Source organism: Arvicola amphibius, chromosome 9 (genome assembly GCF_903992535.2).
Source record: "Arvicola amphibius chromosome 9, mArvAmp1.2, whole genome shotgun sequence".
Lineage (NCBI taxonomy): Eukaryota > Metazoa > Chordata > Mammalia > Rodentia > Cricetidae > Arvicola > Arvicola amphibius.
Window position 1 is genome coordinate 76,418,178 of NC_052055.2, and position 144,179 is coordinate 76,562,356.

Consider the following 144,179-nt stretch of genomic DNA (forward strand, 5'->3'; position numbering starts at 1 on the left):
TCATTTCAGTTTTGGAGAAAAGAGACACGGGTGTGAGGGCAGATGGAGACCTTACTAGGCAGTCGTGGAGTTGGAGCCAAACACAACAAAAAAAGAGTTGGCTCTAAGGCCAAAGCAAAGAAAAGGCGCCAAGACTGTGTTTGAATGGGTGGGGAGCCCTGAGGTTTAAGGGCTGAGAAAGGAGACCGAGATAGGAGGCTGGTATCCTCATCTAGCCTGGCCTCGGGCTGCTCCTATAGTCTGTGACTCGCTCAGGCCACACCCAGTGCCTACACCGCCCGCGGTTTTCTGAGCCGAGCTGGAGCTTTCCTTTGAGAACTGGAGAAACGAGGACGTATGAATGACCCGCTGGCCGGGATCGAGCCCGGGAGATCCCGGGGGCGGGCCGTGAGCTCTCTGCGCGGGGTCGGGGGTGGGCCGCCGGCTCCGGATCCCGCGCTGTCGAAGACCGACGGGGACCTCTCAGCGGCAGGTGGGGACGTGAGATCGCGGACGCGAGAGAATTTGGATTGCCAGCCCTGGGTCAGAGAGAAAGTGCTCTTTCTTCTGAACCCCGAGAGGTGGTTGGGAACACAAGCGGACCGTGTTTGCGCAGAGCTGGTGGATAGCGAGGGCTTCCGTCCGAGGATTGAAGACCACCGCAATTCGGAACCGGAACCGAAGCTTTCCCGCAGACGCATTGCCACAGTCCCCGGAGCCCAGCCTCGGAACCCAGCAGCCACCCCCAGGTCCGTGTTGGTGCGGGTCGTGGATTACCATGAGACGCAGGAGGTGCAGCGGACTGAGTGGACCAAGGGTCAGATGACTACGAGGACCAAGGAGCGCTCTGTAACGGCCGTCACCTTTCGCACCCAGAGTGATTGACATCGTTTGTGCCGCACTGGGGCGAGAGCAGAACCTGGGTGTACCCCGCGTTGCTACGGGAGAACAATTTGTCGCTAAAGATCCGAACCTGAGAAATCTTCCAGGGCTAGGGATGCGAGGAAACACACGAAGAACCATCTCTCAGCAGCTTTAGACTTCCTTTGTGGCGTCAGTGTCTGACATCTGACAGTCCTTTAAGAGAATAAAAGGTATTTTTACATTGGTGGAACGTGGGAGTTCGAAAGTGCAAAACCTTAGTCAATTCACTTGGCGTTTTTGGAAGCAACTCATATTGCTTGTCTGGGTCTCTTTCTTGTTAAGCACCCAAAAGCACAAGTGATGTTTGCGGTCTGCTCTCTAGGAAGTGTGTGGTGTGTGGGGCGGGTGCAGAGAGCAGAGAGATTTGCTTTGAAAGCCTTAAGAACAATGATATATATATATATATATATATATATATATATATATATATATATATATCTCAAAACGAATCAGGAAGTGAAGCAAAATGTTTCCAGGTACTCTATACACTGGTATGCAATTTCCTCTCGGGTCCTTCGTATTTCCATGTTAAGAAGAAAAGGAGCAAGGGAAAGAAAGACTGGAGTGGGAGAGTGGTTTTTTTCTGTGTGGAGGGGATCGGCCTAAGAACAGGCCTTTATCCCAGAGGGCGTCTAACCCAATTTACTGTTTAATAAGTGAAGTAGACATTCTGGATGCAATATGTCATAAACGGTTGTATGCTTTATTCTCTTTGGCTTGTTTGTTTTTTTTTAAATTAAATCTATTTATTTATTTATTTTACATCTCAACCAGTTTCCCCTCCCTCCTTAACTCCCATTCCCCACTCCACCCCCAATCTGCTCCTCTGCTCTTTCTGTTCAGAAAGAAACATGCCCTATTCTTACCCAGACACTCACACTTTTTAACTCCTAAGATCTGTAGTTCAAACTGAACTGACAAGAACTCTGCTGGCTTCAAGTTGTATTATCTTCAATTAGATATATGTGCCTGGGAGTGTTGGTAGGTGCCTGGAGGCCAGAGCTCCTTGTGGCTGGAGCTACAGGAACTTGGGAATTGGGGAGACAAGTGTTTGGTATCAAACTTGGTCCTCTGCAAGAGCAGTCTGCACTCTTGACCACTGAGCCCTCTCTCCAAACTCTACCCTGTGTTTAAAATGATCGAAGGCTAACACTTGGTTTTTTTTTTTAAAGTGGATTCCCTTTGTCATTAGACACCAGCATTACAAAAAATTTCATTATCTTATTTATGTGAGTGTTGTGCTTGTACGTCCACGTGTTCACCGCTAGTGGGTCTCCTGCTCTCGGAACTCAGCATTGGATCCCCTGGAATTGGAGTTAGGGATGGTTGTGAACCATGGTGCGGGTGCTGGGTATTGAACCTGGGTCCTTTGCAAGAACAGCAAGTACTTGTAACCAGGGAACCATCTCTCCAGTCCTACATCATTATTAACTCTTTAGTACTGGGACCTAGTTTGGAACTCTGAGGAGCAAAACAAAGCTCTTAGAGAGAGGTGAGGGCTCAACTGGCCCCTATGGAAGGGATATTTGGTAACAGACAGGTAACAAAGGAGAGGGGCTCTGCTTTTGGGGTCAAGCTGGAACAGCTGCTCTTACCTAGTCCTTTCATCAGTCATCAGGCCCAGCTTGATTTGCCTTCAAGCAATAATCCAATCCACCTTTTATCTTCTGCCTGGCCAGACAGCATCCTTCTTTAACAGAAGAGCTAAGTTTGCCCTAGAGGTCAATAGCCTGTGTAGCTCATGAGCAAGTGTTTTCATGTGCTTACTAAGTAGACAAGAAATGTGGTCATCTCCCTCCTAAATATTCGTGGATGACGTTTGCTGCGTCTTACTTCTAGAGATTCAAATATGCCCAAGCAGGAGAATTTGAATTCTAGGCCAGTTTGTGCTGCACATGGAGACCCTGTCTCAAAAGTGGATCCATCTGAGAGTACCATGGGTTTCTAACACAGATTTAGGAAAAGTATGAGAGTCGTTTTTATCCCTGCATCCTGCAAGACCAGCCTGCTGGAGATTCAACCACTAGCAGTTCTCAGGCCTGAAAGAGCTTCCCTGAGGAAGGACATTAGTGCTTGATCTCATCCACAGATCTATAGAGTAGTTGAAAATGTGATGTTGATCTCCCCATAACTTCTCCTTTTGCAGAAATTCTTCCTGATCTCTTTGTAAAGTTAATCATGACTGGCAAGTGGCCTCTCTGCCCTGATGAGATTGGTTCTACGTGATTGAGCATTGAATGAAGACAAGAAAAACAACCGTCTTTGCAATGACCCAAAAGAGTAGCATCCTTCAGCTATCAGAAGGCAGGCTCTAGAGTTTTGTGGCCCATACCAAACCTTTGTTAAGTAGTAACCTTGGGCAAGGTGCCTACTCTTTATGTCTTTACTTGTTATGTGGGGAGAGGAAATGCTGAGCTTTTGGGGTGGGATTTAGTTAAGATACTTAGAATACAGCCTGACATGTAATACACACTCAGCACTGACTCCTAGAATTCCTAGTGTGGTCATCATTCAACCCATCATTCAATCCCTAACTAGGATTCAGCTTTTTATTTAATCATGTAGTGTAGAAATCAAAAACAAAACAAACAACAACAAAACAAATAATGAAAATGCACTAGAGGTTTTTAGCTTTTTCCATCTTTAATGGATCCGCACACCCGTTTACCAAAGTCCTTAGCAACGATTTCTCCACCATGTGGGGGTCCTCAGCTAAGACTAGAGGAAGGACCACAGTCACTATGCTGAATGAATAGAGGGGCTGACAGCTTTCATTGCCTCCCTGGCAGATGAAGCTTAGACGGGGGTCTTATTACGTAGTCTTGTTTGGCCTGGGACTCTTTATGTAAATCAGACAGGCCTCACATCTGTCTGCCTTCCTAGTGTTGGGATTAAAGGCATGCGCCATCACGCCCCATATTGGAAAATAATTTTAAAACTACTTTTCTACCTGGCCCCTCCCGCCCAGTTAGCTTTCTGCAACATGTTTACAGGTTTTAAATAGATACCACGTTGAAAGCGAAAAGCAGTGGCTGAACTGTCTTGGTTTGCCTTACAGGTGAAGAGCAAGAACGCTTTCCATTTCACAGGAGTCTTTGGAAGAGCATCCGAACTTGTTCTCAGTACCCAGGAATGTCTCAGGATGACCAGGTCTCGGCATCGCTCAGGATGATTGGGTCATGGCTCTTTGACTTAACCTCTACCTCACAGAAAACTGAGTTTGTCTGACATTGTTTTTGTTGCATAAACTGCAACAAAGACTCCCAGAGGCCCATCTGAACACAATAGACTGCGACAAATGTCAGAGTAACATAACTGCCATGATCCGGCCAGTGTCTACCTCTGTTTTTTTTTTTTAATCAATATATATTTTTATTTTGAGACAGTGTCTAGCTGTGTATCCCAGGCCTACTTTGGACTTGATGTCTAGCCTGTGATGATTGAGCTGGAGATCTTCCTCAGCCTCCCTCAGCTGAGCCTCCCTCAGCCTCATAATGGGATGACAGTGTGTTCCAGATTCTTGGACTGCCACCTCTCTTTAATCTCCTTCTCCACACCTGTCATTACCCATGCTATTTGTTGTATTTGACTTGCTTGTTGTATTGAGGAGCCTTACCAGGACTTGATATTAAAACTCACTGTGATTCTTTTTTTTTTTGCTAAAGTTTTTAAATTTTAAATTTATTTTGTGCATGAGTGTTTGCCTGCATGTGTATATGTTTATCGTGTCTACCAGCTGCCCACAGAGAGCAAAAGCAGGTATTAGATAACCTAAAACTGGAGTATAGGTGGTTGTAAGCCTTCGTGCAGGTAATCGAAACCTAACCCAGAAAGAGTCCTTAACCGCTGAGACATTTGTTCAGGACTGAAAATGACCCTTAGAAGAAGAAAGAAAAAGTTTTATTTTCAAAATAGATTGTTGGTGCCCAATGTGGTAGCATAAGCCTTTAATTGCAGCAATCTGGAGGCCTACAGAAAAGACAAGAGAAGAAAAAAGAAAGGAGAAGGAAAATGAGAAAAAGTTTGCCCATCTAGAAAAAAAAATTAAGAAAGTGTTATGAAGTTTACAAAGATAGATTAAAAGACAACAAAAATTCCCCCATGATCCTACATCTCTTAATATTTAGTATCACATAAATATGGCTTTGTTTTAATTTTCTTTTCATGTGTATGCTTAGGTTGACACAAAATATACAGGTCTCACTTCAAAGGGAGTAAAAGGTAGTTCATTCTAAAACCAAACATGGGTGACCATGGCCAAGGAACCTAGTAATTCAGATTATGCCAACATCCACGTATCCACGTGCCTATGTGGTTTCATGACTTTTTTTTTTTTTTTTTTTTTTTTTTTTTTTTTTTTTTTTTTTTTTTTTTTTTTTTTTTTTTGGTTTTTCGAGATAGGGTTTCCCTGTAGTTTCTAGAGCCTGTCCTGGAACTAGCTCTTGTAGACCAGGCTGGCCTCGAACTCAGAGATCCGCCTGCCTCTGCCTCCCGAGTGCTGGGATTAAAGGCATGTGCCACACTACCGCCCGGCTTCATGACATTTTTATAGTATCAGACCAATGGAATAGTTCATAAATCCGCAGACTTTTCAAATACACTGGTAGAAACTTCGGGCAAGTGGGTCCAGCAAAGTGAGAAATTTCTGTTGTAGCTCTCAGATGCAATCTGATGTCATTATTAAAGCCTTTGGGCTGGTCTACATACCGCAAAGATGCTAGATCACGCATAGAGGTGGGCTTACATAACCCAGGCTACACTGGGTCTTGGTCTGCAACATTCAGGCTCTCTATAACCATTCAAGCTACAATCAGTTAATTAATTAGTTAATCAGCATTGTAGAATGTTAGATTCAAAGCGTGGCTCTTGTGTACTAGCTTCAGTTAGTGCATACTTATGCATTTATTTTATTGTAAGGATAAATTATAAAAAGTAATCCTGGTGTAACCCCTTTGTATTTTCTGAGTAATGCTTTTATGTAGGTCTCCTTCTTAGTTAGCTGGGTAGTGTGAGAAGAAATGAAGCTTTTTTTCCACGGAGTCCCTTTTTGTCATACCATTTATCACAGCAGCAGAAAGGAGCAGGCTGCTGTCACTGGGGATCTGGTCCAAGGGGCTCCCCAAAAAGAAAAGAACAGAGTCTCTTCCCCCTCCACTCTCACTGCACTGCTGCTGAGTCAGAGCAAGCATGCTTGTCTGCAAAGATCCCTGGGTGATTCACATTCAAGGTTCACAAGTGTTGTCCTATCCCTGAGGTTAATGTCAGCATAGTCAGTTACTACAATTAAAAACATTATTTAGAAAAAATTATAATTTATTGTTAACAGTGCCAGGGCAATAACAATTTGTTGGACTATGGAACTAGACTTTATAAAAGGGTATACAATGTAGTTTATCAGGGATTGGTAACCTGGAAAAAAAAAATGTGTCTTCTTAAACAGCTGTATTTTTCTATAATTGTCCCTAGTGAAGTATTGATTGATCATTGGATCTCTTAACTGAGAACGAGTTTTTCATTTTCAAAGAAAATTTCATTTTCAAAAATGAAATGGTTTATTGCCAGACGCCCCTTAGGGGAGGAAGGGCAGGAAGTCATTAAGGACGGCTCGGTTTCAGACCTCTGCAGCTGAGTCACAGCTTGTCAGTCATTCATGGCGAGTTATTACGGAGTAAGGCAAAGGTGGGGCTTGAATTTCAATCAGTTGATTCAGGCAGGAAAACAGGGTTGGGACTCTGGAACACCCTGAAATCTCTCTAACCACCCAGCACTTCGCTCTTTAGAAAGGGTGGCTCTTTATGGATTTATTTCTCCAAATAATCTCATAAATGGTGATAAGGAAAGGAAAAATCCAGATTACTTGGGGCAGCAAAAGGAGGTGTGTTCAGGGTACAGGCACTGTGCCAACCGTTCCCGGTAGAATAAGAACAGTTATACTCAGAACAAGGAAGTGAATTTAAAAATCGTAACTTGACTTGGGCTTAAAAGAGAGTAACAGAGAGCTGGAGAGAGGGTTGCTCAGTAGCTGAGATCTGAGATTGGTCCCCTGTATCCACGGTGGGCATCTCACAGGCACGTGGAGCTCCAGATGCAGGGGCTCTGATACCTCTGCCCTCGCAGGCACTAGCACACATGAGACATACAGTCACACACATGCACGTAAATGAAACTTAAAGTCTTAACAGAACAGAGCTTGTAATAATGTTAAGGTAAGCGGACTAGCCTCTCTCAGGCTAGGTGGAAGCAATAGCACTCAGGCAGTGGGAAAATTTCACATTTTCTCTTAGCTTGACTAAGGGCCCATGAGCCATTTCTTTGCAATGGAGTCATTGAGGAAGAGAGGATCCCGAATTATCTTTGCCTGTGTGGTGTGGGAAAACAGAAGACTACCTCCCCAAATTCTTAGTTAACAGACACAAATGGCCTAATCACATTGAACAGCTGTCTCCAAAATCCTTCAGTACATTCTCACCAGTTTAGAAACTCTCCTACCATCTGTCTCAGAGAAACTCAGTTTGTTCTCTCTTCCCTACCATAAAAATCACCAATGAAGTCTTCTCTTTCAATCTGTCTGGGCAAATTTTCCTTAACAGTGAAGAGGAAACAGAGAAAGGGGAAGGCTTGAGGTATACTACTGGCATCAAGAATGGGGGGGGGGCGAATGTCTAGAAGCACAATTTCTCATAGGATGGGTTTAGATCAGGGAGGGACTGAGTGACAAGGTGGGCACATCAGAAAGCTGGCAGTTATTGAGGAACCCTGCCATTACGGACAGATGGAAGCCGAGGCTGAGTGGCATTCTTTCAGCACTGCCGTAATTCTCTAAGATTAAATTTAATGAAAGCTACTTAGTGCCGGCCATAATAATGAACACCCAAATCAGCTATCATTATCATAATAACAATCAGTCATGGTGGTCATGTTTACGTCTCTCTTCATTCTAATCAACTGCATTTTTTTAAAAATTATTTATTTAATTATCTATCTATCTTTTTTATTATTTTGTATATTTATCTCGGGGGGTAGTAATGTGTACTTAAAAACAGGTGCCCTTGAACAACTCTGGAACCCCTTGAGTTGGAGTTATAGGCAGTTGTAAGCCATCCAACAAAGACTATGGGAACTGCGTTCAGGTCCACAACAAGAGTAGTCTCTGTCCTTAAGCACTGAGCAATCCTGCCAGCACCTATGCTGTACTTTCTAAGGACAAAAAGCAAAATACTTGAAGCAGTTTCTGCAGCGATTCTTTTCTATCTGCTTTCAAATATCTCCATATAAGATCTAGCCACTGTCACATGAATCCAACCTTGGGCTGGGGCCCTGAACATGATCCTTAGTACATCTGCCAATTCTAGCAAATAAATAACTATAGATTCAGCCTTTTACTAATTTTGAACTTTATATGTGTTGGAGATTGAACCTAAGACCTTGTATATATAAAACATGTTGCCTGCTATGAAGTTACATATCAGCCCTATTTGGTTATGAAGAAGTGTGAGGATTCTGGGAGTTAGAAAGATTTTTGTCACAGAATAATAACAAGGCTGCAAAATAATTAAGGCTAGGCTGGACTTAATGCTGACAAAGATCCTAGAAGTTATAAGGATTCAAGTGTCACAATCTCTTCATCCCAATGTGTAGGAAAATTACAAAGGCATAAATGAAATATTCTTATAATAAAATTCTGCTTGGGGATTATGTTGCAGGAGAAGAAAGGATTCAGCAGCCTGTATTCATGGTTGGGCCAAGGTTTAAACAATGGGGATGAAAGATTGTCCTGAGATGTCAACAGAGGGGTTCAAGACAACGTCTAAAAGTTTATTTGGTTTTTATTATCACCATATGTTTAGTGATAAACACTTCTGTTGTTAAAAATTTATTGATCTGATTTTTATATTTTAAATTTAAATAAACTTTATAGTTAAAAAACTTGGTAATGAATAAGTAAATAAAAACATCACACATCAAAATTAACCAGACCCAGAGTCTACACCACTCACTGTGTATGATGGCTTGAAAGGGTAAAATTCAACGTGAAGCTCTGCAGCTTCTGTCCCCAATGCCTAGGCTAGCTGTACTGTCCCCAATGCCTAGGCTAGCTGTACTTTCCCCAATGGCTAGGCTAGCTGGACTTTCCCCAATGCCTAGGCTAGCTGTAATTGCTCTTGGAATTTTAACCATACAGATGTAAAGTTTAAAGTAGCATGTTTTAATGTCCCTTTCCCACCTTTATGCAGAAGCTCATTTTAAAGATTAGAATTTATTTCCCTCCGCACACACAAACAAACCAAACCCAAAACTCCTCACCTCATGCGTTTAGTAGAGGACACTGTACTACAGGTTCGACTTTTCAGGTCCATTTCAAGAATACCGTTTCTTCATCGTCAACTAGTTCTATACTTCCAGAGTAGATTCAGCAGGAGTGACACTCAGTGACGCAGCTTTTCTTCTAATATGGTTTCAACTTTCAACGTTGACAAAAAGAAATTAGACGGTGGAACATGGAGCAGGAGATTGCTAGTGGGTAAGGCATTTGCTGCCGAGACTGACAACCAGAGTTCAGTCCCATGTTGAAAAAAGACATACACACGTGCACATAAATAAATACAATGTAATAATATTTAAAACAGTTTTAAATGACTGACATAGACAATAGCATAGCAATTATGGTGACTAAGGAAGAAATTAAGTTATATTGATTGCGATATGTAATTTATGTGTAAGACTTAGAGAAACAATAAATTGTAAAGTTTTCACTATAGAAGTGTAATTTTATCGGACAAACAGCTTCATCAAGAAATTCTTTATTTTACGATTGTTATTATTAAAGAATGAATCAAGGAAAAATACATTGGTGGAAATCAGTTTTCTCAATAATATTTTCTGCAAACATCTTTAACTTTACTAAAGTTAATTATTAGTTACTTTACAATTCCATAAAATGACGCTTTTTATTTTCCTCTCTGAGCACAGCAAAGATAGTTCTTTGTTTAACTTTATGCATATCACTAAACGCTATTCTCCCACCACCACTCCCCCCCCCCCCCCGCTTCTGGTGGCAGACGTGTGCTTCACCAGTGTGTAGTCATGATGTCAGAACAATAGCTGACAACCTTGTTACTTGGTTAAAACTTGGGTCTCCTGATCTCTGATGCAAGGCATTTTCACTGCTCCCCAGGTAAGAGAAACACACCCACCAGCTAGTTTTGATTATGGATTCAGAACTGACTAAAATACTAGTGAACCCCAGTAATAAACTAAGGGCAAGCAAGAAAGTGCACTTGTGTGTTTGTGTGTGTGTGTGTATTTGTGTGTGTGTGTGTGTGTGTGTGTGTGTGTTCAAGCATCAGAGTAAGTTCCATTTCTTTGTTTCCATTAGCTCTCAGGCAAGTCAGGGCACCTGAGGTCCTCCCATCAAAAGGCCTTGAGGATAATGATGTCCTGAGGATGCCTAGATGGCCTAGCTTTCTCTGGCCTTACTGACCTGTAGAAAATTTTCTTCCCAATGTACAGGGAACAAAACTTTGAGGCTTGAGAAATGTTCCCCATAATCCTTTCCCTTTGAAATCCAAGTCTTTTGAAAAGATCTTTTGTCAGTTTCACAGATGTGGACTGTATGTCTTAATGACCTAAGAGCTTTCCTTGAGATGAATTCTTAAGGAAGCTAGGACATTCGAACTCCTAGTCTCTGTGGGAAGTAGCAGCTTTTCAAATGAGGCTCAAAGGCCGGAGCCTTAGTTCAGTGGAAGAATGTTTGCTTACCATGCAAAGCGTGGTTTTTATGGGTTTTCTCAATAGCGGTGGATAAAAAGAAAACGTCAAATGGGCACTGAGTAGCAACTGTAGAATGTCAGCCATAGAAGTATTTGAAAACGCAGGAGTAATTTAGTGAGCCGGACACAGCCCATAGGCCAGACTCCTTCCCAGCCTCCAGTACTTTTCCACGGCACACCCTACTGTTGAAAGCCTTTCTGCTCTGCTCTTCTGCACAGCTGGGTTCTGACCAGGTTCTAGCCAATTACAATACCTTAAATAAAGTTTTCTTTGTCTAGTGCAGTTCTCCCTTAGATACGAATCAGATAGGAGCAGGGGAGAAGCACATTGTTGATGGTGGGAGGGTACGTTGGCTTCATAAAAGCTGGAGTTGTTTTTGTGTCTAGGGAGCCACATGGTTTTCTTTGTTCTGCTGCCAGGGTCCCTTGCTTATGATTCCATTGGGACTTTAGAGCGCTAAGCACAGGCATTCTGGGTACGTCAGAGCACAGATGATGACTTTCCTTTTCAGAACAAGTAGAATCATCAGTGATTGTACATGTGTGTGAGTATGCATGATGTACAGGTGTAAGCACACATGCCATGGCACACGTGTGCAAGTCATAGAACAACTTTTGTGGAGTCGGTTCACTCTTTCTACCTTTACATGAGTTCTTGGGGATCAATCTTAGGGTGCTATACCAGGCTTACACGGCAAGTGCCTTTATTGTCTTCCCACCCCTGTGTACCCATCTAGTAGAACCCTGATTAGCTAATACTTTCTGATCTCTGCAAACTGGCTATACTCACAACCAATTATCTGTTATTAGCCACCATGTTTATTCTCAGAATGAAAACAATGCCTTGTATTTAATGTGTGCATTAATAAGTTGAGTTTTCTCTACCGCAGTTGTGATGATATTCATGGATAATAGTGTCCCCAATTATGACTCTTGATTGGTGATTCTTAGATATCTCACGGCTAAGAAGCCCATATCTGTTTCATGTTTGGTAGTGAGCTTTCTTCTATAATAGTTAGCTGAGAAACTCATTCTGACTTGAAAAGACAGCCCTCTGTGAAAAGGCGGCTATCTGCAAAAATCATGAAGGATTTGGCCAAATACCATAGCTGTAATGAAGGGAAGGAAAGCTTTTGTACAGAGGACCACAGGTCACAGCAAGAACTAGGGCTTCAGTAAACTCAAAGAGCTTAGGCTCGGAGCAGAGCACATATCTTATGAGGCTTTGGTTGGATGGTAAAAGCAGTGTCTGGGGTTAAGTCCAGGTCCAAATGGGAGACTCCAGGGGGTGGTTGGAAGGTAAACTTCTGCATGAGACTGGCAAAGAAAAGGAAAAGTTCCATTTTTGCCAGTGGTTCTCCAGCACACATCCGACGACCTGGAGACACAGACAACACAGGAGGTTATAAGACACCAGCACAGGCTGGGCAGTGGTGGCACATGCCTTTAATTCCAGCACTTGGGAGGCAGAGGCAGGTGGATCTCAGTGAGTTCGAGGCCAGCCTGGTCTACAAGAGATAGTTCCAGGACAGGCTCCATAGCTACAGTGAAACCCTGTCTTGACAAACAAAACAAAACAAAACAAAACACCCCAAATGAACGAACAAACAAAAAACAAACAAACAAAAAAAGATAAAAATAAAGACATCAGCACAAAACCCTGAACAATCCTGGACAAAGACAAGACCAGATCACTCATTCTCCTCTAGTTTGGAATGAGTGGATCAGTCATCAACCTCTGCTGAGCTTTATTGGTTTTGTTTCAAACCAAGACCTGGAAATAACAAAAAAATAAATCCAATGGCAGCTTTAAATGATACAGCCTCAACTGAGGAATTACCCAGATGAGATTGGCCTGAGAGGTTATCTTGACTTATCATAGATATAGGAAAGCCCAGCACACTGTGGATGGCTTCCTCCCTAGGCAAGTTGGTATTGGAAGTATAAAAAACTTTGGCTGAGCATGAGCCAGAAGTATAAGCCTTTCCTTTCGAAGTTGTTTTCATGGACATGTTGTTTATCACAGTAATAGGAAAAAATAACAATAACAACATTTTAATTTGCAAATACTTTTTGACAAAGTCATGTGTGACACTAGATCATGTGTAAAAGCAAGCACATATGTCTTCTAAGTAAAAGCTAGCCATTTCGTCCACAAACTCACGTTTAATGTCAACACAACAGCTACTGAACTTGGCTAAGCGTCTGCTATTGTTCTCAAGAGAACTATGGTGTAGTAGATGACCTACAGATAAATAAGCAGTGTCACAAGGAGACATGTGGAAAGATACCCAGTAAGCCAGGGAAGGCTCATTCTTTGATTGAGAGTTTTATAAGTAAGCTTTTAAAGAAAGGATGAGAAATTCACCAGCTGGCAATGAGGGAAGGTGAGGATGAGGTCCTTGTGCCATTGGCTGGGTGAGATTTGACTCTCACTATAAATGGGACACCAGGGAAATTATATGGAAGAGCATAAGGAGCAGGAACTAGGTCACTAAGATCTTGAAAAGGTCATTAATCTGTAGAAGCATTTCGTAAGAGAGATCCAACTGGTATAATTCTGAAATCTACATTGTTTGGGATAGTTAATTAAATTGAGAAAGGAAACTTTCCTGGTAGACGTTTATTAAAATAATAAGCTCTTGGTCGTTATCTATATTTCCTAGATTGTACTCTGTGAAGAATGATCTTATTTTTATATTAAATAGAATGAGTTTTGAATTTGTATTGTAGATTGAAGGCAACTCATTTGAATGAAATGCCGCATTTTTAATGTATATTCTACTTTCAGTCCTTCTGAAGATGCAGCAGGTCTGTTTACCTACTCCCAGGAGGGCTTTAATGTGCTGCTCACATTATGGCCAGTAAATTTTGTAATTAATACAGCTGTAGAGCTCTGTTTTAGTTTTTATTTTTTTAAACATAAATCACAAATGTCCAAAATCATAGAAGACTTCTATTTTACAACAGAGGGAAAAGATCTTATGTTAACTTTTTGGTTATTTGAGAGCTACACAGAACAGACTAACTCTACATATAACTATGCATTTTCTTATTGGGCATAGTAATAAGGCCAAGTTTTTATGGGGTTCAAAGTCATGGTATTTCTTTTCTGTTTAGTTTCGTCCATAAAATAGCGAACCACTCAGTGATAAGCAGGTTTAATGTCAACAAGACATGGGTATTATTGGACTTGGCTTTGGTACTGCTATTGTTCTCATGGTCTTGCCTGTGTAACAGGTGACCCAACAGGTCAATGATAATTATAACACAGTGTCACAAGCCTTGGAGAGGGCTGTGAAAGGGTCAGCTAATGAAAGTTTGGGGTTAGCTTTTTCCATCTCCTAAGAAATAAGGACGTAACTGAATGGTGTTTAACAGGATGAGAAGCAAAGACCTTGGGATGCTAGCTATGACCTTCTATTTAAGCTTTATTGAATTTAATGGGAAATTCTGAACAGCCCAACAAGATAACACGTAGTATGAGAAGTTCCAACCCTAGCAAGAGAATCTTGTTTTACGTGTAAATCTGAGATTGCTCTCTAGAGACAATTAAAGACGTTTAGATCACAAAAGCCCTTCACAGCACAAGACTTTGACAATGTAGATGTAATCGTAAATGGAAACGGAAGGAAAGGGTACCTTCCCCACAACTAGAGGGACATAAGGACAGAGAGCTTATAGCTAACACTAATAATAGACACATAAAATTTATTTATATTTAATATTTTTCTGATAGTTTGAATATTACTTGGTGTCTATGACTAAGAAGTAGCATGGGGTTGGGTGTGGTGGTGCATGTCTTTCATTCCAGCACTCTGGAGGCAGAGGCAAAAGGATCTCTGAGTTTGAGGCCAGCCTGGTATACATAATGAGTTCCAGGATGGCAAGGGCCATAGAGAGGTCTTGTCTCATAACAAACAACAACAACAAAACCTGAGCAAACAAAAAGTAATTTTGTTTGTCTTAACTCTCTTTAATTGAGGCCCACAATACATTCCAGTTTTTTAGATTTATTTTTAGTTATATGTATGTCTGTGTGTTTGTCTGTAGGTATGTGTACATATATGGCAGCAGAATCCAAAAGCACAGGAGACTCATGAAGTTGGAGTTCCAACCAGTTATCATTGTCAAATGTGGGTGCTAAGGACCACACTCGGGGACTGGGGAGATGACTCAAAGGTTAAGAGCACTAGCTGCTCTTTCAGAGATCCCGAGTTCAATTCCTAGTACTCACACGGTGACTCACAGCCTGTCATGAAATCTGATGCCTCCTTCTGGTGTGCAGGTGTACATGCAGATAGAGCATTGGTATATATAAAATGAATAAATCTTAAAAAAGAAAAAAGAACCACACTCGGGTCCTTCGCAAAATTTCTTTTAAGTGCTGAGCCATCTTCCCAGTACTACAAAGAAAATTTTGATTTCCATACTAAACTAGGGGAAATTCCCGAACAGGTTACTTACCCTAAACATGGATGGCTGTTGCTTGCTTAACGGTCGAAAGAGACTTCACAGGGTATGCAAAGGCAGCCAGGCCTGAATACAATATTGATCATGGGGCAAAAGCAAAACTGAAAGGAATTTTTCAGCCTGAAAACCACAAGACCTGAGCATACTCTTGAGGTGACAGAGCTCTTATTTGTTAAAGTAGCTGTGTCAAGTGAGGCACCTTACCCACTGAAAAGGGCACGAAAGCTTCTTTCTTGACAAACCTCCCCTTGGAGCTGAGGAAATGAGTGGGGTTAAAAGTGTCTGGTGTTTCCCACTGGGTTTTATCCTGCAGTACTGACGTCAACAAAGGGATGACCTCGGTGCCCTAGAAATAAAAGGTGGTGTTGTTAGTGAAAAAGATGACATTTCTTTCTAAGAAGCTCCTCTGCAAAGTGTTACAACCATGGCTTGCAATTTCTAGATACGGTGTATTCTGGAAAGAAATGCGGTCGTCTGGGAAGGCTTTAAGGTCAGTAATGTGATGTTTCCTTTAGTCACCAAAGTTTCCCTCAGCTCCTCACTGAAAGCAGAACCTGGAAATGAGCCTTTAGTGTGTATTGGTTATATGATAGCAGCATGATATTTAACAGGTTCCCCGCTCAGCTTTTTAATGTTTAATAATTTCATGAATTATTGAATTCATTTCTAAGTCTGTGTGGGGGAAGTTCAGTGGTCCTCACTGGCGTTTTAAGCTTTAGATGAAAGAATACAAGAGAAAGAACCTGGTAGAATTTCTGGAAGGTTCGATGACTTGGTGAAGATTTGCTCTTTTATCCCTCAAAGTCCATGACAGTGGATGCCAAATCAAAGATTATATGGACAGATTTTAAATTATAAGCTTCTCTGCTTTCATGTTGTGTCACATGTTATAAAACAGCTTTCTACAAATGAAGGGGTGATTTTAACTATATAGGAAAGGGCATTCTAAGAAAGACAGCAAACAAAACATGGTAAAGTCATGATTAAACACAAAACTCTGAGCAGGAGGCATAGTTCAGGCACAAGAATACTTGCCTGGGGTACACAACATTCAAGTTTAGTCATCAGGAAATAAATAAATTAATTAAAGAACATATTCACTATTTTATTTTGATAGCCATATCTTTAATAATGATTTGGAATATAATCTTTCAGTTAACTCCTATCAAATAAAAAGTCTTTGTGTTTTTTTACTCAAGTAGACAATTGAGTATTTTGTTTTAAAACATGTGCATACCATCATTATCTATCTATCTTTCATCTATCTATCTATCTATCTATCTGTCATTTATCTACATATCTATTATCTAGATTATATGTAAATTTACTTTCTCTGCCTCATAGCAAACATGTTAATTATATTTATTTTACCAAAAAACTGATTGAGCTGTGCCAAGACTGAGCCTACCTCCTAGTAGGATAACACATTAATTAGATATCCCTGTATCTGCAAAGTCCTCTTGCTAACAGCATTTTACATGGATTGTAACACAGTAGAAGGCTAAAACTAAAATCCTACCACTCTTACTGCTTCTTGTGGATCACATTTAATACCGCTCCTCTGTTTTCACTTTTGCTGTGGCTTGAAGGTGGGGAGATTCTTCCCAAGGTTCTGTGTTCGTGACTTGCTCCAAAGGCTATGGTAGAACTTTAGGAGATGAGGACCATGGGACTGGTCTATTTTTATAGCAGTGGCAATGTTCCCTTCTAGGGGATTATGGGACTCCAGTCAGTCAGTCTTTGTGTGTTCACTGGCTTCTCCATACAGTTCTCTCAATGCAACCTACTGTCTTTACCAGTTCAACTTAGATGGGCCTGGAATGTCTAATCTTTGACGTGAACTGGCAAAGCTCTAAGTCGAATGAACCATTTCTCTTGACAAGTTAGCTGCCTCGTGTCTTTTATTATAGTCGTGTGAAACTGATCACTGTCACGTTGCTTGCATTAGTTTTTCTGTTTCAATTTTATTGGGTTAACTCAGCTCAATAGTGTACCTAACATAGGCTGAGAAGAAAAGCTCCAAAGGTGAGCACAGTCTTGTTTAGAGAGTGTTCCCAGAGTGGGGTGCAGTAGCGTAGGGATAAGAATTCCACATGATCAGTAGCACCATGGCTTTATGCAGACATGGGCCTACCAGCAGTGCTCAGACTAGGTATTGAGGAAAACTATTGGTGCCATGTGTGTTTCACAGCTTCTGGCCATGCTCACCTTCAGTCTAGTTTTAGGAAGCTATACATACATGTCTTCAATTTTCCATAGGAACTCAAAGATTTGGTGAAGAAGGAGCCTGGGAATCCATAGGCATGATTCCATGAGAGGATGGGATTGAAGAATGGAGGTGCCAATGAAAGAGCCTGCCTCGAAAAAGCTCGGGACCCTGAGAGTGACACCTTACCTGGCATCCTGGCTCCTTCAAGAAGCAACCTTTCATCCCAGAAAAGGGCTATATCTTCTGAATCCCATTTTTTCTCAGTTATAACATAAAATAGAATAATGTTTTATGAAGTGTTAACTGTTGTCATCAGTTGCATACACACACGTGCACACACACACACTCAAACACTCAGCTATCTTATTTTGAATGATGAGGAGGGAGGCAAGGCAAGAGATAATAAAAGGAAAGGGAGCAGGAGAGAAGGAGAAAAGTGGGCCAAGACTGTCCCTGAGCTTCAGTCTCAGTGCTTCTACCATGGTAAACATCTGGGATATACTCTCTCCTCTCGCCTGGGTAAGCCCTTACCTTTGGGATATAGTAGTTCTTAAACATAACATCTGTGGTTGTCTCATGGGGTAAGCTTGTGGGCAGTATGTTTGCAACTCTCTGTATTTCATGAACTACAGCGTCTGTGTAGGGCATTTGCGTTCGGTGCTCAATTCGAGGCTGAGCTGAGCCCACAACTTTGATGATCTCATCATGGACCTTTTCTGGATACAAAACAATTAGAGGTTAGTGTTCTGCCTGCACATAGATTCAAGTGATTTTTTTTTTTTACACTTTTTCTTTACATATAAAAGTCAAACCCAAATGTTCTCCCAACTTGGGAGCTTTCTTCATCGTCCTTCTGATTTTCTGCTTCTGTTTCTAAGGCTGCTCTGTAAATGAGCATGATTTCAGATCATCTCAGGGTGTGTAAAGAGCAAACCCTACTTTCTTTCAAAAGATTTATTTGATTTTCAGTTCTATGTATGTGTGTGTGTATTTGTGGGCATGTGAACGTGAGTTCTGGTGTCCATGGAATACAGAAGAACGAGCCTTTGGAGCTAGAGTTGTGATTCCCCTGGTGTGAAAATTGTGAACAGAGCTCTGATCCTCTACAAGAGGATCAACTAATTGCTGAGCCACCTCCCCAGCCCCAAAGCTCTCTTTCTTATTGTCAAAGGAAAGTAACCACGTAAGCTATTGTCAAGGTTACAATTTACGGGTATCCAGTATGACTGTAGAATTCTGTGTTTTTGATTCCTAGAGACTTTTGTTTTCCTTCACTGGGGTAATGCTCTGAATCTTAGAGACTTACCCTGAACCTCAGGGTGTCGCATCATGAGTATAATTCCCCAGCGCAGTGTGGAGGCTGTGGTCTCTGTTCCTGCTCCAAACAAATTACTAACGAGGGCTAACAAATTTTCTTCATTGAAATAGTCAGCAGATGGATCATTTTCCTAAAATGTTAAAATACGTCTTTAGTCATGTAATAATCTCACAATGGGTAATTGTAAAAGATTACCATAAATTAAAAACAGCAGGTAGAGCACTCTTCAGCTTAGAGGACTTTCCTTTTATTATGCAGCTGTCTTACAGAACTGGAGGATGTGGAGTAAGTGCCAGATGCTAACACCGCTAAATAAATCTGAAAATAGCAAAGGCTGTTTTTGTTTAGGAGGTTACAAGATAGTATTCAATTGAGTTATTAACACACTCCCCACATCTTATTATTGTATTGTGAAATACCATATTAATTCTCCTTAAATTTTTTTCTTTTTAAAATTTTTATATTTCTTTTTAAATTTTTTAGCAAAGTAAAAAGTAATCTTTCTTAGATTTAACAGATGAAACGCACTTCAAGATTAAAAAAAAAAGACTAATATAGGACTGGGGAGAAGGCTCAGTGGTTAAGAGACCTGACTGCTCTTCCAAAGGTCCTGAGTTCAATTCCCAGCAACCACATGGTGGCTCACAACCATCTATAATGAGATCTGGTGCCCTCTTCAGGCCTGCAGGCATATGTGCAGGCGGAATACTGTATACATAGTAAATAAACAAATCTTTTAAAAAAATTAATATAATAGATAATTATATGCAAATGTAAGCAAAACATAGTAAATAACATCTTCAGTCTATAAATGACACACTGTTAATCTGAGTTCAGTCGTCTATCTTTTCTGAATGAATGTTTTGCTTCTAGAAGTGATTAGTTAAATTAATAACAAATCTGGGCCAAAGAATCCTCTGAGAGAAGCACCATTACCTCCTGCTGTCTGAGCAGAAAAGCGTCAATGAGACTTCTGGGATCATTTTTGTCCAGATTATGACGGTGTTCTAGGAAGGTCATCCTTATGAAGGAAAATAATTCATCTCTGTTCCTTTCGATCTTCTTGTGGCTTCTTAGGAGAAATCCCAAAACAGGAAACATATTAAAAAGCTAAAAAAATTAAAAAATACTTTAAGTATGGGTATAAGCTAGTTGGGACAATGCAAGTGAAAATATGATTATTGAAAAATTGTACAAATAACAGTTTCAGTTTTTGCCTCAGCTAAGAATGATAAACAGGATTATATAATGATGCTTTTCCATTTGTCAGAATTAAATAGTCATCAGCAATTCCTGAAACAGCTCATAAGCTCTATCTACGCACACAGTATTTTGCATATTGTATCTATGGGGTAACATAATTAAAGGTGATACCGTATACAGCAATAATATCAGCTTTATGCTGATAGAAAGAAGCCCAGTGCTTCTTTAAAAAAATCTTCTGTGAGTCCTGGTAAATGACTGAATCATCTTAATCCCAAACTACACAGTAAATTCACTTAAGTTTTCTGTAGAATCACAGAAACACTTCAGTTTGTAACAGACATTATCTGTAGGTCCCATCAAGAAGTACCGCTTTATAAAGTCATCCCCAACCCTATAAAATGTTTCAAGAAGACTTTGAAAGGGACACCTTTGTATTTGTAGAAAAGATTCATCAAGTATACGGTATTACTAACTTAGCTCACACATATTGTTAGTGGTTGGTGTGCTCTCAGTTAACCATCTTCCGGTCCAGATGCCCCTGGAAGAGTACACGGTTGGCACCAACTAAAGCAACAGATTTCAAGAAGTTCTTGGTTCAGATGTCAAGAGAATGAAGGCAGAGTGCAAGGGATGGTAACAACATGTGCTAGATATCTTGACCAGAGAGGCAATCTCCATCTCCTCTTATCCCTATTTAATCTGCAGCTGGAGATGAGATGTAAGAAAGATATTTTTTAGGATGTCAATGGTTCTCTGAATAAAGCTAATTTTAAAGATTCAATACTTGTCTATTTTTTTTTGCAACTGATAAGCAGTGCAAGCTTTGACATTCCAGGTACATCTTTGCCTTTTGCCAAAATTTCTCAATATACTTATTTTTAGTTAGATATGATCTAATATTTAGGCACCTTCTCAAAGAAGTTCATGACTTCCCCAGATGACTTAATGATCCAAAGAGGCAAAAGATCCCTCATCTAAGGTTGTATGAGTTAGCTGCCTGTGCCCGTCCTAAGCATCAGTATTGAGAGGTGATCTGCATTTATAGTAAAAGCCTAAATTGTTCCAAAGTGAAATAATATGGTTGCCTGTAGTGATACTATTCAAAATTTTACAAACCTCTTTTTTCCTCCTTGGGTCTGGAAGATGGAAGATATAAGTTTGAAAAAACATATAGCACATGTACTGGTTTTCATCTGCATTTATATCTGTGTACCACTTGCATGCCCAGTGCCCACAAAGATCAGAAGAGGACATTTGATCCCATGAAAATGGATTTTCAGTTGGCCGTGACCCATCTTATGGATTCTGAGAATGGAACTAGGATCCTTTGAAATAGCAGCCCGTGTTATTACCTGAGTAGCCATTTTTCCAGCTCCCAGTAGATGGAACTTACAATGATAAAAGAATCAGGTTGCTGAGCCACTGTGACCATGTGTATAGATTAACAAAGATTGAGATAGTGTTTAGTTGAGCATTTTCTTTCTCTTTAATATGCTTTTAGTTCTTTTGTTAAAACCCCCTTTCCTAACTGAATTCTACTATACACTTCACTTTTTTAATTGGTCTTATTGAGCTCTACATTTTTTTCTGCTCCCCTCCCTGCCTCTCCCCTCCCTCCTTCAACCCTCCCCCAAGGTCCCTATGCTTACACTTTTTATTTAATTGATGCTTAGTTCATATCCCGTGAATGGTTGTTGGTGTAGGTAAATGACAGATGGCTACAATTATAAGACAGACCAAAGCCATACATTAGTGTTTCTCACAATCCATGCATCAAGGTATTTATTGCAGTGCTTTGCAGTGAGAGAACCATAGAGTAGGTTAAACAAGCATGTTTGCCATACCATTATACTTAGAAGACATTAGCATCCTTTGTACAGTCTCTTGAATAGTCAAGTAAACCTTATAGGATCTAAATCACAAAAGGAAATAAAAAAAAAAGAAAAACCTTACCACAATTCTTGGGCTTCCAAGGAGCTTCACATTTTCACCAATTAAGGTTAGGAGTCTTAGGAACTGGGGGTCTTGGTAGTCAAACCGTTTCCCAAACAACACGGACACAATGACATTAGCAACCGAAGCATTCAGTACTCTTTTGATCTCAAAGGGTTTTCCTAGAAGGCAATTCATTGAGCAGGTCAGGAATAGCCACATACGCAGTGCTAAGTCACTTCCAGACTGCCTGGGGCAGGCTTTCCAGTGAAGAGTTTCGGAGAAGGATTAGCTGTGATTGTGTCCTTCAGGGATGTGAAATGTATAGCTCTGGCTCATGCCCAGAAGTAGCCACAAATGCTCAGATGGCCACAAACGAAATGAAGTGGAAATGTGAAAGAAGACTGGCATTCAGCTCAGCTAAAGAAACAATAATATGGCACAGGCAACTTAACGTGTGTGTGTGTGTGTGTGTGTGTGTGTGTGTGTGTGAAGCTTTGTAGTGCAGTGTGTGGAGAGAGAGTTGTTATTGCACAATATATGGGAAAACATCACTCACTATAGTAGGCCACACTGAAATTTGGGCTAGAAATTCTACTACATTCTGATGTTTTCTGCATCACTGAAATCTACACAGAGTGTGAAATCAGACTTGGTTCCGCAGGTCTGTATCCGTGTTACAGGGGAGACTGAGGTAGGAAGAGCTAATGTTGAGGACTTCCTAGGCTGTAGAATGAGTTCAAGGCTACCCAGACAGCCTAGTGGGATCGATTTCCAAAATAAAAGGTAAAAGGAAGGCTGTATCTGCAGCTTAGTGGTCACGTGCTTGCTTAGTATACATGGGACCAAGGTTCCTTACCCAGTTACATCTCCAACAGACATACACTAAAGCTTACTTGGCTTATGAGGTTATTAAGTATGTGTCAGTAGGTAAAAACCTATTTACTTATTTATTTTAGGAATAATATTTTGAGGGCATGGTAAGAGGAGGGCATAATCAGGTTGGCCACTTACTAGCATGCCAACTTTGTACTGGCATAATTATTCATCTATTTATTTTTGAGGGAAAATATCACGAAGTAGCCTTGCTCGCCCAGAACTTTCTATATAGCCTGACGGGCCTTGAACTCATAGCAAACCACCTGCCTCTCCCTCTTTAGTGCTGAGATTAATGGGTTTTAGTTAATTTTCAATTGCTGTGAAGGCACCATGAACAAAGATGTGTGTGTGTGTGTGTGTGTGTTTGTGTGTGTGTGGCATTGAATTTGGCTTACAGTTTCAGAATGTTAGAGTCCACTACCATCATAGATACATAGAAACAGAGGGTAAAGTAGCCTTTTTTCCACTCTGCTTCCATGAACCATGAAGAGTTAAATGAAAACATGGTGGGGCACAAAGGGTGTAGTCTAATCATAATAGACTCAGTATGGGACCTAGGGCGGCTGCTCAGACTCCGATTGTCCTCCCTCTGCCTGGTGTTTCCTCCAACAGATGGAGCAGAGCTCCTTCAAAAATGGGAGTCTTTGGCTCTAATATCATAGGTCAGGGAAATTTCTGCAGCCAACTCCAAGACAGAGTGGCCAATGAAGATTAGAATGATAGTCCTAGTTTGCTTTGAGCAAAGGGTTTCTTCAGAGAGAATTTCCAGTTTCAGTAGGCTGCCTTTGAGGGGGGACATCAGGAAAAAAGAGTGCAACAGAACCCAGAGATGTCTAATTGCCAGGCATTCGTCAGGGTCTAGCTTGGCACCTGCTGACACACCCCTAATGGCTGGTAGCTGGTGATCATCTTGTCAAGTGCCCTGCTCTGTGGTACCTAGCCTTTACTAATGAATTCTTCCCTTGTCTGGACAAAGGTAAGGATCTTCTTGGCAGTAAGGCACCTTCCTGCATTGGAGATGAGAAAGTTTAAGGAAGGTCAGGTAAAGCACAACGATAAAAAGGACATATGATACACATAAGGATGACTTGGAAATCTCAGCCTTGCCGGTAGTGGCTCCAGCCATTTACTGCTGAGTCAGCCTGCTTTCTGACTTCTCCCTTAACAAGCATGATTCTCCTGCCTCCTCGGTCTATCACCCACCCCCTGGCAGCTGCTCAGATGGAAGACTCATCTGTTCTGCTGACCAAAGCACCTCTCATCTGTTCTTGAACTAGCTGTCATGGGCCAGTTTTTAAATTCCTTTATATAGGAGACAAAAACTTTGAAAATGCCACTGTGTGTCCCTGGGTGCTATGTACTATGTCAAAGTTAACTTCTTGGTAAGTAAATACTGCATTACAGGAGCATTATCATATATTATTTGAGAATAAAAGGACGGCATATTTTCAAAATAACTTTCAAACAGTTCAAAATTTATTTTATATAAAAGTAAATTCCAACTCATTCATATATATATATATATATATATATATATATATTTATATGAAAATATCGAAAAGAGAGGGAGGGAAAGAGGGAAGGAGGAAGCTCAGGGAGAGGAAGAGGCATAGGAAGGAGAGAAAGGAGCAGAAGAGAATGAGAACGAATGTCTCATTTGACATGGACAGTATTTGAGTAGACAGCATTGGGCACTTGTCTGTCCTTAAGATTTGTTTTACAAGTTAAATTATTTCAAACTACATGACTAAATGTACCTTTCGTTGATTTCTTGCTCACGAAATGGTTTTATTTACTCTACAGACCTTTGTGAGATTCAAAATTCTGTACAAGGTGCTGGCATTCCTCTATGATCGTGCCCTCTATAATCTGCTTGCCCATGCCAAAGTTCCTCAGCGTGGTCAGACTGAACCTTCTCATTGTTTTCCAGTTTTCACCATGTGAAAAGACAATTCCTTAGAGAGAAAGGAGTGTTTTAGTGTTACCTCCAACAGTGTTAAATTTAGTGGTCAAGGACAAATAAAAATTATAGACGAAAGCTTTGATATTCCCTGCCAGAAATAAGGGAAGAATGGGTTGATGGCATAGTCTAATAGTAGCTATCTAGCACTTTTGAAACCCCAGCTTCATTTCTCAACAAGTTAATAAAGAAAACAAACAAGGTCTCCCCGCAAAGATTAGGAAGTCTCCCTTTTTTTTCATTTCCTAGAAGAGTTGCTGTAGAAAACATTCTAAGCAGTTTCCCTTCTCTGTGAAATTTACACACATCTTTTTGAAAACCACGCCATCGTTCTTTAGATGTATGACTAGAATGTCTTTCCTAAAGATCTGGAGACCTGTCTGAAATGATCAGGGAGGTAAGATCCCTGTTTCTCAGCTCCGCTGGGAAGATAAGAACCTAGGGTTAGGTGAGCAGAACTTAACCTAGCGTGCATACATACATATATGGTAAATTTGTTTCTCTTTGTGTGACTCCAATTAGCAAAGCCAGTATCATGAGTCCTAGCTAATTTCTTTTTCATCCTGAGAGGCTTCAGTGTGAATATCTGATGCAGTATGTAAAAGGCATTCCTTGCTGGTTTTATAGTGGTGGACTGTGAAGCACATTGTTCCCCTGTAAAAAGGTATTTTCTTTTTCTAGTAGTACAGCAAGGACTTCTGGGTTGGGAAAACATTTTGTAATTTTTGTTGCTGAATTCAGTATACAATTTTTGAGCTTCTCTTTATTTTTTTTTTTTTTTTTTTTTTTTTTTTTTTTTGTTTTTGTTTTTTGTTTTTCGAGACAGGGTTTCTCTGTGGCTTTGGAGCCTGTCCTGGAACTAGCTCTTGTAGACCAGGCTGGTCTCGAACTCACAGAAATCCGCCTGCCTCTGCCTCCCGAGTGCTGGGATTAAAGGCGTGCGCCACCACCGCCCGGCTTTGAGCTTCTCTTTAATTCTTATATCAAGCTAGGTGTCAATGAACAATTACAAACAAATTCACTATTTTTCCAGGGAGAAAGATTAATCAAAAGCATATGAAACTATCAAAGTAAAGAGATAATAATAAATGAATAGAACATAGTTGATATTTAACAACTTTAACCAAAGGGAGATATTTGAAGTTTAGGGGTCATTACCTTTTCCATCAAAAAGTCTTTCAAATATAGGCACCCGAGAACGCTCCCCAAATTGATTGCCATAATTAATAAGGGCATCTTTCACCGTCTCATAGCCAGAAAGCACTACCACCTTCTTTGGTCCCATATGAATGGTGTAAATGGGGCCATATTTCTTGGAGAGCTTTGGTGGAAAAAAAGTAGAGAAAGAATTGAAACATCACAGTATAATCAAAAGTGAAGTCGATCATGACCTCTGGCCTGCATTACTGGAGTTACTCCTCCAGCCATCGTAGCCACACTGGTGGCCTTCAGTTCGTGATCCCTGGGCTCGATTTACTTCAAATGTGAGAGTAAGACTTGTCTTTTACTACAGAATGGAACTATTGTCTATCCGTATTATGTTTTTATTTGAAAACAGAAAATGCCCAGCCACAACTCTGGAAAAACAAAACATTTCTTTGGTACAATACTAATATATTCCACATGAACATCCAGTTTCTTAGAGCGTGCTATGATGTTAGGACCAAGTTAATTCTCCATTACTGGTAGCATTTTTTATTGAAAGAAATATTCCATTTTCTTATTGAAAGGTAGCAGAAGCCAATATATATGACATCCTGATTTACTCTTAGTTCCGTTATATCTCAGCTCCTTTGCCTGAAGTAGTTATCACCTCTATAGAGCAGAAAGGTTATTGTATCTTCATGAGGTCACACAGTAGGTGGTGGTGCGCACAAAAACAACACAATCAGTGGCACACTGGTTGAGAGCCTGTGGTCTTTACCAACCTGAGCTTAGGTGAAGACTAAAACGGCTCAGAATGCTCCTTTCTATGTGAAACTTACTTATTTAGAATTGTAACAGAAATCAAAGGACGATTTAACAGTTTTTTAAAAATAGTACAATTAAAATCACTCTTTCCAAAGTAGAAATTAAAATGGGAATTCGAGAACAGAGTGTTTTGTTTGAGAACTGCTTTGTATTGGGAAGATTAGCATATCTCAGAAAAACAATTTAAGGATAGATTTACTTAGAAAAGATCCAGATTATGGAAAAGAGTTGAAACCTCCCTCTTCTGTGGGTGGAAATAGTTCAGAACAAGGACATATCTGTGGAAATGAGAATGAAAATGAAAAAACATGCTGCAAAGAATTTAGCCTGGTTAATATATAAGCAAAGGACAGGAGTAGTGTGGAAATAAAGTTGAGGAACACCTAATTAGATGAAGAAATTTGCTGAATGACGATCTCATTCTTATGAGAAATTAACTCGATTTTGAATTGTAGGATAAGGGGCCACAAAGTTGTTTTAAGTATTGATTCTAGGAAATAATTTCTGTGAAGTAAACTTATCTGTAATATGGAGATAAAATGCCATTTTATTTTTCCCCAGGTTGGTTAAGGGGAGTGTGATAAATGTGTTTATTTATTAAATAAAAAGCATGAGGCAAATTTAAAGCAATTTTATTTTATTTTTTGATCGATTGAGGTAATATTATAGTTTTTTTCTTCTTCAATACCTTGTCTTTTAAGATTTTAATGTTACACTGGGTGGTAGTGGCACATGCCTTTAATCCCAGCACTCGGGAGGCAGAGGCAGGTGGATCTCTGTGAGTTTGAGGCCAGCCTGGTCTACAGAGTGAGTTCCAGGACAGGTTCAAAAACTATACAAAGAAACCCTATCTCAAAAAAACCAAAATTTAAAAAAAAGAAAAGAAAAAAATATTTTAAAATTAAAATGTTACAAATTCTTTGAGAACTCAACTCAGAAACACTTTAGAACTTAAAGTTTAAACTTTATATGATTTGTCAGCTCCAAGTGGTGTCATCAGACCAGTTCTTGTATGAACTCTGTAAACTGGAAGACAGCAACACAAAGGACAAGAGCTGAACTCATTCATCAGACTGATGGAGACCTCGATCCGAACTGTGGACACAGAGTAAGCTGAATTCATTCATCAGACTGAGAGAAGACCTAGATCTGAACTGCTGGACCACTGGTATAGATTTTCATCTTATTTATGGTAGAGTTTTGAGTAGTTAATCTGAAGTCTGCAGATACACGAATAATCAAAACTTAGTTGTTTTGTAGTAGGTCATATAAGAAAAAAAAATGTAGACCAGAATATTTGAGGTGAAGATTACATGCCATAGATACTTGAGAATATAACTGTCACTTAAGTCCTTGACTCATATTGGCTAATTTTTACAAACACATACACACACACACACACACACACACACACTCACACACGCACGCGCTCAAACACTCACACATAGAAATTTTAGTGTGTATATACAGTTTTAAGCAGCTCTGCCAATTCTGAAATCTGGTGACCCCAAAACACATATATGAACTGTTGTTAGCACATGCAAGTTAATAAGCATCTCAGGTCCAGAATATGATGTAACAACACACACACACACACATACACACACACACACACACACACACACACACACACACACCGCCCCAAGAGAATTATCATGTATGCCTTTTTGTCTTACCTCTAGCATGGTTTGATATGGCCTCTTCAGGTTGAGGATGTGTAGATTTCCAATAATTGGCCAAGGTTTGGGTCCTGGAGGCTGTAGTTTGGATGCTTTAGCCATAAAGACTTTCACGTTTAAAATAAAAATGAGAATGAGTGCCAAAAGCACAAGTATAGCAGAAGAATCAAGCCAACTCATTATCTTAAGATGATATAATTATTAACAAATTAGAGATCTTTCCAATTATGACAGGTTAGAACCAACGCTTCTGATGAAAACCAAAGACTTCAAGGTGTTGCTAGGTTTACTATAGGCATTGTCTTTCACCTATTTTATAATTAAGCTGAGATAAGCCCCGTTCTTCATCCTTGCCCTGTTTTGATCTTTTTTCTTTCCCCTTTCCCCTCCAGTTCAACCTATTCTGTCCAATAAAATGTGGAAGGATTTTCTCTTTATGTAAAACTGGGATTAAGCTTATATTTCCTTATGCTTAACCCTGAGCACCAAGTGCACACTTCCACAGTGAGTTCGACGGCATTGTTTGTAAGTAGAGTGCAGCACGATCTCTGCATGAGTGGTTAGATGTGGAAACCACACTGAGAGCTTCAAATTTCTTAGACGGTTACGTGATCTTATGTTTCCTCCCCTTTAATACCCTGGACAGGGCACTTATCTGAAGCTTAGTAGGAATTGAGCACAGACTCTATTTCAGATCTTCAGTAAACTAATCTCTTCTAAAAATATTTGGGAGATTGGGCCACTAGAAGGAAATAATAGTGTATGAATATTGCATTGTGCAATTTATATTATACAATGATAGAGAACTTCTAAAGAATATTATTGAATATTTTATTAGTGTATTATAATTCTAATAGTTGGCATTACTTTTATAATACACACACAGAACACAGTTTGATCATATTTTTCCTCCCAATTGCCTGCTTTTATTTCCTCCCACCTATTACTGACCGCTCCTCTTTCTAAACATTTCCCTTCTACTTCATGTGTTTAAAAACCATTCAGATTCTGTATATGAGAGAAAACAAGTAATATTTCCCTGTGAGTCTTGCCTATTTTGATTAACATTATGATATTTTATTCCATTCACATAATAATTTTATTCTTTATGTCTAAATAATACTTTATTAGGTACACATGCTACTTTTCCCCCTTCTTTCATTTCCCCTTTCCTTCATCTTCTCTTCTCACTCTCTCTCTCTCTCTCTCTCTCTCTCTCTCTCTCTCTTTCTCTCTGTCTCTCTCTCTCCCCTCTCTCCATCCCTCTCTCTCTTTTCAGCTCCTTGTTTTCACATTTTATTTATTGTGTGTATGGATACTGTGTGAAGGTCAGAGTACTGCTAGTGGCAGTCAATTTCCTCCTACCATGTGAATCCTGGGGTCGTCAGATTTGGCAGTTAGACCCCTTTACCCACTGAGTCATCTCACTGACCTCCATCCCATGTTTTCTTTATCTACGAGCATAGTTATGGTGCCTAAGGTGACTTCACAACTCAATTATTAAGAATAACTACAGCAAACAGAGGTGTGTTGGTATCTTTTACAATCTGACATTGACTCCTTTAGCTGTACTCCAGGGGTGGATAGCTGCATCATATGATCTTGATATATAGCTCACACTAGACTTACACTGGCAACCTTCCTGTCTCAAGCCTCTGGAGTGCTGGGATTACCGGTGTATACTACTTATCTCTTTATATAACCTTTATTGAGCCTTTACTTCTCAGTTGACACACAAAAAAAAATGATAACAGTACAATACATAAGTAACCGAATCACTGTGATGGATGCTGAGCATGCAACCCCTGGTGAACATGCAAGGTTCTGTATCTTCCACCATCCCTTTCCTTTTACTGATAAGGTCTCTTTTTTCTGAAGAGGAACCTTTCTTGCTGTCACCTAATTTGTCAGTTTTCTATATACTTCTAACCAGAAGAGAAGCTGTTTCTAGTTCAGTTGCTCAGGAAAGAAATGTGCATTTTTTCCTTGCTGTGTCAGGTCTGTGAAAAGGAAGTTGGTTAACGGACTGCAGTGACTGATCTTTTGCACATTGCTTCCTGATGGCAGTTTCCCCTCAAGTGTTCACTTGCTACCACCACAGTTCATGCTTAGTTAATCATTTTGTTCTCTGCATCAAACCAAAATTCTTGAAAGTGAGGATGTTTCTTTTCTACTCTTCATTGTATTTAATTTTTATTTTTGAGAAAAGATCTCACTTTGTGTCTTAGCTGGCCTGGAACTTCCTCTGTAGACCAGGTTGGCCTGTAATTCACAGAGATCTGCCTGTTTCTGTTTCTTGAGTTTTAAATACCATGACTAAAGACGTGCACCATCATGCAGAGCTACTTTCTATTTGACTGTGGAACCTACACCTCTTCACTGCTTAGGACAGGGCTCAGTCCTTAATGGATATGTATCAAATTGGTAGTTAGATTAAAATTTAATAAATGACTTATGTGTTTCACACTTTTTGAAGGGTCAATCTTACTAACATTGAATTGAGAAGAATCATGTGACCATCTAAAACAAATTCTGCCATTGCCTGGGTGAAAACAGTGAGCACAAAGAGATCAGGAGTCTTGGTAGAGATACGGTTAGCTATATATTTTATCAGGGCTGCCATTGCAATGTAAGTCTGATCTATGAGGCTTTGTACATCGCATGGTTTAGTGAGAGGATACTAATTATGCCTCATGCATAACTAAAGTTTCCTTTGCTTGTGAAGACCTAGGACTGCTATATCCCCGTCTCAGGTAAACTCATTCGTCAAGCAGTGAAGAAAATCTTCTCATTCAAGTCTTCAACATTTGAACAGTTTAAAAGCGGCAGCTACTGGCACAAAACAAAGAACAGTGCTTCTGTGTACAGAATATACTTTGTACAGACAATACTGTTATTTATTATGACCATACTGTGATTATTTGGAGTTACAAATGAGGGAATGGTGGCTTTAAGGAGTAGAACGATCTGATTAAAGTCAGTGAGAGGATTCAAGTTCACCTGTCTTGAATGCTCTCGATCTCTGTGACAGCTTTCTAGATTCCAGTCCTGCTGATCACATCTGGCCCATGATTAATGCTGCACCTGGAGACTGAGGGTGACAAATAACAAAGAAATATGGTCATCATTGTTTCCTCATTGTTCCTCTGAATGTGTAGGATAATTGCCTGATATTACCAGTATTATTTCCTGGCATATAGGTATGTCAGTTAAGGAAGCTCGGGGTTTCATGCTTTGACTATTATTAACTCTCCAAAAAGAGGAATGAAATCTCTGCACATGATACTGTGTGCAGTCTCAAGTCTCCAAGTCAGAGAGGTTACATGTTAGCTCCCAAGGGCTGGCATACAAAATGACAGAAACAGGTAGGAGGGTTCTTTCCTCCATGTGTGATGGTATCCTAGTTTTTTAACTTCATCCATACTGAAATCCATAAGAGATAGTCACAAAATACAGTCAAGGATGGAATAATGGAAGGTCACATAACTGTGTGGACATAAACTACTAAACTGAAAAGTTTCAGGGCTAAATGTGGTGATTTAGGCAAAAGTGGTCCAATTGTTGTCTTCATAGTTTTTTTTTCTTCATTAAAAATGTATGAAAGTCATCCCAAAGTTCTTTCTGCACTTTCTTTTTATGCTTTAAAATGATGTCATACTGCTATTATTTATTAATGTGTATAATGTTTACTCATTATGCCCTCTCAAACACAATATATTGTCTGTATTTATGAGGTATATCCAAAAGCTTTTCTTCATGAGCTCCAAATATTATACCCTGGTAATGACTTTTTGGCTATAGAAAGGGTCTGCTACAGCAGGGTGAATAAAAATATGACCTTTGACAGACTTGAATTTGAATCCCTATTCCACTTTTTCTTAGGTCATTTGTGACAAAGTACTCAACCTGTCTGTGTTTCAATATGAAATTGATTCATCCTGAACCATAGTTATCAAAATTAGACTCTATAAAAACATAACGTGATTTACTAACCAGTTGTCAGCCTGTGTTCATGACTGAAAACATTCTATAGTTGCCGAACATTAAATAAACAAATTCCCAACTTAAAACACAGACATTATGAATCTGTATCTTGGTAGGTTGTACATTATATAAATTAAAAGTTAATTCTTTTTTTGTTGTTTGTTTTTTTTTTTTGAGACAGGATTTTCTGTGTAACTTTGGAATCTGTCCTGGAACTTGCTCTGTAGACCAGACTAGCCTCAAACTCACAAAGATTCACCTGCCTCAGCCTTCCAAGTGCTGGGATTAAAGTATGTGCCACCACTGCCAGGCTCAAGTTGATTCTTTGCAAAACATGCTCCAATTGTTATTAATCTCTCTATTTCACTACATCTAAGACTGTATAAGCCATTAGAACTCTAACATCTTCATTTAAGAAATGCCTTCTGTAAACTTCTATACTATTTATCTTACCGTGACTTTTGGAGCTAACTTAGAGGCATGTACATGTTAGACAAATACTGTCAATTGAGCTGAATCTGAGGCAGGCCATCCATAGGAGACTAGGATGTCAAATACTGCTAAGACTGGCAAGCGTAATTAGAGTTTGGGTTTCCCAGTAATTCTTATATATAAAAAATATGCTCTTATTCACAGAGATCAATTATCAATTAGCTGGGCTTCCATGTGTATTTGTTTAGCCTTTATGAAAGCCTACATGTATAAAAATTTTCTTTCTTGTGAATTTTAACCTAATTTCATTAATATAAGTATATTGCACAGTCTATATAAGCTCAGCATTCAACAGGATCTATCAAATTAAAAACAGATCAAGATAGTAAATTGAGATTTTAATCATAGTGATTATTATAAAGAGAAGAGAGGGATTATTGTACATAACAAGGGAGGGACTACTGGAATAAAGAGGGAGAATACTTTGGCTAATGGTGTACAGTGTAAATAACTAAGTCAGAAAGAGTTGGGTGTACATGATAAAGCAGTAGGAAGATTGAATAGTGGGTCAGAATGAGCATTAGTTACCATGTGACCGACTGTTCTCTGGAGAGGTTTAGGTTAGAGCCTTATGAGGAGGTGCTATGGTTCGGAGTTTGGAGAAAAAGAGAGGGAGGTTGTTCTGCTTGATCAGTGGCTTAGAAGTTCAGCTATTCAATTGTATGTGGGGAAATTTGGAGGAATGTGCCTGGCCTTGACATAGGTCAGCAAAGGGACATCTCTGAGGATTATATAAGCCACACAAGGAAAGCTTTTTTTTTTAAATTAGGCCATTATCTGGAACACAAAGGGTGAAGTGTTTTCCTTTATCTTCACTGTTCTCATGCGATAATCTGTAAAGTTCAGATTCAAAACCCCAATATCTAAAGGGGGGCATGTGAGAAGCATGTTTTCTTGTTGTTGTTTTGAACAATAAAATGTAAGTAGGTAATGAAGACCCACATAGGTGGATGTTTATTTGCCAGGCTTGTGTACTGACTGGAATAGTTTATGCTCTGCCATCTTCATAAAGGAGGCATTACTGAAGGAAATGCCCTGTTTCAAAACCTTTAAGGGAGATAAAGAAATGTGACTAGCAATTTGAATGAAGCCGCCTTTTAGGCTTGTGCGATTTCTGTCCTAGCTAAGAGTTACTGATGTTGTGACCAAAAGCAACCTGGGGAGGAGAGAGTTTAGTTCAGCGTATGACTCTCAGGTGAAACACCATCACTGAGGGAAACTTGGATCTCCAAGGCAGGAACTCCATGCAGGAGCTGAAGCAGAGACCATAAAGGGTGCTGCTTACTGGGTCGCTCCCCATAGTATGTATGCTCAGTCTTCTTTCTTACACAATCTAGCACCACCCACCACCATGGGCTGGGCTTTTTAGGCTTTTCAACATCAATAGTTAATGAAAACAGTACCCCACAGACTTGTTGACAGGCCAAGTTTATAGATATTTTCTTAATTAAGATGCCTTCTTTGAAGATATGTCTAGGTTTGAATATTGCCACAAATCATTGTTAAGAGTAAGTCCTGTCGGACCGACTCCATGAGTATCAAGCAACTGAGAGCCTGTGCCTGGGTGCTCTTGGCCTTATCCTGAGACCATACACCCCTGACAAGTATTATTTAATTTGTGTCCTTTTGCAGTAACAAAATATGACTGCCAATACATTATCCTTTCCAAATTTGCTGTCTTTCTAACAACTTAACTGAGTGTTAAAATGATCTGGATGACCCTTAGATTGGTACTTTCTGGTACGTGCGACAGCAGTTCTCTTTCTTAGCGACACTGATAAATGTAAGCATTTCACTGAGCTTTAATTTGTAAACAATTTGTGTTGCTCATATCCATGTCCTCCAATTCTTCTAAGATCTACACTCTCCCATTTCCTTGCCATCCAACTTTGACACAGAATTTTTTTGTTTTTATTGAGCTATGCATTTTTATTCATTCACCTTCCTTCTTCCCCTCTCCCCTTCTACCTTCTCCTGTGACCTCCACTCTCCCAATTTACAAAATTTTTAAGTAATAATTATTTAAGAATGCATAAGATGCCTGAAATTAACTTTTCCCTCCCCCCCCTCTCTCTCTCTTTCTTTTTCCTTCTTCTTTCTCTCTTCCCTTCCCTTCCCTCCCCTCCCCTCCCCTTCTCTCCCCTTCCTTCCCTTCCCCTTCTTTCCTGTATCTAGGAGTTTTTGAAGACATTGGAAAGTCTGTTTGGAATGTCAAAATCTACAAACTAAAAATTGTATGCCAGTTGCTGTAATTCAGGATAACAATTTTCACGTCCACCCTGAAGGGAACAAATATACAAGAACATACTCCATAATGCAAATGCAAGAGAAAATATCCTATGCTAATGTCACTGCCTTCTATTCTTCTGCACCAAACTGTAATTGTTTTACCTTCCTTGCCCTTTCTCATTTACATATCCAACAAGTTGGGCAGGAAGAATATAGCTGTAAACCTAGACTGGGAGAGTAGGGGAAAGCATTTTGCTCTTGTTTCCACAGGAGAAGAAAAACTATGGATACCATTAAAACTAATAAAGATTCACTGAAAAAGAGAAATCTCTTAAGAAAGAGAAATGACAGCTAATCCACAATGGTGACAATCATACAGGTGGTAAGGAAACCGTATAGTGTTGGGGCAGGGTTCTGCTCTTGTCTTTACAGGAAAATACACATCTTCAAAAATTCAAGAGACCCTGATGTCTGGATGCTGACAGAGGAAAAATAACTATCCAATATGAATCATTAAGAAAAAGGAATATGACTTATAAGGGCAGGTGATTAAAACATATATATATATATATGTATGTATATATATATATACATACATGTGTGTGTATGAATATATAGAGCTGGCTTTGGTGTTGGACAATGGCTCTGTCCCTCTCTAAATCCAAGCATGTTGTTAAGAGAAAATTTCAGAGTTTCTGTCTCATGTCAAGAGCCGTTTGGTATGGGACAGAAAGAAAAAAGAATTTAGAAAACATTTTACTTTTCTTCATACCTATTTTTGTCTCAATCATACCTTTCATTGAATATATATGTCTGTATATGTCTATATAAATAATGTTTAAGTTTTCCACAATGAACAATGAATTTTGCTGCAGTAATATTTGAAGTTTCCAGGAAGAAGATGGGGCCCCACAACAACAACTTCACCTGGCTGATATGACATTATGATGCTGATAGCATTACTAAAAGACCTGTTTTGGGTACCAGCTGATCAAGATGGTTCCACCTTTGTTAGCTGAAATGGTGCACCTTTTTACAATGTTCTGGCCAGAACTCCAACTAGAAACTTCAGAAAAACCCTACCAAATACTAAGAGACTATTTGCAATTATACTAGACAGTAATCTTGGAACTTAAACATCATTTTACTTTCACAGGATCCCATAGAAGGAATATTGCCCTCATACAGCTGGAAGTAATTCTAGAAGACGACGTCACCACTCCCAACAAAGTTTGTTCTCAGGGTTAGGTATATTATTTAGGGATTGATTATAATCGTTATAAGGTTGGGGGTTGGGGAGAAAATTATGTAAGCTCAGGGATCTCTTTGAAAAAAAAGAAGAAATTGGATAGGATAATAGATTAGTGTGAGCTTACTCACAATAATAATAATAGTGAGTAATGGAGTGAATACTTGTGAGCTATTATTTATAGGCAATTTACATTGGTATAGATTCTTGTATATTGATACAAGCTTAAATTATATTGAATATGTTCTTATTTTTATCTACAGTATTTGTATACTTAGGCATAGTTATTTTGTCATATTGTATGCATGCATGCTTCTACTTCTGCTTAAGACATTTTGTATAATGATACAGTTTTAGGATATATTAATCATATTGCAATATACATTTCTACCTCTGATCTATTTACATTTTAAAATCATTGTCCTCATTTGTTGCACAGTTGTTTAAAGTTTGTTTAATATTCTATTATGAAGTTTTAACCTTTATTAAGATTCATAGGTCAATACCCATCCACGTTTGTTATACTTATAGTTAGACTAATCAGGTTCTTCAGATATATAGAGATTTCATTCTGCATAGATAGGCAATCTTTAGTTCAAAGAACTGTAGAATATGGCATTTAAATAACCTGGGGTTCTTTTGAAGTGAGACATGATTGCTCCTGGCACCACTGATCTATTCACAAAAGAATGTGAAGACACTCCACTTGGAGCGTGTTTTCTTCTTGGCAAAACTGGCCTTTGGACAAGGAACTGCCCATGCCTCGACCATTAACAAAATGCATGATGTCTGGACAGGACAAGCAGGATACAAGAGAAAAGACTGTCAAGTCTTGCCAAGATAGTATAAGATGGCTTTGAAAATTTTCCTGCCTCTGAAAATGGTCGGTCAGTTACTCTAGCCCTTAGTCAAAGTTGGTTGCTCCAACACTGAAAATGAGACGTTGAGTGATGGCCCAGGTAGCCAGGTGTCTGTCATTTGTTGCACATTTTGGAAGTTGCTTGATTGCACTTCCTGCTTACTCAAGTAATATTATCTCCTTTCTCGTGTCTTTGATGGGGTTGAAGACTAGAAAGTTGTAGTTACTTTCCTCTCCTGACTTGGCCATGTTATTTATATACAAGACTTAAACTCGTTAGGATAGGATAATTACTGAAACATTTATCACATATTTCTTGATTGATATTGTTTATGCTGGTTGTAATTCTAATTTTTAAATCTAATATTTGTTCTTATAGTATATAACTTTGCATTAAGTTTAGAACTTTCTTATTTAAACAAAAGGGGGGAGTTGCTGTAGGAATTCTTAGCACCAGTAGCCTTTAAGTTACCTGCCTACTTGGGCATGGCCTCTTACATTATATATGCTGATTTAAAGTGCATGTCCAGTCTCTTTTCTGGCTGCAGGTTTCGGTTGTTGTTCCCCATTCCAGCAGAGGATTGTGATCTGTGAGTCTACCTCTTAATAAATAACCTTTTATTATACTCAATTCTGAACTAGTGTGGGATTTCTTTTTTTTTTAGTGTCTTTTTTCACCCAATAAAAATATTCTGTCCATCAAAAGAATGACAATGCACTACCGGGAACAAGAGAACGTTAACTCAGAGTTTAAACAAGCAAAATTTTAGTGTTCTAAGACCTGTATTGAAGAAAGGCCGACAAGAGTGTTCACAAGCCAGTTGTGGATGCCATCACAACACGTTTCCAGAGAAGTCAGATCAGCTCTCTTATAATTTAGTGTCTCCAGACCCTCTGTGATTTTTCTCAGTGATCCATAGAGAGTAAAGGAACCTTGAGTACCAGGGTAATGACGATGCTTGTTTGTGGAGCCATCATAGGAAGGGACAGTTGATTTTGCTTATATGACACATTTGAAAAAGGCTGTTTGAAGGAGAGCCTGGTGCAAGAAGTCACCTGCATGACAAACAATGTTTTTATGACTTAGAAATATTTACCTGAAATAAAATACTAAGCAATTCATCATTGCCTGTAGTTTTAAAGTTGTAACTATTGATTGTGGCAGGGCTCCTAGTCATTTGGACCTAGGTGCTTCCTGTTAAGATTTGAGGACTGGGAGATAGAAGAAAAATGTCAGAAAATGTTGCTTGATTTTTATAAAAACGATTTAATGTGGTTGTGTCAGCCACCATTTCCAAATGAAGTGCTTTAAAAGTTATACTATGCAAAGGTCACTTGATTTTTATAGTGAATATGTAAGTAATATATTTGAATTAAATATGCATTCAGTATGAGGTATGTATTTATGTGCTTATAATGAAAATGGATTTCAATAATCATATAAAAGTGAGCTAGAGACAAATACCTTATTTAGTAATAATATTCAATTATTCAAAATTTTATACAGATAGCTTTTAAGCTCTTATTACAAATAATAACCATAAAAAGAAATTAATTTGCAAGCAGCAGAGTAACATTACTATGACTGTTTTTAAGATTTAAAAAGGCACTAACTAGAAGATTAATATTGCTTTTTATTTACAAAGATTTCTTTCATTCTTGTAGTATAGATTCTTTACTATATCATTTTATTGACTCCAACTTTATTACAAGGGGTTGCAGCAGGTAGAGGAATGGACAAGAACAAAGTAATAACACACGTGCACAAAGACGCCATGATGAAAACCACTACTTTGCACGCTAACTTAAAACGTGGTTGATGTCTGACATGATCAAGGAATGTTGCTTTCTATGTTCTATGTAAATCTATCTCTTTTGCAAAATATCAAGAATAGAATGAAATATTTACTATGCCTCTAGCCATTTGCAAAGTCATTCTTCAAGTCTGGGATAGAACCCAATTGACAGTCTGCTTAACGGGCAATTTCTTGTCAACTGAGAAATCATTTGAACATCAAGAAATAATACCAGATATAAAGGCATTTTTACACTGGCCGTTTGGAGTCTGGAATGTATCTATCACTGTCTCTGGGTATGGGAATACGACACTTTTGTTTGCTTCAGCTTGGCTCTTCTCGGTAATACTGAGGACGCAGAGTTTAGGAACCATCGTTAGACTTCATGCTCCAGGTGATTGTGATTCGCGTGCTGAAAGAACTGAGGATCAAGTTCTCTGACCTTGGGAACCTGGGAGAGCAAAAGAAACAATGTGATACTGAATGCTTCCTCCCCGGGGCCTGTCTAAAGTTAGTACAGAAGCAAAAGTGTTTTCTATTGCTACTATCTAAACTTAGAAAATATGAGAAGAAAAATTATTTGAATTAAGGAAAAATAAAAAAAGCAAGTAATTGATCCCACTGACTCTGACTGCTTTCCCAGCTTTTCCCCAACAGTCTGTTGAAGCACCTGTCTCACTCAGGGAATTCAGGAAACGGTTTTGGGAGAAAGCAGCAGTGGAGTCAAAAGGCAGAATGTGGGGCTGGTTTGTCACAGGACCTGTGGATCTGTGCTTCCTCACAGCCTTCAGCCTTACATATTACAATTGCTTTTTCCTACTTGTGTATTGAATATAACACCTTGTGCTACTGACCAGTATTTTTTATAAGCATCTTAAAAAAATGGATATAAAGGAACCGAAATGGTTTTGCTAGTTAAATTCTGTTTGTTGAGTTTCTACTTTGAAAAGTATCATACCTTTTGATTTATATTACTTTTTACATATTTACTTTGTGTGTATGTGTGTGCTCACATAAGTTTATGTGTACCATGGTACCATGTACATGCAGGCACCCATAGAGGTCAGAAGAGGAGGATGCCTGGGAGCTGGAAGTAGCTGTGAGCCTGCTGATGTGGGTGCTGGAAACTGAATTCAGGTCTTCTGCAAGAGCACTAACTCTTTTTTTTTTTCATGTTTTATTTTTATTTTTTTTTATTTTTTTATTATTATTTCCATCTCCTTCCCTCCTCCTCCCCCCTCCTCCCCCTCCTCCTCCCCCTTCCCTCCCCTCCTTCTCCCCCTTCCCTCCCCTCCCCTCCACCCATACCTCCCCTCCCTCCCTCTCAAGGCCAAGGAGCCATCAGGGTTCCCCACTCTATGCTAAGACCAAGGTCCTCCCAACTCCCCCCAGGTCCAGGAAAGTGATCGACCAAGCTGAGAAGGCTCCCACAGAGCCCGTCCATGAAGAACAATCAGAGCCCAGAGCCATTGTCCTTTGCTTCTCAGTCAGCCCCTGCTGTTGGCCACATTCAGAGAGACGGGTTTGGTCGCATGATCCATCAGTCCCATTCCAACTGGAGTTGGTGATCTCCCATTAGTTCTGTCCCACCGTCTCCATGAGTGAACGCACCCCTCTCGTTCCTGACTTTCTCCCTCATGTTCTCGCTCCTTCTGCTCCTCATCAGGACCTTGGGAGCTCAGTCCAGAAGAGCACTAACTCTTAACTGCTGAGCCATCTCCCCAGCCCTTAGCTTTTTTTATTTTCTTCTAGTTAGACACACTGCCTTTATTCTTCTCTGTGAGTAGGAAGTCCATGCGGTTTTATCACACATATGCTGAGTCTTAAACAAAGCTGTCCTCCGTGGAACTGAGACAGGTGAATGGAACTCACCTCTTCCTAGGTACTAGGCAGGTGCTAAGCACTGTTATGTATTGTAAAAAGTTATAAAATTTCTGTTAATGCTAAGTTCTTTAAGGTTATTTTATTATAAGAATTCCTGGTGTTTATTTTTTCTATAAGTAAGCAAACACACTGGGCATAATGAATTTGAATCATAATTGGCAGCTTTAGGCTCTGCCTTAACTGGCTAGTTACCTTAATCAAAAAGACTATCAATCTAACTAGCAACCTGTCTAGTATTAATTCTAGCACCACTTACTTATACCTTAAAAAAGCTACAGGAAGGTTGCTCTGCGGCCCCAGTCAGGGTTATTAGAACCAGTCTGTACCTGATATTTTGCTATTAAAAGGCACAGTAAATTCTTGATGATTCTGGGCCATTTCCATTCTGGCTAGATGGGAAAAATCTCTTCTGTAACCAGCAGAAAGAACTGTGTAATTGTATGACTGGTGCTAAGAGTTTAGGCCATCTAAACCATGACAGAACTATCATTTATATTCTCTTTTTGAATCCTGTCCGTTACCTTCCAATAAACAGAATCATCAAAGCAGTACTCATCAGGGGGCTGATCCCAGATAGGTAACTTCAGAATTAGACCTGTGAGGGTAGAGGGAATACAATATTATGAAGAGGGAAGGCTACTTCCTTACTAAGTAGTTAAAATACTGTTAAGAAAACATCTCCTTTAGTTGAGGTAATTAACTGCCAGAACCTTAGCACAGTTTGGAATTGACCAACCAACTGTGTCTTAATCATTTCTCTGCAAAGTAAATGAAGCAATGGGGTACTGGCAAGAGTTCATATGTTATTATTCTTACTTTTCCGAGATAATTTTACAATGGTCTAGAAGTCCTGGTCCTTCCATGTTAACCTCCCATGTAGCCATGGTTACAATCATGTACCAGAAAACTCAACTAAATGTTTACTTTTGATGCAGACCTGTAACCAAACCGCCAACAACTGCTGAGCCAATGGAGGAACCCAGTGCTGCTGCCTGCATAGCCATGGTAGACCTAAGAGAAGAAAATATGTAGTCATTGGTTTTGCTTTTTTCTTTTTCTTTTAAAAATATTCTTCGTCATTCATTAGTTATGATTAATAAAGCATTCATCAAAAGGAATTTAGGACTTTCAAAAAATTTACCCTTGGTTTGGTTCACTCACTCACTGTCAATTGCACACCAGTTCTTGAATCTCTCTTCTAACAGCTCGGTGAGACAATGCTAAAACAATGTGACTACCATTGTTGACAAAGGTTTTTGTGCTGCCCGGACACACAGCCATTCCGTTCCAAAGAAACACACAGTGGTCTACATTAATCATATACTGGTTGGCCTATTAGCTCAGGCTTCTTATTAACTAATTCCTACATCTTAAATGAGCCCATTATTCTTGTCCATGTTAGCCAAGCGGCTTGGTCCCTTTTATTAACGAGGCATTCTCATCTTGCTTCCTCTGCGTCTGGATGATGACTGCAAACCGACCTTTCATCTTTCCAGAAATCTCCTATTCTCATTGCCCTTTCTATACTTCCTGCCTGGTCACTCTGCCTATACTTCCTGCCTGGGTACTGGCCAATCAGCGATTGATTAAAATACAAGTGACAGGATACAGACCATTCTCCCACAGCATAACATTTCCTCAGCACTTTAATTAAACAATTTTAGCGAAGTTAAAACGTGTAAGGCTGCTAAGCACACGGCAAGTGAACTTTGAAGATATTAGTGTCACGTGCACAGTGCTAGCTACTCTCAGAGAGGGCAGGTAGTAGAGTTTATAAAATATAAAGGGAGCGAGTCTGTGAAAAGAAGCTACTAGAAAAGATTCATCAACAGCATCCATGTCTCTTCAAGCCTGGACTGTTAACCCCACCAGCAGGGTCCCATTTCCATCATTGTGTATTTCCACAAACACAGCTGCGAAGCACAGGACCAGAGCAAGAAAACTGGTTTTTACTCACACTGTAGACTTTCCCAAGTATATGGCCAAAATGCTGGCAAGGCCTCCGAAGACCCCAGGTAAGCCGTGCAGGTTATGGACTCCACATGTATCTTTGATCATCAGTTTATTAGCTAACAGTGGCTAATGTTGTAAAAGGAAGGAAGGTCATTATCTTGTAAGACAGACAGAGCTCCGTAAGGATGTGGAGCAAACAGCTGTGTAGAAGAATATAGTTATAAGTTCTTACCATTGACATACAAAGCAGTGTAGTGTTACACATTACAAATGCATGGTTAAGATTTTACTACAGTGGACCAAATTGTCAGCCCCATCATGTCCACGTTTACTCCTTTTTAAAAATTTTGATTTTCTGATATAAGCAGCTAAAAACTACTTAGTAGCATGAATTCCAAACATAGTACATTAAAAAAAAAAAAAACTGTAGTTCTTACGTATGTTAGACTTCAAAGTTTGTTTACCCTGTAGGTCTGCTGTCTGCTACTCTCTATTCTCTTTCCTCATCTCTCCATTTCTGACTCTACTCAGAAGAGGCAATTTTATCTATGGCTCAGTTTTCCTTTGCAATTGAAATGCACCCATGTCAAACGCTTTAAGTACATTGGTGATCAAGCAGTCTTTAGTGACTGGACTGTAAGGAAGTGACTTCAACTTCTCACCTCTAATAACATCTCAGATGCTTCATCAGCACAGGAAGTCCACAAATAAACAAACAACAAAAGTAAAACATCCTCTGGAACTTCTCTAAAGGAATGAACATAATCCGCTACATTATCTTCATGCTAAATTACTAGTGACTAGTACCAGGTCATCTCCTGCCACAAAGTCACTGCGATGTGGCTGCAATGTGAGTGGCATCTCTGAAAGGAAGACAAGTGGCCTCCAGTGGAAGGCTTACAGGGAAGGAAACCCCACTGGCCCCACTGGTGGGACCTACGAAGACAGGGATACAGATTTAAGGTCTGGTCCAATACACCTGTCATACATACACTAAGGAACTTGTATCCAAGCACAGAGATGATCCCAGCAATGCTTCCAATGGCCATAGCAGCAAAGAGGGGGATTTCCATGTCTGCACATGTGCCCACAGCGACACCTCCTGCCAGAGTGGCATTCTGAATGTGAACCTGAATGGAGGCAGAACCATGAGTGAGGATGTGGAATGAAGCGATGTCGGAGAGACTAGAGGCAGACGGTGCCCAGTGGACAGCTGCGTTAGCCATTAGTTGAAAGACATTTTCATGCACACACACACACACACACACACACACACACACAAACACACACACACACACACACACACACACACACACAAACACACACACAAACACACACACACTTTTTTCTCTTTTCTTTTTCTTTTCTTTTCTTTTCTTTTCTTTTCTTTTCTTTTCTTTTCTTTTCTTTTTGAGACACAGTCTGGCCAGAAATGTCTGAGGCTGAAGAAAGAGAGCTCATTTCAGTTCACCAGAATTCTCAGAAGCCACAGTCTGCCTGGCCTACTCAGGGAGTTGGAAAATCTATCATCTTCAAAAGTAAACCTATGAGTATGATTTTTTAAAAAAAATATGTTTCTGTTGTCTCTTATGACACAAATTGTAAAGAATGAAAATGTGTGTTCTCAACCTTGCTTTAAATATACACTATAGGAGTTTCAGGAATGGGTTAATATTTAAGGGCACTGGTTGCTCTACCAGAGGACCCTGGTTCAGTTCCCCTAACCCACACAGTGACTAATGAATGTCTGTAACTCCAGTTACAGGGGATCCAATATCCTCTTCTGGCCTCCATTGGCACTGTATGCATGTGGTGCACATATATTCTTGCAGGCAAGACATCCATAAACACAAAATAAAAGAATAAAAATACATAAATCACACACATACATACACACACACACACAGAAAAAGAGGGGGGGGGGGGAGAACAGCATTCATTTCTGCCCTGCATTGAAAAAGAGAGTGCTTGATTTGAGCTTTTATTTTTATTTTTCTCTGTACAGCAGTTTTTTTTTTAAATCCCAAAATAGGCAAGCCAGATTGAACTTAAAAAAAGATGTTATGTTACTTTTTGACCACAAAGAACTTGCAAAAATTGCTTCAGAGACGTTTTAGATGTCCCTCCTGTGTATCCCTCCCTGACATCTCAAACAAACATAGTAAAATAGAATGATCACTACTTCAGCGCTACCAAGGATCTTCCTTAAATTTTATTAGCAGGCAACTTGGCATTTTCCTTTTCTAGAGTTCTATTTGGATTATTGTTTCTGTTGTTAATTTTTTCCTTAAAAGTCATACATATATACAATGAAATATAACACCTACCCTTTTCTTATCCCTTCCAACTTCCTGTCATTCTCCTAACATACCCCTCTCTACTTCACTTCTTTTTGATACTCCACTAAAGCCTGTTGATGCTGCTCATACATGCAAGAGTGTGGGTCCATCCCCCAGAGGGAGGGGAATTTACCAGTGACTTCACAGCATAGCTATCATCTTGGAACACTTGGATTTGGTAAAAAGAACCAACACCCACCATCTTACTCCCGTGTTCTACTCTTTGACAAGTCAAGTATTGAGGGAAAATTTCTATGGAGTTAAGAGCAGTTAGTTTTAATATAAAAAAAGCCCTTTATGTGTGAATTTTAAAACTGCAAATTCCTAGACTTTGAAGTGGGATAGAAAACCAGTGAATGAATAAAAATATTTTCAAAAACTTCTCCGAAGTCTGCCATTTGTAGTTTGGTCTGGTAGCCCAACTCCGATGCATACTGACTTTCTTATCCGAGAAACTGTTGACTTTAATGAAGTTTCCATTAGTTTAATATTGACACTTACCATATCCAGCCTGCCTCGGCGTTCAACAAGGCTGGACAAGGCATAGGCTACGATCACACAGGCAGCAAGGGACAAATAAGTGTTGATAATGGCCCTGTACTGTTTTTCCCCAGTTACAGCAATGGCTGAATTAAAGCTGGGCCAAAATATCCAAAGGAAAAGTGTTCCTGTAAATCATAAATGGTATTAGTTATTATAGGGATGATCCTATTAGGGCATGATTTGCTCTGGGAATTGATACCTGTGATTTTAGACAGAGGAGGGATTACTGACCCACCATTAAACAAAGCGATCTCCAAAAGAGGCCTTCTGAGCATCTTCAGGTACAGACAAGCAAACAGGAAAATTCATTTTACTTACCTATCATGGCAAACAAGTCAGAGTGGTACACAGATTCTTCATTTTTATGTTCCCATCGGAGGCCAGGCCGATATAAGACACCTGCTACAGCTAAGCCAAAGTAGGCTCCAAAAGCATGGATTGTCATTGATGCCCCAGTGTCAGAGGCCTGCAGGGAAAAATAGCATTTGCATGGATGGAGGTGAAAACGGGCCTCTTTACAGGCAGAAAGACCATGAAGTAATCGCTTAGGGGAGATGTTAAAAAAGATAAAATGAGGTAGTTAAAAAAAAAAAAGAAAAATGACAAGCTCTTGAGACATGCAAAAGTGAAGAACTTCTTCTGATGTGGGGGTAAAAAACTTACTAAATATCCATGAACTTCAGGCTTATAAAACCAGGATGTATTATCTACTTAACAAAATTGTTTTGGTGCTTACATGAGACCACATTCCTAAAGAATCAGGTCCTTACTGGGCATGTAGTACATGCTAGGCTATTTCAGGTTTGAGAGAGGCTCAGTGAACCACCATGTATTGTACTCAACATGAAACAGAAATGATTCACATTTATTTGACTTTGCAGCTAAAGTTAATTTAACTACAACTCAAAGACTTGAACCTTAAAAGGACACTCTATCCCCTGGTTCTACATCCTGTTATATGCTAGATGAAGACCAATTGAATTCCAATACTGACTTTAGGAGGCATTTTGTTCCCTTTTTGGGATTCTATATGAATTTAAAGTATTCTGTATTTTGTACTTCTAGAGAGAAAATTCAGGATGCTCAGCTAGGAGCAATTCCTATTGCAAACCACAATAGGAAAGCATCACCAATTTATTTAAAATTTTCAAAGTGGTGCAAATAGAAGAATCTCCCGGTTCATTCCATCTTTGACTAGACAAGGATCCAGGGCCCTTAAAGTGCAACTTTATTGGTTTGAGTTCAGTCATCACTGTAGGACATACATGTTTTCAACTTTCAGTTTTGCTGAACACTTACTTCTCTTTACCATATGGTTTCAGGAGAGTGATAGGTGACCATTAGTTATATTTGAACTTTACAAACACTATGTAAGTCTGTGTCCCTCTATAAATGCTCAGGTATTTGTAGCAAAGCAACCCTTCCTATTTCCTTCTCGGAAACCATCAACTCAGTCCTCACTTAAGCACCTCATAGAGCCTACAGGGCCTCTGTTAATCTTGTCTTACTATGGTAGCTTCACCAGTTTCTGGACAACTTTGCTCATCTTCTGCAACTCGTCCCCCCCCCCCCCTGACTACCAATGAGCTTCTGTTCTTGAGCTTCCTTTGGCATTAAGGACATATCCCCTCCTTAGTGACCTGTGAAACTCCAATATACTAGTGCCATTGTCACTTCCTCAGACAGCCCCTTCCTTGCTTTTTACTCTGTACTCAATAGCTTTCTCAGAACACCCATTTCCCACTATGCGTTTTCCGTGTCTTTGAGTCAGTAATCATGCTGTAGTTTACATATGCAATGTTTCCTGAAGACTCATGTGTGGGATGCTTGGTCCCCAGTGCAGTAGTATTCAGAGATGTGGTTTTGGGGAAGTGATTGCATCATGAGAAAGATTTTATGTCTTCAATAGATGTCATTGTCTGAAGGGTCTGTAACTGAGTGGGCAATTAGGACGTGGTGAAACCTATACGAAGCATGTCTTGAGGAGAATGTCCCCAAGCCCTTTCTCCTGGCTTCCCACCTACCAGGAAGTGAACTGCTTCACTCAAGTGCAGACCACCCATGTGAAGGATCTGTCTCCTCTGGGCCCGGAAACAATGGAGACAAGGGACTAATGACTCTGAGCATGTGAATCAAAGGGTATCTTTCTTACCTTAAGTATCTCAGATGATTTGTCACCAACAGAAATTAGTTTAGAGTGGATATATAATATTTGATTTTTGTCAAACCCACTATACTTTAAGCTCTGTAAAGACAGAAACCTTAACTAATTTTGTTTTGTTGGTAAAGCATCAACATTTAGAAAGTTCAAATATTAGTGCTTGAATCAAATATTCAATACAAGTATAAGTAAAAGAAAATGTATATCAGTGTAGTCAGAAACTGCCTACTTATTATCTTTGAGAGAATCAGTAACATTTTCATGGAGAAGAAAAAAATTGAGCACAGAGGAGGCTTTATACGGTGCTATTTACATAGTCATTTAAATATAAGTGGGGATTAGTTATTGCTAGGCAACACCGTGTAATAAAATGAGTGACAGAGTTAGGATAAAGTGGTTTAAATCCAGATTCACTCAAATGGGTGAATCAATTAGCACCTGTGATCATTTGACGGTGGACTTATAGTAGTAACAATGACACCTACCTTCCTTCTATAATTGAAGATGAGAGGAAATAAAATACAACTGCCCCTGCCCCATTTTACACTAAGCACTCCATGGGTAGCGGTTATTTTTGTTTTTTAACTATTTTGTCTGGAAGCACTCCGTAGAGATTTGCCCTTATGTAGAGTGGGCATCCAGGGCATGTGGTGGCCAGAACTGATAGTCAGAGTTTAGTAAATACATATTTTCTTATCCTTACCCGAAACAGGCTAGTAACCAGATGTTCATTGCCAGCAAAGACAGCAATTTCTAGAATTGTCATGATCATCATTTGGACGGGGCTTGTTTTACCCAGAACAGCGCCAAAAGAAATCAGAACAGTGGCTGTACTGAAGTCTGCGTTTATCATACTGAGGGTGCAAGAAAGAATAAATAGAGTTAAGAGTGAATTGGCCATTTAAATAGACTAGTAAATTGTAGCTTTTAATGGGGCACTAACCCCACTCATGAGATTTTTGCCTTCAGATTTAATGATTTCCCAATTTAGGAATTAAGATTTCAAAATGTGAGCTTTGAAGGTGAAGGCACAAGTATTTATATTCAAAGATACTCACTTTTTGATTCCAATGTGAAATTTCTGTCCTTTGTCATGGAGGAGTCCCTGCACAATCGTGCCCCACTGAAGGCCCAGAGCAGCGAGAAAGAGGTTGAAACCAATACCGCTGAAGCCATATTTCTTCAGGAAGGTCATGAGGAAGCCAAACCCAACGAATATCATGACATGGACATCTTGGAACACTGAAAAAGAGGAAAGGAACAAACAAAAAAGCTTTGAACAAAAGAGCCCAAAGGATAGTCATTAATACTTTTCAGCTGGAACATGCTTTCATCTTTGCATAAAAACTGCAAAAGGAGATCCCTAATTGCTTTGGTTAGTTTCTTTGACAACACAAGTTTGAGTTATCTGGGGAGAGAAATCTTGATAGAGAAATAAACCCTTTTTCTGCTGTTTCTTGATGGAAGGGGTTAGGGCATCTTTAGCCTTTTCCCCCCTGAACTTGGAGTGACGACTCTGCATATAAAAGACCAAGTAATGAAAGTCCCATGGAGAAACAAATATTTGAACGAGCTAGTCTCCACTTTACAAATTTATATAATAGTATAAATTTTTGGCAATTTTAGCCAAACAAGAAAATAGCTTTGTAGCATTTTTAAGTCATCCCAAATCACTGAATCGACATGCAAACTTTTTCCTCTTGAGGATCAAATGCTTGACTTCTCTGGAGTTCATGTCTTAGCCCTCCCAGATCTATTATGTGGCTGTACAATGTTGGGCAGGTTCTGTAATATCTGGGATCTTCAGTATTTCATCTGCTAGATTGAAAGCCCCTACTTTACAGGCTTATCTCTGGTGGGATGACTTGTTTTCAGAGGACTCACACAGTTCAAGCCAGTCATGATCAAATGTAACATCATCAATCCAGACATTTGAATAATGAACCATATAAAATCAAATTTTAGCAAAGAGATTAACATTGTTATAGGATTTTTGTAGACTTTCTTTTTCTTTTTTTTTTTTTGTCTTACTGGTTCCCTCATATATTATGGTTTCTGATTTTGTGCTTTTGTGGGGTTTGTGTGTATATGTTTCTTGTGGGGATTATTTTTGGTCTATTTACTGTTTGCCTGTTTTTTTTTTTCTAAAGAGAAAGAGATGGAAAGGGAATGGAGTTGTATGGGAAGAGAATTGGGAAGAATCTGGGAGGAATTTTGGGAGAGGGAAGTGTGATCAGAATATATTGTATGATTTTTTTCAAGTAAAAGAAGTAAACGCCATTGATAATACTGAGTATTGGCAATCTCTTACTATTCAATTTTATATATCCAAAATAAACCGATTAGACAAAATCAGAACCATGCAAAAGCAGAGAAAGTAAAATGTTTAAGTGATGGTTGGGCATTAAATATTGCAGCCAAGATTTAAACAGAAATAGGCACACAGAGATGTCTCAGAGAAAGTTGACATCAGAAACCAACTGATTCACAAAATGATAGAGCCAACATTTGAATTCAGCTCTGAGTTTTCCCATTCCTTCCTTATTTGAGTAAGGTAGGAGTGTCAAGACACCCCAAGCAGAACATTGGCTTTTCAGCTGTGCAGAGAGTCCTCACCAGATGTGCCTGTTCCTCCATTCTATAATCAAACCTCCAGGCTGAGTGGGAGACCCTGCTCTCCATTCAAGCTTGCCTACTCTGGTTGAGGTTGCTAAGCACCGTCAGAGTCACTCTTAGGCAGGCTTTTACCTCCCAGTTGCCCTGGCTTCCTTGATGGCAGCCTTACGTTCATTCTGCATTCATTTTGGAAAATGTTCTTGTCTTGGTGGGAGCCATGGCTCTTTCCCAGGTTCACTGGAGAAATTCTCCTTTTTGGGAAGGAATGGACTACCTGATGTCACAGAAGCCATGTTTTAGAGCCCATTGTGGGATTAGACAAGGCCCTTTTCTTCCCAAATGTGTCTCCTGTTGTTACTGATCTTCATTGTATTGACCTCATTCTGTACTTTTCCCGGGAACACCAGAACCTGAATAAGATACTGCTAAATAGCTGTCAACTAGTATCAATCTCTGAAACATTTGAATATGTGACCACGTGTATACTTTTTTAAAAATAGTTGTCTTACACCACCATTTTTCTTTTATGTGTTTATATTTGATCATAGACTCCATTGGAATGCAATAAGAAACACAAAATAAAACAAACAAAAAACTTGCATGACTTTTCGTAAGCATGACTTTGCCAAATCTTTCTAGAAATGTGTTATGTCTTCTTTCAAGGGAGGTTTGGGTTAGATATTGACCAAATGGTCTTCTAGTCTGGACTTTTGTTTTATTTTGGTTTGTGGCTGGAAGCCCAAAGCTCAGTTCAGTGACTTATTTGTAATCGTAATGTTAGAATGGACCACTACAGGTTTATTTATTTAGTTTGTTTCTTGGTAGTTGCATATGTGAATATACAATGTATTTTAGCCATATCAGAACTCCCTTCTCTAAGTGCTTCTTATTCCTTTTCTTTTTAAAATAACCCATCCCATTGATGTAGGGCACGTGGATCATGGGCAACTCACTATGGGTCACAAATGATCAGAAAACTGACTCTCCGCTATGGACCATCAGCTGTGGGTAGCTCCTCAGTTGGAGGTGGGAGACCCTGTGCCTGATCCTTTTATGCTGTGTGTTGACAGGATTAATCTTAGGTAGGCATGTGAAGGAAGCCATAGTTGCTGTGAGTTTAAAAGTACAAATGTCATGTCCTGAAAACATTACTTTGCAGTAATCTTGCCCCTCTGGCTCTTATATTCTTTCAATCCGCTCTTAGGTGATTGATGCTCCCTTTCAGGGAGGAAGGCATGTGATACAGATGTCCTACTCGGATACTTTATTGTTGTTTTAATTCAATATTCAATTTTTCAACATCTTTTATTTTTTTCTTAAAGCTTATTTTTATTCTCATCTGTAACCTACTAGTTTTAAGCTGTTCAGTAACCAACTCATTAAAATTATTTTATCAAAATTTTTAATGTTTCCCATTGTAAGAATTCTCCTGCAGCATCTCTATTTTCATTCCCTTCTATGGAAAATCAGACATTTTATATGTGGCAAAGGATTTCGTGTTTTGGTTTACTTCGTGTTACTGGTTCCTGCCACAAGAGGGCATAAGCACTTCATCTGATATTCAAGTTGCTAAGGCACTAATGGAATTTGAGGACTGATGACAGTTCTCTTTAATAGCGCGCCAGACCAAAGCAGGTTAGGTAGTCAGGATTGCATTGGAAGCTTATGAAACCTGGCAAATGCCCACTTAGGTTTGTGCAGCAAGGCTCTGCCTTTTAAACAATAAAGTGAGCACTTTGTGTCCAGGAACTGGGTTTTATTTAGGGGTTTGCAGGTTGGAGAGGTTATTTTGCAGACAGTTTTAAGAGTTTCCTAGATGTCTCTCAACCAGTGGCTCTCTGCATAGGTCTGATTTGTATGAAAGTGCATTCATCAGCATTTGGGGGCATATTTCGTTGTTGCGATCTAATGCGGTTCAGTAGTCATGCTATGTGCACAGCGCATAGGAGTTTTCTAGTTCAAAATGTGCCACTGTTGAGAAACTCTCGTCTGAGTCAGATCATGAAAGGTTGTAGAGCGGTGCTATAAAGATTGCTTTTTATTTAAAGTGTGTGCTTGGGGGGCACTGAGCAACTGAGCAAACTGATTCAAATCCCTTCTCAATTCCCACTTAACAAGATATCTTAGTTAGTGTACAAAATAATGGTTTTATCCCAACATATTCACACACACACACACATGCACGCACTCATGCACGCACACACACACACACACACACACACACACACACATACAATCACTGTACTTTGATTCCTACTCACCCCTACTACTCTTCCCTCCCCCACCCCCACTCTCTCCTCCCCACAATCATCTTTCTGCCTTCTTCACACTAATTTAGAAGAGGCCCCATTACCCCTTTCTCTCTTCTCTTCTCTCACCAGTTCCTGAGAACAAAACAGTGTTTTGCTTTTTACTTTAAATATTTTTCAGAAACTTGACAATAGGAAATGGGGAAGCTGAAAGGTTATTTGACTTGCTGTTTATCGTAGAAGGAAGTCAGGACAGGAACCCAAATAGGGCAGGAACCTGGGGGCAGGAGCTGATGCAGTGGCCATGGAGGTGTGTTTGCTACTGGCCTGCTCCCTGTGGCTTGCCTAGCCTGGAGCCCAGGGATAGCCCTACCTAAAATGCGCTGACTGGGCCCTCCCCTATCAATCATTAATTATAAAAATGCCTTACAGATGAATTTTATGAAGACATTTTTTCTATTGAGGTTCTTCCCTCTCAGATAACTTCAGCTTGTGTGTCGAGCTGACATAAGACTAACCAGCAATGATAGTTAATATCTTGTTTCATTTGAATTTTCTGTTAGCTGAGTGCCCTTGTATATTCATTAAAATTTCCTAAGCCTAGGTTTCCCCATTCATAAAATGGGAGCAATCTCACTGTATAAGACTCTCCACATGTCTGGATTTTGGTTTTGCTTATCTTCTGATGTCTCCAGTTCTTGAGACACATTCCATGTTAAATAAATGCTGAATAAGCAAATTAAATTCATGAGTGCATAGGATAATAAGTTTTTATACTTTATTACTGATCTGTATTAAGAAGATACTATGCTCAGGGTCATCCTTAAAGGAGGATAGAATATTCAAATATTTCAAATAATTAAACTGATTTTTTTGTCTTAGTAGATGTATTTTGTTGGAGATTTTAATCAATCTGCACTTTTTTCTTTGTTTCTATGTCTTTAAGCTGACAGTGAGTTTTGAAGAGTATCTCAAGCAATGGCTTCAAACTCCACAAGTTGTTCAGAATAAAGGGAAAGAAGTATTTCACTGAGTCTTTTTCTTTTAGATGTTGGTTGACTCTGAGCTGGGGAAGACCCCACAGTTGACAATGTGCATTCTCTATGAACACAGACTCTTGAGCTTGCTTCCCCAGAACCCACATCAAAGCTGAATGCAGCAGAATGTGCTGATAAACACAGCTCTGGAGTAGAGGAGACAGAAAATTCATGGGTGCTCACTGGATAGCCAGCCTCATCAAGGATTCGCAGAACATAAGGTGGAAAAAGATCCAGACAGATGACAGACAATGACAACGTTTGCCCCCCACTCCTTCTTTCAAAAAGGAGGAAGGCTGATGCTAGTGGAGATCAAATATTTGTTATTGTCTTTGTTGGAGACAATAGGCGTATGTTGATAGATGAATCCTGCATTCCGAATTGAAAGTTGATATTTGGTATATAATGCAGTAGTTTGACCATAGACCTTAAAAACAAAAACAATACAAAACAAAACGAAACCCCAGGACTGGATTCCAATTAATCTTCCTTCTACTAAACATCTGACTTTTGGAAAACTGCTTAATAACTTTAATCCCAATTTTACAAAGAAAGGTGTTTCTTTGTAACCTGTATGAGTAAATAAGTGCTAAATTAGCCCTGTACCTTGGCCAAATTTAACTTTGTTCTGGTATTACTATTTGAAATTTATTTATTTTTATTTGATGTGTATGTTTGCCATCATGTGTATCTGTGTGACACATGCATGCCTAGAGTCTGTGGAAACAAGAAGGATGCCCTAGAACTGAAGTTAGCCCTTTGCAAAAACAAGTACTTTCAACTACTGAGCAATCTCTCTAACCACTATTTAATACCTTTCAGTAATTTCAATTTTGAAAGTCTATACATTGCTTCAAACAAAGGGTTTGGCTTTGAGGTTGGCACCAAAAAGCTGACAGGATGCAGACATCATCTTCATCACCATCATCTCCACCTCCATCCTCCCAGTCACAGCCATCACCATCACCATCATCTCCACCTCCATCCTCCCAGTCACAGGCATCACCATCACTATCACCATCATCTCCATCACTCATTGCTAGCATCACCATCAACAGCAGCAGCATGAACAGCAGCATACCTTTCATTAGTGTTAATTTAACAAAGTTCTATTTTTTGTTAATTCTGTTCTGTTTTGTTTTCATGTTCTTCTTGCCATAGGATATATTACAAATCCTGATAATCTAGTAATTTAAAATATAATGACCTAGCTAAACCTATAGCACCCAAACCAAACAAAATGAATTGAATTCCCCATTTTCTTAATTTATATGCATTTATTTTTTTCTCAGAATATCTTCTTTGTCTTACACTGAGCACTTCTTTTCCTGGAAATCTTCTAGACCCCACTCAAGAATTAATCCTCAAAAACAAAAAACAAACAAATAAACAAAAAGAATTAATCCTCTTCTCAGTGCAAGGCTGCACAGCTATCACCTTGTCCTTTTACTGTATTTGTTTTTTCTATATTGTTATCTCTCTTTTTTGATATTTATTTATTATTTTTCAAATAGATGGAGCACAGCCAACTATACATCCCTTCAGAAAATATAAGGCAAGTCTGAATATAAAAAATGATATAGTGAATCTTATATAGATACATAATATAAGGTACATGACATAAAAGAAGAAACAAAAACTTTTGGGGGGGGGAAGTAGGAGTCAAAGGGGACCAAAAGAAGGAGAATGAAACGGAGACCATGTCTATCCCTGACCTCAATACCCTGCCACATACATGTGAATATGTACTCCATCTGTGGGCATATGTGCATACATCTAGACAAACATGATTGTATGACATGTTCTTCTGCTGTGTGAATAGCTTTTTTCTGAAGTTACTTCTTGCCTTCATAATTTCAACTTGCAACCAAGTTAATAATGTGTCTTGGGACTATGTAAGAATTTGCTATCTTTGTGTGTACTCAGTCTATTTAAATTTAATTTGCCTTTAAGGAAACACTGTAGGGCTGAACACTTGGGAGGCAGAGGCAGACAGATCTCAATGAGTTCAAGACTAGCTTGGTCTATGAAATGAGTTTCTGAGCAGCCAAAGTGAGTTCTCTGTAACACAGAGAAACCCTATCTCAAAACAAACAAGCAAACAAATGAAAACCCCCAAACAAAAACAAAACAGAACACTAAAAAACAAACAAACAAGAATGCTGTATTCAATTTTTTTATGCAATCAGCTTTTACAATCTAAGCTAAATGCATAGCTTTAATTAAAAAAATATACTGTTCCATGTTTCTGACCTGAAACAATGTGTCTATGAATGTTATGGTAATCATTTATGGAAAGGTCCAACAATTTGAAAGCAACCTTAAAGAAAACATATATCCCATAAATGCTGGAGTCAACAGGTGGATATAGGTTGATAATACCAATGTGAAGTTTTTAGTCCTATTCTGGGTCAGTGGGGTCAGTAAGGTAGCTTCTGTTGTGATGGTCTGAAGGAAAATAGTCCCTATAGGCTATTCTTTGAATACATTCTTTGAATGTTTGGTTCCCAGTTGGTGGACACTTGGGAAAGAAAAGGAGGTGTGGCCTTATTGGAGGAGACATGTTACTGGGGGCAGACTTTGAGGTTCAAAAGTCCAGTCTCTCTTTCTTTGTCCCTCTGTCTCTATCTTTCCCCCTTCCTCTGCTGCCTTTGGATCAGGACGTAGCTGATCTCTGTTATTTCTCCAGCACCATGTCTGCCTGCCTGCAACCTTGCTCCCTGTTGTGATAATGATGAACTAAACGTCTGCAACTGCAATCAAGGCCCTGATTAAATGTTTTATTTTATAAAAATTGCCTTGGACATGGTTTCTGTTCACAACAATAGAACACTGACTAAGACATTTATACAATTCTGTTAAAGATTTCACATACAAGTTGGACAATACAAACCAACAGAAGGAAAAGAGCCCAAAAGAAGACACAAAAATCAGATATCTACTCATCCACATGTTCAGTGAACTAATCTTTTCTTAGTAAATAGCATTCTTAGAAATTATCTTCTAACCATCTTCAGATATTACTTTTCAAATATGTTAAATATTTAAGAAATATAGTAAAATGAATATATACATGCATACACATACACACAATATATATGTATGTGTGTGTGTATACATATGTATGAAATATACCTAAATTTATGTTAGCAATATTTTCTAGATTTGCTTTTTGTTCATTCTACAAGAAGGGGTATATATATATATATATATATACCTTTACTCAAAATCTTCAGCATTAGTTGCTGTGTATTTTTATGTCTTTTTAGATCATTTAAATTTTGAGCAATCTCCCACTTGCTTTCTATTGGTGGTTTTATTTAGTTGTTCATGTAGCATGTCTCATAACTTGGACACATTTGGGTGTGTTCTATAATTAAAATCATACTAAGAATTTTATCAGAGGTATTCAGGTGTACACTACCCATTGAATCCACTGTAAGACAGTATTTGCAATTGTGAGTTAGATCACATGGTTAAGCATATACTGCCAGATCTTTCCATTAAAAATGTTTCTTTGTCTTGTAACTAACAGGGGATCTTGGCAGTGATTTCTTCAGACTATGTAAATGGAGTATTCTCCATTGGACTTCTCCTAGTGGCTTCAAAATTCATTCACGGCTTTGGTGGCATAAGCTGGCACAATGGTAATGCCAAAATTGTGATTTTTCTATATATCATTCCTTAATATCTTTTAAATTTGCATTTTCAATTATCTTAATGAAAATTTAGATAAATTCTAAATTTTTCATTCTGTCCATCTCCATATCTGCCTCTCTGTCTATCATCTATCTATCTATCTATCTATCTATCTATCTATCTATCTATCTATCTATCTATCATCTATCTATCTATCATCTATCTATCATCTATCTATCATCTATCATCTTTCTCTCTCTCTGTGAGTGTGTGTGTGTGTGTGTGTGTGTGTGTGTAAAATGTGTACATGCTAAAGCATGCAAGTAGATGTCAGGAAACAACATGTAGGAATCAGTTTTCTTCTTCCATCCAGGCAGGTCAATCAGTTGTCAAGCTTGATGGAGCATCTTTCTTGTCCCATGTTACTTTTTTATATTCAGTTGGTATTCTCTTGTGGGGAAGGTGTTCTTCCTTCTTCACTGTCTTCCTTTTATATAAAATTTCAATAGTTTATTCAATCCTCTTTCACTCTCTACTACTATCTTACTATTTCTACCATCCTATTTATTCTTAATTAGAATTAATTGGTACCCATAAGAAGCTTTTAGATTTCTTTGTTGTGTTTCCATTTGTCTCTAAGCACTTTGCTTACTTTATACTATTGTGGCTCCAATTTTCTTTTATTTTAAATTTTATTTATTTTTATTTTATGTTCATTGGTGCTTTGCTTGCATATATGTCTGTATGAGAGTGCTGAGTCTCTCGGAAATGGAGTTATAGACAGCAGCAAGCTGCCACTAAACTCTGATCCTCTGGAAGAACAGTCAGTGCTTTTAACAGAAGAACAATCTCTTCAGCCCCATTATTGCTTCAATTTTGGATGAACAGTTTCATGTATCAACCTGAAGGGAGTAAGTTATTCTGTAATTAAAATTTGAGGTTGAGTTGTTCTTAGTGCTCCCAGTCCTTGCATGAGGATGGAACTGTTCAATTTAAAGACAACACTCAAATTTGGCAATCTAGCATCATATTCTTAGATCATGTATGACAGACTGTCTTCATTCATAACAGTAAAAGAGGGCAACAAGCAGTTCTCTGGGAATCATTAATATTGGAAGAAAGAGTTGTTCATTGCCTGTATTCTGGTGAAAAAAGGAAGTGAATATTCTCAGAATAAATGTAGGAATAGATTACAGCATGTAATTCTAATGATGAATCATAATTTTAAATCTTTTGCTAGTCAGAATAATTTTGAGTGTTGTATAAATCATTTGGTACTTTATACCTACAGTGTTTCCCAAGGACAATCCACAGACATCTGAGTGCCCAGGAAATACATTCAGAAAGTCTGAGAAGACAAAAGTCTTTTCATGACAATTTTTTGAAGATGCCATTTTTCCTTTTCAGTGCATCAATATTTCTAAAGATGGTAAAGATGATAACATCTAAGCCTCTGTGTCTTCAGTGCAAAGAAAGCAAAATTACCAAGTGGTCAGATTATTTACGGGATTTTCCCCCACTGTAAATTTGCAGGAAAAATGCCAGGTTCTCTAAAGAATTCTTATGTAATGAAACAATGAAAGTTACTGACTTCATAAATTAATGACCCCTTCATATATGTCATTTTAATATTTTGCATGAATCAGGATGATGCCAAGCAAATATATGTATTCCTGAAATGGAATGGCAGAAGAAACCACATACTTTTGTGATTGTTGAGATGTGTACTAAATTAGCTTCTAAAAAAATAGAAGGTAATTGTTATCTGAAAAGAGACTGTTCTGTGATTTATAATTCTTCCTCATGTCCTTAGCAGGTATTTTTTTTATAAATGAAGAAATGATAGCTATGCTTTCATTGAGCTGGATAGTTTTGTTATTGTTTTGTCATAAAGCCTTTCAAGAGCCTTGAAAAGAATTCTAAATATAAGTTTAGAAATTTGTATCTGCTAAACTTATTGATTACTCATGACTTCTCAAGGCCTTCCTAGTAACATTTTTGGTGATATAAATAATAAGTAAATGTTGCAAGGCCCTGCTGATCAGATGTTGCAGTCTTCCATCGCCTGGCAGCTTTCTGTAAGCTTGGTAACAGAAACAAAAGCTTCCTGATCTCTACCCAGCTCGTGTGGAGGATGTCTTTAGGCCCAGGTTGACCCCTGACATAGTTACCTGCAAACTCTCTTCCCTTGACCCACATGGTAATTATGAAGGTGCTCTAGCAATTTTGATAGGATCTTACTGTCACATACAAAACCTTGTGATAGGAGTGTGCCTCTAATGCAAATTAGGGTTTGTCTCCAGGCTCCCCAATACTATATATTTCTTATACTCTGAAAAAAGTTGAGCTGATTCACTGAAGTCTGTCTCCTGGAGGCCTGTCTCCATTTGTGCTCATGGGCTGTGTACAAGTTTTCTGTCATCTCTTTTGCCTCTTTCCTTTCTTGGACTGACTATAGACAGTCTGAGAGGGAAGGTGGACATCCACAAGTAAATAAGTATATATTTTATATTTTACAACGAAGAGTGTCAATATTTATATAATATATTGAGTTAATACATCTTTCAAATGAACAAGGTATTAAAAATACAGAATGTTCAAAATTATGCGCAGGTACTTGATCCACTAAAAATGAAAGTAAAGGATTTTAGTGTAGCAAAATATAAAAAGATCATTGGTGTGGTTCAAATGTCAATTAGGCAATAAGACCTTAGCATTTGCAGAGTCTCTTAATAAAAGAACCATTCCTTAAAGGCCCTTGTCTTCTAAATCCAGTTTTCACTATACTCTTTCCAAGCTTGACTTATCAATTTATGTCCCTTGTCAGAATGATAAACATCTCTTTATGTGTCTTAGAAGCCAAACATACAGAATACATAGTATTGCAAATTAGCATCTCAGAAGCACAGCATTCAGATTTGTGACAAACTTCTAAGGTATGTTTAGGAATATGTGCCAATTCAAGGGTCACATGACATCACAACTCAAGAATCCCACGGTGCGCAAGCCTGGGAAGAAGCCTATACTCCCTCCCCCCACCTTCATGCTCTGCACTTAAAATGCAAATTGGCACCTTACTGTACACATTTGTGAGAAAGTAAGAAGCTTGCAGAACTCTGACTGAGAGCTGCAGAGGAGCTTAGTAGGTCTTAGGAAATCCTGCCTTCTTTATCTTAAATCCCAGCACATGGCACAGTGCATCACATCAGGAGAGTATCCAGATGTTTATTGATTTGACTTGAATATGGTTTCCTAACAATGGGTATTAACAGTTTGTTTGTTTAATGAGTGATATTCATACATAAGCTTTCTACACGTCAATTGTTTGGAATTTAGAGACAATGAATAGCACAAATCATGCCGTTTCTCGGACCATTCTACAAACCACTTTAACAAGGGTCGTGCTGCTCTTTGAGTTTGTTAGAGTTTTGGGGTGAGGATCACCCATAGAGAAAACAGATTTAAAATAGTACATCCAACAGGGAATGTACAAAGACTGACCTATAAGATAATTTATATAATTTTAGGCAATTATTATCATCTAAAACACACACACCTAATCTCATCTCTCTGGTTGCTGAGACAAACACTTCATGAAAATACACTGTGCCCATTTTGTCTGTACCTTTGCTACCTAGTTCCTAAAGCCTAGAAAATTCTTTACAAAAGCAGAATGGTGATATTTTCTTAATGTTTTATAATGCTAATGGATTTCCCAGTTCTCAGCAAATGACAAGAATGTTGTAATTATTAGTATATATTTTTAAAGCAATGTTTTGTGACATAGTCAACATATTACTTATGTAATAGGGTATATATGTTACATGATCATGAATATCAAGTCAATTAATAGACCCATCACCTCTACATAGTTCCAGTTATGTATACATATGTGACAAGATTTAAGATGTATGGGCTTTGAAAATTCTACTTATAAGATACAATGTTAGCTCTCATTGGCAGCCAGTAAACAAACCACCAGAAATTAATAATCATTATTAATGTAGAGAATAATTAACATTTTTAGTTACTTTCTCCACCTTGCCTTTTACCTCATTTTGAACTGAAATTTTGCTGAGAATCTTTGACACCAGGATTGAACTGTGGAAATTATTACATTCCTAAGTTATTTATATAATTTTATTTTAATAAAATTGATCTTGGAAGAGTGTTTTTAGCACCTTGTTTTGTATATTGTCTTGCATTCTTTTGCTCCCATGTACAGTAAAGTGATGTCTCACTGTAATGGAGTTGCAATTGATCATGTTTGAATACATTTTTGTAGTGCATTCTTGCTGCTTTATTCAGTGAACTAATGACTGAAAAATACTATTGTATGTTGTCACCAAAATTTGAAATGATTCTATTTCTTTTATTTATCTCTAAATTGGAAAATAAAAATTTTGTCAAGAATGCTGTCAGGTATCTATGAGTATAAAGGCAACTGAGTTCAGAATGTGGCCTAGGATCCTAACTCTACCCTTAAATTTGACTTTTGTAGTTTGCTGAGTCATCCTTGGTCATAACTCATAAATGGGAAAGCTTCTACTATATTTACTCCTGAAAATATAGGCATAAAAGCAGTATTTTAAGAAGTTTAAACAGGTATTATAAACAATAATAGCAGTTGCTCTTTTAAATGATTTAAAAATTAAAGTTGTTTCAGCTTCATTTAAAAATGTAGGAATAATGGTGTACCTTATCTCTCTTTGAAGATGAGCTAATGACTGTGCCAGGCTCATAATAATTCTCCAGCAAATGGTACTTACTGTATATTAACTATTCTATAGTCTGCTTTTTTTGAACTGGAAGTTCAATTGTTCTTTTTCTTCAGTCTCTGTTCTCAGTGAAGGACTCTATTTTTAAATTAAAAGTTCACCCTTTTCAATCCAAAAACCAAAACCAAAACAAAACAAGCTGTCTTTTTTCTTTTAATTCTACAAACCCCAGAATGCATGAATTAAAACTCCAGTAACCTCCTTCATCTGCCTCAATACCCCGTCTTTTATCTAAGGACCCACGGTGAATTCTGCCTCCCCCTTCTTCACTCTATTTAGCCTTTGTCTCTGGGCTACTTTTGCTGTTGGTTATTTATTTAAGAGAAGGTGACCAACACCCTATTTCTTACAGAATGAGTAAAGAAACCCAAACAATAAAGATGGTTATTTAGTTTAAGGATTTGATGAATTTGAAAAAAAAGAAGACAAAATGTTAAGTTTTAGTTGATTATTCTGACATTTGAACACACACAGATCCTGTCCAAACACTTTAATCACAAACAGAAGATAAGAATGCCCTAATGGGGACATATAATACCCATGACATTCAATACACTAGACAATTCTAAGGATACTTAAAAGTGCATAATAATAATATTATAATATTTAAATATTTACAGTCTGAGACCCTGAAGATCTGAAAGGAGTATAAGAAGTAAATTGCTTACTTACAGGGATACAACTGAAGAAATTGGTCCGTCTTTGTGGATCTTGTAGCATTGACCTGCTGGGTCGTCTCGTATTCAACAAATAATCCAAATAAGACAATTATAATAACTTCCAGGCCTATGGCCATGAGAGAGAATTTAAACCTCATGACTGTGGCGAGGGACAGAGCTGCAATGAGGGCTTCACAGGCTGTGTTGGGCTGATAAGAGCATGGACTGCTTTGTGTGTGAAATTAGGTTGCATCTTCAGAGTTCAGAACATTCCAGATCTCTCTCTCTCTCTCTCTCTCTCTCTCTCTCTCTCTCACACACACACACACACACACAGAGCAGAATGAGAAGAGAGAGGAGAGAGAGCTTGAGAGAGAGAGAGAGAGAGAGAGAGAGAGAGAGAGAGAGAGAGAGAGAGAGAGAGAGAGAGAGGAAAAACAAGACTGGTTAAAATGCTGTATTCACTGGAAACATAATAAGTTTTGAATGCTGAAGAGCACATTACATAGATTAGAAGAGGCTACTGACCATACAATTGTAGAATGTTTTGGGAATCAAGTGATATACTGTATATGTGTCTAGAATTGTATTTAACCTCATTTAAAGACGTTCTTCAGTGCTTATTTTGTGCTAATACTCTCCCAGGCTCCCATAAAACATATAAATTTAAACAAAATAGAGAATTGACCTTATAAATTTCCTTGAAGGAAATTGGAATTTGAGAAGGCAGAGAAATATAGGCAAGTGATTGTATATAAAACAAATGCAGAACAAAAGAATAGTTAGCTATATGATATATTCAAAAATGACCAGAAGAGGTAAAATTCTCATCACAATTCAGTGAATGACAGACAGAGTTGGAAATACTTAGTGCCCTCAATTGGATGTATGTACAAATATAACAATTATATGCGTTGTTGAGTTATTGTAGTGCACTCTATAAAGCATAAAATAATCAAAGAGAGAATGACCTTAACAGGAAGATCTGTTATCATGACTATTGTTATTACTGAGTTGATAAGCAATTCCAAACTGCCATGTGGATGGAAGACTTTTTTCATCCCACCTGGAATTGTGCTTCATAGTAGAGTAGATCTGTTTTTGAGAATAAAGAGATAGCCATTGAATAAAATTACTGTCTCTTAACCCCATTCAAAAAATTCTGATACAAGCTATGGAGGGAAGTACAAATGCCTGCTAGATCATTCATAGTCTACATCGGGACAATCACTTGTTGGTTTTACAAAGCATAGTCTGGGCTGCTGGAGGATGGTTCGGTGGGTAAAGCATTTGCTTTGCAAGTGTGAGGACCTGAGCTCTGTTGTGAGCATCCACATGCCAAAGTGGGGACATGATGGCATGCAACCATAATCCCAGAACAGGGAGGACACAAGTGGGTTTCTGAGGACTTGTTGGTCAGCCAAAACTCCAACCAAATCAGTGAGAGATCCTCTCTCAAAACGTAAGTTGGAGACCCTACAGAAAAAAAAAACCCCCAACAACCCTAGTTGAAGCTGATGTCCACATTTGACATGTCCTAGCACACATGTGCACATATACATGAACAGATACATGTGCCCAACAGAGCCAGTACATGTATGTCTGTGCATGTGTATCTATTCTCTTAACTTTTTATGTGGTAGAACATGAGGATCTCAGGACTAAAATTATTTCTGAGAATTTTGTAAATGTCCAACTTGAAACATGGAAAATCTCTATTTACTTGTTCATTACAGAAATCACAACAGGACTATGTCACCTGTCTGATTGTGGGAATACTTGTTCACCCCACAATTTGATTTCTGATTTTGTGGTGACCCTAAGAGTGTTCTGTGGTGATACTTTGTTTGTGATGTAACATAGCTTGTCTGAAGATCAGAGAAGCACAGCAGCCAGCCACTAGTTCTTACCTCTACTTATTACTCAGACTAAAGTGGCAATCCTCTCCTTACGGAGGATCCTCAGACTGAATGCTCTGAGCTTCTGTCTCCTCCTGCTTATATTTCTCTCTCTGTCCAGCCATATCACTCTTTCTCCACCTCCCTACTGCTGGATTAAAGGCATGTGATCTCTAGGCTGGAATCAAAGGTGTGAGGCTGTTTCTCTTTGCTTCTAGTCAGCACCCGCTGTTGGCCACATTCAGAGAGACGGGTTGGTCGCATGATCCATCAGTCCCATTCCTACTGGAGTTGGTGATCTCCCATTAGTTCTGTCCCACCGTCTCCATGAGTGAACGCACCCCCTCTCGTTCCTGACTTTTCTCCTCAGTTCTCGCTCCTTCTGCTCCTCATCTAGGACCTTGGGAGCTCAGTCCGGTTGCTCCAATGTGGGGCCTCAGTCATTTTCTTCATCTATCGCCAGGTGTGAAGGTTCTATGGTGATATGCAAGAACTTCATCAGTAGGCTATAGGAATGGTCTTTTCAGGCTCCCTCTCCTCAGCTGCCCAAGGAACTAACTGGGGGCATCTCCCTGGAAACCTGGGAACCCCTCTAGGGTCAAGTCTCTTGACAACCCTCAGGTAGCTCCTTAAATTAAGATATATGCTTCCCTGCTCCATATCCACCTTCCTATATCCCAAGCACCCCAATTCCTCCGAGCTCCCCCCGTTCTCCCCTTCACACTTTTCTCTCCCATCTTCCCTTGGCCCAGTCTTGACCAACCCTCAAGTTCCCAATTTGCCTGGCGATCGTGTCTACTTCCAATTCCAGGAGGATTACTATATTTTTTTTTGGGAGTTCACCTTCTTATTATCTTCTCAAGGATCCCAAATTTATAGGCTCGATGCCTTTAATTATGTCTAGAGGTTTTCTCTTTTAGACCAGTTCAATCTCATATAACCCAGGGTGGCCTTGAACTCTCAAGAGATCCATCTACCTCTGTCTCCGTGGAGTACTGAGATTAAAGGGTTTTTTTTGGGTTATTAGCACCACTGCCTGGCCTCTATGACTAACTAGTGTGGGTAGCTGTAATGGGTTTGCTGCGGGTTCCCGGCAGCTTGCTGCCATAAGCAGCCAGTTCCAGGCAAGGACTGCACATGAGACCATGCAGCGGAAAGGTGGCTGGTCCCCAGCCAGCCTTGTGGGAGGCTGGCTGGTCCCAGGCTGGTGGGAGGCAGGCAAGAGAGAGACAGATAGGCACACCATACAGAGTGGAGTTGGACATTTATTTAGGTGTTATGGAAGGGAAGGGAGACGGGCAGAAAGGGGGAGGAGGAAAGAGAGAAGGAGAGAGAGAGAGAGAGAGAGGAGAGAGAGAGAGAGAGAGAGAGAGAGAGAGAGAGAGAGAGAGAGAGAGAGAGAGAGAGAGAGAGAGAGAGAGAGAGAGAGAGAGAGGGGAGGAGAGACCGAAGCTGCCTCTCCGAGAAAGAGCCGGAAAAGAGAGAGAAGAGAGAGACAGAAGCAGGGGAAGAGGAAAAGTGGGGAGAGAGGCAGAAGCTGCCTCTCTGAGAGGAGGACCGAAGAGAGAGAGCTCAGGCCAGAAGGTGAAGATCAGCCTGCCTCAGCGGATGGGGGAGGGAGTGGGCGTGGCTTGTCTCTTAAAGAGACAAAACAATCATTACAGTAGCTCCACATTCTGATCTTCAGTCTTTATTTATTACAGCACAAACAAAATATCACCACAGTGTTCATGAGGCTCCAATGAGTAATAAACCTGAAGTATTTATGTTAATAAACCATACAATTGCTTTGGTAAACCAAGAAAGAAATTGTGCATCATAAAGACATGTTAATATCTTAAGTCAGTGTGGTTCTGAATTATATAACAAAATTAAAAAATGTGTTAACCAATGTAATACCTATCATGATGTTCATTCTTATGAATGGGAACAAGGCCTTCCAACTTCACAGTGCAGCAAGGAATTGTCTTCAGTGGCTTATCTGGAGGGATTCCAACTTACTGCTCTTACTGTGTATGCTGTGTATTGAAATAGACCCCATCACGAGTCACCTGTAGGAATACCTCTCTCATTAATTATCACACACATGACCTTTTCTCCAATTGATAATAGATCCTCACAGTCTTTCCTCTTTCCGCTTCTGTCATTCTTCAGCAGTCAGGTTTCAAAATGTTATTTATTCAACAAAATTAGTCCTCTAGTATTTTAAACTAGGTTTATATAGTTATTTTTTGTAAATATTAGCCTGATTTCTGAGATAACTTGCTTGTAAGAAAAGAAGCTTATTTTGGCTCATAGTTTCAGAAGTTTAAAAAGATGATTTTTAAAAAAAAAAACTTTATGTGTCTGAGTGTTTTGGCTGCATTTATGTTTGTGTACCACTTGTGTGCCTGGTGTCAAAGAAGGCCAGAGGAGGGTGTCCCCTGAAACTGGAGTCACAGAGGTTGTGAATTGCCAAGTGGGTGCAGGGAACTGAACCTCAGGCATCTGGAAGATCCGCTAGTGCTCTTAACCACAGAGTTTAGCCCAAGTTTCAGAGGTTTTAGTTAAAGACTGAGTAGACCTACTTACTGCATGGTAGATAAACTTATTATTTTGTGTCCAAAGCAAATCAGAAAAAGGAACTTATAAGGCACTAAGGGGGTGAACTGCCTCAACGATCTATGGTTCCCTTGTAATGAAGCTTTGATTACCTCTAAGTACTGTCATGCTGGGGGCTTTTTTTTTTTTTAACATATGAGATTTTTCAGATTATGGTCTTTTCTGTATGTACTATGTTTACATACACGTTTTAAAGGTCTTTTTTTTTTTTAAACACAGAGACTCATAACTGAATCATAGACCGAGAGTGAGAGTCTTTGGAGCACTCAGTTCTAAATGGGATGTCTTCATCAGACATCTCCTTTCAAAGCTCAGGGAGCTATGTGGAAGGGAAGGCAGAAAGACTGTAAGAGTCAGAGGTGAGGGATGACTCCGAGGAAAGAGGATTAGCCATATACCACAGAGCTGATGCACACAAGAACTCATCCATATACAGCAAAACTGATGCCCACATGAACTCATAGAGAGGAGACAGCATGCACAAGATCTGCACAGGTTCAAACTACAAAAAAATTGAGCACTGACCAGAAGTGAGCGCCAGTCTCACTTCTAACCATGAAGCCATCTACAAGTGTTACATTCTGGGAAAGGAAATAATCAGGTTTTTCTAATGGTTTGTCACTGGGCATATCAACCACACTCCAGGGCAAGTCCCATGCTCAGGAATAATTGGTCAACAAAAGGCAAGGATACCATTTTTGTGGCTTTTTTTTCTATTTTCTATTTTTTATTTTATTGGTTTATTGTTGGGTTTGATTTTCATTTTCTTTTGGAGAAAAAGAGTGAGAGAAAGAGATAGAGAGAGATACAGATAGACAGGAGGGAATATGAACTTGGATGGGTAGGAAGGTGAGAAGAAGGTGGGAGGAGCTGGTGGATGGGAACTGTGATCAAACTATATTGTATGAATTTTTTTTTAAATAAAAAGTTCAAAAAAAGATATTGGAAAAAGAAACAAAAACCAACAAACCAACTAACCAACCAGTCAAACAAACAAACCCCAAAATGACCTCTTATCTTCTAGGGACAACCTTCTGTCTCACACATGATGCTTGTCTGATATCAATACTCTAACAATATAAAAATGATCAATATAATTTAAATAAACTGAATTAGGGATAGGCTTGAAGAAGAAAGAGGGGATTAGAAAGCAGTTCAAATGGTGTGAGGAAGGAAAAGAAGGGACAGACTGACCTTAATGAATTCAACTTAGATACTGATCTGTAGTGTTTCAACAGCAGCTTGACTATTGTAGGCCTTTCTCTGTCCCAACAGCAAAAGGCTTGTCAGCATAACCTCCAGGTCTGTCACAAAACTGATCACTCAGTGTGCTTGGAAGGACCTGAGATCTGGCTGGAGGCAAACAGGACAGTATAGGTCTGGAGACATGGACTGCCTTTTACAAAAATCTCTTTCTGAAGATGTGAAGAGAACAGGCTGAAGGGCTGGGGTGTTTTTCAGTACCCCATCTTCTGAAACACAGACTGTTCTCTTCTGATACTTTTTAGTAAATGAGGTAAAGCTGCCAATTGTCATCACCTGGCATGTCTCCAGCTAGGGGAAGACTGGCCTTGACTTGCTATGTGGCTTTAGGGAAATGACAGAATTACTTCATCTTAATTATGAAAATATGGAAACTGCATTAGCAGTGGCTGTTGAAAGTTTAACTATCCTAGATTAAACCAAGGGATAAAGGGGGAGGAGAAGCTAGAGAAAGAGAAAGTGCTAGAGATGGAGGGCAGGCCCAGACACTTGTTTCTGGGTTCCAGAGATACCCACCTGATTAGAGGGCTGGCAGTTGGCTCGTGGGTGTATTCGTCTTACACTGAAGGGAAGCCTTGTGCTGCAGAGGTGGCCTCGTGCAGCTGCTTCTCAAAGATAAGGAACTGGAGGGCTTCTTGGAAATGCCAGGTCTTTACTTCTATTCCTTCTAAAAACTTAGTTTTATTTTTCATTATGTTTGTGAATGTGCCCCAGCTTGCTGAGCTTAGCATTTGATGACATTATAATTGGACAATGGACCGCTGATGGGCTACTAAAGTCTAATGCCACCTCAAAAGCCGATATTTCTCGTTCAAAAACTGGATGCTTTTTTTTCTGCCTAATTGAATTTGGAGCTTTTTAATGAAATGTTTCAAGTATTATATCACAGAAACACCAACAGTTATTCACACAAATGAGTTAAAAATAATTCATAGTACATAAAACAAATACTGATATCTACTCTTCCTACAATCATGGCAATAGTTTAATATTAATCTTTCTGGTCTCCTGCTATTTATTTACACGATATATTTCTCATACATTTGTCTTGTTTTAAAATATTAAAATATAGCATTTTTTTCTATCTATTAATTTTGGTAATTTTTTCCAGTCTGACCTCATACTCCTAAGCTCTGATCCTTGTACTTCAGCTTCTTCAGTAACGAGGACCAGAGGCCTTTATCATGACATTTAGCATCATGATATATGAATCAAACCCAGAGACCTTGCTTGGTAGGCACTCTCCCACTGTGGTACATTACCTGGATGCAGCAGCATAACATGTCGAAAAGAGAACAAGAAAGGGCAACTATTAGGTGATAAGGAGGGAATGGATGCAGATGAGGAGCACATGAATCATAAAGGAGGATACAAAGCTATGTTTTTCTAGTTTTAACTCTGCCATGGAGATTTCTTCCCCCTTGGTCGAAGACAAGTGTATATCAAATCTATATATTTGATAATGAATGCATAAAAATCCAGTGTGAAGCTTCCGCCTAGCTGACTAAAGCTCACTGAGATTCATAGACTTTGTATATGGCTAAATTTATGGCATCATCTTCTTTTGAAAGTTCGTTAGCACAAAAAAATCCCATCAGCAACTAACAACACTTTAAGCTACTATAAATTTTTATTGAAGATTATGACTCAAGATTATGACAAAGCGGCATTTTGAAACTTCATGCATGCTAGCCTAAATGAAAGGGTGCTTTGGAGTATGCAGAACAGAGCTGAGAATGGTAGCCCTTGCGTCCAGATAGCACAGCCCAACTGCAATCGCCATGTGATATGTGGACTTGGGTAAGTCCCAGCTTCTGTCAGTGGTTTTTTATTTCTCTAAAAGTCGGAGATAAAAATTCCTCCATACTGTCCAAAATATTTATTGTAAGCATCAGAATATTGCTATACATTCAATTCTTAACAAATTACAAGATATACCAGAGAAAAGGTCACTTTAAGTATTTGTCACACATTGGTCCATTCTAGTCTATTCACACCTAAGACTACTTTGAGGAAATTTTAACACAAGGCATTTGCTCTCAATATGAGCAGTCAGGTTGGGACCCACATCTCCTATCCCTTCTCCCCTTGGATTCTGTCTCAGTCAGTTGAATTCTTTGATCACAGTTTGCAGAAGTTAAGGGACAGCCATGCAAATGTTGCAGTGACATGGCAGTAGATGCCTTGGTGGAACTTTCCTTCCTGTTTTTCATCTTTCATTGATTCTATAAGCTTCCTAATATCCTTCCAAAAGATCCTGTTTCTTCCTCAGAGATGACATAGTTTCTGTAGTTAGTGACTGAGGCTCTGATGTCATGGCATCCTCCCTGCACCATTCTTTGACTTATTATTTGCCTATAGCATTGTTGAGAACCTTCCATGTACTGACAGAAAGCTACATGAGCTTCTATATCTCCCTGACATATTTGGAGAGATGCTCAGATGCAATGCATTTCTTTTTATTTATCCCGAGCAGACTGCCAGGGATTGCAGGATTTGACATTGAGTTCAGAGGGCTTTTATAAGTCAGAACCACGAGATTATATCCACATAGACATTATTTTTGAGGCATAAAAGAAATTTCAATCACCCACACCCCCTCTATCTCTTACACTCTTCTCCCCTCTTTCCAAAATGATCCCTGAACCTTAGTATATATACACACACACACACACAGAGAGAGAGAGAGAGAGAGAGAGAGAGAGAGAGAGAGAGAGAGAAAGAGAGAGAGAGAGAGAGTTTTTTGTGTGCCCCCTTTAGGGATGAAAATCCTTTAGTCTCTAATTTTATGAACTTTGGTCAGTCGTGAGTCACCATATTAATCACCATCTACTTCAAATAGAAGGGTCTCAGATGAGGGTTGAATGATGCATCGATCTTTGCATGTAACCATAAGCCATTAGGAGCTGACTTAATATTATGTTCATTTCGCAGCCTAACAATACAGATACTCCTAGAGTCTAAGACCTGTATGCATAGGTTATAGCCCTATAATGGTACTAAGTATAAGTTTCATCTTGTAGAGAAGGATTTAAATCCAGTTAGAAAGTACTTGGTTACTTCCATGATGTTCATGCCACTATTACATCAATGGGCATATCTTGAGTGAGTGGATACTGGGGATGAAACTGGAAAAAGTTGGGGGTGGGGCTGAATATGATAAAAACATATTTTATGAAATTTACAAAGAACTAATGAAAATTTTAAAAATGCATCGCTTCATGGTAAATAAAATCTAAATGCCTGTCAGTCTGTGTTCTAAAAAAGTATTCTGAAACCAATAAGTATTAATATTTTGCAATCATTTTTACACATGGAAAAGAAGATCAGCAGGAACGTCTAAGTATAAATAACTTGGTAATTTCTATTTATGCTGTTTTCCCTTTTGTCTCATTCAGGTCCTGATCACCTGGGTCCCATCATGTAGCCCAGGGCTTTGAACTCTAGATGACATTCCTGCCTTTGCCTGCCCCATCTGGGGCACCAGGTATGCTGCTAGCTTTTCTGAGGAGACTGTCCTCCTGTTTTCTGAACTGTCATTGGGTTATTATTATGCCTTTCCCTCACCATGACTTATGCTTTTAGAAGTGCATGTGTTTATTTGGCTCTGACCTAAGTCAAGCCTGACTTCTCCATGCAGGGGTATATTACTTAGCTTGTTTTGGCTTCAGATTTCACCTTGAAGGATCAACTCATTTAGAACCTGACATTCCACTAAGATTAACTGATCCATCAAGTTAGGTGGGTTGAGGCTTCTGATGAACAGCCTAGCCTCTTGTGTTCTGACTTAGAGATGGCTGCAGTGAGACCCTCACCACACAGCTACACAGTGCCCACAGGCAGCAAGAAACATGCTAATGAACACATTCTAAGCTATTAAAATTATATATTGTTATAGATAAAACTTTATTGACATTCTGACATGTGTAGGTTGATTCATTTAAACACGCCAGTTAATTACTAAAATTTTACCATCAAAAACGATATTCATCAAACCAGCTGAATGTTTCGAGACCTGGTGATTGGTCTATGACTCACTGTTCTTGCTGGTGCTAGCTGGAAGAGTGAAGGCAGTTTTGAGAGGCAGGGCTTAGAGGAGAAAAGATTGGCCCAGTACCAGGTACTAGATACCAGGAAAGAAGGTAAAGGGGGGAGGGAGGGAGATAGGGAAGGAGGGACTCAGAGAGGAAGAAATTATCTATTGTAGCTAATAACATCCCATCCTTTAGAATACATAAACCCTCTAAGGGCAGACATCATGCTTTATTGGTTCTCATGTCTCCAAGACTCATCACAGCCTCTACTTTGCAGAGGTTCAGGTTCAGGTGCAGCTTGTTAATGTTTAAGACGTGGTGAGGGAAGACAGAAAATACAAATAAAACCAGCCGATAACACAACACTGACATTATTATATCACCAGATCCCGAGCAGGGAATCTTTGGTTGCGTGTTAAAGAAGCTTCGTGTCAGTCCCCTGATAGTAAAGAGGCTCTAACCATCAAATGGCACGTGTAGACAACACTGGCTAAAAAGCTATATAGTATAGAAATGGCTTCCTTGTCTAATTGTGCTCAGGGCCGATTCTTGCTTCATGAGGGGGTCCGGGTGGCAGTGACGCTGCTTGAAGTCAGCTGTCTGCACCTTGCGTTGTAATTAGTTTTACATTATTGCATCACTCTATATTACCATGTGGCTATTGCAGTGTTCTCGACATCATAACTCCTCTATGTGTGGAGACACAGAGGATTTAGTGACACTGTGTGTGCCCCTTATTCAAATAATTCGCTTCTGTGAAAAGCTGAGAGATTTCTGGGACTCACCTTCTTATCAGGATTCTTTGAGGAAAGATCGCATGTTTCTAATTCTCTACACTGGTGAATAGCAAGGTATTAAATGTGTGATTATATTTTGAATAGTAGGACAAATTCCTTCAATCTGGGCCCGATCTTGAACTTTGGTTGGGCTAAGTGGAGCCCCTTCACTGCTTTATAAGTGTTCCATGCGTCTTCCATTTAGATTATTTTCACAACCTATGCAGTGCTTCATTCAGATACAGCACCCAGTTTTATCAGAGTGTATGTTGAAACTCATATCCCATTAAGTTAGAAAATCTACAAGAAACGGATATAAACTCCTATAGGCAGAAAATGATTTACCAAAAATTAAACCAAGAAGACAAAAAATAACATACAGAAAGGAAGCTGGAAAGATAGCTCAGCTGGTAAAGTGTTTGCTTCAACAACAAATGGGGCCTAAGTGAATCTCCAGAGAGTCATGCAAAAAGCTAGGCATGGCAAGCACCCATTTATAAACCCTGTTCCCAGGGAGGAGGAGAAAGAGGGAGCTCTTTCATCCACTGGCAGGCCATCCAACCCACTCCACTAATTCCAGGTCAGTCAGAAACTCTGCTTACAAAAAAGGTGGATACTCTGAGAAATGATACCTATAGCTCTGTACACAGATATGCACCTATGCATCCACACAAACACATACACACATAAAATGCAATAAACCATATAAAGTGGCTAACCTCCCCACCTCTTCTCCATGAGACACAGAGAAGCAGGCATGAGGGAACTTAATTGATTTGACATCTTTGATCTCTTCTCTAAGTAATGAGCTAACAGTGCCCCCCTTTTTAACTCATTGAGTATGTATCATTTATAGTCCTGTTGGGAAGACCACACATTGTCCACTAACAAAGGAAAACTAGCTGCTCAACCCAAAGATAGAAACCTTTGTCAGGAAACTCAGGTATTCAGATATTCAGATGATGAGCCAGCTACCATTCTTAAATTTTCTGACCACAAAACTTTTGCCAGAGAATTTTTTTTTTCTTGAGACAAGGTTTCTCTGTAGCTTTGGTGTCTGTCCTGGAACTAGCTCTTGTAGACCAGGCTGGCCTCCATCTCACAGAGATCTGCCTGCCTCTGCCTCCCGAGTGCTGGAATTAAAGGCATGTGCCACCACCACCAGCTCAGGGAGAATTTGTAAACAAAAACGCAGAATGATAACTCTTTGGCATTGGATGCATTGTTGGCGCCACACTGCACGATTGTGAAATTTTCAGTAAGACTTCCCTGATTTTAGTTGCCGATTCTGAAGTTCTTTACTCAGGCATCCTTGGAAATGAAACGCTTGCTTCTCTGTCTTCCTGAACTTTCAAACTCATGATACATCTCCTTTTCCTCTTCCTAGAGCCCGGTCATGTAAACAGATATTGATTCCCCTCAGGCCCCCAACAAATGCTATAGCAAAGTAGGACTTCACTTTTCACCGGGGAAAATATTCAAGAACTTATCGGTAACATCCTACAGAGAGCTGGTTGAGCAAGTGTTGGAGAGCGAAGGTTCCTATGAGGAAGAACCCTTACTCTGAGAACACAAAGCTTCGTTGATCGTCGCCCCACCCCCGTGGCGGCAGGAGGCAGTTACCATCGCCCACAGTGGGAACGGCGAGGGCCGGTTCCCTCTGGACCACATGAAGCTCTGTGCCATGAAGCCCTGGTAAATATTAGGGCACAATGAGAGATCTGATGTGACCATGGTAGGGAAAATGGGTGAATCTAGTGCAGAGAATGATGTGTGGAGTGAGGGACTATCAGCAGATTCAACGACAACTATTAGCTCCCTTTCTTAACAAGAATCCTCTAGAGATTTCCCCTGACCTTAAAAGAGAAATCGTCCTGTCTATATGGTTTCTACTGAGTCACAGAGGGAGCATAAAGCTATGAATTTTCTGCAGTCAATTTAAAAAGGTCAGGTTTTTATTTTGTGGATTTGGCATTTATATGACATATAGCGTTGAGATCTGGATCTTCATTCTTCTGAATTTGTCATTGACTTCCAGAATAGAAGATGCGAAGCTATATTGACCAAACACCCCATGCGTGTTGTAGTTCAAACTGTTGGAGTTATAGACACCATCATTTCGAAAATGTGAAGACTGAGTACTAGATCAAAGGGACATTTGTACACAGTTCAGTTTTCTGGGGTGGGAGCCAGCCGTGGTCACTGAACTTGTTAGGAAGCAGACTTTTAGCCAGATCGTGGTGGGTCTACGCTTTTATATCCCAGCGTTTAGGATGGGCTAGAGGCAGGGGATCTCTGTGAGTTCGAGGCCAGCGAGTTCCAGGCTGACAGGCTCCAAAGCTACTGCAGAGAAACCTTGTCTCAAAAAACAAATAAAAAATTTAAAAAAATATATTTATATGACATTGTGGGGACAACGTCCTATAAGGCTGTTTTTATATCTTTGTTTCAAACCCTGTGTTTCCATCTTCTAGGACAATGAAAGCACACATCTCCCTCCTCCTGATATTTAGAAGAAACCATGTCACTTCCTGATTCCAGAGCACCGAAAGAGAAAGGACAAGGTATTGTTCCCATTACATGTAGGAAAGGGAAAATGATGATCAAAGTTTCAACTAGTATGAATGGTATGTTATCAAGAAATAAATAGAAAGTGAAGGAGGTATAGAGAAGACATTTTTTTCTTGAACAGATTTTCAGCAGTGGATATTTCCTTCCTCGGACTTAATGAAGCTGACAGAAGTTTAATTTGGCAATAATAAAGGATGGATTGGTGTGGCCTCCTGGTCCTACTAGATTTAGAATTATGGATTATATACTGTATGACACACTGAGTGACTTAGCTATAATAAAATCTTCAGGCTCATGTATATGCCTTTTCAATGAGGATACAGTGGAATTCATTCATTTCCCGTGTGTAAGGAGGACCAGGCCCTTTAGCACTTGAATCTCTTGTAGGCCTTAGACGCTAACTGCCATCTGGGGGACCAGCCTCCAGAAGCACAAGGCCCTGAGAGGCATATCCAGAAACTGGTGAGGCCTAAACTTTTTTATCGACGGGGTTAGGAAAAAAGGTATATACAAACTCTACTAATACTTTCCTTCTTTTTTCTTTCTCTTCTTTATTCTCTCTCTCTCTCTTCATTTTCTCTCTCTCTTCTCATGATGTTTTACAGTTTTTATACCCCAACAAAATCTTCCAGGCAGTACAAGAGTCAAAACAGTTGCAATCCATTTTTCAAGTGAATGATTATAGGTAAAAACACATTTTTCATATCTCTCACATGATTAAACATTTTATATGCTACAGGTAAAAAACAAATTATCCCAAGAAATTTGCTGTAGATTAACCATGCAACAAACAAAGTGCTTTTGTCAGGTCTTTTACTGGACAGCTACATTTTGCAGTTAAAAAGAAAGGGTCAATTTGTAGATGGAGGCTGTTCTTTTGTTCCTAGCCACCCAGACCCAAATAATCACACAGAAACTATATCAATCACAACACTATTTGACCTATTAGCTCAGGCTTCTTACTAGCTAATGCTTACACCTTAAATTAACCCATTTCTATTAATCTGTGTATCACCATGAGGCTGTGGCCTACTGGTAAGGTTCCAAAAAGTCCTTCTCCTTTGGCATTTACACGGCATCTCTCTGACTCCACTATATATCTCTAAATATCTCTTCCAGCCTGATTATACTCTTCCCTGCCATAGGTCAAGGCAGCTTTATTCATTAGCCAATAGAAGCAGCACATATACAGAAGGACATCCCATATCATCTCCCCTTTACTGACTAATTTAAAAAGAATGGTTTTAACTTTAACATAGTAAAATTACATATACAAAACAGTTATCAATCAAGAATTAAAATATTTAGTCCATTTGTATTTGATAAATTAAAGAAAATATCTATCTTATCTTTCTGAGTCTAAAGTTTTATAACTAATTTATCTTTTATCACAACTAAGGAAAACTATAACTATAGCTATCTGTCTTCAACTCTTCAAAGACCCCAGAATATAATAAGGATATAATATTACCTGAATAAACAAGAAGTGCACTGTAAACAACTTGCAAAATTCTAGAATTGACAGAGACATCTCAGTGCCTGGACAGTCACTCAAAGCTCTTCCATAACATTGGGGCATCCATCTTCAGCCTACAGGCCCATAGTATCTGGCAGACTTTTTCATGAAAAAGGAATTTTGAAGATCTGTTCAGCCTTGTAATTGCTGAGGCTATCATTTGCTTTCTTGTGTGTACTGCAGAATGTCTGGGAGTTTCTTCTGTAAAGAAGGAACCTTGAAAGACCATCCCATCTTTTGGAAAGTTCAGCAGTTATTTTCTTTGGGTCCTCCATGTCCAGTTCATAAGTGTACCATAAAGCAGTCCAGGAAAGAGGAGTTTTTTGTCCAAATGGTTAGCTGTGTCACATTGAAGGCAAATTCCACAAGTTTCTTCAATGCCTATCAAACTCTCTGAAGTAATTAGTGCTGCCAGAAGCAGACATGTCTCACTGTCAAGAAAAGTCTAAGTTCTTAAAACATTTTAAATGCCTTATTCTGTAGGTCTTTTAAAGTTTTGAAGAATACCTTTCTGAAATATATTTCTGTATCTCTAGAAAACCTAACTAATATGACTACAGGATTGACTATTATAAATGACTATTAATCTGTATTTTTAAATCATATATTACATTTTCAATGGGCTGCACAAACATAATACCTTAAATAAGAGTAGAAATGTGTGTGTGTGTGTGTGTGTGTGTGTGTGTGTGTGTTAACCTATTAGCTCAGGCTTCTTACTAATGCTTACACCTTACCTTAAATTAACCCATTTCTATTAATCTTTGTACCACCATGAGGCTGTGGCCTACTGGTAAGGTTCCAAAAAGTCCTTCTCCTTTGACAGCTAATGTGTGAATACACACACACACACACACACAGTGTAACAAAAATAAAAAATCAACATTAAATTTGTATCAGTAGACCAATATTCATACCAATGCAAAGTATTCATTTCTATATCATACCCCCCTTTAAATGAAAACAAACATTTTGAAACAATCATTTTGGGAATTTCAGCATAGTTTTGTCCAAAGTGCTTCCTGCTATTTGTTGGGTGAAGTTCTTTTAAGATTCATGGAGACTTTTCAAGGGGTCTTGTTGCATCAAGCCATATTAGCCTGGAAGGAATCCATGGGTTCTTATCTGTGGAAACAAAGGCAGAACCTTTTTTCCAAAGTAACATATCCTTAGACCCTACCATAGGCCAAAGCAGCTTAATTAATTAACTAATAAAAGCAACACATATACAAAAGTACATCCCACATCACCAAATACCTTCTTACTTATCTTGAAAAGTGATGTTTTTAATTTTTTTTATTGCTTTATAAATAATACCATTCAAAATTTCCACCTCCTCCCCTCCTCCCATTTCCTTCCCACTCCCCTACTCACCTTCCCTCCTCCCCCTCCAGTCCTAAGAGAGGGCTGAGTATCCTGCCCTATGGGAAATCTAAGGCCCTCCCTGCTTCGCCCAGGCCTAGGAAGGTATACATCCAAATAGACTAGGATTCCAAAAAGCCAGTACATGCAGTAGAAACAAATCCCAGTGCCATTATCATTGGCTTCTCAGTCAGCCCTCATTGTCAGCCACATACAGAGAGTCTGGTTTGATCCTATACTCATTCAGTCCCAGTCCAGCTGGCTTTGGTGAGCTTCCATTAGATCGTGCACACTGTCTCAGTGGGTGAATCACCTCTTGTGTCCTGACTTCCTTGCTCATCTTCTCCCTCCTTCTGCTCTTCAACTGGACATTGGGAGCTCAGTCCAGTGCTCCAATGTAAGCCTGTCTCTATCTCCATCCATGGCCAGACAAAGGTTCTATGGTGTGTTGGCCGGGAACCCCGGTGATCCCCGCCAGGACCCCCGAAGGTCTAGAGGTTTGTTTTGATACTGGTAAGATATATGTATGTATGCACTGATTGTCTGAAAGTAATATATATGTTTCTCTAAACTCTTTGGCTGAGGGAAGGAAAGGTTCTCTGGGGAAGAGAACAGACAGACTTTTGGGGAGAGAGCAGGAATGAATGATAACCAGGCTCCCACAAATTAGACAGTACAGCTTAGGGAGGGGTCAACTTTTTGATAATAAACACAGGTAAAAAATGCCCAGTAGAATGGGAATTTTCTAAGAGATAAACATTATTACAGGCAATAGAGATCTAACCACATCTACTCACACCCACCTGCTAAACAGGAGAGAAAGAGAGCTACAGCAAACATGTAAAGGCACAACAGAAAACAAAAGGCATTCCATGGTCCTATAGTCCCATGACCTTGTCCTAAATGAGATTGGCCCCATCAGAAGATTCCCTTCTGGTTGACCGACACTTGGAACTTCCAATTGTAACTTTGCTGCTCCTCTGGCATGGCCAACAGTATAGATTATGTTGTTTTCCCCCTACTATGATACCAGAAGAAAAAAAACTGTTTTTTAAGCATTACTTGAAATTAATATTCAATCAGATAACAAATTTTTATGGAAATAACTGATGGGGTTAAACCAAATTTTAGGTGCTTCAAAAGATAATAAAAAATACTGATATTTTTCTGGTGTGGGAAGCCCTTCTGTCTATGTGTTTACTTTTCTTGGTTAATATATAAATGTTTTGGCCAGTGGCTTAGCAGAATAGAGATGTGGGAAAACTAAACTGAATGCTTGGAGAAAGAATGCCAAGTCGGGGAGCCATGTAGCCACGTCAGAGACAGACACCAGATGGAACCTTGCCCAGTATGCACAGCCACGTAGAGATAAGTAATCATGAGGTCCTGCTTGTTGGGGTCTCTGTCCTGCCCAGTTCGCACAGCTGCTAGCCTCAAAGAATCACACAGAAGTCCTAAATTAGATATAAACTGATTGGCCCATTAGCTCAGGCTTCATATTAGCTCTTATAACATATATACCTATCATCATTATCTATGTTAGCCACATGGCTCAGTACCACCTTTTTCAGCAGGGTAGGTAAACATTCCTACTTCTTCCGTGGTCTGGGCAGGACTACAGGAAGAGCTTTCCTTCTTCCCAGAATACTCCTGTTCTCCTTGCCCTGCCTCCTGCCTATAATTCCTGCCTGGCTATGGGCCAATCAGTGTTTTATTTTAAAACATAATTGACAGAATACAGAATTTTCCTGCATACAGATTAATAAAAATGGGTTTAAATTAAGATGTAAGAGCTGCCAATAAGAAGATAGAGCTAATAGGCCAAGCAGTGATTTAATTAACACAGTTTTGTGTGGTTATTTTGAGGCTGAGCAGCCAGGAACAAGCAGCAGCCTTCTACACTTATTCATTTATGGTTACACATATTTTACTATATGAGAACTATAATAGGATTTTCATGTAATTATGTCTTTTTTTAAGTAAAACTATAGAAATTCACATTTTGTGTAAGAGGAAACTGAAACTCTGGTGGATTTCTCAAGTATTATGGTTTCCAAAGACTATTGTAGTGAACACTTAGCTGCAGACAGGAAATAAAAAAAAAGTCATAGAAAGTTGATGCAGGAATATGTTCAGCTATAAAATATGCCCTACTTCTCATCTTAAGAATAAAGTAGTCTGGGTGGTCAATATAGAAACACTAATTTTGGTATTCATTACGTAAATAGAGAACCGCTAATTCTAATGGTTTTAGGATGTCATCCCCACTAGAACTATGTTTTTCAGGAAAGTGAAAATATGTGGTAGGTGTGTATATGTTTCCATGTCACTTTATATGTTATTATATGATATTATATGATATTATACTAAAGTAAAGATAAAGGGGCCCCAGGAAGTTGCATTCATGACGTGCTCTTCCCAAAATGAAAATTGTTTTCGTTTTTCTGTTCAATGTATTTTAAGTCATTACTGGTGGGTGAGGATGGGAAGATAAGTATTTTTCCAACTGAGTTGCTTTTAGTATTATCCTAAGGACCCATGGTATGCCATCCTATTTAGAAGGAGCAATACGAGCATGAACAAGAAGGCTTTTAAAACACAATGATAATAGTAAACATCTTTTGTACCAAACTGTGGTACAAAACTGTACATCTTTTGTACAAACTGTTGACCAGAACTGAGTAAAGAAGGCTTTTAATTCATTAACTATATATTTGTTTTTCTACACCAAAACTTCAGATAATAATACAAGTATGAGGGAAAAATCTGATTTCTCATTCTCTCATTGAGAAATAACCACTTCCAAGGTGTTTGGTCATTTTATGTCAAGCATAATCCCAACCCTGAAATCTTGAAGAAATTCTGGTGTAGATAGATAAGTAGCTCTCTCCTCGCTGAAAATAGAAAGTTGAGAGATGAGACCCAGTGAAAAAAACCCTGAACCGTCTCTCTAATAATGAGACGGAAGGTGAGTGTCAGCAACCTAACTAACTATGAAGGAATCATCGAGTTTTTCACATTCCCTTTTGGATGAAGAAAAGGTGACCGACATTTGCAGGAAGATGCTAGGAATTCCCGAGTCTCTGCACGTCCAAGTCGAGGGCAGCCGTCAAGGTCTTCAGTCCATGTCCCTTTTAGAGATGAGAGCGCTTCAGTCTCATTCTATTTATGCCATAAAGTGACTCCCTGTTAATCGTGAGTGAACTTGGGGGTTTACAGGCACTTGGCATATAACCCAGGTGGCTCGATTTCCCCTCCTGTGTCCCCGCACTACTGACTTCAGTGAAGATATTTGTTTGCTTTTCCAGTGTACAGCCATGGCTTGGTTCCGGATGATGCTGCTTCTCTTTGCTTTGCTGCTGCAATCATTGCCCACAGGAGGAAAGGTACATTTAAGGGGCGGGAACATCCTCTCAGAGCACTCGGCAACTTTGGAAAAGGGCAGGCCACTTTGAGAGCAGAAGAATGCAGTGTCTGAGAGGTGGCAAAGGGCCCAAGGGTGTCATAAAGCACTTCACTGGAAGGCAGAAATAGGGGACTAAGTCTTCTGTTCCATCACTCATGGCTGTGGTGGCCTGCAGTCACATGTGCCCTTTGGATACTTGAAAAGCCAAAGTATATTCCAAGGAGAAGGTTCCCAGGTGTGAACAACATAGCACAAGTCCAACAACAACAGACTTCACTAGTATTCTATGGTCAACAAACAGATGACACTATTTCATATAATTGGTTTAATAATAGATAAAGTTCACAGCACTGTTGTTAACAATTACCAGACTTGCTGGCTGAACACAGTAGAAGCGCATTCTCTACAACTGTCGGGGCTAGAAGTCTGAAATTGAGGTCTCTCTGGTGGAACTGATTCTTTCCTTTCTCTTATAGTGACTTCTGCCAATTGTTGTTGCTCTTTGACAGATGGCTGTGTCACTCCAACCTCTTCCTTCATGTTGATATAATCTCCTCTGTGTTTCTCAGGAAATCACTGGGCCCGAGATTCAGGTTCCACTTGGGTACTTTAGGATAATATTGTGTTAAGATCCTGAATTGATTACTTCTGTAAAGACATTTTCTTCCCAGATAAGACCATATTTATAGATTTCTTGAATGTGTTATGTGTTATCTTGAGACACAATTACTCAATTTATCACAAATAAATATATTGCTGAAATTCACTTTCACACTTTAATAGGTCATCTCCAATTAAAATCACATGTCACTCATAAATCATATTTTAAAGAGACAGCATGTTGTGTGGGTTTAAAGAGCTAAATTAGTTATGGGTCTTCTGCTCCAAGTATTTTCTATGTTCTTTGTTTCTTCCCATTTCTATGTGATTGCTCAGAAATTTAAGAATATGTAATCTTAAATTTGCATTAGTATTCTCTTTTCCTGTATCAGTATATCTATCTCTTTTTTATTGTTTACAAATAACTGGATTTGTTTCTAAAATCTTTTTGTGTTTATCAGTGATCTTGGTATTAGCCTATAGGAGACTGTTACCGTGTGGAATCTTGAATTCAGACCCCCTGTTTCACACATGATTTTATGCTTTCATGACCCCAGAACAAGGCCATCCATCCTTGTCAGTGTGTGTAAGGCTCACAGATGGAGCTCTCCTTCTGACCTGGCAGCCTGGGAGTGTGAGAGACTGTCATCGTTGTCTCCTTTCGTTCTCTTCTATGACTTTTAGAACTCAACACTAGCTAGAAAATAAGACCTTGATGGTTGGTCAGCTCTTATTTGGCATTCATAACTGTAACCAGTCTGAGAGTCAAATTCTTTTTTCCCAAATAGTTTATTTATTGGACATTTTTATATGACAGATAATGCGCTAGCTCCCTACAATATTTTTCCTTTTTTTCACTTAAAAAAAAAAACCTCTATTTATTGAGCTGTATATTTTTCTCCACTTGCCTTCTTTTCTCTCCCCTCCCCTTCATCTTTCTCCCGCGGTCCCCATGCTCCAAATTTACTCAGGAGATCTTGTCTTTTTCTACTTTCCATATAGATTAGATCCATGTATGTCTCTCTTAGGGTCGTCATTGTTGTCTAGGTTCTCCACGATTGTAAATTGTAGGTTGGTTTTCTTTGCCTTTATGTCTAAGAGCCACTTATGAGTGAGTACATGTTATTTGTCTTTCTGGGTTACACTCACTCAATATGATGTTTCTAGATCCATCCGTTTGTCCGCCAATTTCAAAATATCATTATAATAGTCAAATTGGAGGAAGTTTTGCTTCTTATTCCCCAGGGCTTTTTTTTTCAATAACGGTTTTCCATCTTTTTCTCCCTAAATAATTTTCCCTTGGACCCTCACCATTTTATTATTTCCTGGTTCAACTCTTAGCTTTCATTCCTAAAAATTCATTATCCACTGAGATGTTTATTGGGTTTTAGCACCACTAATTGCTTACCTATAATCTTTCTCAGCATGACTTTCTATGTTTCCCACCAGTCCGATGAAAACTGTACATCTTTTCAAATCCCAAAATCATCTTTTGTGAATTGTTTATCCTCAATAAATTGATCTCTCGTCATATAGACTTCACCTATCAGATTTGAAGAAGTCATATTTTTATGCCTTATGAACTCTCTAAGGATAGATTCTGATTTTTGTTAATTTTAGACTTGATACATATCTTACTTTCTGACCTCCCCAATAAAACTCTATTGATACTCATATAAAAATAATCATAGTTTTATACATAGAATTTTCATGGACAAACATAATGGTATAAACAATCAGAAAGATTTCTTACCCTAAGAAACCAATTTTTAGTGTATTTTAACATATTTAATTTGAATTTATTGTGCTATACATTTTCTTTCCTCCCCTCCAATTTTTTTTCTCCATCCCCTTCAACCCTCTCCCATGGTTCCCATGCTCCCAATTTACTCAAGAGATTATGTCTTTTTCCACTTCCCATGTAGATTAAATCCATGTATGTCTCTCTTAGAATCCTCATTGTTGTCTAGGTCTCTAGGATTGTAAATTGTAGGCTGGTTTTCTTTGCTTTATGACTAAAAGCCACTTATAAGTGAGTATATATGATACTTGTCTTTCTGAGTCTGGGTTATCTCACTCAATATAATGTTTTCTAAATCCATCCATTCAAGATGTCTTTTTTTTCTGTGTAGTGCTCCATTGTGTAATTGTACCACATTTTCCTTCCATATCCATTCTTCAGTCGAGGGGCATTTAGGTTGTTTCCAGGTTCTGGCTATGATAAATGCCTTATGAACATAGTTGAGCACATGTCCTTGTGGTATGATTGAGCATCCTTTGGTTATATACCTAAAAGTGGTATTTCTGGGTCATGAGAAAGGCTGTTTTCTAATTTTCTGAGAAATTGCCATACTGATATCCAAAGGGGCTGTACCAATTTGCACTCCCACTAGCAATGCAAAAGTGTTCTCTTTGCTCCTCATCCTCTCCAGCATAAGCTGTCATCAGTATTTTTGAGCTTGCCCATTTTTACAGGTATAAGATGAAATCTCAGAGTTGTTTTGATTTGCAATTCTCTGAAGGCTAAAGATGTTGAGCATTCCCTTAAGTGTCTTTTAGCCATTTTAGATTCCTCTGTTGAGAGTTCTCTGTTTATGTCTTTACTCCACTTTTTTATTGGATATTTGTTCTTGGTGACCAATTCTTGAGTTATTAATATATTTTGGAGATCAGTCCTCTGTTTGATGTGGGGTTGGTGAACATGTTTTCCATTCTGTAGGTTGCCATTTTGTTCTTGTTGATTGTGCCGTTTGCTTTACAGAAGCTTTTCAGTTTCAGGAGGTCCCATTTATTAATTGCTTCTCTCAGAATCTGTTGCTGCTGGGGTCATATTAAGAAATGGGTCTCCTGTGCCAATTCATTCAAGTGTACTCTTTACTCCTTTCTCTTTTATGAGGTTTCAGTGTTGCTTGGCTTTTTTGTTGGGGTCCTTGAATCTATTTGGACTTGAATTTTGTGCATGGTGATAGAAATGGAATTATTCTCTGTTATGCCCAAATCCATGGGTCCCCACAAAAGCCAACAAAGGAGACTGAGTCCCATATGTAAAAGCTAAGAACTTTTATTTTAATCGTTTGCAAACTCAGTCTCTCCACCAGTCCAACATATTGGAATATCCGGAGAGCCTCAAGCTAATTAGAATTGGGTTTTTATAGTAGTAAAGGTGGGGGTGAGGGGTCTCTGAGGTTCAGGACCCCTAATAGGCTGACATTTGTTTAGGGGTGTCCTGGTGAAGTGCTGGCAAGTGTTTCAATCTACAGTGCTTGGAATGCAGGAATTTCCTTTGAAGGCCTCTGCTCTTGGGCAATCTCAGCCTGCCAGGCATTGTCTCAGGGTAAACTATTGAGACTTCCAGAATTCATTTAAAATTTATCAGTGGCCAGAGTCCCAGGTGATAATGGTTGGAGGAAGTAAAGAACTTTCTTTCTACCCCAGACTTAGATTATTATGGCTTGCCTTCACATTCTTAATCTTCCACCGGTTGATATGCCAGCACCATTTGTTAAATATGCTTTCTTTTTTCCATTTTATATATTTTTTTTTGCTTCTTTGTCAAAAATCAGATGTTTGTAGGTGTGTAAATTAGTATCTGGGCCTTCGATCTGGTTCTATTGGTCCTCCTATCTAGAAACCATTATTTTTATGTTTTGAAGTTATTTTAAGTCACATTTTGAGGATAATGGAAGCATGGGGTTGTTTGATAATCTGGGATTGGTCATTGCTGATAGCTTGACTTTTGCACACCCCTATTCAGTATGAATCTACGTTTGTGTTGCATCTGTTAGTTCAAGGCATTATCTAATCATCTCTGTCCTTAGGAACACAAAGCAGAGGTCGAAAAGGACAGAGGGTAGAAAATGGCCAATGCTGTGTAATCAGAAGCATGAAGCTAGAAACGTGAGAGTCTTGAGGGAGCTCAGTATTGTGAAGAACAGTCAAGTAACTTATTCCAACGTATCAGAAAACCTATTAGCGTGTCTATTAGATATACTTCAGAATTTTGTTCACACCTTGGAGCACTGCACCCTTGTATAAATTTAAGCTTAGAACCTGTCCAAGAACCAAAAGCCCCATTCTGCTCTGAGATTTAGCTGCCATATGCATATAATCATGAAGAGAAGCTGAAAATATGAACACTGGACCAATCACATTTTACTAATAAACTGATCAAAGTAAGAAACTTTCCATTCAATATATGAACTTGCTGCCCTCTAATTGTGTGGGAAACATTTGAAAATATTTAAGAAGTATGTATTGAACAGCCTTGGAAAACGTGCTGCCTAATGGTTTTGCCCATGGGCTGGATGGGAGATAGGAATTAAGACATAATCTGCACATCCTATTATCAAATGCAGATGCCACAGAGAGCAATGTTCTCTGTAGTCTATGGATCATGGGGTTCCTTTACCATACCTCATTGTGGTTTGACCAAAGCAAAAGGATAAGTCTTAGGCCTTCTGATATGAGCATTTGAATGACAAAATATTATCCTCATTTTAATGTAAATTTGATAGTATATGTTTCCCTATCTATCCCCTACTCTCAGATACTCTCCATCTCCATATTCAACCCAACTTCATGTTCTTTCTCTCACAAACAAAACAAAACCAAAACAAAAACACAACCAAAATCCAAAATACAAAAGCAAAACAACCAAAAAACAAGTCAAAAATGCCAGAACGAGTAAAATCATAAATGACATCTGTTTGTGATTGGCAAACTGGTCTTGGGCATAGGGCCTCCTGGAGCACAGCTGTTGTACTCACTGTGGAAGTGTGAATACCATTGGACCTCATAATCTTGTAGGATATGGCACTGCTAAGAGGCGTAACTTTGTTGAAAGTAGTTGTGACCATTGTTGGAGGAAGTGTGTCACTGAGGTGTTGGGCTTTGAGGTTTCCTATGTTCAGGATACTGTCCAGATAGTCAGTCAACTTCCTATGGTCTACAAGCTAAGGTGTAGCCAACAGAATGCCTGTCTGCACATCATCATATTCCCCACCATGATGATCATGGACTTAACCTTGAAACTATAAGCCAGGCACCACAATTAAATGTTTCCTTCATAAGAGTCGCCAAGGTCATGGTTGTCTCTTCATAGCACTAGCAAAAAACCTTAGCTAAGACACTGATACTCCACTGGAGAAGATTGATTTTTTTTTCTTTGCCAGCAGATAGCTACTCAGTTAGGGGTGGGAGTCCATGTCAAGTTTCAGTTCTCAAGCCTGGGATTTTTGTTTGGTGAACCTCTGCAGATCTTTTGTGTCTTGCCACAGTCTCTGTGAGTTCATGTGCATTGGTCTTGTGTTTGGAAGACACTTTTTCCTTGGAGTCACCCATCACTTTTGCCTTTAGCATCATTAAGTTCCCTCTTCTGCATAGATCCCTGAACCTTGATGGTGTGTGTGTGGGGGGGGAGATTTTGTTTTGGTCATCTCACTTAGGACTGCATGTTCCAAAGTCTGTCACTCTCTGCACATTGTCCTATTGTAGGTTTACTGAAAGTTCTCATCTACTGAAAGAAGAGGCTTCTCTGGTGAGGCCTGAATGATGCACTGATCTATGGTATAGCGATATGTCATTATTTTATTGTTATGTTCATGTACCAGAATAACAGTAGATTTTCCCTTAGCTCACATGGCCTATGTAGTCTCAGGTTCTTTGCCACTTTAGCATTGTTAGAACTGGGTTGCACCTCACGGAGTAGGCCCTAAAGTCAATCAAAAAGTGGCTTGTTCTTTTCATAATATTGATGTCCTATTGCACCAGTCTAACATGCAGGCACTGTTGTAAGTCTCATGGCTTGTATCTGGCCAATATTCATCACCTTTATTCTCTGGTCATGTTCAGAGTACCTCCCTGAACCACCTCCTATAGGACTGCATTAACACACACATACACACCCACACCAACGAAAGCTGAAATAAAACCAGACACTATCATTTGTGACCTCAGAGGAGTTTTTGTCTAGGAATGAATTACTCATCATTTCCAAGTCTTCTGTCTACTTATTCCTGTTAAAATTGTTGACTCAGATGTGTTGCCATTGATAAACAACTAATACTTTTCTATTTAGGTGATGTTATGTGATAATAGTTTTAGGTGATTATTTTGTTGTTGTTGTCGAAGTAATTTCTTCACTGTCATCTACAAAAATGTTAAAAGTTATTTTCCTTCAGGATCCTGCTTTTGCTGCACTGTTAACCAACCAGGTGCAAGTTCAAAGAGAGATTGTGAATAAACACAATGAACTGAGGCGAGCAGTTAACCCCACAGCCAGCAACATGTTACAAATGGTAAGAGACTGTGGTGGAAATGAGGTGAGCCCGTGGTGGGGGGAGGAGCAACTGGAGATGGCTTAAATTATGGTTTAAAATATTCCTTACTTCTGTAAGGACCAGGCTTCAGCAACTCAGGAACTAGGGGGCAGGAACAACAAAGTCAGCATACTCAATTTGACTTTTCTGTCTGATGGGGTAAAACTTAACTATCTGTGGCCAGTGAAAAAGGGAATAATACACACACACACACACATACACACACACACACACAACTTTAAGATTTCTCTATTATCTCCCTCTCATCTTTATTATCTCATTTTATTTCTTTTATTACCTCTATCCAGAAATATCCCTTCTGTGTATTTATTTTTTCTTTTACAGCTTAAAAAACCCAACAGATTCCTTTAAACAATATAAAAATTACAGTGTAGTTACATTCTATCTATTTATTTATTTATTTTTAAAAAGCTATCTTTTTTTTCATTTTACATACAAATCCCAGTTCTCATTACCTCCCCACTTCCCATTCCCTCCATCTTCCCTCCACCCCACCCCCTATCCATTCCTCAGAGAGGGTAAGGCACATTGCTTTGGGGAAAGTCCAAGACCGACCCTGCTATATCTACGCTCAACAAGTTATCCATGCAAAGAGAATGGGTTCCCAAAAAGTAGTACAGCAGTAGGGATAAATCCTGGTGCCACTAACAGTGGTTCTGCAGTCTGCCTCATTCAGATGATCCAGTTTGGTCCTATGCTTGTTTCTTCCCTGTCTGGCTGGAGTTGGTGAGCTCCTGTTAGCTCAGGTAAACTGTTTCAGTGGGTGTCCCCTTCATGGTCTTGACCTCTCTGCTCATATTCTCACTCTTCTCATTCTTCAACTGAACTTTGGAAACTCAGTCAAGTGCTCCACTGAGGGTCTCTGCCTGTTTCCATCAGTTGCTGCATGAAGGTTCTATGGTGACATTTAAGATATTCACAAATCTGACTATAGGGCAAAGTCAATTCAGGCACCCTTTCCTCTATTTCTTATGGTATTAGCTGGGGTTATACTTGTGAATTCCTGGGAATTTCTCTAGTGTCAGGTTTCTTACTAACCCCATAATAGCTCCCCTCATCAAAAAATCTTTTTCCTTGCTCTCATCTCTGTCTTTCTTCCTTCTTGACTATCCTTTTCCTTCAAGTTCCTCACCCCCCTCCTCTTCCCCTTCAGCTCTCCTTTCTTCCCCCATCCCCAGGCTCCAAATTTTGTCAGGTGATCTTGTCTATTTCAACTTTCCAAGTGGATCTATGTATGTTTCTCTTAGGGTTTTCCTTGTTACTTAGCTATTCCAGAGTCATGGACTATATATAGGCTGGTTATCCATTGCTTTACAGCTAGTATCTACTTAGGAGTGAGTACATACCATGTTCATCTTTCTGAATCTGGGTTACCTTACTCAGATTTTTTTCTAGGCCCATACATTTGCATGCAAATTTCAAGATGTCATTTTTTATTGATATTTACATTTATTTATTTATTTATTTATTTTTATTATTAAAAATTTCCATCTCCTTCCCTTCTCCCACTTCCCTCCCCTCCCCTCCACCCACACCCCTACTCTTTCTCTCTCCAGGCAAAAGAGCAGTCAGGGTTCCCTACACTATGGGAAGTCCAAGGTCCTCCCAATTCCCCCCAGGTCCAGGAAGGTGAGCATCCAAACTGACAAGGCTCACACAGAGCCCATCCATGCCGTAGAATCAAAGCCCAGCACCATTGTCCTTGGCTTCTCAGTTAGCCTCACCATCAGCCACATTCAAAAAATCCAGTTTGATCACATTCTCCATCAGTCCCATTCCAACTGGCCTTGGTGATCTCCCATTAGATCTGTCCCACCATCTCAGTGGGTGAACACACCCCTCACAGTCCTGACTTCCTTGCTCATGTTCTCCCTCCTTCTGCTCCTCATTAGGACCTTGGGAGCTCAGTCCAGTGCTCCAATGTTGGTCTCTGTCTCTGTCTCCATCCATCACCAGATGAAGGTTCTATGGTGATATGCAAGATAATCATCAGTGTGGCTATAGGACAAGGCCAGTTCAGGCACCCTTTCCTCAGCTGTCCAAGGAACAAGCTGGGGACATCTTCTTGGACACCTGGGAACCCCTCTATAGTCAATTCTCTTGCCAACCCTAAAATGGCTCTCATATATAAGATATATACTTCCCTGCTCCCACATCCACTCCTCCTCCATCCCAACCATCCCATTCCCTCAAGCTCTCCCCATCCTCTCTTTCTCCCTTCTCTCTCTTCTCTCCCCTTATCCCCACCTCACCCCCAGCCCTGTGCTCCCAACCCCTACCTGGCAGTTTTGTCAATTTCCAATATCCAGGAAGATAACAATATGTTTTTCTTTGGGTTCACCTTCTTATTTAGCTTCTCTAGGATCAAGAATTATAGGCTCCATGTCCTTTGTTTATGGCTAGAATCCACTTACGAGTGAGTACATACCATATTCCTCTTTTTGGGTCTGGGTTACTGTAGTGTGGAGTTGTTGGGCCGCTTCCCACCGCCCAGCTCCTGGTTGCCCGACTCCTGTATGGCTAGCTTTACACCCGAAATAATTACATGGAAACTTTATTCTTTTAAACACTGACTGGCCCATTATTTTCAGCCTCTTACTCACATCTTGACTAACCCATATTGAATAATCTGTGTAACACCACAAAGTGGTGTCTTACCAGGAAATATTCAGCACGTCTGTCCTGGTGGCTGGCTTCATGGTGACTGGCTCACTGAGGAGAGGCACGACAGTCTGGCCCAGAGAGGCGAGGCAATTGTCTGAGCCATCTACCTCACTTCCTTTTTCCTGTTCTGTCTACTCCACCTATCTAAATCTTGCCCTATCAAAAGGCCAAGGCAGTTTGTTTATTAGCCAATGAAAATCCTCCATCAGGTTACCTCACTCAGGATGGTGTTTTCTATTTCCATCCATTTGCATGCAAAATTCAAGATGTCATTGTTTTTTACCACTGAGTAGTACTCTAAAGTGTATATGTGCCACACCTTCTTTATCCATTCTTCCACTGAGGGGCACCTAGGTTGCTTCCACGTTATGGAAATTACAAATAGTGCTGCTATAAACATAGTTGAACAAATGTCCTTGTAGTATGATTGAGCATCCTTTGGGTATATGCCCAAGAGTGGTATTGCTGGGTCCTGAGGTAAGGTTCTGAGTGGTGTAGGGGGTCCTTCTGTATTTGTGTTCCTTTCATTGGTTAAATAAAGAAACTGCCTTGGCCTTTTGATAGGGCAGTACTTAGATAGGCGGGAAGACAGAACTGAATGCTGGGAGGAGGAAGGCAGACAGGGAGAGCTGCCATGAAGTCACCAGGTCAGGGACACGGAATCTTTCCCGGTAAGCCACGGCTCATGGTGATACACAGATTAACGGAAATGGGTTAGATCAGTATGTGAGAGTTGGTCAAGAAGAGGCTAGATATAATGAGCCAGGCAGTAATTAAATTAATACAATTTCTTTGTGGTTATTTTGGGGGTTAAGCTAGCTGGGCAGCGGGAAGCGGCCGACTCCTTCTACAACATCTGAGAAACTGCCATACTGATTTATAGAGTAGTTGTACAGGTATGCATTCCCACCAGCAATGGAGGAGTGTTCCCTTACTCCACATCCTCTCCAGCATAAGCTATCTTTGATATTTTGATCTTAGTAATTCTGACTGGTATAAGACTGTATCTCAGAATCATTTTGATTTGCTTTTCCCTGATGGCTAAGGATGTTGAAGAAAGAAAACATCTTAAACAAATGCTGCTGGCACAACTGGATGTCAACCTGTAGAAGAATACAGATAGATCCATATCTGTCCCCATGCACAAAACTCAAGTTCAAATGGATTAAAGACCTCAATATAAATCTGACCACACTCTACCTGACAGAAGAGAAAGTGGGAAGTAGCCTTCAATGCATAAACAGAGGAGACCCCTTCCTAAATATAAACTCAGTAGCACACACACGAGAGCAACAATAAATAAATAGGACCTCCTGAAACTGAGAAGCTTCTGTAAAGCAAAGGATACAACCAATAAGATAAAAAAGTAGCCCACTGAATGGGAAAAGATCTTCACCAACCCCACATCAGACAGAGGACTGATCTCCAAAATAGATAAAGAACTCAAGAAATTAGACATCAAAATTCCAAATAATCCAATTAAAAAATGGTGTAAAGAACTAAACAGAGAATTCTCAACAGAAGAATTTCAAATGGCTGAAAGATACATTTTTTAAGTTAATTGTCACAATGAATACAAGTTAAAAAAAAGGAAAAACATGTTTCCCATTTTCCTTACATGGTTAAACATTTTACATACTAAATGTGAAAAACAAATTATCCTCAAGAACCTACATAATTCATGTCTGAGCAACTTATTACAGATTAACAGAGGGTAAGCAAACAAGGTAGTTTTCTCAACCAGTTGTCTTACTGGAAGGTTGCATTTTGAGGTTACAAAGAAAAGATCAATAATTTTAATATTTAATTCAGAAGGTAATATAAAAAATCTCAAAAGAATAACAAATATAAACTTTTATATATGAAGAGGAATCAGTATTACCTTAAATTTTCAGGGTGCACACCGACACATCAACAGTTTGTTTCTTTATAAAAATCAGGAAGTTGAGGTAGAAATGGGTATACGGAATTGATCATCACCTTGATCACTGACCCATCCTAGCGAGAAAGGCAAGTGAGCTAAATAAAAACGTGGCTGTATTTGTTCTTGTTTCTTGACCTCAAAGAGTCGCTCAATCAACTGCCTTCCTAAACTTTAAACTGTTCCTTAAGATTTTCTATCTCAAAGCCATTAACAAAGACATCTTAACTTAACTTTAGCCGTTATGTAAAGCTTTGTTTCAGCTATGATGCACACCAAAACCTATGAACACATCTCCCAACATTGAGACTAAGAGAACTTAAGCTAGCCTCGTCTGGGAAACAATTTTCTTAATCATTAACCTAAGCTACACTACACTCTATGCGACTCCTCAAGAGAAACTCCTAAATTCTAGCTGGTGACACTTCCTTGTTCTTAATTTCTATCCTTTGCAGCGCCTGCTTTGTCAAGGGTGGTGGCAACACCATATCCTGTCTTAGTTTTCCCACTAAACTAACTCCTATCACAATCCCTTACTGTGTTTGTTAAAACCTTTAACCATCAAAATTCTATCTAAACTAACATTATTATTGTATAAAATCATTGTTTCAGTTAAACAGCACAGCTTAGGAGGAAATCATCCTCATAATAATCCACAGGTAAAAATGCCCAAGCAGCACAGGATATTTTTGTGAGATAATCATACAGCATTAAAGGCAGTGGAATTCTCCCCACACCTGTTGATACCATGCCAGATACCAGAGAAAAATGTCAGCAGCAAATATGCCAAGAGAGCAATAGCAAGAGACATTCTCAATCTGAAACCCTTGGGGTCTTGCCTATTTGAGATTCACCCATCAGTGCTCTGCGTCTGATCTCCCGAAGCTCAATTGCCACCTGCTCCACCTCTGACATTGCTGCCTAGAGTTCCTGTTTTGATTTTGCTATTTTACTAATTTATTTATTCATTTATTTTTATGTGGGAAAGAGTCCATTGTTCTCATTTTTAACATGGCTAAAAGACATTTCAGGTTTTTTATCTAATAAGTTAGGCAGAATTAGAAACCAAGCCTTTGAGAATCCTGTGTGAAACATTTTGTTCGTTGTCTTTCCTTGGCAGACATCAAGGCATTTTCTGTCTTTCAGGGTCTTACTTCTTGAGAGGATTTTTTTTTTTTGTTTCTGTGTGTGAGCATGGCCATGCACAGGCATTAGATCCCCACTAGAAGTTGGTTTATGGACAGCAATGAATCAGTTCAGGGGTGCTGGGAACCAAACAAAGGACCTCTGCAAATGAGCAGTAGGTTCTCTCAGTCATTGAGCCATCCCTCCATTCTCAATAGTACACTCTTCTTAGTATACAGTACTTTCCAGCACACAATGCTAATATTCCTTTATCTCATCCAAGCCCATCTCTTCCACATGAAAATAATAGGCATCAAAGCACTTTGGAATAACTCAGGACACCTTATAATATTAAAATATTATTAGAATGCTTCACATATATCAGGATCTAGAATCATTCACAAACATCATAGATGTGCCTTTATTGTTGAGTATTTTGCCCTTTTACACGACCTTGATGGACTTCTCTTCATGTGGAAACAAAATTAAAACATACAAAAGAGACATTTTAATAACAGTGATAATTAGAAAAATCTTCCAATGAAATTCTAAAGTTTTGCTAACCAATCAAATTATATGCTTTCGTTATGGTTGGATCATTAAATGTAGTTTTCTTTTTCTTTTGATATTTAGGAATGGAGCACAGAAGCAACCGCAAATGCTCAGAAGTGGGCTAATAAGTGTACTTTCGAGCACAGTAAACCAGAAGCCCGAAAAACCAGTATGTACTTTTATATATATATGACTGCTTCATAAGTGAATAAATTCAACAATATCAGGTATTTCTAGGATATTGCATTAATAGTTTGCACATAAATGGTATTAATTCTACCTTTCCAAGTCATTTATTTATGATTTAAATATAATTAGAATGTGGGTCATGTTTGTTTATATTATGCAAATGTTTCATGTGATTACCATTTGTTCCCTCCAAGCTCAGAAGCAGTGTTGACCCCTTCTCTTTCCTAGGCCTGCATTACAATGCTGAGAGCACACAACACATACCCACGTAAAGCGTTTTAGCTGCAGTTTTGACAGTGCAAATGGAGAAGAATTGAACATTCTCCATTTAACAGAATGGAGCATTCACAACTGCTTTAAATAATTGCACACTTAGGCCAGCTTGACTGTCTGAGATGATTGTCTTCTCATATGATTGATATATCAATTATTAATCTATTAATTAGTTAATTAATCTTAAGAAGCAGGCACCATGCTCCCACCGCAATTAATGATTACCCAGCATAGGCACTATGGCTGAAGTACAGCATTTTGTATTTGTATAGTCAATTGATTTTGCCGTTGAATGTTTTAATGTTTTCCTCATAAATATTTTTCTTCCCAGGTACCCGATGTGGTGAGAATCTCTATATGTCAAGTGACCCTACTGCTTGGTCAACCTTAATTCAAAGCTGGTATGATGAAAGTGAATATTTTACTTACGGTGTAGGAGCACAACCCAATGCAGCTGTAGGCCATTATACTCAGGTGAGCAGACGGATGAAGATACCATAGTAATAAACACTGTAATGCAGTGACCAAAGCTTTGCCAGCTGATGACCCATTCCTATGTTCTTTTGAGGAGACAGGCTGAGTGGGTATTATATAGTTCTGTCATTTGATTGATTCCTTAAGATATATTAATTTATGCCCAGGGTCTGAAGAATTAATGATAGGAAAGCATGCAGTATATCTTTTCACTACAAATGGATAAAACAGTCATACCACATAACAGGCTTAGTTTTAAAAGGTATTAAAAATAAAATTTTATTACTGTGATACTCAAAATAAAAATTTTATACGGTAAATGTTAATGACTATGATAGCCACATATTTATACGCTGTATAGGTCAATATTTATTTGTGAATATTTTACCACTTTTCTATTAAACATCCAAGCATTTGTCTTGTAGGTTGTTTGGTATTCATCTTACAAAGTTGGATGTGGAGTTACTTACTGTCCCAATCAAAATACCCTAAAATATTTCTACGTTTGCCAATACTGTCCTGCGTAAGTACACACTCCAGATTTGTGTGTAATTTTACCTGCAAACTAATATTTGAAAGTTCTTCTATAAAGCAAACCAGAATCAGAAATGTAACCCCACCAAGTGAAGAGCAAATGTCAGGGTTTTATTTTGAAGATCTAGGCCATGTTAACTTGTCAGAGAAGTGTGCAGTTCCATAGGTCTGAATGTAAAGATGTAAGATCTCCATCTTCACTGCAGAAATGATGCCCTTTCTTTCAACTATCCTTCCTTAGGTCCTTCATTCATGGAACCTTGTGTTGTGAATTATTCTCAGGTTTCATGTTATCTATTTTGCTAATTTCACACTGCAGGACTTTACATTTTTACTGGTAGGGCAAATGAATTAAGCAGTTGTCTTGCAAAAGGGATGACCTTGATTTCACCTGTTTTTCTATTCAAATATTTCAATTACTTGTTACCTACAAAAGAGGAAAACCTTACATTGTTCACATAAACTTTGCTATTCTACGTGTGTAACCACAACATACTTTTCGTTTTAATTCTGCTTACTCTTTGGAAGGGGTGGGGACCATGCTTCTTGTCAGATTTATTGAGTGATGGTTACTCAGGTGAAAGAAGACTCGAGTAGGAGAGCTTTGAACTCAGAATTTGTTTCTCTGCCAATACATCTTTAGCGTTTACTAGAGAAAGTTCACAGACCAGGGAGATTTGTAACTAAATTTATTCCTTGATCGTAAAAGCATACCACGAGCAGACACAAGAAACAAGATATGGAATGGAGAGTGGGAGGAAGCTGGGGTTTGAATCTACAGTACCTGTCTAGACCCCTCATGGTTTGGGTCTCTAAGTGTGTACTCAATGCACTGAGACTCAATGGTGTCTCCTTAGACTCTTGTGTCACTTGCACAATTAAGATTTAGATTCCTACGTATTTCCAAGCTCATGGCCCACATGGTAATGATCATCCTAAGTCAAAACTTCATCCCTGTAAGATAGTATACCTTGAATGCTGGCTCAGATCTAAGCTTTGCAAACTGGCATTCTCTTCATAGTAACTGTGAAATTCTCATACATGAAATCTCTTTAAATACAAGCCAGAGCGGCTTAAGTACATGCTACGAGCCATGCACAAACAGTATGTACTCACTCTCAGCCAGAAAACAAACGCTGAAACTTTATTTTCAATTTTAGAGTAACCGCGGACTAGCTCAGCTTTCCAATCTTAGCAGTCTTCCAATTCCCACTGCCATTTATGAGATATTCTTTCTCTAGAGTGATGGAATTTCGAAACCCACACCTGGGAGTGTCTGGCCTTAGTAATGATTTCATCTGTCTGGCAATTGAAGGGGACAATTCTAGATGTCAGTTACCTCCATTTCCTTACTTAGCTTGATGAATTATTGTGGTTAGAGAGACGATGTGGCATTGTTGGTCTTGGTTGTCACCCCGACACAGCTGGAAAGGAGCTTCAAATTCGAGACTCTCCTGTATTAAATTGGCCCGGGTCCCTGTCTGTGAGGCTGTTTTCTGATGGCTAATGTAGGAGGGTCTGGCCCATTGCTGGCCATGCCACCTTTAAGGTAGGTCGACCTGGCCTGAAGGAAAGGTAGCTGAACTTGAGCCTGGGTGCAGCCTGTAAGCAGCATTGAAATCTGCACTGTGTCTTCTTCAGCTCCTGCCTCCAGGTTCCTGCCATGATTTCCCTCAATGACAGACTGTAAGCTATGAGTTAAATAAAAACCCTTCCCGCCCCTGCAAAGTCTCTTTTAGTCATTGTTTTATCTCAGCAACAGACAGCAACCTAGAGCAAAGGGGCTCATGTTGTCTGAGTTATGCTGTGGAAATCAGTATTTTCAGTTTTGTTTATAACAAAATTGAAAATCATGCATAACCATGTACTTATGTTCACTGATACTTTGGTCTATCAAAAAGCAACAAAGAGAAAAATAATTGTATGTTTTAAATTTCAGGGGTAACAATGCGTTGACAAAGGCCACTCCTTACAAGCAAGGGGAACCATGTGCTAGCTGTCCCAATAACTGTGAGAATGGACTATGCAGTAAGTGTGATGGGAGCCACTCGTGGGTCATCAAACAGTCAGTATGTTATTTATCTGGAAACTGTAAAATCAGCTAAGTGATGTATTCGTAGAAGAAGAAAACAATTTACTCAGGAGAAGCACTAAAATAAGTCTTTTATACACTTTACTAACTTATATTTTATTTGTAATGAGAAGAATTTTACCTGCACTACATTTATGGACCGTCTACCCTCAGTGAGAGTGATGTGCAGAGACTGTTCACCTTGCAAGTCAGTTACATATTGTTCTTTAAACTTCATATCAACAGGCCCAAAGTGATATTAAAAAGACAAACAAAGCATGGTGCTGGAGAAATAGCTCAGCAATTAAGAGTATTTGCTGTTCTCTCAAAGGACCGGAGTTCCATTGCCATAACTGATCTTAATGGTTCATAACTGCCCATGACTCCAGTTTCAAGATATCTGAAGTCCACTTCCTGGTACCTGAATGCAAGTGCTGGACACATAGACTTGCAGGCACACAAATTCTCATAACTTAAAAATTCAAATCTCGTATACCTGCATAAATTGAGAACCTGTTTTTCCTCTTACATCCCCTAGTACTAGTCTTTGAGTTCACTATGTTGATTTTTTCATTTCTATAGTATATTCAGAAACATACTATTTACTTTTAAAATTATCCTTTTTCCTATAATTAGGTGGTAGGTTTTTTTTTGCAAATATTTAATTACAATATCCAATCTGCATATACTATTGGCTTATAGAGAAAACATGGCTACAAATGAATAGATAACACAAATGCCATGTATCTTATTTTTCATTAATAGAAACAGGCATAACTATTGGGTCCCAACACTTCAGATGTTTTTTGCTTAAATTACTGTGAATGACAAAATTGAATCACTCATTGAGAATTCTCATTGAGATTTTTTACCTTTCAAATATGTTCACTTTTATTTAGCATTATTCCTGACTCAATTCTATAGCTATAATTTTAAACTATTAGCATCAAAGCTACAGACTAATAAGAAAATGTGTTGAATCACTATACCTCTGCAGAATTCTACTTGCTAAACAGTTAGGAATATACCCTACTTTCAGTGAGTATAAAACAGGAAATTTTAAATAAAAGGAGGTGTCAGTCATGTTTCCTAAAACCTTCTGGCACCAGGATACAGAAATCGCAAATGGGAGCAAGTCCAGAAGCAGCAGGGAAACAGTTTAAATGCTGCAATACGTATTGTTGAATTGTGAGCCAAATAAACAGGGCTCGAGTGCTGTTTCCATGCTTGCCAGGAGCAGATGGCCTATACCTGCTTGGTTCCTGCTCCAGACTTAGAAGTAAAGTTATTGGAATGTTATGTCCTTGAGATTGTAGGATGGCTTCAAAGAGACCATACCCAATAATTGTACTTTTTAAAAGCAGCATAAGAGAAAGACACAATGCGACAGAGTTCACATAGAAGGTTCTTTTTTGAAATTGATTTTATTGAGCTATTTTTTCTTAAATATTTATTTATTATGTATACAATATTCTGTCTGTGTGTATGCCTGAAGGCCAGAAGAGGGCACCAGACCTCACTAAAGGTGGTTATGAGCCACCATGTGGTTGCTGGGAACTGAACTCAGGACCTTCGGAAGAGCAGGCAGTGCTCTTAACCGCTGAACCATCTCTCCAGCATGGGGAAAGGGAATGTAAAAAAGTGGGAAGGAAAGGGGGGAAACTGACCTCTGAGGACCGGAGCAGCAGAAGAGAAGAGAAGAGACGAAGGGAGGGAAGAGGGGGGGAGAGGAGAGAGTGAAGGGTAACACAGACAGGCAGAGAAGCGGGGTGGGGGCAGATAGAGACAGAGAGAAAGAGAGGAGGTGAGCAGGACCTTTTCAAAAGGGAATGTAGTGAATGTGTTCAGGAGGTGCTCTTAGGCTCTGTGTGGCTACGGCTGTCAGAACCCCAAAGGCAGGCCAGTACAGATGCCTGAATATCAACACCCATCAATAATCAACTTTGAGGGTCTGAGGAAAACGTGGCACACTGTCCTTGTTTCAGCCCATTCACAAAGGGCATTTACTCCTGAAAGTGTAAAGTTAGGTTTCCATAATGGGAGATAAGAGGAGTCTCTATAACATCTGTCTCAGAAGATTAGCCACAAATGGGATCTTGGGTACTTGAAATGACCGAGTTAGGCTAAGAAACTAATTGAGTTCATGATGCACTAAAATAGCTACATTTATCTAGTGGGTTCTGTATCAGACTCAGCAGTTATAGATATGCTTATATCTCTTTTTCTCTTTGACTGCCAGGGGATAAAAGTAAGTAAACTCATTTTAGAAATATACCATTTAATTAAAAATAAGAAAAAGTGATGGGTGAGCCAGGGAACTCAGCCAATGGGTCCTCCCTGGGTCACCTGAGACCACCACAGTGGCAACGATGCTCATGTGTTTCTCATTTCTACCTCTCCCTGGATGTTTTACTGGGTGGGCTTTTCTGCTGCTACTTTTCTGCTTTTCAGATAATGGCAATAAGTTAACCCAAACTATTTTCATTGCAGCCAATAGCTGTGAGTTTGAAGATTCCCTTAGTAACTGTGAGTCCTTGAAGGCAACAGCAGGCTGTGATCATAATCTGCTGAGAGAAAAGTGCAAGGCTACCTGCCTGTGTGAGAACAAAATCCATTAGCATGTCCAGGGCGCAGCAAGAAGGACTTCGTGAAAAGAGGATATGCAGTTTTCAGCCGAGGCATACCAGGGAAATCTAGAGGAGATCAGTGACAAGTTGGATCCCAAATGACAAAGCTTTTCCCTCCCTGGATTTACACAGAAATCTCTTTCCTACAGCTCTTTACAAAGGTGTCATTTAGGATGACAACTTTGGATTATAACCAACTTTGGTGCTTTAAACATAGTGGATTGAGTTGGATGCAGAATTTTGAAAGTTGTATCAACACAGGTCATCGTTCATCACTAGAACTTTGAAAAAAAAATAAAAGAACTATGTATGTCCTAAAGCAACTTGCAACAAGATAGTGGACTGTAATAATGTCACCACCAATCTACTCTCCAGTGTCTCCCAGGATAAAGCCTGACATCTGAATTTGTCCTATGTCCTTTTAATTAAACAGAGGTAATCATCCTTTTCAATAAAGAACTTCAGCAACTACACAGATGCAATTTTCATGTAATATTTTTTGTTTTGTTTTTCCAGACAAAATTTCTCTGTGTAACAGTCTTACCCTGTCCTGGAACTGGTTTCATAGACCGGGCTGGCCTGGAACTCACTGAGATCCACCTGCTTCTGCCTCCAAAGTTCTGGGATTAAAGGTGTGCACCTCCACTGTCCAGCTAAATTTTTATGTAATATTTATATATTATGTCTTTTTAAAGTCAAGTGGATGTGGACCTAAGACTTGGAGCAAGTTCTTAGAATAAATGACCTTATATTATATACCTAGATGATTCATTGCTATTATTAAGCACATTCATTCTTGCTGTAGACCCATGAGTGTTGGTGGAAATCTACAGAAATAACATTCCTTCATTGTTGCTTTGAGAAATCAATTGTCTCATAAGCTATTTTGTACCATTTGGCCTTTAAATTTTTTTTTATACAGTGTCGTAACGATGTACTCACAAATGAACTGTTTTAATTTGACTTTCTGGAAAGTCATGTATTAGTCAGTTTTCTCTGGAGAAACTGATGGAATGGATCTCTATTTATTAAAAGGTGGTTTATTAGATTGGTTGATAGGTTGTTGTCTAGTTAAGCCAACAATGGCTGTCTTCTGACTAAGTCCAAGAATCTGGTAGTGGTTCAGTCCATAAGGCTGGGTGTCTCAGCTAATTTTCAGTCTAAATGGAATTGCTAAGAAATTGGTTTTAATATCAGTGAAGTAATCCCTCAGCTACACTCACAGATGAATTTCCCAGCGTGAGAGCGAGGACAAGCAAGAAAAAAAAAAAAAAAAAAAAAAAAAACAAGCTTCTGTCTTCCATGTCTGCTTATGTTGGTTGCCACCAGAAGGTGAGGCCTAGATTTCGGGTGGATCTTCTGAACACAATGAACCAGATTTTGTGTGAATCTTCTCGCCTCAAAGGATCAAATCAAGAAAAACCCTTCACGGTTGCACCAGGCTCCTTGGGTTTCAGCTGATTCCAGATGTAGTCAAGTTGATAGCCAAGATTAACTATCACACGTCACATTCACAAATGTCTCCAAGCTACTTCCATGACTCAGTGGGAGTCGGGTAGACAGGATGATTTGTCCTTTAGTTTGGTAAAGACTTTTAATACAGAAAGGCACTCCCCAAGTCTATGGTAGATCTTTGCTAAGCAGGAAACACACTAGCAATTGTTCTGGAAGCTATTGGAGACCCCTCACATCTCATACCCTTCTCTCTACATGCTTTGCTAGGGGAACTTCCAAGTCTGTATTCTTGCATCACACGAATACACACATGTACTTCATTTTGAAAGCTGTTTGATATTGGAACACACTTGTGTTCCAGGACAAGAAATCTCACAAAGTGCTGCTTAGTTAGTAATTTCATTTAGGGACTTTCCAATGATTTCAACTCCACAGAACAAGTTGAGTTTCGGTGTTCTCTGGTTTCAATCCTGAGTTTAAAAATATATCTTTCCCACAGTTAAAAGGCACTCCTCTGTTCTTTATTAACTAGTTGATGGGCCACCCTTCCCATCCATGACCTGGAGTACTGACCTATTCTGATTTGTCTTCCTATATTGTGGCCTATGTGGTTTCCAGTCTAACATCTTTATCTGTTCTGGCTTGTTTTCCTTTACTGTGCCTTAAGTGGTCTCAGACATAAGACACCCATCTATTTGGCTTTGTCTTTCTGGGTTTCAGCTTGTGGCTACTGCTCTCTGACTTATTTCACAGTTATAATTGTGAGAATAGATTACATATCCTCCATTTCTGGAAGCAGCATCATGAGGCATCATGATCTGGCGAATTAGTCTGCATGTTATGATATGAAGAATTGACTCTGCTATCTCTAAATGCTTTAGGGAGGCAGATTTCTTCCTAGATAAAACTGGAATTGTAAGGTTAATTGGTAAAGATCTTTAGGGCTATGTGCTTTTCTCTTTTAGTATACTTATAAAGGTCTGTGTTTTTGCTATTATATCTCATGATATTAAAAAAAGAAAAAGGGATCCAGAAAGCAGAACAGAGAGAATGGTTGCAATGACTTAAATATAAAGATTTGTTTTCTTAGAATAATTAAAGGAAAAGGAAAGACACAAGATTAGATTGTAATTCAGGCTTTCTCAAATTAGAATATTCCAAGAAATGATAAGAATACAATGAGGAAGTCAAGCTAGGTTGTAAAATGGTCATAAAAATCAAAACAAAGAATTGAAATAAATATAACTATAGTGACTATAATTATACAATTTTTAAATTCTTCAGATAAAAATTCAACATCCTGGTATATACCTAAAATGTAGTACTTTGTATATCAAATATATTTTCTTTTCTTTTTTATTTTTTTATTGAGCTATATATTTTTTTCTGCTCCCCTCTCTTCCTTCCCCCTTCCAACTTGAGATATATTTTCCTGAGATAGTGATCTGCTTTGGGTAACATAGACAAAGATACATCTTCTTAATTTGTTTAAATGATTTCTAGATGTCTCAGCAGTAGGCTCAACAGCTAAGAGCATTTATTTCTATTCCAAAGAATCAGAGTTCAATACAGAGCACCCATCAGGAGAGCATAATCTCCATGTCACATTCTAAAAGAACTAATCTATGTTTAAATTTCATACATCAAAGACTCTTCTTTAGTTTTCAAAACACTTTCAACCATTTTTTCTTCTCTCCTGGTTCCTATGAACTAAACTGAGGCAAACCTCCCACCTTGATCTCTCTCTCTCTCTCTCTCTCTCTCTCTCTCTCTCTTTCTCTCTCTCTCTCTCTCTCTCTCTCTCTATATATATATATATATATGTGTGTGTGTGTGTGTGTGTGTGTGTATGTATGTTCTTTTCAAGGACATTCAGGGATACCTTGGAATTTAGAAATAATCTTAATGCATTTTATTTTATGATGAATATAATTTCGCCTTTGCAGTGTATTCGACTTAATAACTAACTTCTGTGATGCAATGTAATTTATCAAATTTATTTGTATTATTACGTGTGTGTGTGTGTGTGTGTGTGTGCATGTAATGATGACTATACACCATACTATACATGTGAATGTCAGGAGACAATCTGGATATCCATAGTCTTCTTGGTGGTTTGAATAGAAAAGGTCCCGATAGGCCCATAGTGACTGGTGCTATCAGGAGGTGTGGCCTTGTTAGAGTGGGTATGGACTTTTGGAGGAAGTGTGTCACTAGGGGTAGGTTTTGAGGTCTTGGATGTTCAAGCCAGGCCCAGTGTCTCAATCTCTTCCTGCTTCCAGTCTATCCAAACTGGATGTAGAACTCTCAGCTCATCATCAGCACCATGTCTGCCTGCAAGACTGCATGCTTTCCACAATGATGATAATGGACTAAACCTCTGAACTGTAAGTCGGTTCCACCTAAATGTTTCATTTTGAGTTTTCATGGTCATGGAGTCTATTCACAGCAATAGAACACCAAAGTAAGGTGTTTTCCTTCCACATGTGGTTCCTAAGGATTGAACTGAGGTCATCAGGCGTGACTGAAAGTATCTTTACTATATGAATGATCTCGCTGGCCCAAATGTAATTACTTTCATTTACAAAAAAAAATCAAATAGAAAAGATATGTAGATATAAAGTATGTGTTTTGATAAAAAGAATGTTAGTATTAAAGAGAAATATTTTTGTATAGTGGATTTATTAGGGAGAATTTATTAATCATCATTAAAGATAAAGGAAAAACTATAATATTTTGATAAGTATTATTAGAATTGAAATTAAACAAGTAACATGATTACACCTGAGACATCATGAGGTACTTTATATTCCTCACTTTATTAACCATAACTTTTTTCTCATACAATATAATGTAAATACAATTTCTTTTCCCTCTACTCTGCCCAGTTCCTCCCTTGCTCCTTTTCCTTCTCATTTGCTCAGTTTCTGTCTCTTATTAGAAGAGACATCTAAGAGGTAACAACAAAACTTAAGAAAACATAAGGTAAAATGAAAGCCATCATATAGAAGTTGGACAAAATAGGCCAAGAGAAAAATAAGTGAGCACCAAGAGAAGGAACAAGAATCAGAGACTCCTTGGTTTTCACATTCAGGAGTCCCATAAAAACACTAACTAAAAGTTATTGTATATACACAGAGGACCTGTGTCTACCCTATGGTTACTGTTGCAATCTCTGTGAGTTCATATGAGTTTTGCTCAGTTGTTTTAGAGGACCTTGCCCTTCTGGAGTTATCTGTCCTCATTAGGAGGCACATTATATAAGAAACTGAATTTTGATGTGGGAGGGTCTTCTGTTTGAGTTGATTTCATTGGTTAATAAAGAAACTGCCTTGTCCTATTTGATAGGCCAGCACTTAGGTGGGTGGAGTAGACAGAACAGAATGCTGGGAAGAAAGGAAGTTAGTCAGTTGTCATGCTTCTCCTCTCTGGGCAGTCACCATGATTCTCTGACCTGAGACAGTCGCCATGAAGCCAGCTACCAGGTCAGACATGCTGAATCCTTCCTGGTAAGACACCACCTCATGGTGCTACACAGATTATTAGAAATGGGTTAATCAAAATGTGAGAGTTAGCCAGTAAGGAGGCTAGAAACTAATGGGCCAGGCAGTGTTTAAAAGAATACAATTTGTGTGTTGTTATTTGCCCACAGCTCCTACTACAGAATTTTCAAAATTGGTTGCCTTTCAGAGTCAACTCCTGGGAAACGACATCAAGGACGGACTTTCCTTTAGAAAGATTCCCCTCCACCCTAGAGTGAAAGACTCTAATTGTAGTAGTCTTGAATTCCTTGTATATTCTTAAAAGGTAAAAATTAAACTAATTCCAAATTGGTAAAGCTACAGAAGAAGACAACATTGTGTCTTTATATAATTTGTGGTTTCATATAAGTGTTGGCTTGCCCAGAAATGCTGTGTCACTACAGATTAGTAAGGATTAGCCAATGTCTTTATAGCACATTTTCTACTAAGACAGTGGAAGAAGGCTAACTTGGTAAACCGAATTCCAATCCACTTATTCTAGTTAGGGAGTACCCAATGGTTTTAGAGTAACTCTTGGTAAGTTTAAATTAAAATTCCTACTTCCTTTAACTGTCACCATAACTTTTAAAGATATAATGTGATCTTGATTTATTTTAATTTTAGATACAGTACTTCAATGATGTCACATGTTAATATATACAGAGGATAAAACAGTAAGTGATCAATCTATATCATGAGAGTTAGCAGATCTATATGATCTACACATTTCCTCCTTCCTTGCTTTGGCAATCATCTCTTTCTCCCAGAGATTTACCTTGATTTATACTAAGCTCCATTTCCTTGATATTCTAAGAATACTCTTTGTCATCACATAAAACATGAGGCAACACTGGCCACAGGAACAAGATGTACTTGGAATCAGAGGGAACTATAAAGTTCGAAAAAGATCCAAAGCCACAGGGAAACTCTGTCTTGAAAAACCAAAAATAAGTAAATAAATAAATAAAGTTCAAAAAAGAAATCTTGATTTCTTAGTGCCTTGTAGGGGTTTTCATACCAGTAGGGGCTTTATTTGCAACCACATACTGTCCACTTCAAAGGGTTTTATAGAATGACATCAGTGGTCTGTACTCCATTTTTTAAATTAAATTATTTGTTATTTTGGTGTTGAATTTCTTGAGTTCTTTGTATATTTTGGAGATCAGACCTCTGTCTCATGTGGGGTCAGTGAAGATCTTTTCCCATTCTGTAGGCTGTCATTTTGTCTTGTTAACTGTGTCCTTTGCTTTATAGAAAAGTGTCTCTCAGTGTCTGTGCTGTTAGAGTTATATTTAGGTGTCATGTGCCAATGTGTTCAACTGTACTTCCTACTTTCTCATCTATAAGGTTCAATGTGACTGGTTTTATGTTGAGGTCTTTGATTCATTTGGACTTAAGTTTTGTGCATGGTGATAGATATGGGTCTATTTTCATTCTTCTACATGTTGATACCCAGTTATGCCAGGACCACTTGTTAAACATGCTTTCTTTTTCTCATTTGATATATTTTGCTTCTTTGTCAAAAATCAGGTGTTCAAAGGTGTGTGGATTGATATGCGGGTCTTCATTGTGGTTCCATCTGTCCTCCTGTCTGTTCTTATGCCAATACCAGGCTGTTTTCAGTTTGGTAGCTCTGTAGTACAGTTTGAAGTCAGGAATTGTGATGCCTCCAGAAGTTCTTTTATTGTACAGGATTGTTTTGGCTATCCTGGGTTTTTTGCTTTTCCATATGAAGTTGAGTACCATTCTTTTGAGGTCTATGAAGAACTTTGCTGGGATTTTGATGGGCATTGCATTGAATCTGTAGATTGTTTTTGTAAGATTGCCATTTTTACTATGTTTATTCTGCCTACCCAAGAGCATGGATGATCTTTCCACTTTCTGGTGTCTTCTTCAGGTTTTTTCTTCAAAGATTTAAAGTTCTTGTCATACAAGTCTTCCACTTGTTTGGTCGGAGTTACTCTGAGATATTTTATGCTGTTTCTGGCTATTGTGAAGGGTGTTGATTCTCTGATTTCTTCCCCAGCCCTTTTATCATCTGTGTACAGGAGGGCTACTGATTTTTTTTTGAGTTAATCTTGTACCCTGCTACATTACTGAAAGTGTTCATGAGTTGTAAAAGTCCCTTGGTAGAATTTTTGGGATTGCTTATGTAAACTATCATATCATAAGCAAATAGTAAAAGTTTGACTTCTTCTTTTCCGATTTGTATCCCCTTGATCTCTTTTTGGTGTCTTATTGCTCTAACTAGGGCTTCAAGAACTATCTTGAATAGATATGGAGAGAGTGGACAACCTTGTCTTGTTTCTGATTTCAGTGGAATCTCTGGGAGTTTCTATTAAGTTTGATGTTAGCTGTTGGCTTGCTGTATACTGCCTTAATAATGTTTAGGTATGTTCCTTGTATCCCTGCTCTCTCCAAGACCTTTATCATGAAGGGATGTTTTATTTTCTCATAAGTTTTTTTTCAGCATCTAATGAGATGATCATGTGGTTTTTATTTTTCAAGTTGTTTATATAGTGGATTACATTGACAGATTTTTTTGTACGTTGAACCATCTCTGCATCTCTGGGAAGAAGCCAACTTGATCATGGTGGATGATGGTTCTGATGTGTTCTTAAGTTTGATTTGCCAGTGGTATAATACTTTTTTAACATCACAGTTCTTTTGACCTAGAGTGGTAATTGTAATTTGAGTCTTTTTTAAAAATTACTTATTTTTTATGTGTATCATTCTGTACACCCATCAAGCCTGGGGCCTGAGAAGTCTAAAAGGGGGCAGCAGATACCCTGAAAATGGAGGTACAGATGGTTGTGAGCTGCCATGTGGATACTGGGAATTGAAGCCAGGTCCTCTGGAAGAGCAAGCAGTGCACTTGACCACTGAGCCATCTCTCAGCCCCAAGTTTGTTTGCTTGTTTTTCTTCAGTTGTGTATTTTGTTTGTATTTATTTTTATTTATTTATTTATTTATTTATTTTTCATGGGAAAATTTCCATGTTTAATGTAAAAGGCTCAAAGCATTGGACTATTAACATGTGGGTTAGAAAAGACGGCAGCGCCCAAGGGTCTTCCTGAGGGGCCGTGAGAAGACAGTTCATTTAAACCCCATTAAACAGAGGCTTCCCGTTTCCGAGGAGGAGCTCACACGAGGCACCATATCCAGGCAATTGATGCACGAGCACCAGCTTCAGATCAGGTCAGTCACATTCACGGGCATCTCGTCTATCTGGGTGGAGTAGTACTGTTCTATGTCCCTGAGGATGCGGATGTCATCATTCTTCACAAAATTGATGGCCACACCTTTGCGGCCCTATCGCCCCGATCTCCCGATTCTGTGAATGTACAGTTCTCTGTTGTTGGGCAGGTCGTAGTTAATGATGAGGGACACCCGAGGGACATCCAGGCTGTGAGCCCAGACACCTGTAGAACTGAGCACTCGGCTGGCACCTGAGCGGAACTCCTTCAAGATGGACTCGCGCTCCTTCTGGGGCATGTCCCGGTGCATGGATGACACAGTGAAGTTGGCTTCTCTCATCTTCTCTGTCAGCCAGTCAACCTTCCTCTTGGTGTCGCAGAAGATGACAGCCTGGGTGACGGTCAGCATGTCGTAGAGGTAACACAGAGTGTCAAATTTCCACTCCTCTCTTTCCACCGCCACGAAGAACTGCTTGATGCCTTCCAGAGTCAATTCATCACGCTTCACCGAGATGCGGATGGGGTCGGTCATAAAGTTGTTGGTCATCTTCAGGATCTCATGAGGCAATGTGGCACTGATAAGAACCACCTGTGTGGCCGGTGGCAGGAACCTGTACACATCGCAGATCTGCTCCTTGAAACCTCTGTTCAACATTTCATCAGCCTCATGCAAAACCAACATCTTGATAGCCCGTGTCCTCAAACTTCTACGGCGAATCATATCAAAGACGCGTCCCGGGGTGCCTGCCACAACATGTTGCCCATAGTCCAGCTTGCCGATGTCCTCCCCAACATTGGTGCCCCCAATGCAGGCGTGGCACTGTACATTCATGTAGTCCCCGAGAGCCAGCAAACCCTTCTGAATCTGTACAGCTAACTCTCTTGTTGGAGCCAAGATCAAAGCCTGGGTTTCTCGAACCTGGATATCCAAGCACTGGAGGACTGAAATGCTGAAGGTGGCCGTCTTGCCGGTGCCGGACTGAGACTGGGCTATGACATCTCTCCCCTTAATTATCTGCTTGAGAGCGCGCTGCTGGATTGCTGAAGGCTTCTCAAAACCATAGGCACAGTAGGTCCTCCCGCAGGCCCACGGTGTCGAATGTGGGGGTCACGTCCACCACCTCGCTGGTCTCGAACTCCACTTTGGTCATGTCCTCCTCTTTGAGCAGCCGCTTCCGCGAGGAGCCCGACATCGCCGTCCTTACCGTGGCCGCCCTGATTCTGTGTCCACCGAAAGGTGAGGAGCACGACTGGCAGCGGCCTGACCTACAATTTTTAAAATTTTTTTTTTTATTTTTGTCTGTCACAATAAAGTTTATTATGAAAACAGGGTGTTGTGGGGACAGAGGAAAAGACAGATACATCTGGGTTAGGTGGCTCAGGTGAAGTAGTGTGGCTTCTTCACATTGATGCCATATTCACTGAGGGCAGGGGTCAAGTCCTCCATGGTTAGGGTGTACTTGCGGTCCTTGCTCTTGCTCCGGGAGCTGCCAGGGGCTGTGCCCTTCATTTTGCAGTGCTGTAGGGCACCGTTAGCAATATCTGAGATGATTTTCTGGGCAGCTAGTGAGATGAGCCGGACGATGCCTGGGTCTGAAGCTTCAAAGCCAGCACGGTTCAGGTAAAAACCAGTCACTGCATCTGGGATCATAGGAGTGTAATCCTCCAGCTGCATCAAGAAGTCCACCAGTGGCGTGCTGGACACTATGGACTTCACTTCTCCGTTGGCCACGCTCGGCAGGGCGTAAACCCCGTTAGACATTGCCCCTTCAAGGGGAGCCGTGCCGCCCACTGCCACCGATGCCGGCCAGCGCCGCTCCGCCCGCTCCCCGGCTCGCGCCGCTGCAGGGCCCGTGCCCATAATAGCGGCTCCAGCACCGGGTCCCCCTGCCGTCCCCGCGGGGCTGGCCTTGCTCTCCGCGGTTGTGCTGGTGGGCAGCGTCATCTCGTCTGCAGCTCATGGGGCTGGTGGGAGAGGCGGCGAACCTGACCTCTCTGTCAGTCCAAGAATGCACATCCTTCCTCCAGGAATCCTCAGAATGAGACTTGGCTGAGAGCTGTCTCCTCCTGTCGTATATACCTCTCTAGGGCTGGGATTAAAGGCATGGCCCGCTACCACGTGGTTTCTATGGCAAACCAGTCTGGCTACTTGGATTAAAGGTGTGTGATACCACTGCCTGGTATGTGAGGCTGACCAGGGTGGTTGTTTTTCTTTTTCTTTCTTTTCTTTTTTTTTTCTTCAGTTTTTCCTCATAATGGGAGATTCAATTCTTTTTTTTTTAATTTAATATTTTAAAAATTTCCATCTCCTCCCCTCCTCTTCTCCCTTCCCTCCCCTCCCTTCCACCCATACCCCCACTCCTTCCCTCTCCAGGCCAAAGAGCCATCAGCGTTCCCTACACTATGTTAAGTTCAAGGTCCTCCCAACTCCCCCCAGGTCCAGGAAGGTGCTCAACCAAACTGACAAGGCTCACACAGAGCCCGTCCATGCCTTAGAATCCAAGCTGATCGTCATTGTCCTTGGTTTCTCAGTCAGCGTCCACTGTAAGCCACATTCAGAGAGTCCGGTTTGGTCGCATGTTCCAACAGTCCCATTCCAACTGGTCTTGGTGATCTCCCGTTAATTCTGTCCCACCGTCTCAGTGGGTGAACGCACCCCTCACGGTACTGACTGTCTTTCTCATGTTCTCCGTCTTTCTGCTCCTCATCAGGACCTTGGGAGCTCAGTCCGGTGCTCCAATGTGGGGCTCTGTCATTTTCCCCTTCCATCGCCAGGTGAGGGTTCTATGGTGATATACAAGATATTCATGAGTATGGTTATAGGATCTGGCCTTTTCCTGCTCTATCTAACTAGCTGGGGGCATCTCCCTGGATACCTAGAAACCCCTCTAGAGTCAAGTCTCTTGACAACCCTCAGATGGCTCCCTTAATTAAGATATATGCTTCCCTGCTCCCATATCCACCCTTCTTATATCCCAAGCATCCCATTCCCCCAAGCTCTTCCCATCCTCCCCTTCATGCTTTTCCCTCCCCATATCCCTTTGCCCATCCCACCCCACCCCCAAGTTCCCAATTTTTTCCCGGCAATCTTGTCTACTTTCAATATCCAGGAGGATAACTATATGTTTTTTCTTTGGGTTCACCTCCTTATATAGCTTCTCTAGGATTTTTTACGAATTATAGGCTCAATGTCCTTTATTTATGGCTAGAAACTGATTATGAGTGAGTACATTCCATGTTCATCTTTTTGGGTCTGGGTTACCTCACTTATAATAGTGTTTTCTATTTCCATCCATTTGCATGCAAAATTCAAGATGTCATTGTTTTTTATCGCTGAGTAGTATTCTAATATGTATATATTCCACAGTTTCTTCATCATTCTTCCACTGAAGGGCATCTAGGTTGTTTCCAGGTTCTGGCTATTACAAATAATGCTGCTATGAACATAGCTGAACAAATACTTTTGTAGTATGATTGGGCATCTCTTCGGTAAATTCCCAAGAGTGGAATTGCTGGGTCCTGGGGTAGGCTGATCCCGAATTTCCTGAGAAACCGCCACACCGCTTTCCAAAGTGGTTGCACAAGTGTGCATTCCCACCAGCAATGGATGAGTGTACCCCTTACCCCACAACCTCTCCAGCAAAGGCTATTATTGGTGTTTTTGGTTTTAGCCAATCTGACAGGTATAAGATGGTATCTCAAAGTTGTTTTGATTTGCATTTCCCTGATAGCTAAGGAGGTTGAGCATGACCTTAAGTGTCTTTTGGTCATTTGAAACTTCTTCTGTTGAGAATTCTCTGTTCATTTCAGAGCCCCATTTTTTAATTGGGTTAATTAGCATTTTAAAGTCTAGTCTCTTGAGTTCCTTATATATTTTAGAGATCAGACCTTTGTCAGTTGCAGGGTTGGTGAAGATCTTTTCCCAGTCGGTAGGCTGCCATTGTGTCTTAGTGACAGTGTCCTTTGCTTTACAGAAGCTGCTCAGCTTCAGGAGGTCCCATTTATTCAATGTTGCCCTTAATTAAGTCTGTGCTGCTGGGGTTATAAGTAGGAAACGGTCTCCTGTGCCCATATATTGTAGAGTACTTCCCACTTTCTCCTCTATCAGGCTCAGTGTGTTCAGATTAATATTGAGGTCTTTCATCCATTTGGACTTGATTTTGTGCATGGTGATAGATATGGATCTACTTTCATTCTTCTACATGTTGACATTCAGTTATGCCAGCACCATTTGTTGAAGATGCCCTCTTTCTTCCATTGTGTACTTTTGGCTCCTTTATCAAAGATCAGGTGTTCATAGGTTTGTGGGTTAAGATCCGGGTTTTCTATTCGATTCCATTGGTCGACTTCTCTGTTTTTATGCCAATGCCAAGCTGTTTTCAATACTGTAGCTCTGTAATAGAGTTTCAAGTCAGGGATGGTAATGCCTCCAGAAGTTCCTTTATTGTATAAGATTGTTTTGGCCGTCTTGGATTTCTTGTTTTTCCATATAAAGTTGATTATTGTCCTCTCAAGATCTGTGAAGAATTTTGTTGGGACCTTGATGGTGACTGCATTGAATCTATAGATTGCTTTTGGTAGAATTGCCATTTTTACTATGTTGATCCTCCCAATCCACGAGCAAGGGAGATCCTTCCATTTTCTGGTATCCTCTTCAATTTCTTTCTTCAAAGACTTAAAGTTCTTGTCAAATAAATCCTTCACTTCCTTGGTTAGAGTTACCCCAAGATATTTTATGCTATTTGTGGCTATCGGGAAAGGTGATACTTCTCTGATTTCCCTCTCTGCTTCCTTATCCTTTATATATAGAGGGCAACTGATTTTTTGGAGTTGATCTTGTATCCTGCCATGTTACTGAAGGAGTTTATCAGCTGTAGGAGTTCTTTGGTGGAGTTTTTGTGTCGCTTATGTACACTATCATATCATCTGCAAATAACGAAAGTTTAACTTCTTCCTTTCCAATTCGAATCCCCTTGATCCCCTTATGTTGTCTTATTGCTATTGCTAGAACTTCAAGCACTATATTGAAGAGATAAGGAGAGAGTAGACAGCCTTGTCGTGTTCCTGAATTTAGTGGTATGGCCTTGAGTTTCTCTCCGTTTAATTTGATATTAGCTGTCGGCTTGCTGTAGATAGCCTTTATTATATTTAGGAGTGACCCTTGTATCCCTAATCTCTCCAAGACCTTTATTATAAAGGGGTGTTGAATTTTGTCAAATGCTTTTTCTGCATCTAATGAGATGATCATATGGTTTTTATCCTTCAGTTTATTTATAGGATGGATTACATTGATAGATTTTCATATGTTGAACCAGCCCTGCATCTCTGGGATGAATCCTACTTGATCGTAGTGCATAATTTGTCTAATGTGTTCTTGGATTCGGTTTGCCAGTATTTTATTGAGAATTTTTGCATCAATGTTCATGAGTGAGATTGGTCTGTAATTCTCTTTCTTGGTTGAGTCTTTGTGTGGTTTAGGTATCTGGGTAACTGTAGCTTCATAAAAGAAATTTGGCAATGACTCTTCTGTTTCTATACTATGAAATACCTTAAGGAGTATAGGTATTAAGTCTTCTTGGAAGTTCTGGTAGAATTCTGCATTGAAACCATCTGGTCCTGGGCTCTTTTTGGTAGGGAGGTTTTTGATAACAGTTTCTAATTCTTCGCGACTAACAGGTCTATTTAGATTGTTCACCTAGTCCTGGTTTAACTTTGGTATATGGTACTTATCTAAAAAAAGGTCCATTTCTTTTACATTTTCCAATTTTGTAGCATAAGGCTTTCGTAGTAAGATCTAATGATTCTCTGAATTTCCTCTGTGTCTGTGGTTATGTCCCCATTTCATTTCTGATCTTATTAATTTGTGTGTTCTCTCTCTGCCGTTTGATTAGTTTGGCTAGGGGTTTGTTAATCTTGTTGATTTTCTCTAAGAATCAGCTTTTTGTTTCATTGATTCTTTGGATTGTTTTCTGTGTTTCTATTTTGTTGATTTCTGCCCTCAGTTTGATTATTTCCAGTTTTCTACTCTTCCTAGGTGAGTCTGCTTCTTTTTTTTTTTCTAGAGCTTTCAGGTGTGCTGCTAAGTCTCCAATGAGTGCTTTCTCTGTTTTCTTTAAGTGGGCACTTAGTGCTATGAACTTTCCTCTTAGCACTGCTTTCATTGTGTTCCATAGGTTTGAGTATGTTGTGTCTTTGTTTTCATTAAATTCAAGAAAGACTTTAATTTCTTTCTTTATTTCTTCCTTGACCCAGGTGTGGTTCAGTAGTTGACTGTTCAGTTTCCATGAGTTTGTAGGCTTTCTGGGGGTAGCATTGTTGTTGAATTCTAATTTTAATCCATGGTGATCCTATAAGACACAGGAGGTTACTAATATTTTTTTTGTAACTGTGGAAGTTTGCTTTGTTACCGAGTATATGGTCAATTTTCGAAAAGGTTCCATGAGCCGCAGAGAAGAAGGTATATTCTTTCCTATTTGGGTGGAATGTTCAATAGATGTCTGTTAAGTCCATTTGGTTCATAACCTCCATTAAGTCTTTTAATTCTCTGTTAGGTTTCTGTCTGATTGACCTGTCCATTGGTGAGAGAGGAGTGTTGAAGTATCCTACTATTATTGTGTGTGGTTTGATGGCTGCCTTGAGTTCTAGTAGTGTTCTTTTACATAAGTGGGAGCTTTTATATTAGGGGCATAGATATTCAGGATTGAAACTTCATTCTGAAGGATTTTTCCTGTTATGAGTATAAAGTGTCCCTTTCCATCTCTTCTGATCGATTTTAGTTTGAAGTCAACTTTGTTAGAAATTAGTATGGCCAAACCCGCTTGTTTCTTAGGACCATTTGCTTGATAAACCTTTTCCCAACCCTTTATTCTGAGTAGGTGTCTGTCTTTGTGGTTGAGGTGTGTTTCTTGTAAACAGCAGAATGTTGGATCCTGTTTTCGTATCCAATCTCTTAGCCTGTATCTTTTTATAGGTGAATTGAGTCCATTGATATTAAGTGATATTAATGACCAGTGGTTGTTAACTCCAGTCATTTTTTTGTAGTAAAGTTTGTGTGTTTCCCTTCTTCTAGTTGTGCTGGTGAAGGGTCGCTAGATGTTTGAGTTATTGTGGGCATTGATGGACTCCTTGGTTTGTGATTTTCCTTCTATTACTTTCTGCAAGGCTGGATTTGTGGCTACATATTGTTTAAATCTGTTTTTGTCCTGGAATATCTTGTTTTCTCCATCGATGGTGAATGCAAGCTTTGCTGGGTATAGTAGTCTAGGCTTGCATCCATGTTCCCTTAGTGTCTGTAGCACATCTATCCAAGACCTTCTGGCTTTCATGGTTTCTATTGACAAGTCAGGTGTAATTCTTATATGTTTCCCTATATATGTTACTTGACCTTTTTCCTTTGCAGCTCCTAATATCTGTTCTTTATTCTGTATGTTTTGTGTTTTGATTATTATATGGCGTGGGGATCATTTCTTTTGATACAGTCTATTTGGTGTTCTGTATGCTTCTTGTACCTTCATAGGAATATCCTTCTTTAGGTTGGGGAAATTTTCTTCTATAATTTCGTTTAGTATATTTTCTGGGCCTTTGAGTTGTAATTCTTCTCCTTCTTCTACCACAATTATCCTAAGGTTTGGTCTTTTCATGGTGTCCCAGACTTCCTGGATGTTTTGTGTTAAGAATTTGTTGGATTTGTCTTGTTCTCTAATTTGTGAGTTTATTTTCTCTATAGTATCTTCAGAATCCGAGATTCTTTCTTCCATCTCTTGTATTCTGTTGGTAATACTTGTCTCTGTAGTTTCTGTTTGTTTACACAGAATTTCCATTTCCAGTCTTCCCTCGGATTGTGTTTTCTTCATTACCTCCATTTCATTTTTCAGGTCTTGTACTGTTTCCCTTACCTGTTTGATTGCTTTTTCTTGTTTTTCTTGGGTATCTTTGAGAGATTTATTTATTTCATCTACCTTTTTGTTTGTCATCTCCATTTCTTTATGGCAGTTTTTTATCTCCTGTTTAAGGTCCTCTATTATTTTCATAAAGTACTGTTTAAGGTCGATTTCTTCTATTTCTTCTGGAGTAGGGTGTTCAATTCTTGTTGTTTCGGGATGCCTGGATTCTGGTGATGTCATGTTGCCTTTCAGGTTGTTGGAGGAGTTCTTGCATTGGCGCCTGCCCATCTCTACCTTCAAATGGAGCTAGGAGAGACTTGGTGACTTGTTCCAATCCTTGCTCTGACTGAATCTGGGTGGATCTCCTCAGTGCCAGAGCAGGAGCTCTTCCTTGCAGCACAATCTGAAGGAGCCCACACTCCCTTGATGGGCTCCTCAGACCTGCCTGGAGGGCAGCCTCTCCCCTCTCTGGTTAGGTGGCCTTGGTACGGGGTCAGGACACTTGAATACACTAGGGAAGACCATCCACATGGGACTCCACAGCACTGAATCAGGGATTCCTGGTAGCTGAGGGGTGCCTCCCAGATGTGTCTTCTGGTTTTAAGATCTGGTGTCTTTGCTCCCAGATGTGTCTTCTGGTACGAATATCCGGTGTCTTTGCTCCCAGATGAACCTTCTGGTGCTAGTATCCGGTGTCTTTCCTCCCAGATGTGTCTTCTGGTCCTCCTAGATGTGTCTTCTGGTCCTCCCAGATGTGTCTTCTGGTCCTAATAACTGGTGTCTTTGCTGGCCAGGTAGTTCGGAGAGGGCCTACCTTGCTGCAGGCAGACTATTGAAACAAAGAAACTCCCGCCTGCAGGTTGCACTCCCTACGCAGTCCCAGAACCCTGATCGGGCTGAGCTGGAGATGTTATGGACCCCTGTATTTTGTTTTTAAAGACAGTCTTGTTTCATAGTAAAAAAATTGACTTGCCAGTAATTTATTCAGTATTTTTCCATCAATATTCATGAGTGAGATTGGTTTGTAATTCTCTTTCTTAGTAATTTCTTTCTGTGGTTTGGGTATCCAGGTAATTGTAGCCTCATAAGAAGAGTTTGGAATGTTCCTTCTGGTTTTATTGTGTGGAATAATTTGAGGAGTATTGATATTAGTTCTTCTTTGAAAGTCTTGTAGAATTCTGACCTGAAACCATCTGATCGTGGAATTTTTTTTTTTTTTTTTGGTTGGGAGACTTTTGATGACTATTTTTATTTCTTTAGCAGTTATAGGACTATTTAATTTGCTTATCTGGTCTTGATTTAATTTTGGTAAGTGATATTTATCTAGAAAGTTGTCCATTTTCTTTATGTTTTCCAATTTTATGGAGTACAGATTTTCAAAATATTAACTGATGATCTTCTGTATTTCCTCCGTGTCTGTTATTATACCCCCTTTTCATTTCTGATTTTTATTAATTTGGGTATTCTCTCTCTGTCTTTTGGTTTTTTGAATAAAGGTTTTTATATTATGTTGATTTTCTCAAAGAACCAACTCTTTGTCTTATTGATTCTTAGTATTGTTTTCTTTCTTTCTATCTTGTTGATTTCAGCTCTCACTTTATTTCCTGCCATCTAGTTCTCTTATGTGAGTTTTCTTCTTTTAGTTCTAAAGTTTTCAAATGTTCTGTTAATTCACTAGTGTGGGATTTTTCCAGCTTCTTTATATAGGCCTTTAGTGCTATGAACTTTCCTCTTAACACTGCTTTCATTGTGTCCCATAAATTTGGGTATGTTGTGTGGTAATTTTCATTGAATTTTAGGAAGTCTTTTATTTCTCCCTTGGCCCATTGATGATTCAGGTGAGCATTGTTTAATTTCCATGTGTTTGTAGGCTTTTTGGAATTAATATTGCTGTTGAATTCTAGTTTTAAGCCATGGTGATCTGATAAGGTACATGAGGTTATTCCAATTTTTTTTTGTATTTGTAGAGGTTTGTTTTGTTACCGAGTATGTGGTCAATTTTTGAGAAGGTTCCATGAGGTGCTGAGAAAGTATATTCTTTTATATTTGATGGAATATTCTATAGATGTCTGTTAAGTCTATTTGAGTCATAACATGTGTTAGTTCCCTTATTTCTCTGTCAATGTTTTTGTCTGACTGACCTGTCCAGTGGTGAGACTGGAGTGTTGAAGACTCCCACTATCAGTGTGTGAAGTTTAATGTATGATTTAAGCTTTAGAAGTGTTTCTTTTACAAGTGAGAGTGCCCTTGTATTTGGGGCACAGATGTTCAGTATTGAAATTTCCTCTTGATGGATTTTTCCTGTGACTAATATGAAATGACCTTCTTTGTCTCTTTTGATTGATTTTAGTTTGAAGTCTATATTGCTAGATATTAGGATAGCTACACTAGCTTGTTTCTTAGGTCCATTTGATTGGAAAATTTTTTCCCAACCCTTTACTCTAAGGCAATATTTGTCTTTAATGTTAAGGTGTGTTTCCTGTATACAGAAGGATGGATTCTGTTTTTGTATCCAATCTGTTAGCCTGTGAATTTTTATAGGTGAGTTGAGTCCATTTATATTAAGGGATATTAATGGCCCGTGATTGCTATCTCCTGTTAATTTAGTTTTCATTGTTGATGATGTTAATTTGTGCGTTTTCCCCTTCTTTGGGATTTGTTGCTATAAGACCATCAATTGTCTGTGTTTTTGTTGATGTAACCAACTTCCTTGGGTTGGAGTTTTCATTCTAGTATTTTGTGTAGGGCTGGGTTTGTGGCTAGGTATTGGTTAAATCTGGTTTTATCATGGAATATTTTGTTTTGTCCTTCTGTGGTGATTGAAAGTTTTGCTGGGTATAGTAGTCTGGGCTGGCTTCCGTGGTCTCTTAATGTCTGCATAATGCTTGACATGTCTCCAATGAGAAGTCAGGTATAACTCTGATATGTCTACCTTTATATGTTACTTGACTTTTTTCTTTGCAGCTCTTAATATTATTTCTTTACTCTGTATGTTTAGTATTTTGATTATTATGTAGAGAGTGGTCTTTTTATTTGGATCCAGTCTACTCTGTATTCTCTAAGCTTCATGTATTTTCATAGGCATATCTCTCTTTAGGCTGGGAAAGTTTTCTTGTATGATTATGTTAAATATATTGTCTGTGCTTTTGAGTTGAACTTCTCCTTCTTCTATACCTACTGTTCTTAGATTTGGCCTTTTCGTGGTATCCCATATTTCCTGGATGTTTTAGGTTAAGCTTTTGTTAGACTTAATGTTTTTTTTTTAACTGATGAGTCTGTTTCCTCTATTGTATCTTCAGTGCTTGAGAGTCTCTCTTCCATCTCTTGTATTCTGCTGTTCATGCTTGTATTTGTGGTTCCTGATCATTTTCTTATGATTTCTGTTTCTATAAATCCCTCGGCTTGTGTCTCCTTTATTGTCCCTATTTCAGTTTTCAAGTTTTGAATAGTTTCTTTCATATGTTTGATTGTTTTTTCTTGTTTTTCTTTAAGGGATTTGATGATGTCTTCCAATTTTTTGTTTGTCTTTTTCTCCATTTCTTTGAGGGAATTTCTCATTTCCTCTTTAAGAGTTTCAAACACTCTCCTGAAGTTATTTTTTAGGTCAATTTCTTCTGCTTCATCTATATTTGGTTGTTCAAGTCTTTCTCTTGTAGGATTTTTAGGTTTTACTGGTTTTGTGTTGCTCTTTGTGGTGTTGTGTGTTTTCTTACCTTTTCTACTCATCTTTTCCTCTAATAGGTATGGTTGGGGCTGTCTGAGATTCTATTGATTAATCTTCTAGGTGCCAGTGAATCTATAGCTCAGATGGTTGTTCTTCATGGTACAGTCAGTACCACAGTTCCAGTTACCCCATTCTAGTTACTCTGTGTTCCTGGAGATAGATAGCTCAGTACTCTTGGGGCTTTGCTCTGCTCCCTTGGAGTTTGTTGTCTCAAGCCTACTTTGGATTAGGTTACCTGCTTTCACTTCTTTCTGTAAATCCTGGTCTGGGTCCCCTCCTGCAGAGGTCCTTGGCTTGGAGTTGGTCCTGAAAATATCTCTGGCTCCAGTCTACTGCTTTGGAGTTCTGAGGCTCAGTTGTACCCAGAACCACAGAGGACGTGGCTCAGGCTTACTCCCTTAGAGGTCCCAGATTCATGCTTGGCCTGCAGAGGTTTCAGGTTCCTACCTATTTCCCTTTTATGTCCCAGACCAACACCTGGACCTGGCTCAGGCCTACTCTCTCTTAAGTTCTAGACTCACGCCTGGCCCTGCAGAGTTATCTGTTTCTTGCCTACTCCTTTGGAGGTCCCAGATTCATGGCCAGCCTGCAAAGGTGCTGGCTCAGGCCTAGTTCCTGGGAGGTCCTAGACTTATGTAAGATCCACAGGGATCCTGGCTTAGGTCTACTCCCTTAAAGGTCCCAGATTCACATCTGGACCCTCAGCGGTCTCTGGCTCTGGATCACTTGCTCAGTGGTTACTCCCCTGTAACTTTTCTGGTGGTATTTGCTGTCTCCAGTCTGCTCTGGACTGGTTGCTGGTTCCCACAAAGATCTTTAGTAGATCTGAAATGGTTATCATTTTAAATTTCCCTTCCATCAGTCAGCAAAGATAGCAGCAACAGAGTTATGAGAAACAATCTCACTGGGAAAGAGGCCATGGCTGAAACTAATCAAAGAAAAAAGTCCTGGTTGAATTAAGTGGTGTGGGAAGCAGAAGGTAACCAACACATTGATAAAAGTTATGCCAAAGCCACTGTGGCTGACAAAGTCATTAAGAAGGATATAACAAGGGAAGAATCGCCATGTGGAGCCCCTATAGTTTCATTGAGCTCACCTTCCCTCCAATAGAGAGAATACACAATCTAAAGAACTTGACTGATGTCTCTGAAGTGTTCTTGCAAAGAGTAGCAAACTCCAAGTTTCTTCCTGTGCATTTGTACTACTCTGTCTTCAGAAGGAAAATATAGAATAAAACAGATGGAGTTCCAAATTTTTGAAGGTTCCTTTTCACTGTGTATCATCTCTTATTTTCCTATTCTCTGTTTATAACTTTGATCTATAATGTACAGGAGTCAGGATGCCAGGGTTATTATTGTCACAATATATGTAGACACAAATACGCAATACCTTAAAAGTGGCACTTTTGTGAAGAACAATTGAAGCTATGCTGATTTTTCTTATGTTTGAGTCAATTTTCATTTTTTAAAATAGAAAATATAAACAGAATTAATGAATTGTAAATCTATCTACTTGGGCTCACTCAATCTATGGATGGATAAATGAGTTGACTCATATCTTCATTAAGTTTTAAACATACTCTACTTATGATGTATAAATTTCCCCTTACAATTACAGTTTTTCTTAGTTATGATAAAACATAATGGAGACTGATTTGTTTAGGACATAAGAGCTAGCTAAAAATATGCTTAAGCTATTGGCCAAATAGTATAATTTCTGTGTTATTATTTCGAGTCAGGGCGGTAGAAAAACACATGAGAAGCCTGTGCCAACAAACTGTAATGACTAGTTAGTCATTCTTACTTCATAGACACCAATAACTGTGCAGTCTGGAAAACATTGTGTGTTACCTGAGATCTTTGCACACTCCTCATTGCCTAAACTTTTCAGAATGATGGCTTTTATCCTTGTACTTGGGGACCAGTAAATAATGACTTGCAAGTAATGCCTCATCTTCCTATGACACTTGCTCTAGGCAAAACATGGCCTCATCCTCCTATCATGGGCAGATGAAGAAATGCACTCAATTGAGTTTTGTGGCCATCTGTATGGTTGTTCTGTATTACTTCTCATCTGACAAGTTTCATTGTTCAACATTGCTTAGCAGTCTCTCAGTTTCCCCATACACTTCAGCGACTGAGGCTCTGATGGTTCACTAGCCACTGTAGTCCTAACCTTGGAAATCCTGTCATCTTACTGTGGAACTTGCTTTCTTGCTCCACAGTTTTAAGTAGAATCGCTTCTTCCACAGACTTTCAATTCTGGTCTGCACCTGATGCAGGCTCCTGAGCTTCTGTGGGTCTCTGGGTCTCATTCTCTCATTGGGTAGAGGGCGGGATTTTAGTCTTGAGGCCATACATGGTTGTTCTGAATTGGCTGCTCTTCCCAAAAGAATGGCTTGATCAAAGAGTTTCTTTTGGGTTCTGCGACTTGCTCTTCAGAACATTTAAGACAGAGACACAGCACAACAATCTGAGTAATTTTCTGGCCTCTTTTTGCGTCCATTTTCTCCTATTTTGTGTTTGCTCCTAGAGATTCCCTTTTCTCTTTTCTAAAACAAGAGGAGACTCACTTCTGTTGCCTCATTTTTGTCTATCATTTTTGTCACAGTTTGTGATTCCATTATAACTGCATTACCCAACATTTCCGTATTCTATGCTGCATTTCATATTGAATGCAATGTTTCCTTGTTTTTTAGTGCTTCTCATATTTTTGAAGATAGGGATTTTATATTTTGCCTTGTTTTTCCAGATTTGTGAGCATTTAGAAGAATATTGCTTTCCTTAACAGTGTCTTTTTCATACCAAGAAACATTTGTGGAAAATAATATTTATTTTGGATATTATTATAGAATATTGAGGAGTGTAGAGATGGCTCAGAGATTAAGAGCATTGACTGCTCTTCCAGAAGTCCTGAGTTCCATGAAACCTCATGGTGGCTCACAACCATCTACGATGAGATCTGGTGCCCTCTTCTGACATCAAGACATTCAATGAAGGCAGAACTTTGTATAATAAATAAATAATTTTTTAAAAAAATTATTGATATTTGATACACATTGTTCACATTTAACATATTATTGTCATAATATGAGATGTCTGTGAGAAATACAGCAGAATAAAATCTAATCCAATTGAGTTGAAATATTTGGCAAAAAATCTGGGAGAGAATATTAGGATATTTTATAGACAAAATGAAATGTTTTTATGGAACTAAGAAAAATAGTCTTAGCTTTGGTTCATCTTGAAATATCATTCCCATTCTAGAGTATTCTTAGATTTACAGGGAATTTGCCAGCACAATAAACCACAATCCCAAATGCTCCTCTTTTGCAGTCAGCTTGTTTGGTTAGATGATTAAGGATCCAACATCAGAGCACAAAGGAATTTACATTTCATTTGCATTTCATCAAATGTCCTCCATGTCCAGATGATCAGAACTGGAATGTCATTGTAGTGTCTTGTGGCCTGCAAATGTTTCTCAGACTTAATTGATTTCTATGGAGGTTCAGTGTTTTGTGCAGCACCTACATCTTTCAGGAATATCTTGACTAAAATCCCACAATTGGAGGCTGACTGTTGCTGTTAGCTTATAATTAGACTCACCCTACCTCAGTTTCCCCAGTAGTGAAATTACATGGGTCATCACAAGAGCTTGGGCTTGAGAGGGGAACAATGGGATACAGGAGATAAGAAATGGGAAACAAAAAAATAGGGAGGTAGAGTTTAACCAGTGTTGGGGTGCAGGGGCTTTTCAATACAGAAGGAGATGGCAGAATGACAATGGACAAATAACAAAGGTTTTCTATTACAGCATCAAAGCATCATATTTTTTATTTAACTAGAATTATGCACAATTTATATATGTGTATGTGCATGCACGTATATCTCTCATACACAAACACACACACATACACACATATACATTGTGCGTATTAAATAAAATTATGTCACTCGGGCTAACAATGCTTCCCCAAAGAACCATACACTAACAAAGACCCCAGTACTGTGCATGAAAAACCTTTGGAATGGCTGTTTCCTCAGGTTAGTCCAGATGACTCCCAAGAAAATAAAGACTGTTGGAGTGTCTCTTCTTTGTCTCTCAGAGGTTGAGTGTGAGATAGTACTGTTGAAAACATCTCATACTTAGGGCCCAGGACTCTGATAATTTGAGTTGAATCAAACCCAAAGACTTTCCTGAAGTCTAGCTTGCATGGAACCAGGAAATACTATACAACCTTCTAAGAGAGATTCAGCAATCAATAGTCATACCCAGTTCCAAACCCACCTTTGAATCAGAAATAATTATCCGCAGGGAAAAATATCCATAAAGGTCTAATTAGGTACACCAATGTGTTTGTGGTGGCAAACAGTGGTCTAACTGGTCTTAAGGTCATCTCATCAGGAGGGGAGGGAAATCATGCCTAGTATTAGACACTTAGCCAATATGCCAGAAGTAGTGTGGTTTTGAAACTTAGAAAAGAATCTACTTCCTCATCTTTGTTAGACTAGCTCCAATCCTTTCAATACTCTAATCCTTATATCCACAGGTAAGTTTTATAGCAAATACATACTATCACAGGTCACCACAAATGGATTCAGTACAGGTATCAAAATACTGTAGGGATCCTAGCCCTAACAGATAAACCTACAGTAAAACACCTGCATATGCAATTCAGAGAACATCCCAGCATAGAGGGGCAGAATAATTTTAAGGTCAACAATACCAGGAAGTTTGTTGTGATCTAAATTATAGGGTAGGACATTCTAATTCATTTCAGTTACCAAAGGGAAACTGTACTTTTCTCAAAAAAATATAATCTTCTTGTTATTTTTTATGTTTTATACTTGTGACATCCTGGAATATTTTACTACAACTTCTGAAGCCAGCATGAAGTCCATATAGAATGACTTTTTAAGAATGAATTCTTGGAAGTTTGAGTGAGAAGTTAATTGACCAGTAAGGGAAGGTTTGGAATTGACCATGGAGATAGCCAATTCAATTCACTTTACGAGGAAAATTGTTCCGTTTGGCTTGTTACAAAGAATAGGGCACCTGTATAAACAAGGAAGAAGATAGATACTGAGTGCTCTTTACCCACAGTTGGCTAGTCAGGGACATGATTTCCTTTTGAATCACTCCATCTAGTTTTTTGATTCACAGAGATTAAAGTAAAGTAATATGCAAAATATATTGACATAGTGATCTAAATGTGGCAGGTTCTATGAATCTTTTCTTATTGATTTTTATTGAGCTCTACATTTTTTTCTACTCCTCTCTCTTCCTCTCCCCACCCCTTCAACCCTCTCCCAAGGTCCCCATGCTCCCAATTTACTCAGGAGATCTTGTCTTTTTCTACTACCCATGTAGATTAGATATATTAGACATATATCTATGTATGTCTCTCTTACGTTCCTCATTTTTGTCTAGGTTCGCTGGGATTGTGAGTTGTGGCCTGGTTTTCCTTGCTGTATGTTTTAAAACCACTTATGAGTAGGTACATGTGATAATTGTCTTTCTGGGTCTGGGTTACCTCACTCAAAATAATGTTTTCTAGCTCTACCCATCTTCCTGCAAAATTCAAGATGTCGGTTTTGTTTGAGGGGGTTATTTTTTATTTATTTATTATTTTCTGTACTACATTACCACATTTTCCTTATCCATTCTTTGGTCCAAGGGCATTTAGGTTGTTTCCAGGTGCTGGCTATGACAAACAATGCTGCTATGAACATAGTTGAGGCCATGTCCTTTGGCATGGTTAAGCATCCTTTGGAAATACACCCAAAAGTGGTATTACTGGGTCTTGAGGAAGGTTGTTTTCTAGTTTTCTGAAAAATCGCCACATTGACATCCAAAGGGGCTGTACCAGCTGGCATTCCCACCAGCAATGCAGAAATGTTCCCTTTACCCCACATCCTCTCCAGCATAAGTTGTCATCAGTAGTTTTGATCTTGGCCATTTTTACAGGTGTAAGATAGAATTTCAGACTTGTTTTGATTTGCATTTCTCTGATGACTAAGGATGTTGAGAATTTCCATAAGTGTCTTTCAGCCATTTTAGAGTCTTCTGTTGAGAATTCTCTGTTTAGGTCTGTACTCCGTTCTTTTTATTATTATTATTGGATTATTTGTTCTTTAGATGACTGATTTCTTGAGTTCTTTGTTTATTTTGGAGATTGGACCTCTGTCTCAGGTGTGGTTGTTGAAGATCTTTTCCCATTCTGTAAGCTTTCGACAAAATACAACATCCCTTCATGATAAAGGTCTTGGAGAGAGCAGGGATACAAGGAACTAAGTATAATAAAGGCAATATACAGCAAACCAACAGCCAACATCAAACTAAATGGAGAGAAACTCCCAGCGATACCAATGAAATCAGGAACAAGACAAGGTTGCCCACTCTCTCCATATCTATTCAATATAGTTCTTGAGGTCCTAGCTAGAGCTTTAAGACACCAAAAGTAGATCAAGGGGATACAAATTGGAAAAGAAGTCAAACTCTCACTATTTGCTAATGATATGATAATTTAAGTGATCCCAAAAATTCTACCAAGTAACTTCTATAACTCATAAACACTTTCAGTAATGTAGCAGGGTACAAGATTAACTAAAAAAATCAGTAGCCTTCCTGTACACAGATGATAAATGGGCTGAGAAAGAAATCAGAGAAACATCACCCTTCACAACAGCCACAAACAGCATAAAATATCTCAGAGTAACTCGAACCAAACAAGTGAAAGACTTGTATGACAAGAAATTTAAATCTTTGAAGAAAGAAATTGAAGAAGACAAAAGAAAATGAAAAGTTCTCCCATGGTCTTGGGTAGGTAGAATTAACATAGTAAAAATGCAGTCTTACCAAAAGCAATCTACAGATTCAATGTAATGCCCACCAAAATCCCAGCAAAATTCTTCACAGACCTCGAAAGAACAGTACTCCACATTAATTTGGTTTTTAATTTGTCATTTTTTCAAATACTAATACAGTAAAATATTTTTAAAGGGTTCGTGTGTGTGTGTGTGTGTGTGTGTGTGTGTGTATACATGTCCATGTGTCTGGTTGGAATGCCCATGTTACAAAGCACATATATGGAAACCAGAGGATAACATTTGCATGTCCATTTTAGAACATATGCCTGTCTTTATTAAAATTGCAATTAAATGGGTTTATTGGAATATTTAGATGAATCTGATAATTCATAATATAAGCATTCTCATATGTTCCTTACTACCAATACATACTCCCACTTTATCATTAATATTATTCATCAAATTCTCAAACCATTGTAATCAATGAACTTATACCCTAATTTAATCTAAACCTAATTTAATCTTATCTTATGTATTAACATTCAAGGCTAGTAACGTAAGTCTATATTTTTTTCACTTTTTTTTTTTATTAAAGATTTCCATCTCCTCCCCTCCTCCTCCCCCTTCCCTCCCCTCCCTTCTACCCATACCCCACTCCCTCCCTCTCCAAGACAAAGAGCCATCAGGGTTCCCTTCACTATGTTAAGTCCAAGGTCCTCCCAGCTCCCCCTAAGTCCAGGAAGGTGAGCAACCAAACTGACAAGGCTCACAGTGAGCCAGTCCATGGTGTAGAGTTCATGCTCATTGCCATTGTCCTTGGTTTCTCAGTCCTCCTCCACCATCAGACACATTCAGAGAGTCCGGTTTGGTCCTCTATTCCATCAGTCCCATTTATTTTTTAAAATGTGTGCTAATTATAACCACCAACTAAGTGTCATGATATGTATTTTCCTTGCTTTTAAAGTCCCATAAGATCTACCTTTTTATCTCACCTTTTCCCACACCTTCCATTCTCCTGATTGTCTTCACAATTTCCACAGTCCTTCTCTATTCAGAATAACCTGTAGTATTTTACCTCTGCTGACTGCAATCCTCCATTTAATAATATGCATATATTAGTAGCTTGTATTTTCATAGCTTGAGCACTCAATTTGATTTAGCACTGAATAACATTCTGTTGCTTAGACTAACTACAGTTCATTAAACCATTAGCCTATTTTTTTTTTGGAAACATGTGCTCAGGAAAAGCCATTAGCCTATTGATAGGCATTTGGACAACTTTCAAGTTTTGTCAGTTATGAGCCAAGATATTACTATTATCCATTCATAGGCTTTAGAATGGAGATGATATTAAAATTCTGTGGGTGTATTACAAATACATTGGGCATGCTTACTTGATGATATCTTAAGACTTCCATAATAGGTTTAATTAGAGATTGACCAAATGTTTCCCTAAATGGTTTATATATAGTTTACCCGTTGTATTACATCTTTCATGGCACGTAGTAGGTAGTATTTGGAGTTTGTTGTTCCAAAAGTATGTAATATCATTTCACTCCTTTAATTTCCTATTTTCTATGGCATCTTTTCTGAGCAGTATTCTCTGAGACTTATTTTGCTTGGTTGTGGTTTTCTATAGTGAACCATATGCAAAGAGAGGAGTCCCTGACGAAGGGAGTACACTGCTCTTATCTGTGCCTGTAAGAACTGATATTTGTAGATAGTTGTTAGGGATTATGATGTTCTGTTCTTGGATGCCCTTTATGATTGCTTGCCATCTGTGTACTTAGTTTTCAATTTTTTAGCCACATTTTTTATTTTGTTCATTCATGTGTGTAGTGTATGTGTGTGTGTGCGCTATGTGAAACTCTCTCTCTGTGTGTATACATTTTCCTTTGCATTTATAAAAATGGATATGTCCCAGAGCATGTGTGTGTTAATTGGAGGACAGCCCTTTGATGTCTTGTGTTTTCCTTTCTGAATGTAAAGAACTAAAAAGACTTTTTTTACAATCACGAATATGCACAGTTTTATTTTTAATCATTTTTTTAATAAATAATTTTTCTGAAGTTGGAAAAAGCCTTCAGCATCCCGGACACAATTCTTCCACTAAGAGGAAACAATGAAAAACAAATGTGAGCTTGTGTTCAGCTTGATTTCTACACTCTATGGAATTCAGGATCCTATGACCATGGAACTGTCCTGCCCATAGTCAAAAATGGGTCTTCTCCCATTATTTAGCACAGCTAAACTACCTCACAAAGGCAGGCCTAGAGGCCATCACCTGGTGATTTCAGAGCCCATGAAGCTGATAGTTAACAATAATTATCACAGCTTTATTGCACCCATTACTTTTGACATGTAGACACAACCTTTCTTCTGTGGAATCAAACCAACTGCATCATAGTGGATAATTTTTAAAATGTATTGTTGAATTCATTTTGCAAGTATTTTGTTCAGGATAACCCTACTATGTTTGCCAAATGCATTGTGCTGTTTCTTCTCTTGTTGCTTTGAAAACTTTTGAGAACTTTACACATGAACATTGCATCTACAAAATTTCTGCCCCTTCAACTTTGCTTGTTTCCCTTCTCTCCCTCTCAGTTTTATAACCTCTCCTTTCTTCAACAAATATACAACTTACTGTGTCCATTTAGCATTGATTCTATGAACATGTGTCCAGGTCTGAGCAGTGCAAAGTGCTTAATCTATGCAGAATATATTTTCTGAAGGACACTGATTCTCTCTCAGCAGCCACTAATGACCAGTAGAATTTCATTTTCATTTCTTTTCACCCTTTCCACAAGGTGGAAATTCCCCAGTCCTTGTCAGCATGTCAACTGGTAGTATCTTTATGTTGTATTTATTAACATAATCATATTGTGGAAAATTTGTGACTGCAGATTTTCTGTCATGTCTAGAAGCTAGAGATGCTCTGGTCCTCTGGTTCTTACAGTCCTTCTGTTCTCTTTTTTGTGATTTCCCTTTAGATTTAGTTTGAGGTCATATTAAAGATGTTTCAATTGGTGTTAGGCACATCATGGTTAGTTCTATGTATTCTGACTAGCTGTGGATCTCTGTAATAATCTCCATTTGTGGTCATAAGATGTGTCTTTGATCATGGGTAATGCTATACTTATTAGTGAGTATAATTATGAATATTTAGAATATAATTATGTTAAGAAAATTGTAGTTCTATGTTCTCTTCTAGGGTCTATGACTTTTAAATAAATAGGGAATTGGCTGTGTTACACTATCAGCTGTGAATTACTTCTCATTGACTGTATCTTATGTCTAATTGAAGATCCATTTTTTAATTATAAGATAAAAATGTCACTATTGGATTGTTGAGCATATCTTTCTAAACCACTTGTTATTGTGGTTTATTAGCTATCCAGCTGGGTAGGGCAACTGTTTTGTTTTCCTCAGTTGACTGATTGCATAACATCTTTCTATACTATGCTAGATAGATAGTACTCAGGTAGAAGGCTACCAGACTTAGTTCTAGATCACTTCCTCCAAGTTCCCTGTACAAAGAGCATAATGTCTTCAGAATTCTAGTCCCTTTCAATATCTGAAAATCAGCCATGAATGGCAATAGCCCATATATTTTTTGGAGACAATTATATTCTCCAACCAAGAGCTTGAAGGATGGTTTCCTGTGATTGACACTAGTCGTTTCATTAGATTGTCATGGTCCTGGATGGGAGTACTATGACCTTTAGTGATGTAACACCTTTAAATTATATATATATATATAAATAAATAAATAAATATATATACATATATATATATATGTATGCACATGTTTATCTATAAATATATTATCAGTATAATTTGTCTACACTCTGTGGTACTTTGAATGATAATTTCCTCTACAGGCTCTGTCATCTGAATTCTCAGTTTCCAGTAGGTGGTACTGATTGGGGAGTTTGAGAAGATATGACATCAATGGAAAAAATAACTCACTGGGTCAGGATTTGAGGTTCTAAAGTCTGGCATCATAATGAGCAAGCTTTCTCTGCTTCCTGCTTGAGTTCCATCCTTCATCCCTACTGCTTCTGCTCTGCCATCATGGACTCTTGTGTCTTTGGAATTACAAGCCCTAATACCCCCCTCTTTTTTTATAAAGTTGTGCTGATTGTGGCTTTTTGTCCTAAGATACAACACTAGAGGATACACATTCTTACTGTTATTTATCACTCTTCCTCTCCCTCTGTATTACTTTTCTCTCCCCTCCCAGTTAAAGTCCTTCCATTTCCCCATTATCCCCTTCATAGCACCTGTAACATCCTATCCTTTATTTTCTCTAGAGTCCTTTCCCCTTCTTGTCTCCATGGTCTTGTTCTATTTTCCCAGTCTTTTGTTTTTTCAAGTTATATATTTTTATCTAAGGATTTGGAATTAGTATCCAGATGGCAGATAGTATCTACAAATAAGAGAGAACATGTTGGCATTTGTTTCTCTGGGTCTGGATCACCCTCAGTCAGTATAAGGTTTTCCAGTTCCATCCATTTACATATAAATTTGATATGCTATCATTGAGTATAATTCCACTGCATATATGTAACATTTTAATGCTCCTTATAGCTGAGTACAATTCCATTGCATATACCATACACAATGGCACTTTGATTCCTTTCCTTTTGAGATAATCTTGGTTAGTAGTTATTTCATTCAATGATCTTCTGACTCTGAGTTTCTATGGAGATATCTGCTATCATTATGATTTGTTTGCATTGTAAGTTAAGGTATAAGACTTGAAACTTTCAATATTCTTTGTTCTTACATTCATCTTAGGATTTATCTCCATTGCAGCATGGGTAGGTACTTTAATGATCATATTTGCTTTACATTTCAAATGTCCCCTTTACTGGACATCTAAATCTTTAGCAAGAAAAAGGAAAGTTTGTATTTTTTCCACTAAGTCTTCTATTCCTTTAGCTTATATTTCCACAGCTTATCTTCTACTCACCCTAACCCCATCGACTCTCCCCTCCTCTTCACCATATCCTGGCCCCCGGCTCCAATGGCGACATCCTGCTGGACCAGAGGCTAAAAAGGCTACAAGAACTACATGTAGCTTTCCCACATTCTGAGAAAACCCCCACTATCTCAGTGCTTTCTTGCATTATCACCTATATCCCATCTCTTCCTCTTTGCCTTGTTCCAGTCCACAACTTAGACAGAACCTCCCTCTCAGATAAATCACAGGTCTCTTTGCCTTCAAAACTCCAGGAAGTACTACTGCCTGCCTGGGCATAACCCTCTATCTCTTGGTTCAAGCCCGTCATCTTGTTCCCAATCTTCCCATTCCTTCTTATCACCACGCACCAACTTTCAACTTGCATGGAGTTCCCCCTCCCACAAGCCCAGAGGCCACACTGGCCAGTTCTCAACTCTGGTATAAACCCTTTGTTCAATCACAGGCCACTCTAACCAGAAGACCCGAGAGGAAACAGAAAAAAGAAAGTAAACATCCATCCAACAAAAACAAACTAAGAAATCAGCACCTAGACCTATAATAACCCTGGCACAGGTGCCTAGATACCAGTGTAAAAATACAGTCAACAAAAGTCCAAGGAATATGTCAACACCAGAGCTCAGGTCCATGACAGTAAGCCCTGAATATTCCAAAACAGCTAAAATACAAGAAAATGACTTTAAATCAAATTTATGAAGATGATGGTGGTTCTTAAAGAAGACATAAATAAATTCCTTAATGAGGTTATAGAAAAGATAAACCAATAATTGGAGGAAAACCTGTAAATTCCTCTAAGAAACCCAGTTAAAGAAAATGAATAAAATTGTTCAAAATCTGAAAATGGAAATAGAAGCAAGAAAGAAAACACAAACTGGACAAATTCTAGAAATGGAAAATCTAGGTAAGTAAACAGGAACTATAGGCACAAGAATCATCAACAGCTAGACAAGATGGAAGAGAGAATCTCAGGCATTGAAAATATGCTAGAAGAAACAAATATGTCTATCAAAGAAAAGGTTAAATCTAAAATATGCCTGATACAAAGCCTTCAGAATACTCAGATACTAAACCTAGGAATAACAAGAACAGAAGGAGAAGAATCTTAGCTCAAAGGCCCTGACAAAATCATAGAAGAAAACTTTACTAGTCTAAAAAAAACCATGAAACTTATAGAACTTATAGAACACCAAACAGAATGGACCACAATACAAAGTTCCCATGACACGCACAATAAACAAATTACCAAGCATGTAGAAGAAAGAAAAAACATTAAAGGCTACAAGGAAGCAACATAGAAATGCAGATATATTAGAATTACCCAGGACTTCAAAACGAAGACTCTAAAAGACAGAGGGCTTGGACAGATGTCCTTCTAAGTCTAAGAGACCACAGAAGTTATAGCAGACTACTATATCCAATAAAATTTCAGTCCCCATAGATGGAGAAAACAAGATAGTACGTAAAGTCAAATTTAAACAATATCTGTCCACAAATCCAGTACTATGGAAGGTACCAGAAAGAAAACTCCAACCCATGGATGTTAATCACACAGGAAATTAATATTCTCATACCAGCATAACCAAAAGATGAGGAGAAAATAAACACATACACACACACATACACATCCACCACCACCATCACTACCACCACTATCACCAACATTAAAAGCAACAACAATAAAATAACAGGAATTACCAATCATTTTTCATTGCTACCTCTCAATATAAATAGATTGAATTCCCAAATAAAAAGAATCCCCTAATTAAATGATCTATAAACAGAATCCATCACTCTGCTGTGTACAAGAAACAGATCTCAACATCCAAGATGCATATTACCTCAGAATGAAAGGTTGGAAAATGATTTTCCAAGGAAATGGACCTATGAGACAATCTAGTGTAGTCATTTAATAGTTAAGAAAATAGACTTCAAAGCAAAATTAATCCAATGAGACAATTAAGGGTACTTCATGGTCCTCAATGGAAAAAATCAGTAAGATGACTTTTTAATTCATAACATTGTGACCTATCATAATGGCACCCATGTTTATAAAAGTAACATCATTAAAACTTATATCATATATCAACCCTCACACATTGAGAGTGGAAGACTTCAGCACCTCACTCTAACCAACAGAGAAAAACTAAACAGAGAAATAATGGAGACCAGAGAAATTATAAACAAAATAGCTCTAATAGAGAATACAGAACATTTTACCCAAACCTAAAGGAGAGTGCACCTGCTTCTTGGCACTTCATGGAACTTTCTCCAAAATTGACCACATATTCATTTATATATCAAGTCTCAACAGATTTGAGAAAATTGAAATAACCCTCTGCATCCTATCAGACCACCATGGATAAAAGCTGGATTTCAACAAAAACAAAAACAACAGAAAGGCTACAAACTCACGACAACTGAAGAGCCACCACTGAATTACTACTGGGACATGACAGAAGAATAAAACCAAAGACTTCCTAGAATTCAATGAAAATGCAAGCACAACATACCCCAACTGATGGGACAAGAAGAAAGTGATACTAAGAAGAAAATTCAGAACACTAAGTGCCTACATAAAAAAGTAGAGAGATCTCAGTTGCAACTTAAACACAACTAAAAGCTCTAGAAACAAGAAGCAAGTAGATAAAATGAAGAACACAACAGAAAATAATCAAACTGAATGTTGAAATCTATGAAATAGAAACAAAGAGAACAAGAAATGAATCAACGAAACAAAGAGTTGATTCTTTGAGAAAATCAACAACACAGACAAATCCTTATCCAGACTAACTAAAAGATAGAGAGAGAATATCAAATTAACAGTATCAGAAACAAATAGGGGGCATAATAAAATACACTGAGGAAATAAAAGAAATCATCAGGCCATACTTTAGAAACCTGTATTCCACAAAATTGAAAATTTTAAAAGAAATGCATATTGGGTTTTCAATGGATACCACTTACAAAAGTTTAATCAAGATAGGATAAACAGCTTAAATAAACCTTTAACTCCTATGGAAGCAGAAGCAGTCATTAAAAGTTTCCCACCCCCCAACCCAAAACCAAATGATTTTACTGCAGAATCATCCAGATTTTAAAAGAAGAGTTCACACCAATTCTTCTCACATTATTCCAAAAAACAGAAACAGAAGGAAAATTGCCAAATTCAGTTTTTGAGGCCACAGTCATCCCGATACCCAAAACCATACAAAGAGTCAGCAAATAAAAAGAATTACAAACCAGTTTCTCTTATAAATATAAAAGAAAAAAATGCTCAAATAATAGTTGAAAATCAAATCCAAGAATATATTAAAAAGATCAGACACCATGACCAAATTGGCTTCATTCCAGCAATATAGGAATGGTTCAACATACAAAAATTAGTCAGTGTCATCTACCATATAAAACTTAAAGAAAAAACACACACTATCATCACCATAACCTTACTAGATGCTAAAAAAATAGTTTGGCAAAATTTATCATATCATGACAAAAATTATTGAACAGATGGAGATACAAAGAAGACACCTCAACATATTAAAGGCAATTTACAGCAATCCTACACCTAAAAATAAATTAAATGGAGAGAAACTCAAAGCAATTCCACTAAAATAATGAACAATACAAGGCTGTCCACTATCTCCATCTCTTTGTCTCTTCATATCTATTCAATATAGTACTTTACATACTCATTAGGACAATAATATAGCTGAAGAATATAAAGCAGATAAAAATTGGAAAGTAAGAAGTCAAAGTACCATCATTTGCAGATAGTATTATAGTATGTATAATTGACCCCCAAAAATTCTACCAGGAAACCCCTACAGCTGATAAACACCTTCAGCAAAGTTACTGGATACTGGAATAACTTAATAAAATCTATAGCCCTCCTATAAACAAATAATAAATGTGCTGAGAAAGAAATCGATGAAACAACAACCTTCACAAGAGCTACAATATAAAATATCTTGGGGTAACCTTAAACAAGTAAGTGTTTTGGTATGGAAGGAAAAGATAAATGGAGAGCACAGGCAGAGTCTACTGGAACTGGAGGGCATTTGGGAGGCTATGTGGAAAACTAGTGTAGTGGAAACTTCCTGTAACCTGTGAGGGTGACCCTAGGCAGCACTTCTAGCAATGGAGGATAAGGACTGGAGCCTGATCAGGCCACCTTCTGTTGCCAGGATAGGATTCTAGTGGAGAGACCAGGAGACCAACTCAGCCACAACACTTTCTATCTACAACATGTCCTGACTGCAAGATGTGCTGGGGGTGATGAAGGCTCAGAGCCTGTGGGAATGGCCAACCAATGACTGGTCTAACTTGAGGTCAGTGCCATCCATAAGAATGAACCTAAGCTGGATAGCTCTTGGATAGCCAGAAAATGGAAGCTGGAGAGCCCAGAGACGTACGGTAGAGCTGTTGGGGTCCACAGACGTGGTTCCATTCCACCTCGACCAAAGGCCAGAGAATTCAAGCCTATCACTGCTCCTTCTGGAGGTTTGATCCAGGGAGTGGCTGCCTACAGTATGCTTGGTCTAAAGTGTGGTCATTACATGTCCTGCCTAAACAACAGAATGCTTAAGTCAGGATAAAGTTGCTTGATGTTTCAGGTATTGAAGCAGGTAATTGTTCTGTTGTCCTTTGTATCATGTTAAAGCGGTCTTTTGCCTCCCTGCTTTTGGACTGGGGTGTATAAATATACGGAAGATAAACATGGGCAAAGTCAGTATCCAGTGGAATGCCCTCCTGGTTCTATTCTGTGACTCTGTTCCTTTTTCTTTCATATCTCTGTTCCTCCTGCCTAATATTTATAATTCTCACACTCCTACCTTGGAACGTGGGAACCATTTCAAGGCTGGACACTGACATACAACCAAACACAACTAGACAAAAAAAAAAAAAAGGAAACTAAGTGATTTCTACTTTGTTATGGGAATTCTGTCACTGGCCCCCTGATCAATTGGGAGGAGATTTTTGTTTTCTTTTGGTTCAGAGGCAGGGTTTTAATTGGAAATAGACAGGTGGATGTTGTAGGAAGCTGTTCATTCATTTCCCGGTCACCCATACTCTCAAAATAATCACACAGAGATTATATTATTAAAATAATTGATTGCCCTATTATCTCGAGCTTCTTATTGGATAGCTTTTACACCTTTGGTTAACCCATTTTTATTATTTTATATTTTGCCACAAGGGTTGTGGCCTACCAGCAATGTTCAGGCTGGTGGCTCATGTCTTTTTCCTATGGCGGCTCCATGGCTTGTCTTTGACTCTGCTATATATATATATATATATATATATCTATATATATATATATCTTCCTGCTGGGCTATATTCTGTTAAGCCACTGACTGAAAGCAGCTTCTTTATTAACTGTTAAAAGCAATACATATACAGAAGAACTTCTCACATCAGGTGGAAAACACCAAAATAAAGACAGAATGGAGAAGTACAAGGGACCTTTTGAGGAAGGAACCAGCTGTGATGCAGTGTAAGCAGTGGTTAAATATTCAGTTCAGATTTCCTATTTATCTTGTGATATTTGTGCATAGATTTCACTTGGTAATAAACGGTAAAGTACTCTTTTACCATCAGTAATCAATTGGATGTACTTACCAATTGGTGCCTTGCCCAACTGTCATCAAATAGGCATAATCCAGAGCTGATGGGAGTAAAAAAAAATGATAATCTGCTATAAGGGTGTCAGGGAGGTCCCTTTTATAAGGAAGATGCCAACACTTCCAAAGCATTACTTCAAGTGCTCTAACAGGTGTGCACAGTGAAGATTTAGGGGAATATAACCCTACAATTCCACAGGGAGAAACTGTGGTGGTACAGGAGTAGCCATCTGTATTGTAATAATGAGGGCTGTTCGGTTTACAAAGGCTTGTCTTCAAGAACAAGTGATTCACCAGCCCCTTATCTGAGGTTTGTAAGAAACTTACTTAAGTGAATAAGACATCCAGTTTAGACTTACTTTTCTTTTCAGACATAGGTATACCTGAACAGAGCCTGGACAAGACTGGACTTGCAAAATTCAGTCATAGATGAGGGAGGGTCTCACAAGATCTAGGTCCCCTATAGGAGAGCATTGGCAGTTGAGAACTGTTGAAACAGGGGGACCGCTACCTTCAGTGGCTTAGCCAATGATCATTGCCTTTGCTTTAAGGTTCACTGTACACATAGCCAGGGCAAACTCAGTGGGTCACTAGCAACTAAACAAGAACAGATGCAGCAAGAGAGTGAGTTATTGGAAAGATAGCTTAAAGTTCATGGGCACTGAAGTGAAATAAGGGAGTCTAAGATGTGAGTGTGATCCAAATGTGTCAAATCTTGTATAAAATTATCAAAAAAGAAATTAAACATAGTTAAAAATTTATAGCCACAGAAATTCAAGGTCTGAAGCTTAAAACATTTCCATTCATATTTGATTAGACTAGAGTGAGAAATATTGAGCAGCCCATGATGATTTTACTGGGAATCCTACCATGAAATAGCATGTGCACTTAAGGAAAGAAAGGTTAAGTCATTAGTTCTTGAGTGATGCTATGTACTAGATGCCTGCTCCTTCTATATCTTGTTCAGAACAGTTTCTTTGCTGCCTTTGGCCATTTTTAGCATTTTACAGGAAGGAGGAGAGACTGATTTACTAAGTTTACTGGTTTTATTTAGAGATTCCACTCTCTTTGTGTTTCTGTGGCTAACTAAATATGATGCAGAAGTTAAAAGAGAGCACAGCAGGTAGGACACCAGAAAACTCTTAGTTAAATTTATTAGGAAACCGACAGATTATTCACTAAGTTCAAGAATATAGTCAATGTGTAGGTGAATTTGCATGTGAAATTTTTCTTGTTGATGTCCATCTCTGTTACCTTAAGGCCTCTGGCCATGCTCCTGAAAATTACTGGGTCCATTTGATTCTTGTGAGAACATAATATCCTCAGGGGAGTCAAGACTGTGGACAGGTCCAACATGTTTGGATCCGCATTGGCCAGGTCATTAGGTGATCTTTCATCTTGATAGAAGGCACAAAACATCCTCTCCAAACCCTCTATGTTATTTCTTTTATCTTGGCAGTCAATCATGACCAAATCAACCTTGACATGATCTTGTGATCAGAATATAGGAGGGTTTTTATTTTCTGAGGCTGTGTCAGAACCTGAGGTGAAGAAAATCTATTACAACAAGGATTAAAGAAAGAAATATAAGGCGTATCCACTTGTATCTGTGCAAGATACAGTAAGATGGGAAAAGGCTATAAGGTCAGGACTCATCCAAATGACACAGGGAACACTGACTCCTTGTCCTTTGTAGTTGGAGAGGATTTGACTCAGTACAAGAGCAGGTCCCCAGTCAATATTCCATCAGGAGTCTTACAAAGATTTAGAACAAATTCTCTAGGGCTGCTCAACAACCAGCTTCCAGATAATAACACACACACACACACACACACACACACACACACACACACACACACACACACACACACACAAATTTTTCAGTTTACTTGGGGAGAATAAATTTATCTAGGGAAGTGACTGTTTCTCAGTTATTTCAAGTTAGTGATAGAAATGCAATTGATAAACTATTAACACTGGTTCAAATTGACACATTATCTTGTGGATGTGTATATGTAAGGATCAAGTATAGGTATAAAACCATGCTTGTGAATTGTCTGAACAAGGTCTAAAGATGATTTTTCATCACAGTGTGAGAACCTAAGGGCAATCGAACTATTTTAATCATATGTGAACAGTCATAATGTCATTATATATTTTCTTTGTTATTTTAAGGTGAGATATTCACTCCTCCATGGCCAAAGAAATATTTTTTCGAGTCTCAGAGTTCTGTCTTCATAGCCCTCACCGTACAGTACAGCAATTGTCTATTCTACATTTTATCTAGCTCCTGTTTTATGTTCCCATGAACAGAGGTCATTAGTGAGTGATTGAACAAATAGACCAAGCATGCTTATCAATTCCTGGTAGAAAGAATGAGCTTGCTAGACATCTGTAATTCTGAATGACTGCGTTTTTAAAACTCAAAATCAAGTACAAAACAAATTTATTTCAATACTCAAGATGAGTTTTCTTTGAGAAAAATAAAAGTGATATTCTACTTTTTTTGCTATCTTCTTATGTATATAAAATTCTTCCAAAGTGATATGTTTTCTAATGAGTATTGGCTGAGTTTTTAGCAGGAGGGCAGAAATTCTAACAATATTTGAGAGTTGTATAGAAACTATGGCATCATTACAGACTTCATCTTGAATGAACAATATGGTTGATTAGTAACCTGAATGACACAGAGGAAGGAGGAGTTATTTATCTCTAGGTTGCAGACAACTTCACAAGCTATAGAGTGTAAAGGATAATTTTGGTCCTCAGATTCAACTTTGACAGAAGCTTCTTTTGTTGCTGCTGGATTCTTCTTCCTCTGCCTAGCATTTCACAACGGGAGTATTGCAACCCACAACAAGCTTTATATCTAAGCTCAAGTCTTAATGCTTGGCCACCTGACATGTATGTCAACCCCCTTGGTTTGCATCTTTGATGTCTGATAAGGACCATCAATTTGTGGTACATTTCATTTCTCACGTGTCCAGTTACCACATGATATTGATGGGTACTCTGTTAGTGGTAGAGAATGCATCATTATTTCTTTTTATTTAAATCTACAAAGCACTGTTAAGTGCTTCAAGACCCCAGTGAGAATGTGGCCCCTAACAGACTCTCTGGATTCCTGTACTCCCTAAGCAGTTTATCATTTCACATAGTTGTCAGGTAGATGTGAGATAATTATCCATTTTATCCTTACACTTCCTTCAGTGAGAATAGATGACAGCAGCAGAGTTATGAGAATCCTCACTGGGAAAGAAGCCATGACTGGTGGCTGAAACTAATCAACAAAACATTCTGGTTAATTAAGCAGTGGGTGGGGCATAGAACTAAATTAACACATTGGTAGAAATTATTCTAAAGCAAGTATGGCTGAGTAATTCACTAGCAATATACTGGAAGAATTGTTATGTGGGTTTGATGTAGTTTCAGTGTGCCCAGAGTTGTCTCTAGAAGGAACAGTACATGAGCTAATAGGCTTAACTGATATCCTGATGTGTATGTCTGAAGACTGGAGAGTTTCTAGTTTCTTTCTACACATGTCTATGTCTCTGTCCTCAAAGGTCAGTCTGGTTCAGAAGGACAGACCAGTTTAAATTTTTTCAATTTTTTTTTAAAATTTTGTACCATAACTAATTTTTCAATTCCCTATTTATAGCATTCATATATACTAGACATGAATCAAAGTACTAGAGTTGTGATTACATTGATATAAATATATAAGTATCTAAGAAGTGTCATCTATGATGAGTCATTAAAAATATGCCAATTTTTATTATATTCATGTTAATTTTCACTATTTGCCTTCAATATGAAAATATAAACACAATAATTATATATCTAGCTATTTAAGCTAGTTCAATTCATGCTTTATTAGATAAGTTGTTTCATATTTTAATTTTTAAATACTCAACACTCATTGCACACAATGTCCATTCTCAATGAGCCACCAAGTTGTATATCCTGTAAATGTGCTAAGGAACACTAGAGTGGGTTGAACTCAACTTCCGGAAACTCATAGAAATGAATTGCATGGTAAATTAAAAGTGTGCTGTCTTGTTTTGTATATGTTCTGTACTTTCAAAGTCCTCAAAGATTTTTTAAAATATGTAATTTGCTCAATCACGATGAAGATCCATTATCTTCCAAGATCTAGTACATTTTACATTTTTATGCCATTTCCCTGTCCCTTTCTTCCATTCAAGCCCTCCCATGTACTCTTTAATGCACCCTTTCAAACTCACTGCTTGCATTTTATTGCAAATCATGACTTAAATTTTCATCAAATTGTCCCCACAGAGATCCGTGATAGCTTTTTCCTTGGTCTTCCCTCTAGAAAACATTCCAGGTCACCCTGAATCTTCACACACTCAGGGCCCAGGCCTTCAGAGTGACAGCCTTGATTCTTCTTCCTCATGGACCACTAAAGAGTAAACTGCGAGTAAGGATTCTGATCCCTATGACAGTTACTTTAGGGCCTCAAGTTCAGGCAATTAGTGGCCTCACTCTTCTTTTTATCATTATTTTTTATTAAAAATTTCCTCCTCCTCTCCGTCTCCCATTTACCCCCCTCACCCCTTCACTCTCCCTCCCTCTCCTGTCCAAAGAGCAGTAAGGGTTCCCTGCCTTATGGGAAGTCCAAGCTCCTCCCCCCTCCATCCAGGTCCAGGAAGGTGAGCATCCAAACAGGCTAGCCACCCCACAAAGCCAGTATGCATAGTAGGATCCAAATCCAGTGTCATTGTCCTTGGCTTCTCAGCAGCCCTCATTGTCCACCATGATCAGGGAGTCCGGCTTTATCCCATGCTTATTCAGTCCTAGTCCAGATGGCCTTGGTAAGCTCTGATTAGATCAGCTCCACCATCTCAGTAGATGGGAGCACCCCTCGCAGTCCAGACTTCCTTGCTCATGTTCTCCCTCCTTCTGGTCCTCATTTGGGCCTTGGGAGCTCAGTACGGTGCACCAGTGTGTGGCTCTGTCTCTATCTCCATTCATCGCCAGATGAAGGTTCCCTCACAGTCCTGACTTTCTTTCTCCCTCCTTCTGCTCCGGACTGAGCTCCTAAGGTCCTGATGGTCTCACTCTTCTTAATTCTGGGCAGATGAGGAGCTGCATTCGAATTGACTTTTCTAGATATCAACATGGTGTGTTGCTCTGTATCACTTCTCATCTGACCAGCTGGGCAGTCTTTCCTTTTGCCTGTAAATTTCAAAACCAGAGGCTCTGATGTGTTACTAGCCCATGTAATCTTAATAATGTATATACTGTCATCTTATCATGGAGATCTTTTTTTCATGCTTCATAGTCTTAGATCAAATTGCTTGTTCCAGCAACTTGTAGTCGAGTCAACTCCAATTGCAGGCTTCTGTGCTTCTGTGGTTGTATGGGTCTCTAGCTTATGGGGTAGAAGGTGGATCTTTAGA

General features: G+C 39.0%; 5 protein-coding genes and 1 pseudogene across 5 annotated transcripts; 2 read left to right on the forward strand and 4 right to left on the reverse strand.

Annotated features, from left to right (window-relative positions):
• The first annotated feature begins 336 nt into the window (after positions 1 to 336).
• Positions 337 to 864, forward strand: C9H6orf141 (chromosome 9 C6orf141 homolog). Its single transcript, XM_038341247.1, has one exon. It carries the CDS (start codon positions 337 to 339, stop codon positions 862 to 864), a length of 528 nt encoding a protein of 175 aa, XP_038197175.1.
• Positions 865 to 11,863: 10,999 nt separating this feature from the next.
• Positions 11,864 to 28,480, reverse strand: LOC119822306 (cytochrome P450 2K6-like). Its single transcript, XM_038341376.2, has 9 exons — positions 28,298 to 28,480; positions 25,809 to 25,971; positions 24,496 to 24,645; positions 21,833 to 21,993; positions 19,610 to 19,783; positions 18,662 to 18,803; positions 17,887 to 18,071; positions 15,351 to 15,492; positions 11,864 to 12,051 (listed from the first exon to the last, which is right to left on the reverse strand). The coding sequence occupies exons 1-9, from the start codon at positions 28,478 to 28,480 to the stop codon at positions 11,864 to 11,866; spliced, it is 1,488 nt and encodes a 495-aa protein (XP_038197304.2).
• Positions 28,481 to 39,285: 10,805 nt separating this feature from the next.
• Rhag (Rh associated glycoprotein) lies at positions 39,286 to 62,925 on the reverse strand. Its single transcript, XM_038343659.1, has 10 exons — positions 62,781 to 62,925; positions 48,848 to 49,031; positions 48,493 to 48,643; positions 45,947 to 46,094; positions 45,587 to 45,753; positions 43,739 to 43,876; positions 42,751 to 42,872; positions 41,731 to 41,804; positions 41,315 to 41,388; positions 39,286 to 39,360 (listed from the first exon to the last, which is right to left on the reverse strand). Exons 1-10 carry the CDS (start codon positions 62,923 to 62,925, stop codon positions 39,286 to 39,288), a joined length of 1,278 nt encoding a protein of 425 aa, XP_038199587.1.
• Positions 62,926 to 82,105: 19,180 nt separating this feature from the next.
• LOC119823451 (cysteine-rich secretory protein 2-like) lies at positions 82,106 to 101,553 on the forward strand. Its single transcript, XM_038343470.1, has 7 exons — positions 82,106 to 82,174; positions 88,974 to 89,090; positions 95,476 to 95,563; positions 96,188 to 96,330; positions 96,756 to 96,853; positions 98,804 to 98,892; positions 101,426 to 101,553. Exons 1-7 carry the CDS (start codon positions 82,106 to 82,108, stop codon positions 101,551 to 101,553), a joined length of 732 nt encoding a protein of 243 aa, XP_038199398.1.
• Positions 101,554 to 109,727: 8,174 nt separating this feature from the next.
• On the reverse strand, positions 109,728 to 110,928 carry LOC119823487 (annotated as a pseudogene).
• Positions 110,929 to 111,113: 185 nt separating this feature from the next.
• LOC119823732 (transcription initiation factor TFIID subunit 10-like) lies at positions 111,114 to 111,680 on the reverse strand. The gene has a single exon (XM_038343805.1). It carries the CDS (start codon positions 111,678 to 111,680, stop codon positions 111,114 to 111,116), a length of 567 nt encoding a protein of 188 aa, XP_038199733.1.
• Between the last annotated feature and the right edge of the window lie 32,499 nt (positions 111,681 to 144,179).

Excerpts from the sequence above, each read along its gene's own strand:
- LOC119823732 (XM_038343805.1), bottom strand. The coding sequence starts at position 111,680 with ATGACGCTGCCCACCAGCACAACCGCGGAGAGCAAGGCCAGCCCCGCG.
- LOC119822306 (XM_038341376.2), bottom strand. The coding sequence starts at position 28,480 with ATGAGTTGGCTTGATTCTTCTGCTATACTTGTGCTTTTGGCACTCATT. Across the intron at positions 25,972-28,297 it reads CATATCAAACCATGCTAGAG|CTCTCCAAGAAATATGGCCC; the intron begins GTAAGACAAAAA and ends TTTCCACCAAAG. Across the intron at positions 18,804-19,609 it reads TTCTGCTCAGACAGCAGGAG|GAAAATGATCCATCTGCTGA; the intron begins GTAATGGTGCTT and ends TTAACATTTTAG.
- C9H6orf141 (XM_038341247.1), top strand. The coding sequence starts at position 337 with ATGAATGACCCGCTGGCCGGGATCGAGCCCGGGAGATCCCGGGGGCGG.
- LOC119823451 (XM_038343470.1), top strand. The coding sequence starts at position 82,106 with ATGGCTTGGTTCCGGATGATGCTGCTTCTCTTTGCTTTGCTGCTGCAA. Across the intron at positions 96,331-96,755 it reads CTGTAGGCCATTATACTCAG|GTTGTTTGGTATTCATCTTA; the intron begins GTGAGCAGACGG and ends TTTGTCTTGTAG. Across the intron at positions 98,893-101,425 it reads CTGTGAGAATGGACTATGCA|CCAATAGCTGTGAGTTTGAA; the intron begins GTAAGTGTGATG and ends TTTTCATTGCAG.
- Rhag (XM_038343659.1), bottom strand. The coding sequence starts at position 62,925 with ATGAGGTTTAAATTCTCTCTCATGGCCATAGGCCTGGAAGTTATTATA. Across the intron at positions 41,389-41,730 it reads TGTTGGCGGTTTGGTTACAG|GTCTAATTCTGAAGTTACCT; the intron begins GTCTGCATCAAA and ends CTACCCTCACAG. Across the intron at positions 39,361-41,314 it reads ATGATTCTGTTTATTGGAAG|GTTCCCAAGGTCAGAGAACT; the intron begins GTAACGGACAGG and ends TTGCTCTCCCAG.